This window comes from Balaenoptera ricei, chromosome 18 (assembly GCF_028023285.1).
Source record: "Balaenoptera ricei isolate mBalRic1 chromosome 18, mBalRic1.hap2, whole genome shotgun sequence".
Classification (NCBI taxonomy): Eukaryota; Metazoa; Chordata; class Mammalia; order Artiodactyla; family Balaenopteridae; genus Balaenoptera; species Balaenoptera ricei.
Window position 1 is genome coordinate 3397291 of NC_082656.1, and position 144179 is coordinate 3541469.

At 42.0% G+C, this 144179-nt stretch overlaps 2 protein-coding genes across 8 annotated transcripts; one reads left to right on the forward strand and one right to left on the reverse strand.

Annotated features, from left to right (window-relative positions):
- Window positions 1-24513: 24513 nt before the first annotated feature.
- On the reverse strand, window positions 24514-52358 carry MTMR6 (myotubularin related protein 6). Of its 3 annotated transcripts, XM_059902965.1 has the most exons (15): window positions 52230-52358; window positions 41144-41260; window positions 39197-39359; window positions 37785-37942; window positions 37473-37601; window positions 36066-36200; window positions 35294-35407; window positions 33782-33914; window positions 32919-33028; window positions 32383-32508; window positions 29985-30034; window positions 29342-29542; window positions 28834-28965; window positions 28620-28746; window positions 24514-26760 (listed from the first exon to the last, which is right to left on the reverse strand). In XM_059902965.1, the coding sequence occupies exons 1-15, from the start codon at window positions 52251-52253 to the stop codon at window positions 26500-26502; spliced, it is 1980 nt and encodes a 659-aa protein (XP_059758948.1). In that variant the 5' UTR covers window positions 52254-52358; the 3' UTR covers window positions 24514-26499. The 3 variants fall into 3 exon arrangements, with proteins under 3 accessions (XP_059758948.1, XP_059758946.1, XP_059758947.1); XM_059902963.1 differs by lacking the exon at window positions 35294-35407; XM_059902964.1 differs by lacking the exons at window positions 29985-30034; window positions 35294-35407 and having other exon boundaries at window positions 29342-29415.
- A 15130-nt stretch (window positions 52359-67488) lies between these two features.
- NUP58 (nucleoporin 58) lies at window positions 67489-111253 on the forward strand. 5 transcript variants are annotated; one of them, XM_059902466.1, is made up of 16 exons: window positions 67489-67818; window positions 71951-72093; window positions 73295-73330; window positions 76052-76201; window positions 76824-76961; window positions 78644-78754; window positions 80461-80485; window positions 81731-81796; window positions 82114-82288; window positions 85643-85722; window positions 87728-87846; window positions 88288-88370; window positions 91341-91542; window positions 96951-97049; window positions 98638-98733; window positions 111138-111253. In XM_059902466.1, the coding sequence occupies exons 1-16, from the start codon at window positions 67712-67714 to the stop codon at window positions 111218-111220; spliced, it is 1713 nt and encodes a 570-aa protein (XP_059758449.1). In that variant the 5' UTR covers window positions 67489-67711; the 3' UTR covers window positions 111221-111253. The 5 variants fall into 5 exon arrangements, with proteins under 5 accessions (XP_059758449.1, XP_059758445.1, XP_059758447.1 ...); XM_059902462.1 differs by lacking the exons at window positions 73295-73330; window positions 111138-111253 and adding an exon at window positions 99992-102136 and having other exon boundaries at window positions 81719-81796; XM_059902464.1 differs by lacking the exons at window positions 73295-73330; window positions 111138-111253 and adding an exon at window positions 99992-102136.
- The last annotated feature ends 32926 nt before the right edge of the window (window positions 111254-144179 follow it).

A 144179-nucleotide genomic window follows, 5' to 3' on the forward strand; every position in this document is an offset into this window, starting at 1 on the left:
TTCTACAAGGCCACCATCACCCTGATACCAAAACCAAACAAAGATGTCACAAAGAAAGAAAACTACAGGCCAATATCACTGATGAACATAGATGCAAAATTCCTCAACAAAATCCTAGCAAACAGAATCCAACAGCATATTAAAAGGATCATACACCATGATCAAGTGGGGTTTACCCCAGGAATGCAAGGATTCTTCAATACACGCAAATCAATCAATGTGATACACCATATTAACAAATTGAAGGAAAAAAACCATATTATCATCTCAATAGATGCAGAGAAAACATTTGACAAAATTCAACACCCATTTATGATAAAAACCCTCCAGAAAGTAGGCATAGAGGGAAATTACCTCAACATAATAAAGGCCATATACAACAAACCCACAGCCAACATCGTTCTCAATGGTGAAAAACTGAAACCATTTCCTCTAAGATCAGGAACAAGACAAGGTTGCCCACTCTCACCACTATTATTCAACATAGTTTTGGAAGTTTTAGCCACAGCAATCAGAGAAGGAAAAGAAATAAAAGGAATCAAAATCGGAAAAGAAGAAGTAAAGCTGTCACTGCTTGCAGATGACATGATACTATATATAGAGAATCCTAAAGATACTACCAGAAAACTACTAGAGCTAATCAATGAATTTGGTAAAGTAGCAGGATACAAAGTTAATGCACAGAAATCTCTTGCATTCCTATACACTAATGATGAAAAATCTGAAAGAGAAATTAAGGAAACACTCCCATTTACCACTGCAACAAAAAGAATAAAATACCTAGGAATAAACCTACCTAAGGAGACAAAAGACATGTATGCAGAAAACTATAAGACACTGATGAAAGAAATTAAAGATGATACAAACAGATGGAGAGATAGACCATGTTCTTGGATTGGAAGAATCAACATTGTGAAAATGACTATACTACCCAAAGCAATCTACAGATTCAATGCAATCCCTATAAAACTACCAATGGCATTTTTCACAGAACTAAAACAAAAAATTTCACAATGTGTATGGAAACACAAAAGACCCCGAATAGCCAAAGCAATCTGGAGAAAGAAAAACGGAGCTGGAGGAATCAGGCTCCCAGACTACAGACTATACTATAAAGCTACAATAACCAAGACAGTATGCCACTGGCACAAAAACAGAAATATAGATCAATGGAACAGGATAGAAAGCCCAGTGATAAACCCATGCACATATGGTCACCTTATTTTTGATAAAGGAGGCAAAAATATACAATGGAGAAAAGACAGGCTCTTCAATAAGTGGTGCTGGGAAAACTGGACAGCTACATGTACAAGAATGAAATTAGAACACTCCCTAACACCATACACAAAAATAAATTCAAAATGTATTAAAGCCCTCAATGTAAGGCCAGACAGTATAAAACTCTTAGAGGAGAACATAGGCAGAACACTATGACATAAGTCACAGCAAGATCCTTTTTGACCCATCTCCTACAGAAATGGAAATAAAAACAAAAATAAACAAATGGGACCTAATGAAACTTAAAAGCTTTTGCACAGCAAAGCAAACCATAAACAAGACAAAAAGACAACCCTCAGGATGGGAGAAAATATTTGCAAATGAAGCAACTGACTGCGATGGTCCAGCCACCACAGGGGGTCTTCCAGGTCCCAACGGAGAGGGGTAAGGGACTGAATAGCACCGCGAGTATGGGGTCAGAAGGACCAAGACAACTGATGGTTGCAAGGCACTTTATTTAGAATTTACTGAATCTTATATAGACAGAAGAGGAACTCATTATTAGACAATAATCCCATGGAATTGCTTATCGTCTCAGTTCAGTCACTACCACGGACGTCAACAAGTTTACAACAACTATCCTTGAACATTATCTTCCCTTAACCAGGCTCACACACAGCCCCCAGCCATAAGGAACAACCAGGACTCTCAGTTCCCTGAGGTCTCCTGGCTTGAGATAGCTTTGCTGATCTCTTTTACATTCCTCAGGCCTGGGAAAAAGAGTGCATTCCAAGGTAAGGGTTTTGCTTTTTGTGAGAGACATACTGTCTCCTCCAGGAGTTACCTCCGGCTAAGACTGCATGGTTCCCACAACTGACAAAGGATTAACCCCCAAAATTTACAAGCACCGCATGCAGCTCAATATCAAAAAAACAAACAACCCAATCCAAAAATGGGCAGAAGAACTAAATAGACATTTCTCCAAAGAAGATATATAGACTGCCAACAAACACATGAAAGGATGCTCAACATCACTAATCATTAGAGAAATGCAAATCAAAACTACAATGAGGTATCACCTCACACCAGTCAGAATGGCCATCATCAAAAAAATCTACAAACAATAAATGCTGGAGAGGGTGTGGAGAAAAGGGAACCCTCTTGCACTGTTGGTGGGAATGTAAATTGAGACAGCCACTATGGAGAACAGTATGGAGGTTCCTTCAAAAACTAAAAATAGAACTACCATACGACCCAGCAGTCCCACTACTGGGCATTTACCCTGAGAAAACCATAATTCAAAAAGAGTCATGTACCACAATGTTCATTGCAGCCCTATTTACAATAGCCAGGACATGGAAGCAACCTAAGTGTCTATCGACAGTTGAATGGATAAAGAAGATGTGGCACATATATACAATGGAATATTACTCACCCATAAAAAGAAACGAAATTGAGATATTTGTAGTGAGGTAGAAGGACCTAGAGACGGTCATACAGAGTGAAGTAAGTCAGAAAGAGAAAAACAAATACTGTATGCTGACACATATATATGGAATCTAAAAAAAAAAAGGTTCTGAAGAACCTAGGGCAGGACAGGAATAAAGACGCAGATGTAGAGGTTGGACTTGAGGACACGGGGAGGGGGAAGGGTAAGCTGGGACAAAGTGAGAGAGTGGCATGGACATATATACACTACCAAATGTGAAATAGATAGCTAGTGGGAAGCAGCCACATAGCACAGGGAGATCAGCTCGGTGCTTTGTGACCACCTAGAGGGGTGGGATAGGGAGGGTGGGAGGGAGACACAAGAGGGAAGAGATATGGGGATATATGTATACGTATAGCTGATTCACTTTGTCAAAAAGCAGAAACTAACACAGCATTGTAAAGCAATTATATTCCAATAAAGATGTTAAAAATTTTTTTGAGTTTCAAATCTCGCTGCCTTTTCTCCTGGGGAATCCCGGTTGCATCCATCTGTGAACCGTGAATTGCACTGGCAGTGACACCCGAGGAATTTGAATCCGAAAGTTCTCCTCCAGGAAGGGATAACCAGCCCGCACTGCTCCTCTCTTTGCTTTCGGCTCCCTGATGGGACCTAACCCACCGGCAGCAGCAGCAGCGAATCCTAGGTTGTGGGAGCTGAACGGGGATTTACAGTTTTGGAGCTTGAACTCGGAAGGTGCTGGTGAGGATGACGTGGGTGATGCTGGGAGGGGCCGCATGTTCCCACGGCCGTTTCTCCGCGGAGATGGTCCTCGGATGCTCACTCGGCCTTGGCAACGGGGTTGCCGACTTCGAGTCCTGCTGCGTCTGAGTGGCAGCTCAGTGGGAAGCCCAGCTCAGCACAATGAAAGCCCTGGTCCTCAAGGCTGAGGCAGGAATACACGCAGCTCTTTTCCCAGGCCTCCCGAGGAAGGGGGAGGGGCAAGGCCACGGGTGCTGTGAAAGTGCCCTCTTTCCGGCAGACATCCCGCTGTTCCGTTTCCCATCGTCTTCAGTAAGCAAGCATTCATACGCTAAAAGTGGTAACATCAGGGTTTTGACAGTGTGTTTGATTTTGTCTTCCTAAGAAAGGATTTGTGATGAAGACAAAGGCTCCTTTCATCCCATTCTGGGGAGGTTGGCAGGGAAGAGGTTACATCCCCAGCGAGGGGCTGAAATTTTATTCCAAGTGAGCTGGGCAGTCATTGGGAGGTGCAGCCATTCAAGGACGGTGTGTGCTCCGGAACACAAGAGGCCTGCCTGGAACTGGGGGAAAGTTTATGAGCTCTATCTTCTCCCTCATAAATTTTCATAGCGTGGTAGAAAACTAGGGTCAAAAGAAAGCAATTTCCCAAAGTCTTGATTTCCTGAAGGGTTTACCCTACCAAGCAGCTATTTTCCTGGGGTCCCACAGTAAGATGGAACCAGGTTTTAATTTGGGAAGGGGGTGCTGGCACTCTGGGCCATCATGTAGCATGATTAATTAATTAATAAATATTGATTTGGTATTGTACTAGGAATAATGGTGAACAAGACTCAGCCCCTGCCCTTAAGATGCTTATAGCCTGGTGTTGGAGAGAGGCAGTAACAGGTACTGGTTGGAAAAGATTTGCTCCAATTTCACCTGGCTTTAATAAGTTTTATTAACTCACCCCAAGTGGAAACATCTACAGAATGATACCCGCATTTTCCCTGGTACTGAGATCCTGCAGCTCTTTACGTGGTGAACACTCCTTCAAGCGTCTTTAAAGTGTCTGTGATTTAAGAACAACTCTTTCTGTTGTCACTAGTGAATTAACCAAGGTCCACACCCACCCACTCAGGTGCCGGGAAAGTTGGGGCACTCACAGTTTGATTTGGTGAACCCCCTCGTTCATCTTTCTATGTCTTTTCCACTCTCTTGAGGATTCCAAAACCTCTCATTCTCTCTCCCCACTCCATCCTCTCAGGAAAAGAAACTAAAACTTAACCCACACCGAGATTTAAGGAACTAATGAAGCTCAAAGTGTGCTGCAATGAGGGGCAAAGTTGTTTTCATGGTTTTGGCCTAAGTTCCCCTAAATTCCATGTAGGTGGTTAATATATGTGGAATAACAGAATAAATGAACACACAAACAAAAAATAAAATAAAACAATAAGATGTATTGGAAAGCCCAAAAAGGGAAGGGGAGTTAGGCAGACAGAACAGTAGCATTCTAGCGCTCCAAGGAAGGTCATTAAGCAATCAACAAACACACACAAAGAAAATATATTATAACAGCAAAAAATGTAGAGATTTTCAGAATCATCCATGCCAAAGATGGTAACCAACCTGATCCCAGCACAAAAGGGGAAGCAGAGTTAGGCAGACAGAACAGTAGCACTCTAACACTCCAAGGAAGGTCATTAAGCAATCAACAAACACACACAAAGAAAATATAACAGCAAAAAAAGTAGCGATTTTCAGAAACAAAGATCATCCATCCCAAGAGAAGACAGTAAACTACCTGATCCCAACACATGTACACACTACACTGCCCTTCATTCATTTTGCCAAAACGTTACCATGGCCTGAGGCCTGCAGCAGCCATAGGTTCACAGGTGCCTGGAGCCACTGGGCCAGAAGGTGACCCTCCTGGCAGAAACTCTTTGACAGAATTTTGTACCCAGCGTGTGTGTTGCTCTTTCCGTGGAAGCTGAGCCTCTGATCTGGGATGTCGCTGCCGGGAGAGGTTAGGGCTCTTAAAGGCACAATCTCCCAATGCCTTTGCCACCTACCTGCACCCCTTCTCCCGTCCGGTTACACTCATGCGATCCATCACTTCCAGAGACCAATTAACTCTTGATTTCTTTTCCAAAAAGAAACGCTTAAAGGTCTTAAATTATTCAACTCGCGCCAAGTGATATTGACCCCTTGAGTAATTCTCTTGTCAAGCCGCCCTTTAAACAGCACGAGAACACTGTGCTGTATGTTCGTCACCCCGCTCCTCACCCCCCCGCACACACCCCTGCTTTATCCAGGTGACTCTCACCTTTAAGGTCAGTTTCAAGCAGGGCAGCTTCCTCAGCCTGCGCACTTCCCCGAGGGCAGGTGTTGTGCGGTAGACTTCCCACAGTGAGGAAGAGGGAGAACCACATCGATGGGAAATTATAATATTTTCTTAATGAAGAAGGTTCTGGTCCCGTTTCTGAATTACGACAAACAGTTTGGTTCAGACCAGATAAAGAATGCAGCATGCTGGTGTAGAAGCAAGCTATCAGTTTTTAGATATTAGTTATCTTGCATCCAGCCAGTTTGCTGATTCTTTATTAGGAAATGCTTCTTCAGTTGATTGTCTGGGGTTTTCTTAAGTAGTCAACAATATTGGCTGTGCTTTTCTCCCCTCCTTTTAGGTAATTATATATCTTATTTCCATTTGATATCTAAGTGCATTGCCCAGAGCTTCCAGGAAATGGTGAGTAATAATAACGATATCAGACATCCTTGGTTTACCCCCGGTTTTAATGGAAATACTTCTAGGGTTTCACATTTAAGTCAGCTGTTACCCAATAAAGCTACATATTCTATCCCAAATTTGCACCTTCTTATCTCTAGTGTTTTAAGGCTTTTTCTTATCTCAATAGGGCAAGAGCCTTGAACTTCACAAATCTCTTCAGCATCTAATGAACTTTTCCTTTTAAGTTACTGATTTGATTTATTAATATATTAGTATTAGTGTAGTTATTCTTGTATTCCGGTGGTAAATCCTACATGATCATAATAAATGATTCTTTAAATGTGCTGTTAAATTTAATTTGCTAGTATCGTATGTAGGATTTCACACCTATGTTAAAAGGTCAAGTTAGTCTACAGATTTCTATTCTGAAGTTTGGGGAAAATAAATCTTTAACAAATGTTTTTTTAATTTTTAATTATTGGACTATTCAAGTTTTCCATTTTGTCTGGTTAAAAATTTTTCTATTTATTAGCATTTATTGTATTTTATAATCTTTTAAAACTCCTCCATACTTATTCATTCCTTCCTCCAATAAATATTGCGTTTAACTTTATAAACTCAATTCATAATAAGGACTTTGCCAGGGAGACTTGACATTTTAGGGATTAAATCACTGTGCCTGGTGTTGATTTAGGTGCTGATGATACAAGTCGTGAAAATACCCAGAGATCTTTTCTGATGGAGCTTCCATCCTAGTGGGGGAAACCATAGACGAAATAAACAAATTGATAGCAGACAGTGACGTGCAGATGACAAAGCGAGGGCATGTGATGGGGACAGGAGAACGTGGCGGCCTGGGATCCAGGGCTCAGAGGAGCTGGGGTTTCGTGGGAAGCAGGCCTGTGAAGGCCAAGGGCCAGCACTGCCAAGGCTCCAAAGCCAGAATGAGCATGGTAGGTTAAAGGACAAAAAGAAGGGCAGGAAAGGGCTTCCCTGGTGGCACAGTGGTTGGGAATCTGCCTGCCAATGCAGGGGATGCGGGTTCGAGCCCTAGTCCGGGAAGATCCCACATGCCGCGGAGCAACTGAGCCCGTGCGCCACAACTACTGAGCCCGCGTGCTGCAACTGCTGAAGCCTGTGCACCCGCGCGCCTGGAGCCCGAGCTCCGCAACGAGGAGAGGCCACCGCAGTGAGAAGCCCGCGCACCGCAACGAAGAGTAGCCCCCGCTCGCTGCAACTAGAGAAAGCCCGCGTGCAGCACTGAAGACCTGAGGCAGCCAAAAAGAAATTTAAAAGTTAAAAATTTTTAAAAAGGAAGGGCAGGAAGGAAAGGCAGGCAGGTGATGAGCAAGGAGGCCAAGAGACAGGCACAGGTGAAGTCCCTCTTGGGCATCTCTGGAAGGCTGGATGGGTTGCTAAGGGCAACGGGAAGATGCTGGAGGGTTTTCCGCATGGCTGGGCAGGATCCGTGCACACTTTCAGAAGGGCAGTCTGGCTGTGGTAGGGGTGTCGGGGCAGAGAACCAGAGAGGCTGGGGGAGACTAGTTCGGGGTTGAGTCGTTGCATGGGCAGGAGGTGAGGGTGTGGCCATGTCCCTCCTCTCATTTTGCTTGTTCTTTTCCTCCCCTGAGTAGATATTCTGGAAGTTTGCCTGCTTGATTGCTTTCATCTAAGAAACAGCTCTTGGCTTTCCTGATGTACTCACTCTTCTGATGTTCTGTTGTCAATAATTCATTAATGGTGTTTTAGCCTCTGTGATTGCCTTCTGTCTACTTTTCTTTTGACGTTCTGTTCCTTTTGCTCTTTTCTGAGTCTTAGCTCATTCGTGTGTTGCTTTCTTTAAAAACAAAAACATTTACAGACTTCAGTGTATCCTATAAATCTGATAGATAGCAAAACCTTAGTTTCAGCAGACATTGCCAGTTAGGGCACTAACATCAGGGATCCAAATTTCACTAGATCAAGGTCCAACGTGGACAACTGTGATTCTTTCTGAACCCTCCCCCCCTTGAGTAACTCTCCACCCTATTGAAACAGAGCAGGACCCTGTGGTGCTCACCCCACATGTCCTCAGCCTGCCTTTTGTCTGTGGAAAAACTGGAGGTAAAGAATAAGTTTAAATCAGAGAAGCGAGAAAATGCAGAAACAAAGGAAAGTAGTCAAATAGGACCAAATAATAATAGTTTAGGCAGTAAACAAAGTCAAGGACCTTTAGTTCCTCCTTAAGGGCTACAGATAATATTCTGAGCCATAACCTGTGAGCTGTCTTATAGATACTGAAACCCTCAACAGGTGGAAGAAGTTAACTCCATGATGACCAGACTGTAGCCATGACAGAAGCTGCCACAATTCTGAGAACTGGCCTCAAGGAAATGGGAACAAACCGACCCTGGAACTGAAGACTAACTGTACTTAAAACAATCAAGATGATGCTCATCAGACCACCAGTGACCAATTTCAAGATGACTGTCAGAGCCGACTGTGCTGTTTTCTGCAGGTAGCCCCCTCCCTCCGTCTATAAAAGCTCTTGCCCACTGATTGTCAGTGGGGGGGAGTCGGCCTTTGGACAGGAGTCCGCCCTCCCCGCTCTGACTGCCAGCATCCGAAACAAAGCAAACTTTCCTTTCCACCAGCCTGGCCTCTTTATTGGCTTTTGAGCGGCGAGCGGCCCGACCCCACTTTGGGTCACACTATGGAACACGGCCTGCCTGACCCACATTAAATGATAATCCCAGATGCCTTCCCAGTCCTCTGTGCCAGGACACGGGCGTCAGACTCTAAGTCAGAAGCCAGGGAAGGGAGAACCAGGGCTGCACACACCTGCTGGGATGTGGGCCATCATCACACACAGGGGCCAAGGAGCTGATGGGAGCCGATGGCAAGAAAAGTTCCACGAAGGAGAGACAACCAAACACGTCCAAGGTCCCTAGAAGACCGGACAAGCGGGGCAAAGAGAATTGGCCACTGGAGGTGGCAACGGGGAGGCCACAGGAGGGGAAGCCCTTTCCGATGGTGTGTGTTTCTCAGTGAACAGGGAAGGCTGGCCATCACCTGGAGGAAGGAGGTACCACGGACAGTCGGAGGTTTGCGGGAAGGCGGCTGCGAGAACATCCGGAAAGAGAGACCGTCCCCTGCCGCACTTGCCAACTTTTTGAGATTTCTTGAACATCTGAAAATTTTTTAGCAGCCAATCTCCATGGCGTGTGTGTGTGTGTGTGTGTGTGTGTGTTTGTTTCAGAGAATGCAAGAATATAAGTTAGATAAACTGCATCCTAGTCTAAAGCCAGTATGAGAGAGAACCGTGGGTCGCCAGAAAGGTCCCCGGGTCCCAGGGTCTACGGAGGGAAATTCAAGACTGTGATCCCTCCGGTCCTGAGTAAAGCAGAACCATCCCCTAGATATGGCCTCATCTTCCATCAGGAAATTGGACTTCACATGTTTGGAAATTGAATTTCACTGATGTGGACGCCCAGTATATTTTTTCCCTCCGATACAGCTTCATAGCTGCAGAAGCTGGTGGAGGCTGTTTCACAAACCCCCTTCTGCTGTCACTGAATACAGCACGTCTCCCTCCTGGTGCGCACATGTTTCAGCTGTCTCCATCCGAGACCCCCACTTTCCTCTGTGGGCCAATGCCTATCTTTTCATAAATTAATTGATTAACTAATTTATCTAGGATAACCCTTTAAATAGCTCATTCTCATCTTCTTCCCAAACCCACTAGGAAAACATCATGCTGAACAACTGAACATCTTACAGGGCAACCTTTGAGGCCATAAATAGATGATGAAAATAGATAATCCAAATAAATAAAAAATTCTTTATAGCTTTTATTTTAACAGGGCCCATCTGAACTCAAATTAAGAGGCAGAGCCAGAAGAGATGGCCTTTCATGAGCACATAAATTGGCCGGGGGAGGATGAGCGTGGATTAATTGTAGAGCCATGCAGAGCACTCGCCTTGTATCCAAAGAGTTTCTTCTCTGTAGTAACTTGTCCCTGTGGAGAGCTTCCCAAAGTCAAAGGTCCCCGGGGCCCATTTTCTTGAGTGACTCTGTTGCCTTTTGCATTGTAATCTCTCTCCTTTCCAAATCTTCCCCGACTCCCGGCATCAGTCCTGCATTTGACCCATCACTGACCGCCCACCATGCACCAAGCCCTTGAGTCACAGCACACACGATGCCCCTGTCCTCGCTCGTGGTGCTGACGGTTTAAAAGGATCTCTCCAGGGACTTCCCTGGCGGTCCAGTGGTTAGGACTCCGCGCTTCCACTGCAGGGGGCACAGGTTCAATCACTGGTCAGGGAACTAAGATCCTGCAAGCCACGTGGCATGGCCAAAAAAATAAAAGAAATAAAATGAAAGGATCTCTCTGGAGCTGTGTTGCAAGTGGACCAAAGGGCAGGCCCGAGTCTGCTCCTGTCCACTCTCCTCCAGGAAGTTCCCAGGCAGCTCTGCCCAAGAGCCTTTCTACCCCATGGCTAACTCCGTTCCCCTGCCCATCTTGGCTCCCATGCCACCTCCTCCGGGAAGCCCACCATGGTCACCCTGTGCAACCCACAGCCTCCCCGCCTCCTGAGCCCTGTTCGTCTTCGCAGCCTTCAGTTTCTACCATACATACACATTGCTTTCAATGGTTTTATTTATTTATTTTTTAATTAATTCATTCATTTATTTTTGGCTGCGTTGGGTCTTCGTTGCTGCACGCAGGCTTTCTCTAGTTGCAGCAAGTGGGGGCTACTCTTCGTTGCGGTGCACAGGGTTCTCATTGCGGTGGCTTCTCTTGTTGCGGAGCACGGGCTCTAGGTGTGCAGGCTTCAGTAGTTGAGGCACACGGGCTTCAGTAGTTGTGGCTCACAGGCTCTAGAGCGTGGGCTCAGTAGTTGTGGTGCACGGGCTTAGTTGCTCCGCAGCATGTGGGATCTTCCTGGACCAGGGCTGGAACCCGTGTCCCCTGCACTGGCAGGCGGATTCTTAACCACTGCGCCACCAGCGAAGTCCTCAATGGTCTTAGTTTATTGGTGGCCTCTTCCTCCCCAGCAGCCCCCTCTGAGTCTCCTGAAGTGTCTCTTGCCCCAGCCATACCTTCTAGTTCCCTGGGGTGTCATCCTCAGTTCTTTTCAACAACGAGTGATTTTCCGCCTGTTATATGTCAGACGCTGACGATACAAAGGTGAAATAAGCCTGAGTCCTTGTCCTCAAGGAGCTGACATGTTTGAGGGGGCAGGTGTGCAAACGTCTCACCCCACGGTGCTACGCTCAAGATGACAGAGATCTCTCTGAATTGCTGGGAGATCACGAGGACCCCTCAGCCCCGACTGGGAGTGAAGGGAAGTCCTGCTGACCATGAATTCAAGGATTCACTGGCCTGAGACGAAGCCTGAAGGATGAGTAGAAGTTAGCCCAAAAGAAGGACTAGGTTACACTAGTAACCAATAAACTCGCCCCCAGCCACAGGCGGGTCTCCTCAACCCCCAGCGCACGTCCAGTGACTCCCCAGCACATCTGGAGGAAAATCCAAGGACCTCACCCGGGGCCGCGCCTACCTGCCCACCTCTCCTCCCCGCGCTGCCCTCCCACATGATAAAGGGGTTTTTTACTTTATCCTGAGTTCTTTTTTTAGGGAGACCAAGTTAAAAAATAAGACTATGATAATGTAACTTTTAATGAATGAATGTCCTCTTAGTTTAAAAAAAAAACAGGGGATGGAACAGTGATGGGAAGGGTGGGATGTGGGAAACAGGGGCTCCCTGCACCGCACCTCGCCCTTCCCCCCGACAGTGTGGGGAGAGAGCTCCGCCTGAGGCTGTTAGACACTAAGTGGGTGCCCTCCCTCCTCGACTGCCCATTGTTCACAAACTGCCTAGCGCAGGCCTCCTTCCTGAGCCCTAGGCTCTCGGATCCAACTTCCCACTGACCATCTCTGCCTGCGTTTCCCACGGTGGCGTCTTAAATTCTTACATGCAAAGTAGAACCTGTGGTCTCCCCTGTACACCCCACCCTTGCAGCTTTATTTCTCAACTGAAACTGATAACACCACCGCCGTCCCCGTCAGCAGAACCCCTCCCCCTCCCCCAACCGCACTTGGATGGGCCTTTGAGACCTTTCCATTCTCCCCCCTACAACCTTCCCCACTCCTTCCCTTGTTGATGGCCTGGAGGTTAACGTTTTGCGCGGATCCTTTATCATCTTCACCTGAGCTACTGCGCGGGCTTCCTCATTGGGACCTGCTGTCCCAGCCTGGGTATCCCCACACTTTCTCCCGATACAGGCTTGACTGGCACCTGTTGAGTAGGAAGTGGCTTTGGGAGGTGCTCACGGGAGCCTGGAGGGAGGTGGGCAGAGCAAAGCCAGCACAAGGATGAGTTCCTGAGGTCACCTGGGTGGGCAGCCGGGCCCCTCCCACTCGTCAGGCATGTGCAGGTTGCCTCTTTGGACTGTCCTCCACCCAGGAGGGACCAGGAGAAGCAGTGACCCACCGGCTCCCATCCTTCACCACTAGGGTGTGAAATCCTGCACTTCGGAGGCACGGGGAAGGGGAGGGGGGCGAGGCACCAGGGGCATCGGACCCCCGCCCAATCGCATCCACCTTCCTTCCCAACGTCTTCCTAAAATAGAAATCTGCTCACACAGCCTCCCTTCATAAAAGCCTCCAGTTCACCGAGGCTCACAACACAGCACCACGCCCACCGGACTAGAGGATAACGCCTGCCTGGTCGGGCCACCACCGCCCTCCCCACCTTGCCCCTCCCCCCAGAGCCACCGCCCCGGGCTCCATGTCAGAGCACCTGCCTCGCCTGCGCTACCCATCGTTCTTGCCCATCCTTCGTGCTTGTTCATCCGTCCACCTCTCCTCCTCCACCTGGTGGATTCCACTCATCGTCTAAAACTCAACCCAACTGCCACGTCTCCTGTAGAACCGTCCTGGCCCCTACACACGTCCCCCGCCAGGCCCACAGAGAATCAGCTAAGGCTCCGCCCCCCTTGTTCCTGCAACACGCAGTTACGAGGAATAACGCGCACAACTCAAATTCCACCTGTCCACTGTCTTGATTACATGCCCATCTCTCCCCTACCAGCTCCCCTTGAGGGCAGGAACTCCTGTGTCTTATCTATTTTTGTATTTTTAGTACCTTAAACAGGGTTTGGCCGATAGGTCATGCACAATGTTTGTTGAATAACAGCATGAATTTGTCACTTACAATGAATCAGCCACTTTGCTAAGTATTTGATGCGTATGTCACTTAAGGGCAGGCGGGAATCAAAAAGTTGCCCAAGTAAACTGCACCTGGAAGGCCACCATCAGGTGGGCAGGGCAGGCGTACATGACCAGCCAGATGCAAACAGCTGAAGACCCCCATCCCTCTACCGCTTGTCTTCTCCACCACAGACAGCAGCTTTCTTGCTTTGCTGTTCACATTTTACCCTTTAAAATATAGTCCTGTGAGAGCAACTGCTGTAAATTGTATGAGTTCAAAATCCCCAGGAACTTGAAAATGCTTTGGAGAAAGAATTGGGAGGGGAAATGGAGAGAGAATAGGAAATCAGGGTAAAGCATTCAGGGCAGCAACCAAGGAAGACAGCACCAAACAGGAGCTCTTCGCAAAGAGGACAGCGCTTCGTAGCAGCTGCTGAGGAAGGGGAGCATTAAACGTTTACTAACGTTGCCCGTTTTCAGAAACCACTTGGTTGAGAGCGCCTGACCTGCCTTCTGAAGCCGTGGTCCCGGCGCTTCGGCTACTGGGGCTGCCCTCAGAGCACACTTCCCAGGCCTAAGGAGGAGAGGACACCAAACGCAGTGTCTAATACCCTAGGCGTAGCTCTCTCCCCACACTGTCGGAGGGAAGGGCGAGGTGCGGTATAGAGCACCCCTGTTTCCTGCATCCCACTCTTCCCATCACTGTTTTTCTTGTTTTTTGGGGTTTTTTGTTTTGTTTTGTCTTGTTTTTTAACTAAGAGGAAGCTGTCAAATGGCACAAGGGCTCAGAGCTGTGGTGAAACATTCCCGCTAGGATCCTATGTTCTCATTATCTCGTAACAACATTCAGATTTTAAAATCCTAACTCATTGCCAAGCTCTGTAAGATACTAAAATATTTAGATTAAATACTCTGCTAGAATTATGAGGAAGGGAAGGGAAAGCACATTAAGAGAGAAAAAGAATCATCCTAGCAAATTGGGGGAAATGACAGGCTATTTGGAAATTAGAAGTATCGTTCTTGGTATGTATCAATATTTTAACATGATTCTGTTTAATTCCCTTCCTTTTAACTCCATCTGAAACTAGAAAGAAATAAACCGAAAAAGGCTGGGCTTGTATCTCCATCCACCCTCCAATCAATAAAGCTCTCCTGCCCAGCTGCCTGGCGCCCAGCCACGTGCCCCTGAACGGCGGATAAAAAGCGGAAGACGCCCCATCGTTTTAAAGGCTGACAGTCCAGGACCAAGTCCCCTAGGAGATGTTCTTCTTTTTCTGTGTCCATTCCATAGGCTATGTGTGCTCAGGTTTTTAAAACTGTTGGTCTTTAATATACTTCCATTCCTTTAATGGAAAAGTTACATAGATAAAGAATTTCTTTTCTTCCTAGTCATAAGTGCAGTCTGCATCCCTGGTCTCTACTTACTCTCTCCTTCAACTACAAAGCCGCTGAAATCTGATTCCTGCCTCTGCCATCTGATATTGAGACTGCTTTTGCCAGATGACAATGGCACAGAGAATTTCTACTCTTTACATTAAACGACCTCTATGTGGCATTTGACATAGTGAATAACTTTCTGAAACTCTTCTCACTGGAGCCTCTCTTTGGTTTTCCAAAGCGTGCTCTCTCCCTCTTGCTGTTTTTCCTTGGGCTCCTGTTCTTCTGTCTGCTTCTCAAGGTGTCGTTCTCAGGTCTATCTCATTCTAAGACCTCCCGATAAACTGTAGGCACAGCCTTAGCTTAATACACCACTAGCAACCGGTGGCTTCCGGACTTCCCTCTCTAGTTGAGGTCTCTTCCCTTAATACCAGTCCCATGGCCCAATATTTGTAAAATATCTCCACTTGGATGTCCCATTTCCAATGTAATAGACCTAAAACCAAGAGCTTCTTTCCCCCATACACCTGCTTCTCCTCCTTACCTGGGTGAGTGGTGGTCCCCTCCAACCCAGGGACCCTACGAGAAATCTGGAAGTCACGCTGACTCACATCTGTGCACAGCCCAGGCCCTCAGGAAGCCCTGCCTCTCCCAGCCCTTCACCTGCTCAGCCCCACCCTCTCCACCATCCAAGTCTCACTTCAGGCCTTCATAACTGCTCTCCTGCGTGATCTCAGCAGCCTCCCTTTGACCCCCTCCTGTCCAGAGAAATCCTTCTACAATGCCAATCTGACCTCATGTCACTCTTGCTTCAAACTGCCTTTCCATTTTCTCCAACATAACATTCAACGTCAGCTCTTACTAGTCTCTCGTCACGCTTTTCATTTCGCTCACATTCTGAGCTACTTACAATTCCCCCCAAAAGCCATGATCTCCCGTATTTCTGTGCTTTTGTTCTAAATGGATAACTCTTCTCTTTTCTTGACCTGGCCACAACCTACAGGTTCACCCCAAGCCTACTCCGGTGCGCAAACAGTTCAAAAGGAAGCCTTTGATGACCCCTCCCCAAGCTGGGTTAGGATTCCTCTATGCTGTAACGGTAATAATTTGCAGCAGCTGCAGCAAAAAATAACAAACAACAACTAACATTTACTGAGGGCTAATCAGTCCCGGCGGTTCTCAGACCTAAATGTGCATAAGAAGCACCTGGAAATATGTTACATTCCAATGTTCAGATTCATCCGATGTGGTACTGGGATCTACCTTTTTAACAATGTATTCTAAGCGGCTCTGACACAGTTGATCCAGGAAAGATATTTTGAAAAACACTGAACTACTGGCTCCCCTGCAATTCACTCAAAACGTTGCCGCCTGATATTCATAAAAGAGCTTTTATAATTTTAAAACATCAAGTACTTGGCACCAAACACGATTATGTGCTTCACACGTACCTGTCAACTGTCTTAAACCCAGTGAGGCTGGTATTACCTATACATAAAGGAACAAAAGATTACAGAGATTAGCTGGATCAGATTCACGCATGGCAATGACAGGAGTCGAGCTTGGGCCTCGTTCCAGGATACCATCTTGGGTCATTCACTGCTACACGAAAGCAATAACCAAAAGTTTCAGTGGTGTCCCCATGACAGTCAGCTGTATCAAATCCTTGGCCTGGATTTGAAGACCCTTAAGAGGCTGCCCCTATGTGCTAGTTCATTTTATGTGTTAACTTGACTGGCTAAAAGATGCCCAGATAGCTGGTAAAACGTTATTTCTGGGTGTTTCCGGAAGAGATGAGCATTTGAATCTGTGGACTGAATAACGCAGGTGACCTTCCCCAATGTGGGCGGGCACCATCCAATCCGTTGAGGCCAGAATAGAACAAAAAGGTGGAGGAAGGGTGAATTCACTTTTTTTCCTTCTTTGAGCTGAGACATCCGTCCTCTCCTGCCCTTGGACATCAGCTTGGGCCTTTGGACTCAGACGGGGACTTATACCCTCAGCCTACCTTTCCCCCTTTCTCACGCCTTCGGACTTGGACCGAATTACACCACCGGCTTCCCTGGTTCTCCAGCCTAGAGATGACAGATCTTGGGGATGGACATGTTGGCCGCCATGACTGTGTGAACCACATCGGTTCTGGTTCTCCAGAGAAACAATACAGATTTTGGGACCAAGAGCGACTCTAGAGGAACAGAATTTTAAGGATAAGTTTTCTGAATTGGTTCTTAGGATTCTGGAATTTTGTCTCTAATCTGATTAGATTTAAAGATGCTAATGAGTCTATTTCCAGTAGTAAAGAGAGCACTGATGGTCCATGGGGTGAACTGTTTATAGAGATATGCAGAGTACCTGCATTGCATATGCTTAATCCACCACTTATAAGAAGCAAGGAGCTAAATGGCTGTACATGATACTTTCAAATATTTTTGGAAATCTAAGGAATGTAATGACACTGGCGGGTTCCTCCTAATGTCTCAGGCAAAGTGGTGAGAGAAGAAGATGAGCTCCCTAATGCCCAGTACACCCCGCCGTGAATGCCCTCTGATAACTCTCTCGTCCGCATTCCCTGTCCTCTTAGACTGTAAATCTCTTCTCTCATGCCTTAACTACCACAGGCACTCAGCTCTTCCTTAAATAAAATCCTAAGATCTTACAGCTGTCGGGGACTTGGTAAGATGGCCCTTTCCCGCACAGGTGAGGAAACTGAGGCTCCGCGGGGAAGGGCCTTACCTGGGGGCACAGTGGCTGAGCCAGGACGAGGTCCTGGTCCTCCTGGCCTGAGGCCAGTGCCCCTTCCACACACAAGACAGCCTCCCTTCACTAACCTAAGCAACAGAACAAAATGCCTTGCCTTCCTGAGGAGGAGCTTTACAGAGCGACGGGAATGTTCTACAGCCGGATTGGGGGGGAGGGGGGATGGTGGCACAACTCGGTGAATCTCTTAAACATCATTGACTTGTGGACTTAAAATAGGTGAATTTTAGTGTAGGTAAATTGGGCCTCAGTAAAGCTGTTAAGAATGGAATCTCGCCCTAGAGAGCGGGGCAGAGTGGGAAGCGAGCACACAGAAGGCAGGCAGCGGGGGGTGGGGGGGGTGGCCGCGGTCACCGTGACCCTTTCCTCCTCGAGCCGGGGTCCCCGTCCTTCCTGTTGTGTCAGCCCTCTTACTTGCTGCACTGGAAGGTAAGCTCCCTGAGGGCAGGGCGGGGACCCCCTGTGCCTTGCCCTCTCCCATCTCCCCAGCTGCCCACAGCAGGCCCGGCGAATATCTGCCAAATGAATGAATGCGTGGGAAGCACACAACCTGTTTCTTACCATCCACTCGTTCTGGCACAGAGAATCTGGCTTCTCCCCCCAGCAGGGGCTGACAGCCTGCCCAAAGTCCACAGACACGGAGGGGCTTCGGGGCGGAGCTGGGATCCTAACCACTGCTCTCCACTGCCTCCCATAAGCCCCGAACGCATGTTAGCTGGTGTCATCACCAAATCTGCAAATAGCTAGGCTACCTGCGTCCCAAGAGAGAGCCAAATTAATCTGCATCATTTCTTCATTTAAGAGAGGGATGTGTACATTTTTTTCTAAAGCAAAAGAAGGGTTTAGGAGTAACGGAAAGAGTGTGGATTTTGGAATCAGAACACAAAAGTGTGAGTCCAGACTGCTTGGCTGTGTGATGGTGGGCAGGTTCCCCAACGGCTCTGAGTTGGTTCCTGCACAAAATGAGGAAAACGCCACCATCCTCGCAGGCTCACCATGAGACTTTGAGGGAACAACGCCTGTGACACACCCAGCACCCTACCTGGCACGCACCAGGCGCTCAAGAAGGGCCAAGCGAGACCCGGGGGAAAATGCATCAAAGGGGAAGAAGTCAGAAAACAGCGTGAGTGAGAAAAGGCAGGGAGAAGGGCAGAAAGTGGGCGGAGTACATTTGCGTAAGTTTAAAACACACACACACACACACACACTTTAAGGGCGAGAATCCCGAGAGGCCCATTAGCTACATTAAATGGCTGCTCTGCGGGTACTGGGAGATGAGAGGGTCGCACAGAACGAGACCGCGGCCTGTGTGAGCAGCTGGTGACGTGCGACCCAATGCACCACCCCACAGACCTCTCGTTCGCGCTCACACGTGGGCAAGAGAGGAAGAAAGGCCAGCCTCTCTGCCCATTGACTTCTGTCCCCAGACTCCCTGATGTTCTCTCTCCCGTCTACCAGCTGCTCACAAACTCTCCCCCCGCCCCCGCTGGCTCCCACGAGCCTAAGACCCTCCGCAAATCCCCCCGGCCCTCATCTGCCACAAACGACCCAGCCACAGCCCTCCTTCCCCTTCAGAGGCCAAGACCGCTTGCCAAGGGCTTGCTTCTTGACAGTCTGCCTGAAGTCTGCTATTTCTAAAGACCGTGTCATCACACAAACTAAAGGCTTCAGGATTTACACCCTCCTACAGGAACTGTCTTGCGGTTGGATCATTTAAGAACAGAGGGCAGGAAAGCGATCCACTTCATCTGTGAAGCTTTGGGAAAGTAAACAGAGGAACAGATCTGGACAAGCGAGATCCCCACTGCTTAGGTTTCTGCTGCCCCAAACAGGTAGGCACATGTGGCTCTTGACCATGTACGGTGCGGCAAGCCCAAGTTGGTACATGCTGTAAGTGGAAAGTACACCAGGTTTTGAAGACTGAGTACCAAAAAATATGTTAAATGTCAAATTTATGACTTATCTCAACCACTTGTTAAAGTGATCATATTTTGGATACATTGGGTTAAATAAAATATATCACCAGTCTGTTACTTTTTAAAATGTGGCTTCTTAGAAACACTAAATCCATGGCTCACACTATACTTCTATTAAAGAGCACTGGTCTGGACCCCTCACCACTGTCTTCAGTCACTGCTTGCCATAGGAACACCCTCTGATAGAAATATAGGGCAATCTGGAAATCTGAATAATATCTTCCCTCTTGCCCCATTTCACACTCATGGTATTCAACACGTCTCCAACTCCATGTCTTTTACAGTATTCTGCCTTTGCTTTCAGATGGCTAGAATGAGTCTAGAATTTCTCATATATTTTACATGACCCTTTTAGCCACATTTATTTTAATCTTCACATTTTTGGTAACCACATCAAAAGAAAAATTTAAGATGAGCTGAAGGATGATGGCTCGGTTTATGAGCCTGAGAAATGCTTTTCTGTCCTCTTCCTTGATGAAGTGTCAGGTTTTCATGGCGGTCACTCTTCTAGTTTACCAATGCATGTCAAGTCAACCATAAACAACAGCTGGGCCAAAGCCAAAGACATGGTAAGAAAAGAAACTACAGACCAATATCCCTTATGGACACTGATGCAACAATCCTCAACAAATACGAGCAAACTGAGTTCAACAGCACGTTAAAAGGATTATAGACCATGACCAAGTGGGATTTATTCCCAGAAAGCAAAGATGGTTCAATGTACAGAAATCAATCAATGTAATATACCACATTAACAGAAAGAAGGAAAAACCCACATAGTCAATCTTAATTAATGCAGAAAAATCATCTGACAAAATTCAACACCCTTTCATGATAAAAAAAATACCCAACCAATTAGGAAGAGAAGGAAATTTCCTTAATATGGTAAAGGCCATAAACGAAAAACCCATAGCTCCTACCGAAAGATTGAAATCTTTTCTCCTAAGATCAATATAAGGATGCTTGTTCTCACCACTTCTATTCAACATAGGACTGGACGTTCTAGCCAGAGCAATCAGGCAAGAAAAAAGAAACAAAAGGTACCCAAAGTGGAAAGGAAGAAGTAAAACTATCTCTGTTCACAGACAACATGATCTTACATGTATAAAACCCTAAAGATTCCACATACAAAAATGGTTAGAGCTAATAAATGAATTCAGAAAAGTTGCAGGATACAAAATCAACACACAAAAATCCGTTGTGTTTCTATACGCTAAAAATGAAAAATCTGAAAAGGAAATTAAGAAAATAATTCCATTTCTAATAGCATCAAAAAGAACAAAATACTTAGGAATAAACTTAACCAAGGAGGCAAAGACTTGTACTCTGAACCATATAAAATATTGCTGAAAGAAATTTTAAAAAACACAAATAAATGGAAATTCCTTGTTCACAGATCAAGAAGACTGAATATTAAGACGTCAACAGTATCCAAAACAATCTATTGATTCAATGCAATGCCTATCAAAAATCCCACAGCATTTTTGCAGAAATAGAAAAGCACATCCAAAAATTCATATGGAATTCCAAGGGATCCTGAACAACCAAAACAATCTTGAAAAAAGAAAAAAGTAAAAAGGCAACTACTGGGACACAAATCCAAATTTATAATTACCAAAAGAAATGTTCTAAGATATTTTTAAAATAAGACTACATAGTAAAAAGACAGTAATTATACAAAGTTACACTAAATATACTCATAATAAAGACAGTAAAATATGGCAGAGCTAACACCAGACACGAGTCCATGCTGATTATAAATGAATGAATTGAAATTTTGATGATAAAATATATCTGCACATTATATCATAAGGAAAGGGTTAGTCTCCCTAAAATATAAAAAAAGATCTTAAATAAAGAAAAAAACCACCACCACCTGTTCGGGAAAAAAATGAGAAGACATGGACAGGCAATACACAGAGAAAGTAAAAATGACCTTAAATATATGGGGAAAAAAAAAATTGATGCCTTACCCATCAATGCTACAATATCTCCACCACACACACACACACACACACACATATTCACACACAAATACACACACATTTTGAACTATCTGGGTAAAAAAGCAAATTAAAAAGTCACAATTTTGGAACACCCAATGAAATAACTGATTCAGGCAAATATCAGTGGATAGGTTGTCAGGGAATAGGATATTCATTTTGATGCCAAAACATTACCCTGCAGAGCATCTGCTAAGTCCAAAGGGAAAAAATGTACCTTTATATTGGTGAGATCAACCAAGCGACCAAATTCAGCATCCTAAAAGTGAACAGCCTGACATGATACCCTCCTGAGGGATTCAATGTGAAGTACACAGCATCCTTCCTGAAACGTTAATCTGAATCTCATCTCGTGCCTACTTTACAGGAGGTATAGCAGATAGAGGAACAAGCTAAACTACACCACGAGGAAACAGCTAGACAAGCACAGAGGGCGGGGTGGTACTTCACACCTGGTCTGGCTCAAGGAGTCAATGCCAAGGGGCAAAGAGGGGGCGACTGTTGGAGATAAAGAGAGGAAAGAGCTCTGGCCAAACACAATGAACCGTAACCAGACCACCTGAGGACAGTGAGGGACTGGTCTCTACACGAAATCAGATTTGTTCTCCTCTTAGGTGTGCCAGTGGTTTCATCATTCAGGATGGCCCAGGTTACCCACAGTAACAAAGAGCCCAAACTCTCAGTGGCTCAGGACAAAGCTCTATTTCTCACTCCCACCCGCGAAGCACCGTTTCAGAAGTAAGATGCTCCCCGACCTACTACTCTTCGTACAAGACAAATTCAGCTTTTCCTTTGAGAGTGAGAGATGCTTACTGATCAGGGTAGGTGGTTGCAGGCAGCGCTCCTCGGAGTGTGATTCTCCTGCCATTTCGCATCAGAATCTCCAAGATAGTTTAAAATGCAAATGCTTTATCGCTATGCAAATGTTTTTTAACCCCAGAGTCCCAACCCACACTTGCTGAATCAGAAACTCAAAGCTAGGACCTTAGGAGTCTACTACTAAGTATTATAGCTCCTGAAAGTTGCTTTCGGTTACACATTCCACTATTTTATAAAAGTTGCTGTGCAAAGGATATTTTACTTGCTCAGTGATAACTAGAGTAGCATTAATACTGTTTATAAAAATGGCAGAAATGCGTGTTGTTTTTTTTTTATAAGATGGCAAGCACTATAGTATACTCGTTTAGAGATAATCAACCATTCTAAATTACAGGCTTTTTTCTAGTACAGGTTCCTAAAGCTTATAGTGACTTTTTAAAAAATTTTTATTGGAGTATAGTTGATTTACAAGGTTGTGTTAGCTTTTGCTGTGCAGCAAAGTGAATCAGTTATACATATACATATATCCCCTCTATTTTAGATTATTTTCCCATATAGGTATAGTGACATTTTTAAAAAGAGGTTCTACATTTTATTTAATTAATCGAGGTATGCTAATGCCAACTGGACAACTACACAGAGCAGCCAACAAAACAGCTCAAACCTGGGTAATGAAAATGGACCGATGTCATTAACAGTCTGCAACTGCTCTGCGTAGTACTGCAGGTGATTGCAGGCATTTCATCCAACTTGGAATGCCAACTGGAAATTGTCCAGTATTCTGAAGCTGACCTTCTGCACAAGGAAAAAAGGTCAAAAAACACTGGTTACACATCTATAAGAACGGCCAGAATCCGGATCACTGACAACACCAAATACTGGTAAGGATGTGGAGCAGCGGGAATTCTCATTCACTCCTGGTGGGAACGCAAACAGTAAAGCCGCTCTGGAAGACTGATCGGCGGTTTCTTACAAAATTGAACACCCTCTTACCATACAAGCCAGCAATCATGCTCCTTGGTATTTACCCACACAATAATCTGAACACAGACACAGATGTTTATAGCAGCTTTATTCGTAACTGCTAAAACTTGGAAGCAACCCAAATGTCCTACGATAGGTGAATGGATAAATAAACTGTGATCCACCCAGAAAATGGAATATTATTCAGAGCTAAAAAGAAATGAGCTATCAAGCCACGAAAAAACATGGAAGAACCTTAAACATATATGACTAAATGAGAGAATCTGTAACCAATCTGAGAGGCTACTTACTGTATGATTCCTGCTGTATGACATTCTGGAAATGGTAAAACTACGGAGACAGTAAAAAGATCGGTGGTTGCCAAGGGTTGGGGGAAGGGGAAGGATGGTGGAGCATAGAGGATTTTTAGGGCAGTGAAAATACTCTGTACGATACGTAAAGGTCATTTATACATTTGCCCAAACCCACAGAATGTACAACACCAAGAGTGAACCCTAAGGTAAACTATGGACTTTGGGTGATTATGATGTGTCAGTATAGGTCCATCGATTTTAACAAATGTACCATCTGGTGGGTGATGTTAATAATGGGGGAAGCTATGCGTGTGTGGGGCAGGGGTACATAAGGAAATCTCTGCACCTCCCCTCCAATTTTGCTGTGAACCTAAAACTGCCCAAAAAGTAATGATCTTTAGAAAAAAAAAAAAAAAATGTTAACCTGACACTACCCCCTGCCCTGCTACCCAACCAAATAAATTAAAAAAAAAAAAAAGAGGTCTTCCAGCCATCTTTATTTAGCCATGATTCCCCAAGCTACTTCTAGCCTAACCAACTTGCTCAAAACACCCTCAAATAAAGTCACACTCTTCTCTGCCAGGCAACTTCCTCTTCCTGATCACATCCAGGTCTGCCTCTGGAGAGACACTGCACCTTAAATGTACAAATTCGTTGGATACCACCTTCTATCAACAAGTTGAGAAGGACACAGTAAAATACTGATATGACAGCAGGAAGTGACAGGATCACACAGAAAATGTAGTGACATTATCAACTATATCTGCTGAACCTTTTAGCCCACTATGCTTATTTTAAATATTTTGGTAATTACTTCTGTATATAACAATGATTATTTATCAACATCCCCTTTTGAAAAATGAACTGCTCAAACCTTATACTGGGATGACTGGTGTCATGTGCAGGTCCATTTGCCTACATGAGGGAAAAAAAACCCCACCACAACTGGATCCCATTTGTTTTTTCAAAAATAAAAATAATAATAATTCAATGTAAAACATGAACATTTAATTACCTTTAAACAATATACGTAATAATGTACATGCTATACAATCCCAAACACACTGAACACAAATGCAATCTTATAAGACATATACACAACCTACTTTTTGCCAACATATACCCTGTAGGTCACTTGGGATGTTAGCTGATTTCTCAGCCCATGTGTGAGCATATAAACACACATATATATATGCCTCAAACTGAAGATTAAGATAATAAACCAAAGAGTTGAATATAAGAAGTCTGCCGTGGAAGATTCTAGAACCACAATCAGTAACTGGAACCAAGTAACAAGGCACAATAGCTTGCCTCTGTGGTCACAGAGCTGAAGTTTCTCGTCCCAGTGCTTAAATATGGAAATAGATATGGCTAAGTCACAAACTATATTTTATAGTGCATTTCCGTTACTGTTTAAAAAGAAGTATTTTTCTTATTACATAATGCATTACAGAAAAGCATTGGAAAAATAAATAGGATAAGCTCATACAATAAAGCCTTTTTTTCCATTTGAAAAAGTTATTTATGTTCAAAATTAATATAACAGATGTAGGTGTAATAAAAAGAAGCATAAGGGATCCTATGCAGATTTCCTAGTACCCTTGAATCATATCTTGTGCCACCCATGTTAAACTGTCCATTTTAAAGCTAGCTGGGTGATACTGTCAACTGAAAGTCATTTTCTTTCTTTTCTTTTTTTTTTTTTTTGGTGCTTTAATAATATGTACTAGTACAGAGAATAAAGTTGTCAATAACATGGCAAAATGAAACTCTTCCTAGCATTTAAGTTTTTTTGTTAAACATTAACTTTGTATTAGGCTATCCTTAATTTTCCTTTTTTTCTTTTTTCTTCTATGTTAACAGAGAAGAAAAAAATGTTTCACAGAGAAAAATTCATGCAACCAAGCAAAATCTAAACTATCTGTATTCCCTTTTTTTAACCCAAAAATTCTTGGGTAAATTGAAAGTTTATTCTAGGAAGAACAATTCATTGAGAGATAAAACAGTTTAAAAATATACATATATGTACTATTCATCGTCTCTAAGAACAGTTTAGAGCTTTAGCTTCGTAAACTTACACAGTTATCAAAGGAATAAAGCCAACCACAAAATAAGAATCAACAGGATGCAGTAATCCATTCCTAAAAGACAGTCAAATGTGCTTACACATATACAGGAAATCAACAATGTAAGTTGTAAATAATAAGTCGTCAAATGTAGCACTAAACAAATTGTAACCAGCACAAAACCGTCAGTTTCGTTAATTTTGACCACGGAAGTGGGACCAGCCAAACAGGAGCTTGGCAGTGTCCTTCGATCACCATTTTGTTTCCACAGGGGCACTGCAGCATGCAGCTCCTGCGGGGACCAGAGCAGCTGCTCACAAGTGCAACCGGACTGACCAAGGGAAACACAGAACAAACCATCTTGCTCTAGGCTCTAAAACTGAAGAGTAATGTAACGAATAAACTGAGATTTTAAGGCTTTCTTAGAAATATTTTTCATGGCACTTCAACAATAAACACCACTAATAGGCAAAATTTGCAAATATTCATAGTTACATACTTACATAATTGAAAGTACATGCCATGTCAATTATTAAGTAAGGAACCACTTTGTCAGTTTTGTTTTCTGGCAACCAAATTATACTTATGGAAGGCTATTCCTGTTTGGCTGTAATTAACATGTAAATCACAGACATGTCAGTTCACTAGTGTACAGTACAAACTGCATCTGGAGTAAACTGGCCAGTACCACCTGCTTCTTAAAGAGCTGAAGGTCATTCGTTTCTTGCTAGAAATGCAGCTCAACTGCCTTCTCTCACAAGAGCAGTTAGCATCCTGACTTCAACTATCAACCTACTGGTAAACTCTAAGATCATCATTAGGCAAATTCCTTGGGTCACACACACAGACCATCCTCACAATAATGCACTTCTCGCACCGCAGGCAGTCAGAACACTCTCTCTGAGCCTAACATGTCATTCTGGCCACGCCATACTCTGAGCTGACCACAGCAGGCTCCGCTTTGGAAAACTCGTCCGCGTACTCGCTGTAGCGGTTATCTGCGGGGCTGCTGCCCTCTACAGTTCGGAGAGCATCTTTCACAGGCAGCAGAGTCTGCTCCTTGAGACACAAGGAGGTTTTGAGGGCAGGTGATTCAGGACGAACTGAATTTAACAATTCCTTGGTGAGAACTCCATCTGTCTGCTTATTTTTATGTTGCTTAATTTGCTAGAAACAAATCCAAATTTGAAAAAAATTACGAACTGTACACGCTACATGTTCAATATATGTTAGATGAAAGTCAACAAAAATCGAGCTTTTGCAAATGTTCTCTTTATGTACAATGCAAAATTAAATCTCAAAAAATTAAAATGTAGTGTAGGTGAGACATGGTTGAGAATCCCAATTGTTTACAACTTTTGTGATGGAAAACATATTTGACAGAAGATCACTAGGCCTTCATATTTGAAAAGCACATACATTTCCTAGAAAGTATAAAAAGTAAACATGTGATAATGAAAGAAATATATATGTGAGACAGTCACCCTGAAATCACAGCTATATAATGTAACAAACACACGCTCATTTAGTTGAAGGTGTGACAGCCTGAAGAGCTTTCTTATGTGGTTTTCCTACAATGGTTTGGTAGGTGAGCACGACAGGCTATAGAATACAACAGAATTTTTTTGATTTTAACAGATTTTAAAAGGATTCTTTGGCAGAGTTCCACACTCTCCAGATCCTTGGACTGATCTCCAGACAACCTTCTTGTACCGTCTATATCTTGGGCTTGCCTCTCCTACAGGTCACTCAGGCAATCATGACCTCCTTATCTGAGAGGTGACCAGCAACACTCCTGTCTGAGAGGCAGACAGGATAGTCTCACTAAGTTATAACAGTTGGCCAGGATTTTTTAAAACATGTACTTACTGATCCTTTTTGTTACATATAATGGTAAAGAAACGTCTTAGGGTGGAGAAGGATTTCTTAAACAAGATATACAAAAAGGCATAAAACATAAAGACTGATCAATTTGACTATATTAAAATTCACAGTATCTATATGAAACATACCATAAAGAAGATGGAAAAGACAAGAAAAGACTGGACAAAGCCATTGGTGATACATTTAACTAAATAAGAATTAGTGTGTGGTATATAAAGAATTCTTATAAATCAGTAAGAAAAAGGCAAATACGCCAACAGAAAAATGGTTTGAATAGGCCATTCGCAGAAAGGGAAAATCCAAGTGGCCAACAAGCATGAAAAGTCATTCAACTTCACTCGTCGTGGAAATCCGAAACTGCAAATAACTGAAATGTCCAGCATAGCTGAATTGATGGACGGTGATACAGTCACACAGGAGAATACGATACAGTAGTTACTGATAAAACAGATGAATTAAAGCTACGTGTATCAACGTGGATAAATTTCAAAACAATGTAGAGCAAAGTGAAGCATGGCAGTGTGACAGCCTTTGCATAGTTTTAAAACGTGGTTTCTTAAGCGGAGTGAAGGGCACCTGGGCATTCGTGTTGTTTGTTGCCCTTTACGCCTTATACATAACTACTCTCTTTTGTATTTTTTCAATAGATAATAAAAATATTTCAAATCATACGCAACAATATTATAAATTGTTTGTGGATATAAACATATATAGAGGAAGTATAAAAATATGCACAGGAATGACTAACACCAGTTCAGCGCAGCAAGTGTAGCTGGGGAAGACTCAGTAGGGCTCACAGGGTCTGCAAATAGATCGATAGTGTGTCTTTCCTTCAAACAGAAACATGAAAGGTCTGAATCAAATACCATACATGTTAAAACCTCACACAGCTAGGTGGTGAATACCCTGATATTTATTATATCTCTATTTCTCTATATATTATACTTCAAATAGTTCAATATGTTTTAAAATTCAGAGAAAGCGATTTAAACTAACCTATTCAAAGCAGAGGAGACCTGATTTTGAAGCAAGCAGGAGTACTTACAAGATTTCTATTGATATGTATACTACATTGACACTGAGAGCACAAGAAAGGAAATAAACTAATTTAATATTCCAAATATATTACATTGGATACTTACAGATTCTAAGTCTTTAACATCTTTCTGTAACTGCTTATTTTGCTCATTCATATTCATAATTATATTGAACACAGACTGCCTAGGATGCAATGTTCGATCAAATTGGTGGTACATGTTTCTCCAAAACCTTTATGACAAAAAAAGAAAAAAAAATACTTCAATAAATTGTGTTGGAGAAAAACTGAGTATAAATACTTCAATAATGCCAGCTTACTTAAAATTGAAAGATACTGTATTTGGCTCCAAAACTGCCAATTTCTGAGATGTGGAACTGTAGAGAGGATTGAAGTACTTCTTCTGGTCATGCAAAAGAAACGGCCACAGGGAGTAAGTCTTCTCCTTTAACCTAATGTGATGAGAAAAACAGGAAGATCTTTCCCAGAAATGCTAATGCTCACTTTTATAAAGCAGGCAGTCATTTCCCACGTAGATTTAAGTTTTAGTTTTTGCTTCTATTCACAGTCTAGCCTCACCTCTGAATTCTTCACACTTACACTGTACATACTCTTCTGTATGTATGCTACACTTCAAAACAAATTTTAACTATTAACCCGAGAGTGTGAGGGGTACTCAAAGTGTACTCAGCTTCAGAAAAACAGACAATAAAATCTTCACAATAAGACTCAGTTCTATATCATACTGTCAAGATAGTTTAACTATGATTTATGTTAGACCTCAGCTAAATAGGAAAGAAGAAAGCCCATTTCAATCAACTGTCTTACTTGAGTTCTTCTCTTTCCTTCTGACAATTTCCAATAAAGTTTCCAAATTGGCATGAATGAATATGTTCATGGATCTGAAGAAGAAACGCTTCATTGAATTCGAAGGCTTGTGGAAACTGTTCAGTCAAATGCCACACACATTCCAAGAACTGAGTAAACACCGGTGAAACTTCCTTTGGGTCACCATCCAAATGGCCACACCTAACCCCCCAGAAAGTACAAGCTTTTGAAAATGCCACTGAAAGAGGTCAACTGTTTGGGTATTGTTAAATTTAAATACATATCCCCCCCCAAAAAAATCCTAAAACATTGTTACATTGGCATTTAAAAAAAAAAAAACTGTCATGTTCTTATTGAAACAATTTACACCTATGAGTTTTTCAACCACAATTTTAATGGGTCTGTTACATTCTAACTACTACAATGCAGACAAAAAGGAAGGTAATAAACTGCTATGAAAATTAACAAAAGTATCAGACTTGAAAAAAATGACAGAAAAAGAATTAAATCGGTCTTCATACAAAAAAAACACCACTCTCACCTCTCATCAGATATGGGAGTTCATGAAGAACAGGAACATTCTGGTACTCTAAATTAGTTCTACTAACTTTACAAAGTACCTAAATGTATAACTGTGACTCACCTATCCGAATATTTATGTCCAAAGGAGATCCAATCTTTTTCTATTAAAACCTTAATGAGAAAAAGTAAAATCCATTTTGTAACCACCTTCAATTCTTTTTTTGTTTAGAATGGATTAAATCCTATTATCTTTAAGACAGCATTTACACTTTTAACTTACGGTGGCAAACAAAACGAAATTTTTTAAATTACAGGCAAAAGACAGCAAGAACCTGGGTTAGAGGTCGGCTTAACAAGGAGTGAAAATGATACATAAAAAGAAATACAGTAGTCTTGTGACTTAAATTTACTTCAGTTGCATTTATTACATTCTAAGTGAAAAGCGCATGTTATAAAACACTATTGCATTTACATTTTTTGTATGTATGATGATATATGCACAGAAAAAAGGTTAGGAAAATGCAAATCAGAAGGTTACCAGTGGTTACTGTGGGGCAAACTGGGGTGGATGTTTAAACCTTTTGGCTTACTTGTACGTTACTTCTGTAATACTTTAAAAAAGAAGGATGGTAAAGAAACCAATGAAAAGTTTATATTCAAATTCAAATGTTGATATGCAACCTCCTGAGTGCACTCTGTTTTCGGTTACAACTCTACTGAAATAATAGGTTTCTAATTATTTTCGGTCTAATCTAAACAACATTATCTTCTTAGTATTTACTATACTTTCTAATTTCACTATGTAATCACCAAGTACATTCTTTTCAATGTCAAAATTGCCACTTGTAGCTCCTCTGACTTTGTCTTAAATCTCTCCGGAAGGCCATGGCACGTGTGGGTAAAGATGCAGATTCTGGAGTCACACTGCACGGGCTCAAATCCCAGCTTCCCCACTTCCCCACCCGGCAACCTCGGGCACGTGGCCTGGGCTGTAGCCTCGGCTTCTACCGTGGGCCCTCTGCCATCCTTCCACACACCCACGTCCGAAGCTTAGCTCAACACCATTCTCACTAAACTCGCTCCGCCGCTTCTCTCAGCACAGTCCGTCCTGGCGGCTGAGCCCCGAGCCTGGAAGCAACTGAGCCCCGAGCCTGGAAGCACTCCGACAAGAGGCCTCTTCTCCTCCTCCCACACCCAGTCCGTGAACAACTCCTACTCCGCTGTCTCGCCCTCCCTGGAGGGGCCCGTCACCCACTCCTCCATCCGCGTGGCACTGCCTTACTTCTGGCCCTCTTTTCTCTCCTAAGTCATCCTAACGGCTTCTGCGTGGGTCTCCCAGCCTCCATCCCCACCCTTCTGCCTTCCAGACACCATCTTTCTAAAAAGATGCACTCTGAGCATGTCCCCGTCTCCCACGTTTAAAGCCTGCTGCTGGCTCTCACCGCCCAGCACGGGGACGTCCAGGTGCCTGCCAGACTTCTCCTCCTCGGGCCCCAGCCCACCCCGCTCTCCTGCGCCAGCCTCACCCCTCGCACAGCCTGCACCCCACCCATCCCCGCCGGCTGCGGTCACCTGCAGGAGCCACGCTTCAGTCCTCCCCGTTCCTCTAGCCTGGGAGGCTCCCACACAGTCGCCAGTCACTCACCGCACGCTTTCATCTGGACGCCCGGCAGACGGTGAAAGCCAAACGCGGCCAAGGGAACACCCCTATCTCACACGCTCCAGGCAAGCGGAACCTTACTTTATTAGAAGCCCTTGCATTTGGCCTGTCCCAGATGCAACATGCTGGCACCACGAAAACAATGGTGCTGAAAGGGGTCTGGCTGTGTTAAACCTTCCCCTGCTTTAAGACAGCACTGTGCTTCAAAATTCTCAACTAATAAAAACTGCCTACCAGCTCTTCACTTATTTTACCTGCCCTGAGTTAAAACATAAATTGTGAAAACAGGAGTTAATGTGATCATGCTCATGCATTAAAAAGCACACAAAACCCAGGAGCCGGGGCTTTAGCGCCACAAAGCAGGAAATCTGCTCAACTCGAAAACTCATCTTCAGATTCAAAACATGCTCCCTAAAGTGTAGTTACAATTAACAAGTGAAGGTGTCTTAAATCGAAAGTTTCCTCTAGAATATAATTTATTAGTACTCTTATCTATGTCTTGTTTTACTACATTATTTATGTTTGTTAGATAAAAATGAGGGAGAAATACTGAATATTTCTATTGCAACAATTTTCAGGGGAAAAAAACCTTTTAATCTAAAACTTTTTGTCAAAGAGATGGCACAAGTGGAAATTAATCTAACTCAGAGTTTCTCAACCTCAGTAGTACTGACATTATGGGCCAGGTAATCCTCTGTTGTAGGGACCATCCTGTGAATTATAGGTTATTAGCAGCTGGGCCTCCACCAGCTGGATCCCAGGTACACCCTTTCCTTTAGTTCTAACAATCAAGATGACTCCTTGGGGGTACAAAATCACTCCTATTTGAGAGCAGTGGTCTGGCCAAACAAGTCCTTACCATGAATCCTCTGATTGTCCTGTAGTAGGGATCCAATAAGAGAGAGCCCAGGGAACAGACCTGGGAAGTCCTGTCCCAGCCATCAGAGCAATGTACCAACACACTCGCATTTTCAACCATTATTGCCTGAAAAGAAAGACCACACACTTCGATTCTAGCAAAATCCATTTTAGGTAAATCAGTAAGTGCTACTTACTCAAAAACCAAAGTAGCAGGTATTGTATTATAAAGAAGAGCTAGGATTGCAATGATTATGTTGTCACAGCATAATCTCCAAGGAACCGGACAAAACACAAAGCGAACAAACAAAAAGCACAGACAAAAATGCTGTTTCAACGTGTCGGGGAATTTCTTTTGAAGTTCCTACATTGAGTGCTACATGGTATTTTTAAAGTTCAAATTAAAGTGAACCTCATTAAAGAGGTAAAACATAATAAAAGTTATCTGGCAGGAAAGGATACCAGCACCCAACAGAATAAATCCATTCCTTCCCAACCAGTGAAAGCCCAGACCAAACATAAGTGAAGAAGGGTTACCTTGGCTAAGAAGATTGCAGCGTCCGTAACAGCTTTGATATGGCGCAGCCATCCTGCGTTCTCCAGACCCGAGTAGAAATCACTGACGGAAAGCCCTTTGGTACCGTTGACTGCAAGGGGAAAGACATTTCAGTTAGAAAGGAGCCTGAGTGCCCACTTCTATTCAAGAGACCCCTAGGGGAGCGAGGTGGGGAAGAAGAGAAGAGGACAAAATCAACAGGCAAGACTCTTTATACATGAACACATGCTATTAAAAGCTCAATAATGGAGTTTTGGGTACATTTTTCTGTCATTCCTTGTGCTTGAAAAAAAAATTGTTCCAATATCCTTTTTAAAAAAATTTTCAACACAAATGTGTAATTAAAAATAGTCTGAGATTTCAGTTTTTTAAATTCCACACCAAGACTGGAAAGATAGTTTAATATTTAAATGGAACACTGTCATAAATTAATCTTCACTGTACTGACTAATCAAGAATATCTAACAATAGCAATTTTTTGTAAAACCATTAGAATTATACTGTCTAATAAATATAGTAGCCGCTACTGAAATACAGCTATTAAACACTTGAAATGTGGGTAGTCCACAGTAAGATATAAGTATAAGAGACACATTAGCCAATTTCTAGGACTTAAAGGAAAAGAAGCAAAATATATCATTACTAATTTTTTATGCTGATTACACGTTAGCATGTTTTTAATATATTAGGTTAAGTATATTATTAAAATTAATTTCAACTGTTTTTTACTCTTCTGAACGTGACTACTAGAAAATTTTTAATTATATAATTTTAAATTTTATAATGTGACTAGCATTACATTTCTATGGGACAAAGCTGCCTAGAAGGTAAGCAATAATCATACCTTCCAATAATTTCTGAAGGCTGGACCGCATGACATGAATATTTTCAATTCCAACAAACTGAAATCTAATATTAGAATAGTTGTCTTCATTTTCATAACCTTTTCCAGCTGCTCTGTTGGCCATTGCATTCAGCTAAAATTTTAAATTTTAGAAATTTAGAGACAAATTGCTTTTATCTTTTAGTTTACCAAAATATCATGAAAACACTAAATAAACCACAATTTAGCTAGCAGAATTCAAAGGAACTCATCAAAACTGAATATACTACCATTTTTTAATAAGTGAAAAGTGTCATATATGTTATTCATAGTACAGAAGGATCCTATAAAATAACAAAATGATTGCTATATAAGAATCAGATAAGAAGTTCCCCACATATAATTCATGAAACTAATTCACGTATGTATTTAGTCAGTTTTCCATATGTTTGTAATATTTTAGAATTTAAAAAAAGAAAGAAATGTCTCCTGTCCAAACCCTATATGATTCAGTGTTGAGCAGAGCTGGGGAGTTTTTACAGAATGAACTTAGAAGATTCACTTCAGAACAAGCCTGGAGCACTTGATCATTCAGAAAGCCACAGGAACCCTGAAAAATCACATCTGAAACATGCATCAGATTGTTCCAGGTCCTCCATATTCAAGGTTACTGGAAGCCCACACCGTATACGACACAGCATATGATGAGCTAGCCTGATACATCTCCAAGAATTGGGCCAAAAATAGCCCAGTTTCTAGGGAGAGAAGACTGCCTATAGGCCCATGGTCTTTGGTTATTAGATCAAATGCTATCAGAGGTTAAGATTTGGCATGTTTAATTCTTTCAGACTAGGATTTCATATGGTACGTCATGATAATTTGCTAAATAGTCTTAAGAACTTGGATGAAACAGAACTTAAGTTGGAAGAAAAAGTTGCTTTTCATGCAGTGGACTGGGGCCCAGGTTGGTAAGAAGTATAGTTAAATTGTGTCTACTGACCCACTGGTCATTCAGCACCTGTGATGGCTAAGGCAAGAGTTAGGTGTTTAAATGCTTCCACATTATTACCACTTGAGTTTAAGTTTAACTAGTAAAACGAACCAATCAAAGAAAGATCTATTTTCTGTGTAGGAGCCAATTATATAAGTAAGAGATATGAGGGCCTGAGAAACAAATCACCCTCAGACCTCATGTTCAGAAAGTCTTACACTACAATCATCTTTTTATATCTAGTATTACCTAAAAATAGTTCTAAGCAATTAACCCACCCAGATTATACAAGGAAGTAAACTAAAATTTTTCTTACAAGAGGTATCACCAACACCCTTGAATTCTATGAGTCTTTTTTTAAAACAAAAGAATATCAAATTATCAATTTCTAATTTTTAATACTTCTTAATTTATGCAAATTAATCTTATCTTCTTTTTTCTCCATTATCTTTTGTGAAATTGCATAATGATGAGAATTACTTCTAAAACAACTACCATTCCTTTCAACAAAGCTGCCTAAAATTGTGTTCTATATCGCTCACTCGCTTTTTCCCATCGCTTTCTCTTATTTTCTTATCATTCCAGATTTTTGAAGAAATTCTCACTATAATTCTGCCAATGTCCTTTTGTGTAGCCCACCAGCTCTGCATGCGATGCTATAATAAAAATTAAAAGTAATGTTAGCTATTACCATTGAGGATTTTAATTACTTTAGTTTCAGTATCTTACACGAACTGGTTGTTTAACTGTGTTTACAAAAAGAAAAAGGGATTCTAACATTTGTTCCAATGATAAAAATTTATCCTGACATTATAGATACCAAGCAGAACAACTATTTACTGTTCACTATTTATAATTCCCTAGTTCAATATTTCCTAAGTTAGCTCACTATCTATTTTCCTTATTTTCTTGGATATTCCAAATTACAGTCCATTATTTTAACAGCATTTTGCCAATTAAAAACTCCACCACACAAAGTAATAAGAATTTCTAATTTTCACAACACACACTATTCAGTATTTCTTCACAATAACATAAGGCTTACATATCATCTAGAGCTCCCAATATAAAATTCAGGCTTCCTAAATTTGTATATATATCAGAAGACATAAGAAATCACCACCTGGGTTATTGGGAAATTGGTCTCCTAAGTTGGTATCCTTTAAAAGATTGATTTCCTTAGTATCATTAGCCTCGGTTAATTTACAACTAGGATTCAGATATGTTAAATATGGACGAAGTGATCAGTTCCCACTGACTGAATTAGCAGAGACAAGTGAACTGCCAGACCATACTAGACTTTAAGACACATACTCTGGGCCTGGTGTCCATGACATACATGTAGCGGTTGGCTGGGTTGGCTTTGCTGATGGCCTGAAGCAAGTGTTCATCCTCCAGGCACCGGGCACTGAATCCTGACAGTGGTTGACTACATCGACAAATGGCAGCCTAGTTTTAAAAAAAGAGAGGAAACAGATTATCCAAAGATGTCTAAAACACGCCTCAAAGACATGCTTAAAGGAAAAAAACCCACAGTTAAAATCAAACGTGCAATCTATTTAAAAGTCAGGGAACTAAGATCCCGCATGCCTCACAGCACAGCCAAAAAAACAAAAACAAAAACAAAACAAAAACAGAAACCAAAACCAAAACAAAAAACAACAAAAAACGCTATAGCAAAAATAAAGGAGCCGGGAGATGGACTGGAGATAAGGTTGAGGGAATCTTCTAGAATGAGATAAAGAGGAGAGAAATTAGAGGGTATTAACTTCCTAGCATAGAAAGTTTATGCTAGGAAGCCCACTTGTCAACATACACACACAAAAGTACAAAGAAAATTAACACAAGAGAGGAAGCTACCAAAGAAATAGAGGGGCAATTTCCCAAAACTGAGTCCTGAGTTTCCAGGTAGAATTTAAAACAACATGCCAAGGCCTGAAATCACTGTGAAATTTCAGGACACTGGGGGAAAAGAAAATTCTAAAACCTTCTCAAGGAAAAAAATCAGGTCACAAAAGACTGCGAGTCAGAACTGGCATCCATCCCTCAAGTTACCAGCTGTAAGGACAGGAAAATGATTCGCCCTCTCTGAACCACAGCTTCCCCATTTGAAAGGTACAGGGAATACCCAGAGACTACCTTCTAAAGTTATATGAGGATCCCATGCGTATAAGGCATTAAATATGCAGTACCTCCTGGCCTTCTGTGGAGACCATAAAGGTAAACTGTACCGGGACGGGCAAGCCCGTCACAGCATCTCAGTGAAGACTCCTCCACCTCTTCATACAGCAAAAATCCTTCTGATCTGAAGAGCTGACTATTAAAATGGGAGCCTGAAACACCCTTGGCTCTCTCCCTTTTCTCAATAGTTGGCTTTTCAAAACTATCTGGTTTCCCCCAAAACAAGCAGGATCAAAAGAGAACCACGGGAAAGGAAGAAGAATCTATCTGTTCACAAATCCTGTTATTTTCAAGTCACTACTAGAAGGAAGGAAGGAAGGAAAGGATGAGAGGGAGGGGAGGAAGATGACAAGTATGAAAGTTTCTGTGTTTCAGATAATTTTGTTTTAAAATTTCAAAAATGTAATCAAGGGAAAAGCCAGCATTTCTCTATCGGCAACACTGAAACAATGACCTCTAAATGTAAAAATGAGTGTTCTTTTGGACACAATCTGAAGAGGGGTTACACTCCATTTGTAAAATCAAAAGACAGCTTCCTACCTCCTTATTTTGATGATAGTAGGAAAGAACTGGGAACCTTCCCTTGCTCCGGAACTTGGAACTACCAACAATTATTGGTTTGCTTGCTATTCGGGGAACATAAAGTTCTCTGGGATAAGTTTCACAAATCTGTAAAAAATCAAATAAAATATAACCATTCTACTCATAGTTCAAAAACCAAGAGGTTAAAAAGCACCTTTAAAAACCTCTAAAACTTATTAAATGCAAGAACAGTACTTGGCAGTACACAGACAAGTCGCTGCTATGACGGTCTCTGACCCTCCCCTCCAGTACGTTTTCTGAGCCCCTTACCTTGTAGTCTCGGTTGGCGTCGGACAGCTGCCAGTTGGAATTCGGCAAGCCCATCCTCTTATACTCCTCAGCGAGGTCAACGAGTTGCCAACCTCGTAGCCTTTCTGAATCATTTTGTTTGGGATTATAAGAGAATGCATAGAGATCTTCATATTTTGCTATGGTATATAAAACACATGAATGTCAAAATGCAATTTATAGGACTTAATACACTACAAATGAAAGAAAGTTTTCAGTTTTATCCCTCCATTTAAAAAAAATCTTCAAACAGATAGCTAATACCTGAACATACTTGAACTTAATATTTTCTCAGTTCTTTAATGCAGATGATTATACCTAAAGGTACACATACTGATCTGAGATTCAATTTACACCATCAGCAAAAGCTAGTAAACAGTACAGACTCATACATTAAATACTCTACTGCAATATTTCCTTTTCTTAAAAGTAAAATTTTAAAGATACAAGTAGACACTTCCCACCCACCACTTTTCCCAAATGAGATGTAAAATGGAAGCCCACCGCTTTAATGGGAAGCTAGAGGCGGCACACAGAACTGAGGTTGCATACACACCCCCGCAGGACAGTGTGCACCAAAATCGCCAAAGCTGCTCAGAGCTCCAGAGACCACCCGCTTCTGAACAAGGCCAAGCTCCAAAGTCACAGAGCCATCCCCGCTGTAAGGGCTGCCCTGGGGACAGTGGGACCAACGGCACAGGCTTCCAGGGTTAGGAGAGCAGAGTGCGCGTGGACCTGCTCCCAGACCACTGCGACCCAGGTGTTCAACACAGAGGAACATTCAGGAACCGGTGCGCTTTGCCTCCAGAGAGCGCTGTGGAGTCCAGCACGTCGGCGGAGGGGTGTAAGATCCCAGGGGCGTCAGCAGCGATGCGATCCCCCTCTAGGGCCATGTCGCCCTCACTGCCACCTCCGCTGAAGCAGGGCTCACCCTCTCTTCCCTCTGCGCACCCCCCAGGCTCCACTCCCTCGGATGAAACGCACTAGCCCCACTGCTACCAGAGGAGCCTGACCGTCCTTGACTTATCGTTCAGGAATCAATTTCCAAGTCATGGCTCTCAGTTGTGGGATACCACTTAAAAAAAAAATAAGCTGTGCCACTGGTTATCAACTTTAAAGACATCCACATAAATCTATGGTTTTTCAAGTCTGTACTACTATAAACGTTTTGCTCTTTCCTTATTATCCTTTCTTTCCTTATTATTACCCCTTCTTCTTACAATTCAGATCAGAAGTTTCTCATTATTTCTAGGCTAAACTTTTTGGAACAGAGTGCACAAGACCTTGAGTTAAGAGTACTTAAAGTACAAAATAACAATAATGAGATATTTTAAAAGTATCTTAGATAATCCATCTCATTTGAGCAAGTAAGCTTTGGTCCTGAAGAACAGTACCTTGTTTTGACAGCTGTAGCAAAGAGTTGTAAATATCGTGGCAGTCTCTTTCTCTGGGAACAATGAAATGCACAATCCGGAAGTTCTTGCACTGGATCACAAGAGGGCATCCAGAAGTCGTGAGAGCTAGTTTCTCCACCAAGGCAATATGGTGGTGCAGTATCTACAGCATGAGAAAACGTTTGACCATCATTATAAACAAGCACTAAGTATCCTACTCGCTTCCCAGAGTGCATAAATGTTAGAAACGCCCTCTTCAAATAAAGTCTCAAAGGTTATACACTACACACTCAAACTTAAACTTTTTTTTTTTTTTTTTTTTTTCCAAACTTAAACTTTTAAATGACCAAATGCCCAAGCCGGAAACACACCCTGATACTTCCCCATCGCTGCACGTGTTCCACACACCATCAGACCCCGAGAACGGCATCTCCTAAATACCTCTGCACCCTGTCTTCTTCTCTCCATCTCCACTGTCACGGCCCTAGTTGCAATGTCCCCACTGTTTCCCACCTGAATTACTGTAAAGAGCCTCCTGAATGCTCTCTCCACACCTACTCTTGACCCTCTCTAAGCCATTTTCTACAAGGCAGAGGAGGGACCGTTAAAAAACAATTAAATAGTTATCATATGATCCAGCAATCCCACTCCTAGGCATATACCCAGAAAAGATGAAACCTCTAATTCAAAAAGGTAACACGCCCCCCAATGTTCACTGCAGCACTATGTACAACAGCCAGGTCATGGAAGCAACCTAAATGCCCATTGACATATGAATGGACAAAGAAGATGTGGTACATATATACAATGGAATATTACCCAGCCATAAAAAGAATGAAGTAATGTCATTTGCAGCAACATGGATGGACCTAGAGATTATCATACTAAGCAAAGTAAGTCACAAAGAGAAAGACAAATATATCATATATCACTTATATGTAGAATCTAAAATATGATACAAATCAACGTATCTACAAAACAGAAACAGACTCACAGGCATAGAGAATAGACCTGTGGTTGCCAAGGGGTAGGGGGGAGGGGGAGGGAAGGAGTGGGAGTTTGGGATTAGTAGATGCAAACTAGTATATATAGGATGGAGGAACAACAAGGTCCTACTGCATAGCACAGGGAACTATATTCAATATCCTGTGATAAACCATAATGGAAAAGAATATGAAAAAGAATATATATGTGTGTAACTCAGTCACTTTGCTGTACAGCAGAAATTAATACAACATTGTAAATCAACTATACTTGAGGCTAGGGAAGTGGGAAATAACATGACTAGATGGCTCTTTTTTAATTGCTTTTTAAAAATTTTTATTTATAAAAATAAAATAAAAAGCAATTATAAAAAAGCCACCTGGGGTAGGATAGGGAGGGTGGGAGGGAGACACAAGAGGGAGGAGATATGGGGATATATGTATATGTATAGCTAATTCACTTTGTTATACAGCAGAAACTAACACACCATTGTAAAGCGATTATACTCCAATAAAGATGTTAAAAAAAATAAAATAAAAAATAAAAGTAAATAAATAAACAATAAAAAAGCCACCTAGTGATGTTATTTCCCGCCTCCCTAGCCTCATTTCAGGTCCCTCGCCACAGCCCTAAGTTCTGGTGACAACAGCCTTCTTTTGGCTCTTCCACTGCACCAGCCTCCTTTACATAGCACTGCAGTGCTCCTACCTCTTCACCCAGGAACTTCTAGTGTTATTTCTGGCCTTTGCTTAAAATTCACCACCGAGAAAGAATGCCACTCCACATGACATCATTGTCTTATTAAAACAGGAGGGTAGGTGTGAACATGTGACTTTGAAAATTTTTTGGTTGAGACAGATAGCCAACGATTACAATTTTTTGTGCATATTCAAAATAAAACATGAGCTAGACCATGTCCAATAATATAATTACAGTAAACAGCACAGCAGAGGTCCTCCTTACCCAGGTTTCTTTCTGATGAGAGTCTATAAACAGCAGATGTGTGGCCGTGAGATACAGTGTTCCTGTTAACGACTTGTTGCTTGTACTGAATCGGTCAAGTAATTTCACTTGCTCAACCTGAAAAAGAGAAAGGTGTTATTTCTCATTTCAAAAGTCGTATAAATTCTTTTTCTGTTATCCCAGCATTTAAATGTACATTTTCAAAATGTTTTCTCCTTCTGTTCAAAAACATGAGTTTATTTAAGATTGAAAGTTAAATTGCACATATCTTGGGGAACATATAAACCACCAACAATATAAGTATTATTAATATTTACAGTAACAAATATAACCAGTAGAGAAGAACTCTGTAAAAAAGGTAACATAAATATGGAAGGGAATGGGCTTCCCTGGTGGCGCAGTGGTTAAGATCCGCCTGCCAATGCAGGGGACACGGGTTTGAGCCCTAGTCTGGGGAGATCCCACATGCCGTGGAGCAACCAAGCTCGTGCGCTACAACTACTGAGCCTGCGCTCTAGAGCCCGCGAGCCACAACGACTGAGCCCGTGCGCCTAGAGCCCGTGCTCTGCAACAAGAGAAGCCACGGCAATGAGAAGCCTGTGCACTGCAACAAAGAGTAGCCCCTGCTCACCTCAACTAGAGAAAGCCTGCGCACAGCAACGAAGACCCAACGCAGCCAAAAATAAAATAAATAAGTAAATGAATTTATGTAAAAAAAAATATGGAAGGGAACAGCAAGGATATGGTATAAATAAGCAAAAACATTTTTTGTATCCAAGAGTCAATACCTTTTATTTAAAGCTGGCAAGTCAAGAAATAAATAAGGTTATTATCTAGAGTTAGGAAACTAAAATGCCAGAAAAAAATCAATCAGCAAACAGTTAATAGGTTGCAACCTACAACTTACTCTGCTCACCTCTGCACCCAGGACACTGTTCTGCGTCCAGCTCTGTGCTTTTACTCACCCCGTTCTCCCTGCCAACAGTCTCTCCTGCTCAGCTAAGTGAGAGGCATTCTTCAGGGCCCACTGATGTCCTGCCTCTTAACAGGAAGCCTTCTCAGGAAATTAATTAATTACTAATGTCAGGTTTGTATTTCTTCCTGGCTCTGGACTCCCTTGCATAGATTATGTTGCATGTTGCTCCCTCGCCCTCTACAGCTGAGGCAGTGAGGTACACAGTACATCTTTATTGACAGTACATACACGGACACACACGGACACACACATACACACACGGACGGACACACACACACACACACACACACGGGTGCCACTGGAGAGCGGGGTTAGAGCTGGCCAAGAATGTGCAGGAGACCACTGTTTTGAAAAGACAGTATTTATTACTATTCATTCTCATGGGGTGGGAGTAAAATAACCATTACCAACTTAAAAACATTAATCCACAGCTACAGCAGCAGGTTGTAGACAGTTCTTTAAATTGTGTGTTTTCAAAACCACATAGCTAACCATTATCTCATTAATTCTATGCTTTTACCTCGTATATATTTTCTTTTCTCTTACTAAAACTGAAGGAAAAAATGCCCCCATTATGAAATTATGATTTCCAAAATAATCAGTAACTACCATTTAAAAGGCTAATCAGGGACTTCCCTGGTGGCACAGTGGTTAAGAATCCACTTGCCAAGGTAGGGGACACAGGTTCGATCCCTGGTCCGGGAAGGTCCCACATGCCGCGGAGCAACTGAGCCCATGCACCACAACTACTGAGCCCGCACACCTAGAGCCCGTGAGCCACAGCTACTGAAGCCTGCGCGCCTAGAGCCCATGCTCCACAACAAGAGAAGCCACCACAATAAGAAGCCCGCGCACCGCAACAAGAGTAGCCCCCGCTCGCCGCAACTAAAGAAAGCCTGCACGCAGCAATGAAGACCCAACGCAGCCAAAAGTAAATAATAAATAAATTTAAAAGAAATTAAAAAAAATAAATAAAAGGCTAATCAGCTCCTCCTCCAAGAAATTCAATGTCATAGTTTTTTTTTTACTTATAACAGTACCCATTCAAATAAGTTAAAATTTAAATGTAAAATTAAAATATTTGGTTTTTATACAAAACTTTATCTGCATGGGTAGGGCAGTGAATTGAGTTTTAACACCTTCCTCTGGAAACTTAGAGACATGATCTAACTTAATGTATTCTAGCTCCAGTCCGATAGCTGATTTGAGAGACAAAAACTGTCAGATCATCACACACTGTCCTTTAAGACAACAGGAAAACGTCCTTCTTACAAACCTGAATGAAGACTGGAAATCAACATCTATTTCATTGCTCAGGACCATTTCTTCCTTAAATAAAATTCTGACTTTATTATACCACATACTTCTCATCAAAACTTAAACACTGTTAAAACAATGGGATCAGCCACTGTTGACTCGTTAACCGTATGAGGTTCGGTTGCAAAGAAAGTCCAGCCAACCAACAGCGATACCAGAAATATATACCTCACCTGTCTTATTTCCTGCAGCAATTAAAACAAAGTGTTAACCGCTCTAGAGAAAAGAGAATTGATGAATATATATGGAAATAAAGGTTATCATAAGGTATCAACTCTACTCAAGCAAACAATCTGTGCCAACATCACTCTGCAGCACTTCAGATACCCCCGGAGAAGAGAAAAAAGTGTACTGACAAGTAGTTTACAGAGGCGGGCCGGCGGGGGGTGGCGGGCTGATTTCATTACCATTGAATTAAACAGTAAGTTTGTTTTTTACAAAAAAGTCCACATGAAGGGTTTAAATCTGTGGATTTAAAAAAGATCATAAATATTTCTTGTTGTCCTCCAATCACAAGCCTTAAATAATAATTTCTCTACAAGGCACAAAACCGTGTACACACGATTCTCTACATGCAAAATGATCACACCCTCTTCATTTGGATCTTGACCCTCTCTTGCCCACCCCCTACTTGCTACTATTTCTCTTCAGGGCTCCATTCCCTATAGGCAATCTCAACCACTGTCACTGTTGTAGTCTGTATGTTAACGACTCCCAAAACCGAATGTCCAGCTCTGATCTCTCCTGAGTTCACACTGTCTGCTGCACACATACACAACAAGAATTCCTGATGTAGTACTGAAGTCTTATCATATGCTCACTACTACAATAAGTGTTTAAATGAATATACGTGACTTGTTTTAATGTTCACAACTCCCGTGTGGTAAGTACTATTACTATCCCCATGGAAACTGAGAAGTAGGTTAGGGAAATGTGCATCAGCTGGTAAGTGGAACAGCCCAGTCCTAACCCTACAGTAGCATAGGTCTGATTCCCACCGCTCTACTCTGCTCTACTTGGACATCTTAAGGGGCATGTTAAGCATGCTGAGAATGAAACAGATTTCCCCTGACCTCGCACAAATATGTTCCTAATGCTGTATTTCTGATCTGAGTTAACGTTACTCCGTCCTCAACTAGTCACCCACGCTAGAAACCTCGGATCCATCCTATGACTTCTTGACCCCTAACATTCAGTGAATCACCAACTTCTACCAATTTTATGGTCTGAATATACATATACATTTTTTTTTTTTTTGGCTGCGCCGTGCGGCATGAGGAATCTTAGTTCTTAGTTCCCCAACCAGGGATCGAGCCTGCACCCCGAGTGGAAGCGAGGAGTCTTAACCACTGGACCACCAGAGACGTTCCATGGCCTAAATATTTTTAATTCCTGCCCCATCCACCATTATTCAAGTGTTCCCACATTATAATGAAAGTATCTGTGCAAGGGTCCATCTCTCCCACCAAGGCTGTAACATGTCCCAGGGCAAGGACTGTCTCTTATTTGCGTCTGAATACCTAATGGCTAGCATAGCACCGGACACAGGAAATGTTTGTTGAACTAGGGTGAACTGCCACGGAGAAATTCCCCACGGGGAGAAACAGAAGGTGCCCGAAATTTACCAGTGGTCTCTCTTGCTGAAGTCATCAAGGCATTTATTAAATAGAGTTCTTTATAACATTATACTGTTCCTCACTTCTCTCTGCCACCTTTTCCCTACAAAGTAGGTGAACGGTAGACACCCATTCAGTAACTTAGGAATGAACAAATCTAAAGCAAGTATACAAATGACTAACAGAGTGTACACTTACAGTTCAGTTCCTTTTTTTTTAAATAACAGTGTGGACTCTCAGCCCTCTACCCCACTCCTCATTTCTTCCTCTAGGGCTGTACAATACTACATGCTTCTTTCTGGCTGGGTGTCTATCGAGATTGGAAATTCAGGTTGATAATCCTCTTCCTAATGCTTTAAGCCTACTTCTTGATTCCTCTTAATTTCTACATCCAAAATTTTCTGAAATTCCCTTGGTTAGAGCTTTAATTTGGGTTAAACATACAAGTTTCAAAGCCTAGCTGTTCATCTGAATCATCTCCGAAACTTGACAAAAGTACAAATCCCACCTCCCACCTCACTCCACAGAATCGTCTCAGGACACGGAGACCAAGAATCTGTGTTTTTAAGAAACTCACCAGATTGTTCTTGTGCACCTGATATTCCTTCTAACGCTAACTCCAAATGAATCCCTCTTGCTCTTAACTCGCATTAGGTTCTGTTCCTTCTCTATCTTTGCACTCTCTCCCCAAACATTTAAGGCTCCGGCTTGCCTCATCCTCCCATATGTTAAAAGAGCTTCTTACAACTTTGGCCGTTTAAAATACACCACTGCGTTCTGTGTGCATGCACACACCCCACACACATCTTTGAAGAACCTGGGAAGAAGATGCACATAAATATACAGAAAGAGAGTTTGCTAATTCGCCCAAAAATATACTGGCTATCAACTGGAGGTCAATCTGTCTGGGTCTCATTTTCTTTATCTGTAGAATAAAGACAATAATCTCACCCTCAAGGGCTGCAGAAAGGCTGGATAATAAATGTCAGGTACTTTACCCCAAGCAATAAAGTGCTCAAATAGATGTTTAAAAAATTACTATTGTTAGTAAGCTGATAAGCTAAGTCGAGCCCTGACAGTCCTCTGTATTAAACTACTGCCCAGTTAAGTTCAAACAGAGAAAGGAAGGAAGAGGTACATGGACTTCAAAAGCAAACGCACTATTCTAACGTGCTCTATTGGCAGAAAAATCTATGCTTTCCTAATGTAAGTGTCAAAAGCAAAGATCAACAAAATTTTCTTGACTAATCCAGAGAAAACACAGAACTCTCAATACAGGACGAAAAATGTAAAAGGGGAGACATAATATTTTACCTGATGAAAAAGAAACACCTGTAAAGGTAGAGAAACTGCGGTAGGTAAAAGGACACATGTGGAGGATTGTAAGCAGGGCAGTCTGTGCTCAGATGGGGGTTTTAAGAAGATCTTTCCAATGGCAACGTGGAGAGAACGCTGCGCTGGGAAGAGTCGGCTAGCGCAGCAGCCAGGTGAGAGGCTGATGAAATAACCCAGGGGCGCCTGGGAGAGACGCGACACGGGCCTGGAGGATAAAGAGGAAGCCCACCTGGGGACAATCACTAACTGATGTGAGAAGTAAAGGAGGAGAAACAGGGGCTTCTTAAGATGTTAGCTTGTCACTGGTGGCCATTCGCCAGGATAGAGGATCAAAGGAAATGCAAGTGTGAGGGGAAAGAGAGTCTATCTCAACTATAACAATTTGAGGATTATTCATGACCTTAGTAAATGGAGGATTATACTCAAATCAAGGCCATATAACAGAAAATCATTACATTTCTCCTTCCATATGCCAACCTCTACATGGATGTGACAGATAATAAATCTGAAATTATTCAAAAACATTTATTTACTACTTAAAGTTCTGGAAAATATAAAAGATGTTCTGAGAAAACACAGATTATTCCGTTCTTGGCTGAAAATCCTAAGATAAATTTTAAAAACACAGAAATCGGATCTTTTTCTTTGCTAAAATCATCAGCATACAAATTTCCAACCACAGACTTAGCCAGTTTCTCAACACCAACTGCTGCTTCTTATATCCCCCTTCACCGAGGAACTGAAAGTACTTTACAGATGTCACTACAGATTTTTCCCAGTGTTTTCCTGGAAGTGTTTTCAGTCAGATATTTAGGCATCACATGTCTCTCTCCCCCCTCCCCTCCCCACCCTCTCTCTGTCATCACTAGCCCTGAGGAAATGCCAACACATCACTTTATGGGCCATTTAGGGGAACTGTGGCCAACTCTGGGCCTGCAATAAAAGGTGGCCTAACGGTCTCTACGGCAAGTTCACATTTCAGCTGACTACAAAGCTGGAAATGAAAAACACAGGGAATCACACATACACAGAATCACATTCTGAAAATTCAGACACCTATCTGCACCTAAGAGGGATAAGCGGGCCTCTGGGACCAATGGCCTCCCCCAGTCAAAGTTCTGTGACCACCAGCTGTATGTACCCACTCTACAGCTACAGGCCGAGGCCAATGAAGCAGGAAACGCCCTGTCAAGGCCTCTCTGGCTCCGCGTGGTCCCTCCTGATAGCCAGGCACCCACCTGGGACTCCTGGAATCATTATTCCACACTCAGATCACTGACATCATGCCAGGAATTAGCTATCAGAAAGAAAGAGCATCGGGAGGGATAAATTAGGAGTTTGGGATTAACATGTACACACTACTATATATAAAATAGATAACCAACAAGGACCTACTGTACAGCACAGGGAACTATACTCAGTATTTTATAATAATCTATTAAGGGGAAAGGATCTGAAAAAGAATACATAAATATATTATATACACATATGTATAACTGAATCACTGTGCTGTACACCTGAAACTAAACGACACTGTAAATCAACCATACTCTAATTTAAATAAATAAATGAAAATAATAAAATTTAAAAAAAAGAAAGGGCGTCACGTTGCCTTTGTGAAGTGGAAGGTAAGCATCAAAAGGGCAGAGGATTTTTACCTTTTTTTGGCCACATATTCCCCAGGACCGACGACAGAGTCTGGCTGCATAAATCACCAAACGGAACAGACCAGAAACCCAGGGGCACTTTCCAGCCCCGGCCTACTCTGCTCTCCTGCGGCACAGCACGGGCTGCACTCAGGGGTCACCAGCTCTGGAAGGGCGTTCCTAACCCCCCCTTCCCAGCTGTCCTCCCCCAGGCCCGGCCCGGCACCCTGCACAGGATTTACCACCATCCACCAGAGTATATATCTGACTCATTACTTTTGTTGATTGTTTTGTCTTCCCCAGCTAGAAAATGAGTTTTCAAAGGGCAGGGATTTTTGCGTTTGATTCAGCGCCATTTCCTCAGTACCCAGAACAGTGCCTGGCCCTGGGAAAAGGAAGGAGCAGGAGGGCAGGGGGAAGCAAAGAAGGAAATGAGAACGGGCAGGGCTGTGCCCGCCTACCTGGGACTCTCCTCTCCCCTCTGTCCCTAACACTCCTTCCCTGGCCCCTTCATGAGTATCCCCAGGGCTCGGCCTTCACACTCTTCTCCAGTCTCTGCCCGCTCTCCCGGCATAAACGCACCCTCAGCGGAAAACCTCAGTGATCCCCTAAACGTCCGCAACTCCCGAGCCTACATCTCCGGGACACACCTTCTCCCTGACTCCAGACCCTCGTGATCAGCCACCTGCTAGACACAGGGCTCGTCCATCCCTCCCTTCCCTGCCTGCTCACACCAACCCACCTCCCTCCTCTAATCTCCTGACCTGACGCAGGAGAGTGTGACAGCTAAGAGAACAGCACAGACCTGGATTCAAGTTCCCAGCTCCACCTCTTCCTTGGTGGAGCCAGCTGATTGAGCCGGGACAGGCTATTTCATTTGATCGCTGCAAGAGTCAGTCTTCCCAGCTGTACAAGGGGATAATATCAGTGGCAGTCAACGCAGCACTCTGCGTGGGGAGCATTCAGGTGCTCCTGAAAGTGTGCTGGCTCTTATTTCAAAGACAAAATATCATCGGTTTCCCCTTGTTCTTGATCCATTCTTAGTTTTGCACACCCGCCCTCTTCATGACACATAACATATATTCGTACACACACACGTATGACTGATCTCACACTCTAACGACAAAAAGGGGGAGCAAGCCAGGAACAAACTGAGCATTACTTTTGAAATAACTCAATTTGAGTCCCAATGGGGTCAGATCTTCGTGGGACAGTCCATGCTTTAACCAGCTCTAGGAAGCAGTCTTTCATACACGGATAGCTGAGGAAAACATCCTTCCATTCCATTCTGTAAAGTTCCATTCACAGCAGAACAATACCATCGGCACCAACATATGATGTCGGCCAAAGCACCGGAGCCTGGCGGGGAAAGGAGGAAGACACCCAGCTCCCATTGTTTCTTGGCAAGACTCTCTCCTTATGGCAAAGTCAGAGCTCAGGGAGAGGCAGCAGCTACGCTCCTCATACACATAGCCTGGAAACGCACTTTCAAAACTGCAAATTCACACTTGACATCTTTATTGACGCTGTACAGTTGTAAACCAAATGTGACCAAAACACGATGATACGTCTGTTCCTGAATTTTAGAACTATAATGCCATTTAATTAGTAGTCAACTAAAATACTTTATCTGATATATCTCTGTTAGTAAGCAATAATTTTTAAAAGTGACTAAAAACAGTACAAGAAAACAATACCATATAAGTACGATTTACTTATGTCAAGAAGAGGTTTGGGGAAGGAAAAGCTCTTAGAATTATTATTAAGATTTCTGAATTAATATTAATACATTTGAACAAAACAGATTGAAAGCAGAGAGATAATGGAAAAGTCATTATGTAGGCTATGGAGTTAGACAAACCTTGATGTAAATCTTGGCTCTACCCCCTCATGAGCTAAATGGGCACTCAAGCCGATTTCCTCATCTGTAAATGGAGATAATGTCCCAACCGGCAGCGTTAAGAAATTAGCGGTAATTCTGTATAAATTAACATATTTGTGAACTGTAAATATTGTGAAATCATACTGTAGCGTTGGCTATACTGACATACAGTTGCTCAATAAATGGCAATTATTACTTTTCAAATACAGTGGTCTGAACCACACAGAACAAGTCACTAGCTACACAGCACTACTTACAGTCAATTCTTGATCGTGACTAAACTGCACAGAGTTCAAAACAGCTAAATAAACTGAAAGAAATTCGTTTTTCGTTTTCAAATACAATGACTTTTGCAACAAATTAACTGTCCACGTGAAGGCTATGCATAATAGAAACAAAAAAGTTGGCTATGTTCAAATCAATCTTTTAAGAATAAGTTATAATTTAGGAAAATATTATAGTCTACACACCAATTCCCAGAATGCAGCGAGGGCCATGCCTGTCCTGCTCACTGCTGTGTGCCTGTACAGTGTCTGTAAAGTGCCTGACACATAACAGGTACCTAGTAAATATTTGTTTAATTGCAGTCTACATACAGCCACTTAAGAGAGCAGGAGTGGTCTAATGCTAGAAAAATAACCCAGAGTAATAAAGGAGCACAGCAGAAAATTAATCTTAATACGAAATAAGTCAGAAATCTTTCAGTCCTTAAAAAACATCATAAAAAGACCTTACTAAACCACCAGCATGGGCCCACTGTGAAAAGGTAAGACTAAATCAGAAAACTAAAGAAAAGTCCATCAACTGGTAGCTACAGAGGAACATCAGGCCAAATGAAAGTCACCAGAAAGAATCGTAAGGGAATAAGGAAGGGCTGCTATGACTATAGAAATAAAAACAAAGATATATATTCATCATAAATTTCAGGTGGAAAGACTTAAAATAAGCCAAGGGAGCCTAAAGATTTTCGAACATTCTGTTCCCTCTTACCAATCCCGAGGAATGGGGTTTGTTCTAACTGATTAAACTCAGTTCACTTTTACTGTTTTCCTATTACATGCTCTGCACTGTAGCAAGCATGATGAAAGGTGCAAAGATGAGGTTTAATTTGGCACAGAAGGAAGTCACGTGCACACAGCTCCTATCTGTGTGCACAGATAGTACAAAGACATCTGGAACCTGGGAACCAGAACCAGACCCTGATCTGATGCATACGCTAGTCGTCTGCACCTTCTACTAGTTTGGTTCTTTACTTAATCACCCTTCTATCTTCAAACTTTAAGCGGCAGCAACTTGAATTCTAGAGTTACTTTACCTTTCTTCTCTTAAAGACACAAAGAGACACTTTTTAAATGGGGTTACTTTCTAGCATCTTTAAATTTTATTAGATATAGTACGTGCCATGTTAAAAAAAAAAGTTTTAATATAAGTCCATGTCCACCTTAAAAAAGTTTGTGAAACATCTGAATGACATAGATCTCACGTCTTCCCTGGAACAAATGAAGAAGACGGATGTCTGCTCTTTCCCTAAATGAGCTATAACTTGAGGATGGGCAGCAACTGACCGATGGTTTCGGCAAAACCCGGCGAGTCAAGGTTCACAGTGGGTCCTCGTCCCGATTCTGTTAGGCTCCGCGCGGAGCTTAAAAGCATGCTATTCAGTTCTTCTGATCTCGACTTGTTTCCTGCCCTCCCAAAGTGGAAGCTGAACTTCAATGTCGTCGGTAGGGTAACTTGGCAATATTTTGAGGTCACTTCCTTCCGTGTTCACAATTGTACCAGAATCATAAGAATATGTGTTTATTCTCAAAGTAAATGCCTTTCACACACAAAACTGAAGCACGGGGTTTAATCAGCTCAGCTGGAGAGCATTTCCATCAGTCGTCCTCCGTAACTCGTCTGCCCAGTTGACTTGCCACTAAAGACACCCAAGTGTGAAGCGGAGCCGGAAACCCCAAATCCCGATGGAAGTGAGGTGGAGCCGAGCGCCAGTCCCAGCTCCCCCGACGCCTGCACCGAGCATCCGTGACCCGGGACCGCAGGACCCGAGCAGGGGAGGTGCACCGGCGCCCAGGTGTGTTCCGGGCTACCAGGCCGCAGCAGCCCCGACTCCGCCCGGGAAGCCGCAGCGCTGGGGGTCGGCCGCCGGCCCCACGGAACGGACCCCAGACCCTCCGCACCCAACGCCGAACGAGAACCCCGCCTCACGCCCGCCCAGGCCGCCCCGCGTCCCCGGCCCATCCGCCGGCCAGCCGCGCCCCGCCGCCCCCGCCAGTTAAACCGCCCCGCGGCGAGCGGCCCTCCGCGCGCCCACCTTGGTCGTACGGATGTGCTCCATCCCGAGGAACCGTCAGCCGGCAGCCGCAGCACCTGCGCACCATAGAGCGGTTGACCCGGGCCGCGCCGCCCCTGACCCGGCAGGCACCACCTCCAGCCGGCCGCGCCCACCGCGCACGCGCAGCTCGCTCGCCGTCTCCTGGAAACACTTCCGCAAACCGGGGCCGCCGAGAGGGCCCGGCGCGGTGGGCAGAGCGGCTGCGCCGCTGAGAGAGCGGCTACGGTATCGCTTGGGGCCGCCGTGAGGACCACAGCGCCTCCTGTCGGTGGAGGCCTTCCAACCCCCGGGAGAGCGCGGGCCTCTCCTGCGAAACTAGCCAACAATTCTCCCCGGTGGACAGGGTCGTGTGGACGTGCTGTGCGAAGAGAATTCGGTGGGTGAGGGCGAGACAGGGTGACACCAAATTTCAGTACTTCGTCTTTTGTCTGAGCTGCAGTTCTTCTCACAAGAATCTACTCTAAGGAAATAATCAGATGTATTTATTTTAGCCTTATTTGAATCCATCACAATCTCCAATATTATGGGATTGTTATGTAAAGTGTGGTATGTCCATACACTGTTGATATCAGCATACCTTAAAAATTATGTGAGTAGGGACTTCCCTCGTGGCGCACTGGTTAAGAATCCGCCTGCCAATGCAGGGGACAGGGTTCGAGCCCTGGTCCGGAAAGATCCTACATGCCGTGGAGCAACTAAGCCCGTGCACCACAACTACTGAGCCCGCAAGCCACAACTACTGAGCCTGTGTGCCACAACTACTGCAGCCACGTGCCTAGAGCCTGTGCTCCGCAACAAGAGAAGCCACCACAGTGAGAAGCCCGTGCACCGCAACGAAGAGCAGCTCCTGCTCATGGCAACTAGAGAAAGCCCGTGCACAGCAGCAAAGACCCAACGCAGCCAAAAATAAATTAATTAATTAATTAATTTAAAAAAAATTATGTGACTAAAAGTAAAAGCTGAACAAACTGAAAAATCAGCAACTTTATTTAGATCTATGAGAGAACTGAGGTCACAGGGCAAACCACTGACCCCCAAATTAGAGAGAGCGAGAGAGAGAGAGAGACAGGCAAGTACAGAGAACAACAACTTATGGGAGTGGAAACCCACCAGCAGCAACCTCCCTGGGAACCAGTGCCGGGCAGGTCGTTTCACCCAGTACATCGTGTCCGACTATCCAGGAGACAAGACATACTAGAAGGCAAAAACACAGTTTGAAGAGAAAGAGCAAGCCTCAAAACCAGACTCAGCTACGGCACAGATGTTAAAATTATCAGACTGGGAATTTAAAACAATTAGGATGAATAGGCTAAGGGCTCTGATGGGTAAAGTAGACAGAATGCAAGAACACACAGGCAATGTGAGCAGAGAGATGGAGATTCCAAGAAAGAACCAAGAAGAAATGCTACAGGTAAAAAGCACTACAACAGAAATGAAGAATGCCTTCGATAGGCTTATGAGTAGAACACATGTGATGCAGGAAAGAATCTCTGAGCTTGAGGATACCTCTATAGAAGCCTCCAAAACTGAAAAAGAGAAAGAAAAAAGACTGACAGAAACAGAACAGAATGCCCAAGGACTGTGGGACAACTACAAAAGGTGTAACATACATGTAATGGGAATATCTAAAGGGGAGGAAAGAGGGAAAGGAACAGAAACAAATATTTGAAACAATAATGACTGGAAATTTCCCCCAAATTAATGTCATACACCAAACCCTCAGAGAACACCAAGCAGGATAAATGCCAGAAAAACTACAATCATTCTCGAACCATGGAAAATCAAAGATTAAAAACAGAAATCCTGAAGAAGGCAGGGGCGGGAGAAACCCTTATCTACAGAGGAGCAAGGAAAAGAATCGGATCTGACTTCTCTTCAGAAAGCGTGCAAGCAAGAAGAGAGGGGAGTGAAATAAAGTGTTAACAGAGAAGTCCCCCAACCTAGAATTCTGTACCCTGTGAAATGCTTACATGTAAGTGAAATTAATGACAACAATGAAACAAGGGGCAGGAGGGAGAAGTTAAGTTTATTTTATTAGAAAGTACTCACACTACAAAAACAAGTTATGCTGTAGAGGAAAATTACATAACAAAAGTGTTGATGCTGAATTACTGAGTGAAAAATAAACTGGCTATAGAATGGTAGGTTCAATGTGAGTGTGTTGGGTCATTTTTATTTATTTAAAACGAAATACTTACATTTCTAGATGGTTAGGATAACAGGTGACTTTTGTAATTCCTCTGTTTCAGCCATGCTGAAGTGATTTCAGCCTGGAGTGATTTTGCCCCCAGGGGACATTTGGGACATCTAGAGACATTTTTGGTTGTCACAACTAGGAGTGTGTGTCAGGGGGTGCTACTGGCATCCAGTGGGTAGAGGCTGGGTCTGCTGCTGAGCACCTTAAAATACACCAGACACACCCCGCACCCAACCACCCAACAAAGAATTATCCAGCGCAAGATCTCAGTAGTGCCGAGGCGGAGGAGCCCTGCTCTATGTTCTCCAAGTGCTCTGTCCTAAGCAGTTTCACTCTTTTGTAACTAGAAAATGCTATTTTTAAAACATCATCACCATTTTTACATCATCTTTCTTACTATGTTTGGTGCTACAAAGACCTCTCTACCCTCTAGGTTTTCTTTTCTAATTAAAAAGTATGTTTTATTTTGCCAGTGTTTCATTCATTTATTGTATTCAAGTCGTCTTGGTGTTGCTTTGTTTTGAGTGCAGGCTATGTTTCAGACAGATTTTCATAGCAATGGAGATACTCACGGGGATTACATAATGAGGATAAGATTGCGCGACCTAGAAACCAGCCTCGGCACAGTATCACAAAATCCAAAAGACACAAATCCGGCTAAAAAAAAATTGAAAACTAAAGCAGGTCTTTTGCAGAAGATCTTCTGAAAAAGCAGAAAAGGGTGAATTATATAGCATAACATACATCAACACTTCCTTGATAAAACCTCTTTTTGTATTATTTTCCTGCAGATTTTTGTCATTTTCTCCATTCCACATCCCCAAACACGTTATCCTCACAACCCTATCTCCCTCTTCCCGTATCATTTCTCACTTTGTCTCTTTTACCAGTTCTCATAGAAGGGTAATAATAATCATAACTAACGCTTAAATGATTACAAGGTGGCAGAAAGAGTACTAAGTGCTTTACCTGTACTATGGGGAAAATACTATTACCTTCCTCATTTTAAAGATGAGGAAAGTGAAACACAATGAAGTTAAGTAACTTGTCCAATATCACACAGCAGAAAAAGCCTAGATTCATGAGATAAAACCATACAGTCTGACTCTAGATTCTGTATTCTTAATACTATTCTATATTGATTTGTTTTACAAAATCCATATAAAAGTGTCAGTTATGGTAATATGATAGGGTAGGAAATGACTCTGCTTTTTGTAAAAAGTAAAATAGTATCTAAAATAGAAAATCAGGGTTTCCCTAGTGGTGCAGTGGTTAAGAATCCGCCTGCCAATGCAGGGGACACAGATTCAAGCCCTGGTCCAGGAAGATCCCACATGCCACGGAGCAACTATGCCCGTGAGCCACAACTGCTGAGCCTGCGCTCTAGAGCCCATGAGCCACAAGTACTGAGCCCGTGTGCCACAACTACTGAAGCCCATGCACCTAGAGCCCATGCTCCACAATGAGAGAAGCCACTGCAATGAGAAGCCCGAGCACAACAATGAAGAGCAGCCCCCGCTCGCCACAACTAGAGAAAGCCTGCGTGCAGTAATGAAGACCCAACACAGCCATAAATAAATAAATAAATAAATAAATAAATAAATAAATAAATAAAATATATTAAAATAAAATAGAAAATCAAATCCTATAAAGCACCTATAAAGTAACTGAGAAGAGAGTGAGGACTTACAAGTGCAAAATATAAGGGAAAGTGTGTACCCAGAAAGGTAAGCAGGATATGGAAATTCCTGCAAGAGGGCCATTTCCAAACCAGGTGAATTTAGTACCTGTTTTGATGCTCTCACAGGACGTAAAGTCCAGAAGTCAAAGTCTAGAGCCCACCCCAGGGAGGAAGTACAATGGGGACTCTCCCTACATAAAGCCTGGGCCGGAAGGAAACTCAACCAATCCAATGCCCAGAATACTGTGGGAAATTCACATTGACATTAAGAAACAGGAGGGGGGCAATAATCTCCTGTCTTGCAAATATTATAACCACGAAAATGTTATTAGATGAATTTACAACCTAGATTCATACCACCTAAAAAACTTTCAGAAAAACTTCAAGTTGTGAATATAGTTTTAAAAGTTTGGGATTAGTAGTGCCTAGGAATGTTATTAAAGCAAACTCAAATCCATTTTGGGTGGAATGCCACTCTACAATAGGTTTTAAATAATTCTTACAATTAACTTTCCAAGGAAAATTGTTAGTCACAATAAAAGATAACTAGCACACAAGGAAACAATTCTCAAGAGATAATTTGCAAGAACAACATGAGTGGCAATAAGAGCTTTAATAACTATCAGGCTTAGTTTATAAAACAATTATGCTCAATGCTCATTATGTTTAAAGAAATGAGACATGATGAAAATATATGCAGTGTATGGGAAAAGCAGTGTCTTAATGAGCAGACATGAAGAAGAACCAAATAGAACTTTTATAAATGAAATACAAAAATTGAAATGGAAAACCCACTGAATGGGTTTAACAGATTAGACACAGTAGAAGAAAGAATTAGAAAACTGGAAGTTACTTTTGAAAATTACCCAGAAAGGAATACAGAGAGACAAAAAGATTGTAAATATGAAAAAAAAGTTAAGAGAAATGGAGGATAGCATGAAAAGGTCTAACATAAGTCTTGCCACAGTTTCACAAGAAGAGAAGGGGGGTAGAGAGACTGGGGCAAAGATAATATAATACCTGACATTTTTCAGAATGCATGGAAGACACCAATCCACAGAATATGGAAGCTCAATGAATTCCAAGAGGAATAAATAAAAAGAAATCCATATCTAGACACACCGAAGTGAACTAGAATCACTATGGTGAATTCACTATGGCAACACCAAAGACAAAACTGGAGAGCTTAAAATCATCCAGACTAGAAGAGGAACAAATTACCTCCAGTTGATCAACAATTAAACTGACAGCTGACATCTCAGCAACTGAGGAAGCCATATAACATTGGAATAGTATCTTCAATATGCAGAAGGAAAACAATGACAATCTAGAATTCTCTTCCCAAAATATCTTTCAAAAAATGAAAATGGAAAAAAAAAACCAGACATTTTCAAACAAAAAATACAGACTGAGAGAATTTGCCATGACCCATATTAAGGCAAATTATTCAAAAGTATACTTAAGGATAAGGAAGATGATCACAGATGGAAGATCTAAGATAAAAAAGAAATGAAGTTTTTTTGATGGCACAAAATTTTAATAAAGTTTTAAGAAGTTTAAAAAGAAAAGAGTTCAAATATATGATCTAGGCATGAGATAAAATACTCTAAAATACTTGTATTCTTTTAGAAGACGGTAGGAGTGTTGGTTAATTTTAGCCTTAAAAAGTTATATTTACATATGTTTTAATTTCTAAGGTAACTGCTAAAATATAGAAACAGCACATAAGTTCCAAGTTAGTATAAGGAGAAAATGGAATTTTAAAAAGATGTATTTGCCACAACTTAAAAAGAATATCAATAAATAAATTTAGCAAAATGTGTATAAGATCTCTATAGAGCATGTTATAAAACTACATGGATGGATGGATGGATGGATGGAAGGATGGATGGATGGAGAGATAGAGAGTTAAAGAGATAGATATATAGATAGGTAGATAGATATTACACACACACACACACACAGAAGACCTAAATAAATGGAGAGATGTACTGTGTTTACAGAATAGAAAACTCAATTTTGACAGTTTTTTGGAATACTGGTCAGGTATTTTGTTGAATGCCCCTCTACTGGAATTTATCTAAAGTTTTTCTCATAGTTAGACCAGGGTTAAGGGCTTTGGGGGAGAAGACCAGACAGATAAAATGCCATTCTTATCATATCAATATCAAGTCATATTGTCAATATGATTTATCATTGTTGTTGTACACCTTGATCGCCTGGCTGAGGTAGTGTTTGTCAAGTTTCTCCACTGTAAAGTTACTATTTTCCCCCATTTCTATCCTCTCCTCTCTCAAAGGAGCTCACTATTCAAAGTTCATACTTAAGGAGGAAGGAGTTATACACCCCATCTTTGAGGGCTGAGTTTCTACATAAGTTGTTTGAAATTCTTCTGCACAAGAAAATTTTCTGTTCTCTCCCATTTACTTATTTACTCCATCATTTGTTTATATCAGAATGGGCTCATGAATATTCATTTTATACTTCAGGCTATATTCTGATAGTTCTTCATTTATTTTCTTGCTCAAATTGTTCTGGTTTTGGCCATTAGCAGCCCTTTCACTTGGCTCCTCTATCCCTTTGACATACCCCCATCAATACTGGGGGTTTTGTTTGTTTGTTTTTAGCCCTTCCTTACTTTCTGGCGCTACAAGAAGCTCCCACCTCATTTTGCATCTTTCCCACCCCAGCCCTTAGAATTAACTATTTCTCCAAAGAGCTCTGGTTCTTTTATTGAAGAATGATATTAGAATCCAAGATCTGGGCCCTAGGTATGCCTTTTCCTACTGGAATGTTAGCAAGAGTTCTTTTTTTTTTTTTTAAATTTGTTTAGTTTTGGCTGTGTTGGGTCTTCATTGCTGCACACGGGCTTTCTCTAGTTGCGGCAAGTGGGGGCTACTCTTCGTTGCGGTGCGTGGGCTTCTCATTGCGGTGGCTTCTCTTGTTGCAGAGCACGGGCTCTAGGCGCACGGGCTTCAGTAGTTGTGGCTCGCGGGCTCAGTAGTTGTGACACACGGGCTTAGCTGCTTCGCGGCATGTGGGATCTTCCCAGACCAGGGCTCGAACCCGTGTCCCCTACATTGGCAGGCGGATTCTTAACCACTGCGCCACCAGGGAAGCCCCAAGAGTTCTTTTTGTTTATATACATTTGCTGTTTGTTTGTTTTCTTTTCCTATCACCTTGTTCTGATTTTGTGGATCTCATCTCTCTAGGTATATAAGGTATTTGTTTGTTTGACTGTTTGTTTTTGCTTCCCGAATTATCTCCATTCCCTCAAGGTTTCTTTCTAGGTTTGTTGTTTTGGCTTCTGACTTTCATGTCAGAACTCTCCTCTAATATCTGATCATCTTTGACCATCCTTTCAAGTAGTAAAATGTTAATTGAGAACAATCTTTGTTGGAGAGCTTGATAATTGGCCAGGATTGCTACAGATGATGGGGTGGCGATGTGGCACTTTTATCGGGGATCTCGCACATCACAACTTGAAGGTCTTGTGCATGGGAATGGACACAAGGAGCCCTGGGAACAGATGTCCTGTTAGCAGCAGGAGCAGAGCCTGAGTAGAAGCCCCAGTTGGACACCACACGCAGGATGCAAATGATCCAGACCATCTGCTTCCCTGTCGCTAGCTCTGCCCCGGTGAGAACTACAAGATAACAAAGAGCCCCAGTTCCTCTGTCACGACGAAGGGGTGGGTTCACTCAAGGGAAATGAATAGACACTATAAAGGAGAAGAGTTTTGTTCACTGAGACTCATTTTTATTCTTACTATTGTTCATAAAGCATAGGGTCCAATTTAAGAGGACCTCTATGTGCACCAGTGTCCCTAAATTCTAACCTTCCCTAAAAAAGTTGGATCAATAAAAATTACCAGATTAAGTATTTCCTGCTGTCGTAATCACATTACTTACGCAAACAGGTCACTTAATACAGTTACAGCACCAAGGGAGGAGTCCCCGAGACTTATAAGCTAACCCGAGGGAAGGCCAGCCAGCCAAGAAGAGTTCTGTCTCTTAGGGTTAGTCAGACTGGTGAATATCAAAATACCAACTTGATCATTGACCATGAGAAACACACGTTAAAGCAGACAGCAGTGAGGGTCAGCGTATTCTCTTCCTATAAAGCTAAGTGGACACTTTGCATTGAGAAGCTTGCTTAGTTAGCATGAATTCGGGCAAGGGAAATGACCTAAATGATATGACAGGCTGTTGTCATTCAGCCAAGATCCTGATGCAGCTGTAAACCCATCTGTAGTTGTGATGTACCAACTACAAGACAAGAGAGTAGTGTTTCTGGGCCAGGAAAGCCTCTGGGGGCAGCCCTGACGGCTCATTATCATAGGGATATATTACATATCCCCAGTCTAGTTTCTAAACATCTCCGTGCTGAGACCCCATTTCTTTAGAAATGCCACCTGGTCTGCTAAGCTCCTATCAAGAGGTAGCCTGGAAGCCATGCTGTCTTTTGGAGGGAGTCTTAAAACATCTGTGCTTTGCTTAATTTTGTCTTGATGTGTATATTTATAATTTCCTTTATTATCCAACTTCTAGGAGACACCTAGATTTTGCCTTATATGTGCCTACAAAGACTACTTAAAATAACATACTAGTTATTGATGACTTTAATAAAATATAATTTTCTTAGTTGACCTTGCATTTAAAAATGGAGGGTTTTTTGCATCAAAAATTAACAAATACACAAAAAGCAGTAAGTAAACAATCATGATGGTTTGAAATAATGAGGAATCAGTCTTCCACATTCATTTCTCCCTAATGCTTAGTGTTTATTTTTACACTTTTTTTTTTTTTAAAACCCACTTAGTTCCCCTGTAAAATACACAAGAGATGTCTGATGCTATGATTGTCATGTGAGAAAACATTTCATATTTTAAAATTAAATGTTAATGCTTTTATAATTATATTTACTGCTTACCGTCTAATGGGATATTATGAAAGCAATCACACTTCCTAATCTGGGTGTTTCTTAAATAGAAATAAATCATTAAAAGAGCAAGAATATTTCACTTGGCTGCTTTTCTCAGCTTTTATTTTTAGGTGGATTACTGCAGAAGCTGAAGCCTAGGCTCAGAATTCTTTCTGGAATCAAAGCTGTTTGAATTCAGATCTCATATCTGCCCCTTAATAACTGTGAATTTAGTAAAATTATTTAACTTCTCCAACTCCTGGTTTTCTTTTCTGTAAATAGCAATACTTACCTTTATCCCCTCCATGGAGTTATTTGTTTTGGTTAAGTGAAATAATGAACCAAAATCCGTTAAGCATAGCAGCTGGCCTTAATAAATTCTATAAATAACAGTTGTGTGTACATGTGTATCAAGCAGAGTGCATCTTGGAATCCCCATAGGTATCTGTATACCTCCTGAGCCTCAAGTTAATTCTGAGTTCAGAAATTTATTTGGATCAGGCTGTGTTCATCTGGGGAGACTGAGTGAAGGATGAAATATTTGTTCTTATCTGAGTGCACTGCATGCTGTATTCCAGTGATCATATTTGGGATTCTATAACCTGTGATTGAGGAGGCCCAGCCAAGTGCACACCTCCGGGTTAGGCCACGTACAGGGCTGTTTCAGTCTCATGCTGAAGTTGAGACCTCGTATAATGTTTCCAGGTCAATGTGCACCTCACTCTCTCAGGATATGAGGGTTTGGAAGCTTGCCCCTTATTCTATCTTAAAAGTTATTTGTAATTTTTCTGCTTTTCCTAACTGTGTGACCTTCTCTCTGAATCCTTTAGATAAGTGAATCTTGGTGATTTACCCCAGGGGCATATGTGTCTGCGTTTTCTGTCCATTTGTACCCGCTCTCAACTTTGGTCTATACAGTGGCCGGTTGTGCCCTACTCTGTGTAACCACTTTATTGAACACTGGGCTCTTCCGGGGTGAAGTGGGCGGCAGCTTTCTTTTTCTCCACGGCTGCCCTCCAAGCCTGCTTTGTCAGCTATCCTTTACCCTCTCCTCAGTAGGAGCTTGAGCTCGTAGAGAAGGACCGGTCACTCTTGGGTTTTAGAACAATCTGATGTTTAGGAGTTATAGGCTCATCCCACTTTCCCCCCATTTGCTTGCTAGCTGCTGCCTCTGCTCCCTGGGAATCAGATCTTACTTGGCTAGCCCCATTACAATCTGGCATCATTGATGTATGAAGGCCCCCTCTTTCTCCCTCGGGCACTCAGTCAATTAGTTAACCCTTCGCCCATCCTCTGGGACCTCCAGACAGCCTCATTCCCTGAAGGAGGTACCACCCTCTCCAGTTCGTTTCTTAACGAGCTAGCTCTTGGTTTCCGATATACACAAGGGCTGGCTATTCTTCTTCTAGATTCACTTGAAACTTCTCAGTATCTGTACAATATATCTGTCTTCTTACGTCTCCCCCACACGTACATACACTTGTGCTTGAACTCTGTTGAGAGGATTTCTATTGCTTGCAACCAAAAGAGGCCTAATTAAGGTATGGGAAAACGGATGGAAGGGAATTGGACAGGCTTGGGGGAAATTTTATCCATGCTATGGGAAAGTATTAAGAATGCATTCCTGCTTCACAGAAGTGGATATTGGTCTATGAATATGTGCCAGAATATTAAATTAATATCATTAATATCAATTAATATTATCAATATTAAACAGCATTTATTGTTATATTCCAGTCCTATAGATGTTCTGGACCTTGGTTCATCTTGGATATTTCCTATGTTTCTCCAGTAACACGTGTAAAATTCATCTTTTAGTGTGGATTCCTACTAAAGATTGTATCCTAAATTTAGAATAATGGGACTCAACTATAATGGCTTAACACAGAAGTTGATTTTTCTCTGAAAAGAAATCGGATGGTAGGCAGACCAGGGTCGTTTCAGTGGTTCTATAATATCATCGATGACCAGTGTTCATACTGTTTTTCTGCTACATCCTCCTTAGCATATGACTTCCATTCTTAAGTCCCTCACGGCCCAAGATGGCTGTTGGAGAGCCAGCCATGTGTCTTGAGTTCCAGGCAGCGGGAAGAAAGAAGGAGGAGAAAGGCAAGAGGGATGTATGCCAGCTCTCTCCTCCTCTAAATGAGCCAACGCTCATCTCATGTCTCCCACTTACATCTAATCAGACACATTTACCTGTAAAGCAAGCTGGGATTCTGGTAAGTGTGCCACCTTGAATAAAATTGGGATTATTATTTTTTTTTAAATAAATTTATTTATTTATTTACTTTTGGCTGTGTTGGGTCTTCGTTGCTGCGCTCAGGCTTTCTCTAGTTACGGCAAGCGAGGGATACTCTTCATTGTGGTGGCTTCTCTTGTTGTGGAGCACAGGCTCTAGGCGTGCAGGCTCAGTAGTTGTGGTGTGCGGGCTCAGTAGTTGTGGCTCACGGGCTTAGTTGCTCTGCGGCATGTGGGATCTTCCTGGACCAGGGCTCGAACCCGTGTCCCCTGCATTGGCAGGCGGATTCTTAACCACTGCACCACCAGGGAAGTTGGGATTTTTGTTTTTAATTATTTATTTATTTTTTGGCTGCGTTGGGTCTTTGTTGCTGCGTGCGGGCTTTCTCTAGTTGCGCGAGCGGGGCCTACTCTTCATTGAGGTGTGCGGGCTTCTCATTGCGGTGGCTTCTCTTGTTGTGGAGCGCAGGCTTAAGTAGTTGCAGCACGCGGGCTCAGTAGTTGTGGTGCACGGGCCTAGTTGCTCCGTGGCATGTGGGATCTTCCCGGACCAGGGCTCAAACCCACGTCCCCTGCATTGGCAGGCAGATTCTTAACCACTGTGTCACCAGGGAAGTCCTGGGATTATTTTTTTTTAATATATATATATTTTTTTTCCTTTTTAAATTTTATTTATTTATTTTATTTATGGCTGTGTTGGGTCCTTGCTTCCGTGCAAGGGCCCTCTCCAGTTGTGGCAAGCGGGGGCCACTCTTCATCGCGGTGCGCGGGCCTCTCACCACCGCGGCCTCTCCCATTGCGGAGCACAGGCTCCAGACGCGCAGGCTCAGCAATTGTGGCTCACGGGCCCAGTTGCTACGCGGCACGTGGGATCCTCCCAGACCAGGGCTCGAACCCGCGTCCCCTGCATCGGCAGGCAGATTCTCAACCACTGCGCCACCAGGGAAGCCCCCTGGGATTATTTTTAAGGAAAAGGGGAAGAATAAAAATTGGTGGCGACAAGACAGCTTCCCTCGTTTATTTTATGCTGACATCGCCAAGCTTCTCCTGATCTTAGCTTATCCACTATGATCGTCAGGTCATGAAGGCGACTTTTTCACGCCCCATGCCCCACACTCACACATAGGAAGGACATAATTTCAAAGTAAATGACCACACTTTGAATTAAATACATTTAGCTTCATGGAAAACTCCCTATAGTTCTTTCACTTTTCTCATTTGGGGGATGACAGGTGAAAACTTTATCAGATCATCACTGTTTTGATCTGTTGTTGGGAACTTTTGTTTTAGCTTTAGTCTTTCCTCCCCAACTTTACATTTTGAAAAACTTCAAGCCTAAAGAAAAGTAGAAAGAGTAGTACAGGAACACCCATATACCCCACCTATAGAGTCACTGATTGTTAATATTTAGTCACAGTTTCATTATGGATCTCTCTATAAATTTTGTTGTTGTTGGATCTTTTGAAAATTTAGTAGGATTTTTAGAGGAAAAACACTATCTAAATCTTTAAAGTCAATACAGCCCTTCTAAGAAATTCAAGATAGAGGGACACTGGTTATAGATAGTCTCTAAAAGATAACTTCTAACTTGGATATTTCAGAGGATCAGACCATACTTATTACAGATCCCTTTAAATAGGCTTGAGGATTTCACTTCCTCTCTGTGTTAGACCCTCAGCTTCTCAAAGGGTTATTCTGATCTCAACACACCACTAAAGCAAGCCTATTTAGATATTTTAATGCAAATCCAAATTAGAATTTTTTACAGTACTATTGCCTTTCAGATAATTCAGCTTGATTATAACATTAACAATGTCATCATACAGCCAGTAAATCAGCAAAAGATGGGGTTTCTTAACAGAATGTTCACAATATAAAAAATAAGGGGAAGCAAAATGGCTTGCTATCGAACTTAGAATTCAAATAACTTGCTTCATCCTCTGAAAGAAGCAATTCACATAGAACTGATACATGGGTTCAGGTCCCATAATGTCCAATAAGAGTATTTGGAAACATGCTTTGGAGTAGGATGTTACTCTTGTCAGGAAAGAAAGGTAAAGGCAAATTCCAGGGCTCCATGGTTTTGCCTGGCTGGAAGGGGTTTTATCTTACACAGGCATGAAGCTTATGTTATTGCCACCTTACTGTGAAGTTTTCAGTTGAATAAACAAACAATTGGGTTTACAGAAACTGCTTTCTTTGGAATTTTATTTCTGTAGTGCATACGGGTAAGAATTTCTTTTCTTTTTGCTAATAGGACAAACAGAAGAAGGCATATAAGATCACAAAGCCTCTTTGAGGTCCAGTCTTACATTTGGTGCCTCTAGAGGCATGTGGTAGATTGTAATACTGCTTATCAAATATTCCAGTTTCCATTTCTGCAGTGCGCCTTTGTGTGGGATTTTGGGGTTTCTGCAGCAATAACTTAAACTACTCTGACAGATACAAGACAGAAATGCTGTACTAAAATTTTTTTAAAATAAAGTTTAAAAAATAGTTTGTCAATTTGAGTGGTTCCCTTCCAAATTCTCATCTCTGAGTGATCTTCTTACTATTTTCTTTTATAAACTTATTTTTAGAACTGTTTTAGATTTACAGAGTTATTACAAAGAGAGTTCCTATATACCCCACACCCAGTTTCCCCTATTATGAACGTCTTATATTAATCCCTGCTACATATTTACATGCTCTTTCCATCCAGCTAATCTTACATGTGTTGGTAATTAACATATATGCATTTAAGTGCCAGGAATTTTGCTCTTACTAATTTTATGTTGGTATTCTTCAAAAGTTTTGGAAAGAATACGCAATGGAATTAACACACAGGTTGCCACTTTTTACCTTTTCACAAAAATCATCTGGATCTATATTTTTTTGTTTCCAAGTCAAAAGTACCCTTTGATTTTATATCCCCAGTTCTCTTAATGACCATCCTATACTCATCACTGATAATAGCATTCTCTAGACCACTGAAGCTCAAAAAACCCACAATATTTTTTCTCTTCCTGCTTAATCACTATGAACTTTTTCTTTATACTATAGTTCAAATATGTCCCTTTTCTTTTTTATCATTCCCACAGTGACTGCCATAATATTTGAAATGCATTTAATTTTTAAATTATACACAGAGATGGTGTATTAGTCTGCTCAAGCTGCAATAATAAAATACCACAGACTGGGTGCTTAAACAACAGAAATTCATTTCTCACAGTTCAGGAAGCTAAGTTCAAGATCAAGGTATTCATGGGCTCTCTTCCTGGCTTACAGAATGCTGCCTTTTGGATGTGTCTTCAGAGGCAGAGAAAGTGAGTTCTCCGGTGTCTCTTACTGTTAGGGAACTAATCCTATCATGAGGGTCCCACCCTCATGACCTCATCTAAACCTTACTACCTCCCAAAGGCTCCATCTCCAAATACCATCGCATTGGGGGGTTAGGGTTTCAACATGTGGATTTTGGAGGGACACGGTTCAGTCCATAGCAGGTGGCAATGCCCAAGCTCAATGCAGGAGAAAGTGCTGCATTAAGGGGAGCTGTGAGACGTCAGGTTAGAAAGATCCGTGATGTGTAAGACTCTGAGCGCCACACGGGAAGTCCCACGGTTTCTGATCAAGGCAGTGTCCTGGTGGGAATTGTTTTAGAAAAGCAAATACGGTGGTTGCATATAAGACGTACTTTACTGGAAGAAATCGCAGGTAGGAAAACCCTCTCCGAGAGTAATGTAACAACCCCTGATGGGAAAATAAGGATCCGCATTATGAAGGCAGAATCTCGAACTCACCACCGCCCGCAAGCCTTTCCTCATCCTCCCGTCAGAGGGAATCTCCTCTTTAAAGCCCCATTTTCCTTATGTTTAAGGGTTGCTCACGGAACCCTTACATCGTTCTTGCTTCTGTACTTTTCTTATCCCGTCTACTCTGTGCATCCTCCCTTGCAGGAAGCAAGGATATAAGCAATAACTGAGATTAAACAGCCATAATGCAAAGGTTACGTCAGCACAGATGCCGAAACAGGAAGAACCGAGACAGACACGATCCCATCAGGACCTCCAGGCGCCGCCCTCTCCCCTCCCCCTCCCCTCCCCTCCCCTCCCCCTCCCCTCCCCTCCCCTCCCCCTCCCCTCCCCTCCCCTCCCCCTCCCCTCCCCCTCCCCCTCCCAGCGGCCCCTGCGTGGCCGCCGGCCCCGCCCACTCCCAGCGGCCCTTGCGTGGCGGGCGCGCTCCCGGAGGTGCGTGCGGGCGGCCGCTGGTTACCTGCGCTGCGCCATCTCCACACCCTCGGGCCGGTCTTCGCGGCCGCTGGGCTCCGCGTTCGCGCAAGGTCGCGGCTGGGCGGGAGCGATGCTGCCCGGCCCGCTTGGGCCTTGAGGCGGGAGCGGCGAACCGACCCATTAGCTTGCCGACCGCGCCGAGCCCGCAGCCATGTCCGCGGGGTTCTCCTTCGGGAGCAGCACGCTGGGCTCCTCCACCGTGGCCGCCAGCGGGAGCGGCACGGGCGGCGGTTTCTCCTTCGGGACCGCGGCGTCTAGGTAACCGCGAGCGGCCTCCTTCCCGGCGGGGCTGTGGGCGGGCGGCCTGGGGGTCGCGGGCGGCCGGGGCGGGGGGCGCCGGCTTCCACGCGGAGGCCCGGCCGCGGTTTCGCCGCTTCTCTGGGCCCATCCCGCCGCCCGGTGAATGTCGGAGGGATGAATGGAGCTAAGGTTGTCGGATCTAAGCTCTTTTTAGAAAAAGAGACTTCATAGGAAATTGTAAGGGGAACAATGACAAGTTTCTCCCCGCTAATGGAGATGCCATTGCAGGATATACGTTTTGGGACATTAGTGAATTCGTGGTTATTTTAAACGCGCTTTCAAACCGTTTGTGCCTTATGGGGCCCTATCTGTCCTCTTGTTTTTTTTTGTTTCAAATACTTGTTACAGCACTTTTTGGTGGTAGTTTTGAACAGTATGTGCAAATTAGTATATCACAAGTGAGGACATTGTGCTGACTCTCATTGTCTTTTACTTAAATTGTGAAATGTAGACGCCATAGTCATCGTCTTTGTGCAGCCTGCCACCCCACCTCTTCAAGTGATAGCAATTTGGCCAGCAGACGTCCAGAAAGAGGCAATTAAAGTAAAGATCATTTTAATGATGTGAGGTTTGCTCTTTGGAGCTCAAACTTTTGAAGATAAAAATGGAGATCATTAAATCAAATAATGTGCCTAGAATGAGTTACAAGATAGCTCCCGAAGCTGGTAGATCAACAAGGCAAAAAACCCTCCAGTTTTGCCTGTATGGGAGGGGGTAGGGTGGTCAAAGACTACACAGTGAAGTCAGAAATCTGGAGTTTTCCTTAATAGCTCCTATGCTGTCACTCTGTGCACTTGATCAGTAAGGCCTGATCATTTTAATGCTTTACTTGCCGTTTGCTTCACTTCCAGGCTCTTGTCATTCGTGGAACAAATGTTTGTTGAACGCATTCCTAAGTAGTAGGCTCCCCTTTAGGTGGTAAGATAAATAAGTCCTGCCCTCCTGAAGCTTACATGAAAGATCGTAATACTTAATGATTCCCGCCAGCTTCTCAACCAGTAACCTTCTCCTGTTAGATGAAAACTGCTCCCATCACCTCCTACTTTGATTAGTTCTCTGGAATCCCAGTTGCTGTCTCAACTGCTTTTACATCAACTTTTTTTTTTTTTTTAACAACGTTGTAGCCAGATTAAAAAAAAAAAAAAAAAAAAAAATTCCCATTGCCTCCCTTCAATGATTTTCCACTATCCTCGGAATGAAGTAAAAATAAACCTTACCATGGTCTGCAAGGCCCAGGCTGGAACCTCTTCAGACATCCTGAGCCCATCTTCTCATTTCTGTTTGCTCCAATTCAATGATCCAGACCCAACTGTAAAAAAAATAATAACATCTACAGGCATACAGATAAGTCACTGAAACAGTTTCAGCGAAAGATACTACCCTTACTCTCTGATATTTTCTATGCACGTTGATATTTTCTTTTTTTTTTTTTTGGCCTGATATTTTCTATTCTGTTCATTTCCTTTTTTACAAATGCTGGTTGTGAGCTACTAAATTGATTTTTTGCTCATCTCATGGGTCCTGATCTTAGTTTGAAAAACACGACTTGGGCTTTTTCTCAGTTTCTCAGGTGAAGGCCAAACCCCTTCCCACTTTAGGGCAGTTCCCTCTGCCTGGAATTGCCCTTCGACCTCTTGTGCTGAGCCGATGCCTGCTTGTGAGGCTCAGGTGCTTACGTCGGAGGGAAGCCTTTTCTGACCTGTCATTGTAGAGAGGTTTCCACCCCTTACCCTGGACCATAGCACTTAGCACAGTTGGGTCAGTTCGTTACATTTTTTGTTGACTTGTTTGCGCTCCATGATGGTGGAGATCTTTTCATGCTGGTTTTCCAGGAGCCACGGTGGAGCTCAATACGTATTTGTTGAATGCATGAATGATTGATAAATCTCTTTCACTGGTTGGAGACTTCCTGAGGGCAGGACCTGAGTCTCATCTACCACTCCGAGTCCCTGTGACAGTGCCTGGCAGGGCTTTTATAAATACCTGTTGAATGATTGAGTAAATGAAGTATTAGCAATAAACTAGAAAAATGTATACATGCTGTAGAGAGGCTTGGGAAATTAATAAAAGGAGAGACGGTCTAACACCTGCCCATTGGACTACTGGTTTGGAGACCTAACATTCTTTCGGTAAATGCACCTAGGTTAGGTTAGCTCCCAAGTCCACGGTAAGGCAGGATTCCATTCCTCATCTGGCGGGGTCTGCTGGCTTCTCTACATCATGTCCTTGTTGAGGAATTGGCAGATAATATTGGTTGAGGCAATAATTGGTTAGGTCTGAGGTAGCTTTTTGTTTTTCTTTAAGTGAATATTTCTACCACAGAAATTTCTCCTTTGCTTCTCTGGGAAAGTAAGATTTTACTTTGATATATTTTCTTTGGTAATGTTTTCAACTTTATGAAGTTGTGAAACACTTCATTGTATCTTTACTTAAATTGTCAAGAAATTTTAAATACTTTAATTGTCTTAAAAATACATACTTTCACTTTGTAGCTTTTGTGTATTTATGGAATAGCAGTAAAAACATGGGATTGCTGACTTGTTTGGGAGGAAGGGAAGCATAATAAACATTTCCTTAATTTGATTCTTCATAATTTGCCAACAAAATGTTTCTTAAAAATACGTTTTGGTTCAGCTGATTGTTTAAAGATCTGTGCTTTAATTCTGGGTGAGACCTTGCAGCCCTGCTCTGCCAGCCCCCTGTGCTTATACGCAGAGGGGCACGTGCACACGTGCTGATAGGAAAAGACACAATTAGGGTGCACCCTCTCCTTTTTTCTGCGCAGTGTTGGTGACTGATTTCAAGTTCTCCTTCCTTAAAAAGCTCCTCCCTCTCCGTTCCCCTCACAGTGATTAACAGGCATAGAACCTTGTACATAATATGTTTAGTTGAATTTATAAGTGCTCCTTATGGTAGCAGTAGCAACAGCATTTATTGAGTGAAGTTAATTTGCCCTTCATAATCTCTAAATCTTTACAAAAAATCTTAAGCGGGTACTGTTATTCCCATTTTGCTGATGAGGAAATAGAGGCCCAGAAACGTTATGTCACACAAGTACCAGCACGTTGGAGAGCTGGTACCGGAGCCCGGCCAGAGCACTACCGCCTGCCCCTTCCATTGAAATGCCGCAGGCTGTGAAGCTTTTTTTTAAAACTGGCATGGGGTTCCGCCATGGTGTTTGTGTCTATGTGGAAGGCCCGGGAGAGAAGTAATAAAGATACATGTATAGCATGAACGGGATTTCCCATTATGTTATACATGTTGTAATCTCTCTTAACTCTCCTACATAATTTTTGAAGTGTCAAATCGTCAAGATTTTTTGGCTTGTTTTCATAATTTGTTCTACCATTTATAGATAGCAAATTTGAGCCTCTGCAGCTTGCTAAGAACAGTTGAAAAGCTGTAAACTTTGTTCACATCACTTGTTATTATCAGCTGCTCTTTTTTAAGCTTTCAGAACCTCTGAAGAGGGTTTCTGCTGATCTTACACAGTCTTTGCAGAGGGTAGCTTTGCTTTGCAGCTTCCTCATACCAGGGTATGTCTGTTCTTGTCCCTCATCCCCACCCCCAGGGGTGGCGATACAGCAACAGAGAGGTGGCGGGGACAGCTTCGAGTAACTCTCCTATTTCTGGGCATGTCTTTATGTTAGCAGTCGGGGAAGAACAAATGAGCTTAGCAGTGTGAATTGTACGTACATGGTTCCGAAGGAAAATGATCCATATTTGTAGGATTTCCTATGGCTGTTTTAAAATACGCTAGTTTTCAAACAAAAACTGATGAAAGCAGAATATACGTGATCTTGTTTATGATTCCTTGGCATCTGAAATCCTAATTGCTATAGATTCTGCTTTTCTTGAAGACTGGTGTTGCATTTTTTAAGAATAATTTTGTATGTGGATTTATTTTTATAGAGAACAGAAAAATATTTGAACGTGGTTGGTGGAAGGTGAGTTGTGATTACTTTTGTATCCTGTGGAGATGTGTGAGATGCTTAAATGGAGAAATAATTAACCTCGAAGAGCTAACTTGCGTTTCCCGTAAATAAGTATTGGCTCTAGTAGACTTTATTTTGTGTTTTCTATGAACAAGCAGCCCTTCTGTGGGGCTCAGCTTTGGGACTCTGGGGAGCACGGCAACTCCAGTGACAACATCTGCTCCTTCTGGTGGTTTTGGAACCGGGCTCTTTGGATCTAAACCTGCCACTGGGTTCACTCTAGGAGGAACGAACACAGGTAAGGAGGGTTGTCAGAGTCTCAGGGAGTGGGTGTGGGGTATTCATTCTCTGCAGGTTCTGTCCTGTGTCTCCTCTGCCACTGGGTTCACTGGGTTCACTGCCACTGGGTTCACTCTAGGAGGAACGAACACAGGTAAGGAGGGTTGTCAGAGTCTCAGGGAGTGGGTGTGGGGTATTCATTCTCTGCAGGTTCTGTCCTGTGTCTCCTCCCTTTACAAGGATCGTCACTGGTGGTAGACCTAAAAAATGGTAAATACTGAGATGAAAAGGCAGACGGATGTGGGATCAAGGGTCAGAGATAGGGCCAGCCATTAGCTGTGACTTACTTCAGTGTAAGGAAGGACAACACACACATACATTTAAGAATTAAAGGAAATAAATCTATTCAAAAATAGTGAATTAAAGTAATTCAAGTTTATGTTAGATTATATAATGCAGTGTTTTATCTTGGTGAAGACTGAGTCAAGTTTACAGTTTGGACATTAATTAATATAGCATATATGGGACAGTCAGCTTCCTATTTTGCTATAACATTATAATTTACATTCCTAAGAGATGTTTCAGATTTTTTTATTATTAAAACAATTGTTGCACTGGGAAAAGGGCAGGAGGTAAAGGTTTCTGGTGGACGTTTCAATAATAAAAAGTTTTTTAAAAAAATACAGATACTTTGCTATTATAAGCAAAGTACATGTTTCACTGGAGCCACCACTTTAAAAGTTTACTTCCTCATTTACCTTTATTCTCTGCCCTCGGAGTCTCTTGGTCTGTGTTACCACCTTGTGCATTGAGCTGCCAGCCTCGACTGCAGCACTTTGCACAGCTACACAGAGACCATGGAAGAACTGCAGGTGTAAACGTGAGACCAGCCAGTGTGCCTCTTGAGACAGTGCCGGTGTTTTGTTTGGACTAGCTTTTTTTCCTCCTTGCCGGATTTTGTTATAGGCAATAGTTGTTTGCATTTTACAACTCTTAATCCCTAATTAATCAAATTATACACAGCCTGTGATATGAGAACCAGTGCTATAGAAGGAACGCTGTATTAGGCAGTGGTTGTGGTGGAAGATACTGTGGTACCCGTTAGTCTCACCAGCAGTGTTATCACTCCCTGAGGGTGATTCCACGTCTTGCCCTGTGACAGGCCAAAAGAATGCCATCTGCCACTGATGGTTAAAGTTTATTTCTCTTTTTGTCCCCAGGAATAGCAACAGCTGTAACTACAGGATTAACTCCGAGTAAGAATTTTTGAGGGAAGATCCCAGATCTGTGGTTTTTCTACTCTTTCCTAATCTCTCACAGAACTGGGCTATAGGAGAAACATATAAGGAACTGGATATAGATCATAGATACTTTTCAAAGAACCTTTCAGTATTTTACTATTTTAAAAAAATCGATGATTATGTAATCCTTTTTTAGTTCAGAAAAAAATTTTAATACAGAATTGTCTTTTTCTGTCAAAATTTATTTCACATTTATATTTTTCAGTCATTTAAGCCCTTTTAGTGAAATAAGAACCAAACTTTAGGCCAGAAGTCTTGGAATTAAGCGCTGGCTGTACCTCTAAATAATTGTGAGGCCTTAGCTGGTCATATCTGGCAGCTTTTAGTTATCTTTCAAATGAGGGTATTGGAATAAAAAGTTTCTGAATTCCCTTCCAGCTCAAAAATATCGTGGTTCTCTATCGTGATATGCTGCAGGGAATGTGGGTAACCAGGGTGACAGCGCCTTGACCTGGATGCCAGGGAATAATGTGAAAGGATGAGAGGACAGTGAGGAACCTCAATTAAAATTACTTAATTTAATTAAATGTAAACTTAACATTGAAGTAAATTAAAAATTGGTGAACTTGCTTCACTTAGATGCTACTTACCTGTTATCAACAGAAAGCACATCTGTCTACCACCAAAGTTTCATACAGGACTGGTTACAAGGGCAAGCAGTTGGATCCTCTCCTGAGATTTCAGAGCCTATGCGTGTTTTCAAAGCATGTTACTCTGCAGGGACCTCCACTTGTGGCAAGGATGATCCAGAAGCATAGTTTCTGACTTCTTTTCTCTCAGTGCCTTCAGGAGAAGCCAAAGTGCAGGTCATTCATAATTTCTCTGTTTAGTAACTTTGCGTAACTCCTCCTTCCTGGCTGTGGCCGTGAGTCTACACAATGCCTTGATCGTTAAGTATCAGCGGAACGTGGTGGAGGACCCTGATGAGGTCAGGGGCCGCTGGGTGCCGAGCGATGGGTTCTGGTGTCACCTGATACGCGCGCTGAGAGGCGCATGAAAGGCACTAGGAAGGCCGAGGAGGAGGAGAACAGGAGTTGTTGACTGGCAGGGCAGGAAGCACTGTTCAGGCAGGAGTGGAGAGTGCAGAGGCCCAGTCATTAAAGGATCCAGGGAAATAGCAAAGGTGCTTTGCTCTTGGAGTTTAGGATTCTGAGGGTAGGCATGGTAGGAAGAGGAGATTGGCGGAGCAGGTTAGGACCACATAGGAAAGGTTTTTGGGTACCAAGCCTTTAGAATCTATTCTGAAGACTAATGTATAGACTTAGTGGGAACCTTAAGTCGGGGGAATCAGCAGCATATTATTTTGTTCTTTTTTAAAGTAACTGAGATAATTCCAAGAGTAGATTAGAGGAGACTGATCGTGGAGGTTATTATAATAGTTCTTGAGAGAGAGATGGCCTCAACTAAGGTTTTTGAGGATGTGTGTAATCCAGGGATATCTCTGAAGTGGAATTGACAGGACTTGTACTGACAGAATACAGGGGAGCGAGGAGACGTCAAGGATGATTATGGTTTCTGGCTTGAGCAACCAACTTGACCGTGGGGGAGTTAGGAAATTTTTTTATAGGGAGATGTGTAGGGGTCCAGAGGGACATCCAGGTAGAGCTAGTCTTTGGAGACTCAGGTAGATGTAGATTTAGACCCATGAACCTACTTGAGATTCTGAAAGTGGGTGAGATGTTTCAGGAAGTGAGGGAGCAAGAATGGAGCCTTAGGGAGTATCATTTAAGAAGTGAACAGAGATACACAACTAGTATGTGTAAAGCAGATAGACAGCGAGGACCTACTGTATAGCACAGGGAACTAGATTCAACGTCTTGTAGTAACCTATAATGGAAAAGAACCTGAAAAAGAATATATATGTGTGTGTGTGTGTGTGTGTGTGTGTGTGTGTATAAAACTGAATCACTTTGCTGTACACCTGAATCACTGTAAATCAGCTATACTTCAATTTATAAAAAGAGGCGAGGACTTCTCTGGTGGCGCAGTGGTTAAGAATCCACCTGCCAATGCAGGGGACACGGGTTTGAGCCCTGGTCCAGGAAGATCCCACATGCCGCGGAGCAACTAAGCCCATGTGCCACAACTACTGAGCCCACGTGCCACAACTACTGAAGCCCGTGCACCTAGAGCCCGTGCTCCACAACAAGAGAAGCCACCGCAATGAGAAGACTACGCACCACAACAAAGAGTAGCCCCCGCTTGCTGCAACTAGAGAAAGCCTGCACGCAGCAACGAAGACCCAATGCAGCCAAAAATAAGTAAATAAATTAAAAAAATAAAAAGAGGTGAACCGAGGAGGGAGACGGACAGAGGGGACTGGAGGGCAGTGACAGACGCAGAAGCAGAGCAGGAGGGCTTCAGGCAGCAGAGAAGATGTTTTAAATAGTCCTGGAGAAGAAGGACTCTTTGCTGCTGAGTATAAAGGAAAGGAGGGGGGAAGCGCCGTGTTAGGTATATCTAGAGGTAGGGCTGAAATTGAATTTCAGTATTACCACATAGATTGGATTTTCATCTTCAGTATGCACCCTGATTTGGTGAATGGTTTTTTCTCTCTCATAAGTGTATAAGTACATATACACTTTGTTCCATCTACGAGAAGTAGACTTCCAGGCTCCTGATTGATACCTGTATAATACACATGCAGCTACGGTAAGCTGGGATGTTTTTTTACAGGCCCGCCGGCCACCACGTCTGCGTCCACGGCAGGCTTCAGCTTAGGCTTCAGCAAACCCGCGGCGTCCGCCACACCGTTTGCGCTGCCCATCACGTCTGCCTCGGCTGGCGGTCTCACGCTCTCATCTGCTCTGACGTCGACTCCTGCAGGTGAGGCGTGTCGGGGGAGGGTGGCATTTTCTGGTTGAGTTCTAATTTCGGTCAGTGAATGTAGGTATCCACCTTTGGTAAAGATAACTTCAGTTTGGGAGAATTTTTATTTCAGTCATTCAGCAGTGTTGACCTACTGAATTACTGGTTTGTGACGATCAGCCTTGAGCATTAAAGCAGCAGAGGCCCTCTTGGAAGTTGGTCTCTTTACAGAGCAAAGCAGGGGAGCGGGTGAGAGGGCCCATGTGAAACTGTTGATGTCTACTTTGTTTTCAAGGCGCACTTTGGTGACAGGGAAGGATAAAGAGTTTGTATAAACCTTGCTTGGCTTAGGATTCATCCGGTTTTGAGTGTGGAGTTGGTAGCCTGGGTTGAAAACTCTATTACTGCCTGGAGTCACTTAGCTGATGCCATGCTGGTATTAACCAAACCCCTTATTCCTGTCACTGGTTTTTACTTTAAAGGTACTATTTCTTTCTGTTCTCAAGTATATATAATGTTAGATTTAGTGAGTGTTTTTTCTCAAGAGCCAAGTTTATCGTGATGTCAGTTTTTAAGGAAGTGTCTTGTGTTTGCTGTGGTGCTCACGCTCTGGGGGGGCTTACGGGCTCACTTCTTACAGCGTCCACAGGATTCACTCTGAGCAGCCTGAGCGGGACGGCAGCTGCAGCCACCACCGCACCCGCAGGCCTCTCTTTAGGGGGAGCCTTGACGGGTTTGGGAGGGCCGCTTTTCCAAAGCGCAAGCACGGCGACATCAGGTAACTGTGATATTTACTCTCCGGAAGAGTAAATATTCGTGTGTAAATTTACTGTCTTTGTTTTGGTCTTTGCAGCAGATCACGTGGTCTCTTGAACCGTTATGTTTTCCTTTTAGTGTAAAAACTGAATTATAAAATAAAGTTGTTCATACATGATTGCCATATTTTAGAAATGCATTTTCTCAACATTGACTGACTAGGTAAGGAGGCAAGAAAGAGCCTGTTTCCGGAGCCAGTAAACTATTCTAGAGAAGTTTGTCTTTTTAATAAACGGCAGTTGGTTAGTCTTGAATCGTTTAGCCTCTAAATTCACTGTGACACAACTTGACCTCATAAGCCGGGTTCTGGGAATGGCTTTCTGTTATAGATCTTAGGAAAGGGTGTTAGAGTGCTTTGAAGTCAGGACATTAAAAACAAGTATTAAATGATTTTATTATAGTCAAATTTTGTAGGTGTCTTCTAATAACCAAATCATTAGATGACTATAACGTACATTTCTTTGCAGGATAAATATTTAAACATCTTTCCCAAAGATTCCCATGGGAGCAAAACACGAAAATAATAGAAACGAGTAAGAGGGTAGTTTTTGTGTCTTGTTATTGAGTTTTTAGGTCTGTTCTGATTTTTCTTAGGCTCTTTGACACAATATTCAATGCTTACTTTATAGTTATGTTAACCTAAAGGTGCCACTGATTTTTTAAAAATTCATAACATTTATTCAGCTGTGTTTTTTCACACGTTGTCAGGATTTAAATCCAGTTTTCATTTATCCCATGCTCTTATCCAGTATATCCTGCAGTTTCCTGTTTTTAAGGTAAATAGCATCTTGTCTAAAAAGAACACAATTGTGTCAGCTTGAGAATGCATGGACTTATATGATTTACCAGTGCAGGATCTTTGAAATTTTGCTACTTGATTCACAGGTACACACCGATGACTTAAGATTACTAGAGTTTAGCTCCAGTTCCTTTTGTCTGTGAAGTAGGATTTAAATAAGTGAAGTTTACTTTTTTTTTTTTTTTTTAAGTTTAATGGAAAAAAACTTGAAAATGTGAAATCTTGATGTTTGAACTTCAAGTCTTTAATTATCAGTTCTTTAAATTTCATTAGTAGTAGAACTGTTTGCTTTATATTATACTAAAATCTTATGAATTCATGCTAGATTATTTTATTTATTTTCCCCCAGCTTTGTTGAGGTATAATTGACAAATAAAATTGTGCGATATTTAAAGTGTACAACATGAAGATTTGACTGTATACATTGTTTCCCCCCCATCAAGTTAATTAACACATCCAGTACTAGATTATTTTAAAAGTATAGAATTCCAAAGCATGATTGGAAGACAAGATGTATTCACCTGAAAATATGCAAACTAAAACTGCTTTGATAGAGAGGGTTTAAAAAAAAGTAAAATCGAGTATCCACAAATATCCATGAACAGATATATTCTGGCAGTTTTAATAAATAAAATCACATTATTCAAAGTACATATACCATTGAATCCAAGCAAGATTATCAGTCTTTGTCCAAAGCATGCTCTAGACTTGTATCTTACTATTTGTCCAAATCAAGAATGAAAATAATCTGGGATCCAACTTAAATGTATTTGAGTGCTTTGATCAGTGGGGAAATCATTATAAAGACTGAGGAACTTCATAAGTGGCATCTGGCTTGTTTGTAGGACTTGGACAGAATGCATTAGGTCTATCTCTGGGAACTGCAGCAGCTACTTCATCTGCAGGCAACGAAGGCCTTGGAGGGTTAGATTTTAGCAGCTCATCGGATAAAAAGAGTAAGTAATGTTACTCTTAATTTCACGTTCTAACAGTCCTGTTGAGGGAACTTAAATTCCTACGTCTGGAAGATTGTTAGTTAAATATTCAATAGTAAAGGTATTATTTTTAAGTTTGCATTATATTTCACAAATTTTGTGTGTGTTGTGCATTTAAGATTTTATTTTTGTAGACAACTCAGATTTGTATGTGCATATGTTTTAGGTAACTATCTTAATGCGTGTTTTAATATGCATTTTAAAAATCGAGACCATGGTACATGTTTTGTAACCTATTCCTTCTCGTGTAATATATCACAAGTTTTAGTCAGTGTCCGTAATTCTTTACAAATATTTTAATGCTGCTTAATGTCAGTTTTATGAATGGATATGTCATCATGCAGTCAGTCATCATCCTGCGGTTAGTGTTTGTTTCCAGATCTTCGCTCTGGGAAGCATCACTGTATTGGGTATCCTTGTAGAGAGAGGCAACATAGTATGGTAGTTAAGAGTCGGCTCTGGAGCTGGTTTGCTGGCTGCAGATCCTGGCTTAGCTGTTCACAGGCTCTGTGACCTTATTCAGGCTATCTCGGTGCTTTGTAAAGTAGGGGAAATAACAGTCCCTGCTTCATGGGGTTGGTTCGAGGATTGCTGCTGGTAAAACCTTGGGAGAGCCAGGCACGCAGAAGATGCTGTGTACTTTTATTATAAATTTTGTTCATATTTTGGTTATTTCCTTAGGGCAAATACCTAGAAATTGAATCATTGGCTTATAGGGAGGGACATTTTGGAGTCTCTTGGCATATATTGTGAAATTGCTTTCCAGAAAGGTTTTACCAATTTATTTACTCACCAACCAGTGTGAATATGCCCTTCTTGCTGTGCTCTTGGCATGCCTAATATCCTTTAAAAATTTTTTTCCAACCCAAATTCATTTTGCAGTTTTCTTGTGGTTGTTGGTTCTGTGTGTGTGATCTGCTTGTTTTTTGTTTCACAACACCTATTCTGTTTCTGATGAAAGCATATTCAGCTGGAGCACGTGCATACACACTGCACTGAACCGCTTGGAAGAGCTTAGAATGGCATAATGCATGACGTTGTAAAATATTCAGTGTCCTATATCTGTATAGGGATTTTAAAACTTGGACATGGGTTTTATTGTAGGAGATACTTGTTTTAAAGAGTGAATTACTATCCTAAAAGTTGGTAAAATCCTTTTGATCTTAGAAAATTTGGATTTATTTCTCTTCGAATGAAAAATTTTAAACATAAGGTCCTGTCTCTTGTTTTTACTTAATTTTCTTTGTAGTAACTCCATAATTCAAAAAATAGCCTTAGATGTTTTAGCAGCTTTTTTTTTTTTTTTACTCAGATGGAGCAGCCTGTTCAGGGGGCCTTAAAAAGTGTCAGCTGAAGCTCTCGGGACTTAGACTCCTCGGCAGGGAGAGTTCTCAGGGAAGATAGTTGAAAAAGGAAGATTCTTGCCCTTGAAAGAAATAGATGCAAATCAGCTACCTAACTGTGTTTATGTGTACATAAACATGTCTGTAACATGCTGTGTTTAGAGTTTGTGACAAGTCGTGACATCACATGCTGTTTATTAAGAGGCATTCTAAGAAATCCTTAACAATTTTTATTTATACCTTAGTTTGTGTTAACTTAAAATTTGTATTTGGAATACATTGATAAATAACCTATTTTTACACGAAGCTTCTTGAATTTTCTAGGTGATAAAACAGGAACAAGACCAGAGTAAGTCTACAATTTGACTTTTAAAATATTTTAATGAAAGAGTTTTACGTATTAAACTATAGGCCAATGGTATGGTTGGAAGTAAATGGAACCTTATAGGTATTTAGAAGAAAAATTCTTTTAAAGTTTTTGTCAAAAATAAAATAATAAGCATAGGCTCTGGAGAGATTATGGAAGGTCAGATCTTTAAGAAAATTTACAACTAGTTCTTCCTAGGAAATAGTTGGCTTTTCCCCAAATAATATGGATAAACACAAATATATGTATGTGTCTTTTTAACTTAGTAAATGTTGAACAACTCATGGAACTTTACTCTCGGAGCACTTTTTATTTATATATACAAATTAAAAATGTATATATACCATTTATTTTATATATAAATTACTGTCCCAGCACCATTCACTGATGTTGAAGAGGGAGAATAACCTCCATGTACGTCATATATACATTTGAAGATCATTATTTTCTTGCCAATTGTATTCTCACATAATTTCTATTACATTAAATAAAGCATTTGTAAGTAAATGACGAAGCTCCAGCCTCCCAAACATCTTGTGTGTGTTTTAGCCTTGTTACGTAAAGGGAGAAGAGGCGAGAGCCTGCCGTTTGCCCAGGGTTATGTCCCCGAAGTTGTACAGATCTGCGGCTCCCACCATTACAGCCCAGTTTCATTTATTCCTGTCTTCCTTAAATAGTCATCATTCTTTTAAGCTACTCCTAGGTCTTATTTTGTTGAAGAACAAATTGAAGTTGTAAAATATTGTGAGCAACTCATTGTGAGAAGTTTTATTATTTTTTTATTTAATTTATTTATTTTGTTTTATTTATTTTGTTCTTAAACATTTAGTCAAGTGTATCTACGTGTACTTATAATAGATGCCAGTCTCCTTAGAAAAGAAACCTCCATGTCAGATGAATTGTTAGTTATTTTGTAGATCACGAAGTTTATTGTTCTTTATAAAGAACTTCAAAATCATCCAAGAAGACTGTAAATGGGGAATATTTGCTCTGTTTTCTTGTATCTTAACACATACTGTTGTAGAACTCAGCTGTCAGCTTTTTTTTTTTTTAACATCTTTATTAGAGTATAATTGCTTTACAATGTTGTGTTAGTTTCTGCTGTACAACACAGTGAATCACCTCTAGGTATGGAAGACCTGAAGAGACATTTCTCCAAAGAAGATATACAGAGCCGTCAGCTTTTTATGCTCTCTGATGTTAACGCGCCTGTGGCATCTTTCTTAGGGATAGTAAAGCACTGAAGGACGAGACTCTGCCTGCCGTCATCTGCCAGGACGTGGACAGCCTGCAGTAAGTGTGCGAGGTGTTGTCAGCAGACGAATCAGACTGGAGTGCCGGGAGGTGTTTCGGGGGACCCTCTCCCCCTCCTGAGCGTTCTAACGTGGGGAGCACTGTGGTGCTTTTAGAAATGAGGGAGAAAGCAGAACAATGGAGTTACAGAAATAAAGGAATTAAAATTCTGTAACTGCCATTCTGTGAACTGTAGGTGAATTTTTAATAGTTGCTTCTTAACACACTTGGATGTAAAACTCTGACCAGCCTACTTTTTTTTCTGTATAAAACCAAAGGTGTGTTTTTTTTAAACTCAGTTTTATTTATTTTTTTAGGAAATTTGTGAAGGAACAAAAACAAGTCCAAGAAGAAATTAGTAGAATGTCTTCAAAAGCGATGCTTAAAGTGCAGGAAGATATTAAAGCTCTGAAGCAGCTTCTGTCGCTGGCTGCCAGTGGGCTGCAGAGGAACACTCTCAGTATTGACAAACTGAAAATAGAAACTGCTCAGGTAAACTGTCATTTTATTGTAGGAGTTTCGTTTATTTTTTTTTCAAGTAGAAATAGGTCTTTTTAAAATTATGAAGTTTCATACAGACATGCTATAAGAAAACCATATAGCGCATATACTTTTAAATTACTATACTAACAGTTACTGGGTTTTATTGAGTGCTTACTATGTATGAGGCAGTATTCTAAGCAATTTAGATATATTAACCTAGTGATTTTTCACAACAGCCCTATGAGGTAGGTACTGTTATTACCTCAAACAAGAAAACAGAGAGCTTTGTTTCTAAGAGCATAGATTCAGACCCTGGTAATCCAACTCTAGAGCTTATGCTCCTGACTGCTTTGTTTCATAAGCGTGCCTACTGCCTAAATTATTATATTATACAAGAGGGAAAAACACATTTTTTTAATCTGTCAGTGGTTAAATATAAATTATATCATGCTTTATAGATATTAAGTTCCAGCGACTTGCTAGTTTTGTTAGGTCTCGGTTAATAAAAATGGTAATGAGGCTGATACCTTCTGTCACTAATGTCTACTTGCTTCTTGTCCTGGTGGTATAATACATGACGTAAAATATCTTCTTCACATCAGTGGGGAAGAATGATGATAGATGACTTACTTGTTTTATATTTCACAGTTGTACAGTATACTTGATCTGATCATGGCAATCTAGAAATCTTTCCCTGAAGTTTTCCCTGATCTGTTAATGAACTTTACGTGATATGCGCCTTTTTAATGGGTTTATCAGGGTGCTGTGCTCTTCATAAATTAAGTGATAATATTTTAAGTAAAAATTTGTGAAGTGCTTTGTGTCTTTTTTTATTGAAATGTAATTGACATATAACGTTATTAGTTTTAGGTGTACAACGTAATGATTCAATGTTTGTGTATATTGTGAAACGATGACCACAAGAAGTCTAATTAATACCCATCAGCACAAATAGTTAACAATTTTTCGTTCCTCTTCAGATGAGAACTTTTAAGATCTACTGTCTTAGCAACTTTCAGATGTACAGTGTAGTATTGTTACCTGTTGTCACCGTGCTGTAGGTTATATCCCCAAGACTTATTTTGTAACTGGAAGTTTTTACCTGCTTATGTGTCTTTAAGTCAACTATTGGAGAATACTTTGTGACATTTTTAATAAATGTGTTACCAAAATAGCTAATCTAAACTATGATACTTAAAGAGGATTCAAAGGCTTTATTGTCTGCTTTCAGGTTTCCTGGTCACTTACAAATTCTTTGGTTAAATATGAATAAAGTATTCCCCCATGTTTCCTTCCCACTTATTCTTCCCTTATCATCAGATATGTATTTCCTAGGAGGAACAGAATGTTACTTAAGCCTTTAGACTGTGGAGAGTGTTTTGACTCTGATTAAACATTATAGGAAATTCTAAATTTCATGTGTGAAATTTTTATGAAATTATATGCACAAGGTCATTATCAAAGTAATAGAGGAGGCAAACTCAAGGGAAAAAAATGAACACAAGAATGGGAACCATTGTAACTCTCACACTGGGTGATTCCATCCACAAACACTTGTGAGACACTTGTCACATAACCAGACTTGTCTTTCAGAGACAAAAGGAGAACTCCAAAGTACTGAAGTCTCGTGGGGTAAGTGAAATGCCCGAAGACTGAGAAAGAAGAGGGTAGGAGTCGAGAGTTCCCTTAAGGGAAAATGGCTTCTGAGTTGAGTTGAGGAAAGTTTATAGGAGATCTCAAAGGAGTTTGCTCTGTGGTTTCTCTTATTTCAGATACACAGGAATTAGTGCTCTACCCACAGTCTCGTGAATTGCCAATTGAAAACAGAAATATTGACTCCCTTAGTGAAGGAGTTATCCATCTTATTAAATCCAAAACCTTTTGTTCAAAGAAAGCCTTTCTGGGAAATAAAAGCAATTCTGAGGTAAGGAGCAGCGTTGAGATTGTGAAGACCAGAACCTTATGAAAGTAAAGTCTTTCACATGCCCTGTCTGGGGGACATCACTTAAGAGTCCAGATAAGTCGCGTGGTTAATGTTTTCTGTGGGCAGGGCAGGTGCCACATGGTTCGTTGAAGTTATATTGCTGAATCCACAAATTCAGAGAACCTTTTGGAGCATCTGTTATGTGCAGAGCACTTCCTCTGGCATTTGGGATCAAAACACTTAGAGTATCCTAGGGAGAGTGAGCTAAAGCAGTCACCTAAGTGTTCCAGGGACAAGGTGTGACGGAGTGCAGCGGGCTCAGTGGGCGTCCAGCCTCCCTCCGGAGCAGCACGCAGCGGTAGTGGCACACTCAAGAGCTGAGCCTTGAGAGCTGTGGGGGGTTCCCAGGCCACGAGGAAGGGGCAGGGTGACAGCGGAAGGCGAGGAGGCAGGAAGAGGGCATGTTGGAGGGCCTGCAGGCCCTTAAGCGTTACGGGAGCCCTGCCAGTGAGACCCAGGCGCGGCTCAGCGCTGGGCAGTCCAGGCTCTGGGCCCGTGTCCGGAGTCATAGGACGGAAGCCTGCGGTGGAGAGTAACACGGAGGTGGAAGGGACAGTTAGAGACTGTTAGAGACTTCACAGGTGGGCAGTAAAATGAAGGCAGGAAGTTGCTGCAGGGGACATAAAGTTAGGATAAGAGACTTCTTTTTAAATAAGGGAAACTTAAATAGACGTTGAAATAGAGGTTGCGGAAGCAATGAAATGATAGGAATGTGGAGTGTAAGTGGGTTAGACACATTATGAGTCTTGAAAAACCATTGGCTGGAAGATAAGAGTGGCACTGAAGAGGAGTGGAAGGGAGGTTAAGTGTGTGAGGTATAAAAAATTGGGCCCCTAGACTCAGGTCTCAGGTCTTCCAGCTGCGTGGCCTTGGGCAAATTACTTAATGTCTGTAACTTCGTCACCCACTTTATAGAGTTGTTACTGAGGAGTGACCATGATAATAGAAGGAGAGCCTGTAGCACAGGGCTTGGTACACAGTAAGTAAGTACCCAGAATGTTAACTGCTGCTGTCATCAACCTCAGGGTTATTACTACTACCTTGCTTTTTATAAATACTGTTTTCTAAAGTTGTATTATTACAGATTTTAAAATAGTAACACTATCTTTAACTGTGGATGAATTGACTTCACAAATCCTACAGGAATCCATGGTTTCTTAAAATAGACCATAAATTTATTATAAAGTTTGTTAAAAGTGCAGTTTGTCTTGCCTGGAAGGAGGTTTTAGCACCTTGTAAAGTGGCTTCATCCATAATAAGTTCTCACAGCATATGAAGCTCCGGGAATGGCATTGTTGAAGTTTCAGTCCAGAGGTAGTTAGTATTTTTAGCCTAACTTTTAATTGGCTTTTTCTTTTTTTTAACCTCTATTATATCAGGAGTTAAAAAATGCTGAAATAGCTTTAAGAACCCAGAAAACACCACCTGGACTCCAACATGAAAATACAGCTCCTGCTGAGTAAGTTAAACAAATGTTTCTCTCTTTAAAAAAGCAGAACAGTAAAAACAGTATACAGGGTAGGGATTTTTAGTTTACTTTGTAGCAAGTCTGGGCACTTTATGTGGATTTTTAAATTTAACTCTCATAATAACTCTGAGAGGGTATATTGTCCCCATTTTATTGAAAGGTAAGTGAAGGCTAAGGTCTGAGCTTTTACCCACTATTATGCAGTTGCACTTCATATTACTTACAGGGTCTATTCTACTTGATTACATTGTGCAGATAGTAGAAACTTACATTTATACCCATAAGGACTTTCAATTAAAAAATACTTTATGATAGTCCCTTCCTTAAACAGGGCATACTAAGTATAGTTTAACTCTTTCACTTACTTCCATAACTTTTATTTGCATACATAATAAATCTTCAGGAAGAAAAATTACAAAGTGTAGATAAGTGAACCTGAAAAACCCGCCTGTACCCAGCTTGTATATTCATGTGGTTTCCATGCATGTGGTATATGTCTTGTCTGTGTTGTGCAAGAGAATAATAGCTAATATTCTCAAATGCTTGCCATATGCCACGCAACGCGCTTGGGACTTCACCTGCTGTATCTGCTTTCCCACAAACCCTCCACAGCTGTCACATTCCAGTCTTAGAGATGAGGAGCCTGAGGCATGAATGAAGAGGAGAATCCTGAGCTTCTGAGTGGTAGGGGTCTGTTTGACTCCTGGCCCCTCACCCTTTTTTTTTTTTTTTTTTAAACTTTTTATTATAGTTTCAGATTTACAAAAAAGTTTCAAGAATGAAACAAAGAATTCTCATGTATCTTCCATCCAGATTCCCTGCATGTTAACATTTCTACTGTAGTTTTGTTCCTTGCTCTCCATATGTGTAAATACATTTTCCCCCTGGACAGTTAGAGTTGCTTGCAGACATGATACCCATTAATGCTTGAGTACTTTAGAGTGTGTTTCTTAAACATAAGGATACTCTCTTACATAACCACAGTACAGTGATCCGAATCAGGACTGGACAATGGCAGTGACACTCCTGCCTTTCTCAGATTAGCGTGGGATGAGCTCCTTCGCTGGACTTCCGCAGTATTTTATTCTGCTGTCCTGTTCTTCATGCTGCCATCAGAGATAATTTTGAGATGGGTTGAATTGTGTGATTTTCCACTGTGAAAAGCTTTCACAGTTCCCCATTTCTTGTGGAGTCGTGTTCAGACTGCGTTTTGTGCTATTCAAGGTCCCTTTTTATCTTTCTAGCATTCTCTCGTTAAATTTATCAGAATAGTGATTATAATTACATACTCTTTCTGTAGTACACTGTAGTGTTTTCAGATTATAAATATCAATAGTATTTCAGATTATAAACGTAAGAACTGTAAGTATTCGGCTGTAAAATCTAGTTGACAATTGCACGTTTTTTTTTAACTTTTTCTTTTGAATTTTAGACTTATAGAAAAGTTGGAAAAATGGTAGTACAAAGAATTTTTTTATATCCCTTACCTGCTTCCCTTACTGTTAACATATTACATAATCATAGTATAATTATCAAGAACAGGATTAACACTGGTACTGTATTAACCAAAATACAGAACTTATTTGAATTTTACTGTCTTTTCCACTAATGTACTTTTTCTGTTCTAGGATTCTTTTCACACTGGATTTAGTTGTTGTTTCTCCTTAGTCACTTCCAATCCGTAACATTTATTCAGTCTTTCCTTTTCTTTGATGACCTTGACATTTTTGAAGAGTATTAAGTTATTTTGTAGATTATCCCTTAATTGGTATTTTTTCATGATTGGAGTAAGGCTGTGCATCTATTTTTGATACCTTGATAACTTACAAGTTTGGGTTTTTGTTTCAGTAATATCTGTGTCACTTAAAGATACATTATGTCATCAGACTAATTCAAAGGCCCTACTTAAACAGGGGCATATTTTTGTTGGAATTTTGAATATAAAGGAAACAATGTTTTAAAACTGTGATCTGACTTGGTAAATGTTATTGTGTAGCTACTTCAGAATCCTGGTTCAGCAGTTTGAGGTGCAGCTCCAGCAGTACAGACAACAGATTGAAGAACTGGAAAACCATCTTGCCACCCAAGCGAACAATTCACATATCACCCCTCAAGGTAACATGCTTTCCGTGGTAATTTTTTTTTTAATAGCACCGTTTTTTCACTTAGAGAGCTTAAGCTGTTGTTATATAGTCGATATTCTAGATTATTACTAGTAGTTGTCTTAAACTGCCATAAGACAATTTCCTTAAAAGTCCTCGATTAGATCTTTATTTCCTATAAATATAAAATGCTTTGTTATGAATTGTTATGATGTAATGGGCAGATGTCCTAGGGCACCCCACCCACCCCCCCGCCCCCCAGTAATCCCCCAGATTACTGATGGAGGAATCCTTCTCTCAGTCTGTTCTGCTGTCTTCTCTCATCCATGGAAGTATTGGTGTAGTTTATTCATCCTATACATTAACTGTACCAAAAATTGGACTCAAGTAATAGAAAAATAATATCGATTGTGTTGTATACATATTTGTGTGATAATATGTTTTTCTTTTATAGATTTGTCAATGGCTATGCAGAAAATTTATCAAACATTTGTAGCTTTAGCTGCACAACTTCAGTCTATTCATGAAAATGTGAAGGTAAGTTCTCATTGCCTGTTCATCTATCTGGACATCTACACCCAAGTGAAGTATTTATTTGTTCATTCACAGGACAAAAGTATCCATGCTTATTACAGAAATAGCTAAAGTTATATGTAAGTGAAAAAGACTAAAACTAAAATAATCCAAATCATGCCCAGACACAACCATGGATAAGATCTTTAAAAAAAAAAAAAAAAAGATCCAAGTGTCCTATGCACTCTGTTATTTTAACTTTTTTCATCATTGTGAACCACATTCCACGTTCATACACACACTTCTTCACCATCGTCTTTAGTAGTCAGGCAGGATTTCACTGCATGTGTGTACGTAGTTTGTGTAACCCGTCGTCTTCTGTTGGACATTGGGTTGTTTCCATCTCTTTTAGTTTATTTCTGTAGAAAGTAAACAGTCTTAGTAGCAAAATCATGTCTCACTGCTTTAATTTTATGTGTGTTTTAAATGTTTATTGATCCCTGCATAAAAAAACTTCCTAACAACATTTGTCCCTTCTAAACACAGGAAACACAGGTATTTATTAAAATAATAAAAATAAAATAATTTGTCACTGAATATTTTGAACCTTGTGTAATATGTTCATTTTTAGAAATTATTTGGGTGAAATGTTAATATACATACACTTTTTCCAATCAAGCAAATATAATTAAAGTCTTTCTTGGAATTATGTATAGTCAGAGAAAACCTTTAAAATTCAAAGTATCCAAACCTGAGTCTAAATAAATTCTTAACTGTAATAGAATTTCATGGAGATTACCAATATTTTCATTTTTATTTTTATTTTAATTTGATGCATGGTAATAGAATTTTTTTTAAGTTAACCTCTTAAATCATACCATTTTTGAAGTGATAGCACACTTCAAACCTTTTGCTTTAATAGATTTAAAATTTTAAACCAAATCTTTAAAATAATTTAGTTTTAAAGGAGGAATTTTTATTAAATTCTCTTGAAACTTTGTCTATAATAAGTGTTTAGTTTTTTTAGAGTGCTAAAGGTGATTCTCTGTTGGCACTTTGAAGTCTGTGTTCTGCAGATGTTTTTTCCCATTAAGTTTTATTATGAAAGTTTTCAAGTATACACAAAAGTAGAGCACTATTATAATGAATGCTCAGGTACCCACCACCCAACTTGGGCCATTATCAAGATCCTGCTGACCTTGTTTTATCAGTTCTCCACACATGCTTTTTTCCCCTGGAGTATTTTTTTTTAATTAATACATTTTTATTTTATTAAAAAAATTTTTTTATTGAAGTACAGTTGATTTCCCTGGAGTATTTTAAAGGAGATCTGAGACACATCATTTGTAAATATACATGTTTTTTCAATGGCAGTTTCTTCTCTCTGGTTTGAAAACTACGTTTTTCGGTAACAGGGCCATAATACAATGAGACAGAGATTGGCACAAAAAACTCCAGTTCATGTTGGATAAACTTTACCTGAAATTTTGACCTACTCCTTTTTTTAATACACATCCCAAGAACCCAAAGGATGTTCCATGATCAGATTTGACATTTATTTTCAGCTGCGTTTAGTAAACTGTAATTTCTAGACTTGTTCACCTCTTATAAGAGGTTTTTTTTTGTTCCTTTTGTGGTGTTATTAACAACACAGATAACCTGTTGAAACAGGCTCGAGCCACCTGATCAGCCAGGCCTCCACAACATTGACAAAATTAGATGTAAATTTTATTAATTCTGTAGATCATGGCTGGTGTCAGTTTTTTGTTTTTTTTTTAAAAAAAACTAAATGTCTTTTTTAAGTTTCTAAAGTAGGTCATTATTTCCCATTATCTGAAGTAGAACTAAAATTTATGGGCTATTGATGTCACACGCTGCATGGTATGTGCTTGTAATCGCACAGAAAGAGGGAGAATGCGTTTGGGGGAGATCCGTTCTCGTAAGCTGTGGTTTCTGATGTCGCAGACCCACTTCTGAGTGTATTTCCCCAGTTTCCAGCTCTCGGCAGGCCCACTTGCACACGTTGCAGAGGTGGGAAAGCTTGGAACTGGAGCATGATACGCTGACGTCCACACGGAAGGAGGCGATAGCTTTCAAATGCTGGAAATACCTGTCACAACCCAAAGCCTCATATTTACTAATTTCCGCTAAGAACAGGTTGGAAATATGAAAATCTTACGTCTCTTCAAAAGTAGTATAAACCTGATCTAAACTAAGCTAAAGCCTTAAAGTATTTAATAATTCTAAGGTGAAACAGAATCCTTCCTATTAATGGCCTTAATTAAGGCAAATGTTGTATTGGGTAATCCAGCCCACTTTATGAACTTGGTGATTTTTCTTTCTTACTCTGAAATTATAAACTCTCTCTTTTCTTTTCCCCCCAGTTTGGTTACATAAGCTCAACATGAGTTATTCTCATTGTAAAATAAACAATGTTGATCAAGTAAGAGCCCTCTTTATACCCTCCAAACTCTCTGCTTAGGTGATGTCTTATTTTAGTATGTGTCACCCATGCCTTTTATTATGTATTTATATATACTGATAAAAAAGGTATTTAACAAATATATATTTAGTGGGCTTTTTTTTTTTTTTTTAAAGCTCTTTGAATCTAAAAGTTATCCAAAGTTTGGCCTTTGGAGGGGAAATTTTCAGGAGAAACTGAAATATTTAACATTTAAAATGGGATTTTAGATATTACTTTGCTTGTCTAAAAGCTTAGCTAACTTATTTTAAAGGGGGCCTCCTGAAGCCAGAATATGTTAGGCAGTTGATCGTAAAGACATATGACTAAAATAGGGAAGACAGTATACAAAGGTGTGATAGAACTCTCCGATCCATCGCTCAAATCCTTCTGATTTGAGGGTTAGATTAAGTGTGTAATGTTGGCAGTGTTTTTGGTCTGTCTTTGCTAACTTATTTCATGGTTATATTCATCCTTATATTATCCAAGTCGCACAAAACTTGATTAACCTTTTCTTTTTTTCATTCCTGTAGGTGCTCAAAGAACAGTACCTTGGCTACAGGAAAATGTTCTTGGGAGATGCTGTGGATGTGTTTGAAGCCAGGCGAGCAGAAGCCAAGAAGTGGCAGAATGCGCCCAGAGTCACTACTGGACCCACCCCTTTCAGCAACATGCCAAACGCAGCAGCCGTTGCCATGGCTGCAACACTTACACAGCAGCAACAGCCTGCTACAGGTCTGAATGCATTCAAGTTATAGCTTCTTACTGTTAAAATGCAGAGCATTTATGTGCATTTTTATGAGTCTTCCTTTTGTGTTAGCACTGAAGAAATTTCTATGAATAGCTGTTCCAATACAGTCTAAAAATTGTGATGGACACAATTATAAACATATACCTGATAAAAATGCAGGGTAGTCTTAGCAATAATTATACATCAATTAGATACTGAATATTGTGAATTAATGTTATTTGCTGTATTGCTATAAATGCCCTTTAGAACATGGTGTTTCACTACTGAATTACATTTAAGAGCAACAGATTCTAAAATTGTGACTGTATTGTATATCGTTTTAAAGTCAGAGGTAAACCAGCCCTAGGTTGCACTTTTCGTACCTGATGCTGACGGGTGGTGTGCTCTCACGTGCAGTGGCTACAGAATGCCCACACTCAGGATGAAGTGTGTCTTTATCGACTGAAGGTGTGTTGAAGATCAGTAGGTTTGTTTGATCAGAGAACAGGCCTTCTTAACCACATTTGGAAGAAGGTACATGCTAGAATTGTTTGTACCTTTTCAAAATGAACAGAACAGTGGCAAGAGCAGGAAAAAATGTTATGCGATGCTTTGGATTATACATGAAGAAGTATGAGCTGGGAGGTTGAGCAGATGAAAACAACTGGTGAGATACTGGAAAGCAGATAATTTTAGTCCTTGGTTTAATTTCACTTCTTATGAGGGAAACATTTTTGTGGTCTAGTTCTGCAGTGTTTAGTTTGGTCTTGTGTCTTTCAGAGATGATTACTTATCTTTTTACTCCTGCAGTCCCTATTTTGTCAGGCTTGAAGTGTGACATAGAAAAATATAGTCTTAATGGATACTGATTTTTTTTTTTTTACTTGTTCATAAATTTTTGTGTAGTGCTTATTAGTTATTCTATAGCATGTGTGTTTCTGAGAGTTCCTTATAGTCCAGTAGTAAATTATAGTACAAAAAAGTAAAAAACGTACATCTCTAGATTGTGTTCAGGCTGCCTCTACTAGGGAAGCGTTCTCTGTGTTTCACTATTTGGCAGTTTAAAAAATTGTTCCTCACATTTGGGGATGACAGAATTGACTTACCATCAGTAAATGGTTGATGATAGATTTATGCCAAACCCTCCGTGCTCCATGGCTGGACCCATGTGAATAGTGGCTGACATAGGACTGTGTAGTAGTTCTCTAGCTGGCTGGAGTATAGGGTTGCGTTCTCCAGTTGCAGAGGGAAAAGAAGTCACTATGGAATTGGTTCCTATCAGGTCATTATGGGATGGATAGATATCAAATCAACCCCATAATGACGATCATCAGTTCTCGTGATTATTTACCCAGCTAATCAAACTAACTGTAGTACCAGTTTACTTTTTAGAGTTAATATTAATCCTAAAATAGATCAGAGAAGCGGGATTTGGTTAAGTGTTCTTTAAACATAAGGGATTTCTATTCTAATCAATAAAACTCGAGAAAAGTCAGTTAACTAAACTGTTATGCTGTAAGGGAATTTAATTATGTTCTTTGGTGTATAGCTAAAATTGAGGCAGAACCACCTGTCGGATTTTTGTTTTATAAACTTTCTTACATAGACCGCTTTGAGAGGTTTGTAGGTTTTCACTGTTACGTTTTGGGCTCATGGGTACCTGAAGAAGTATGTTCATCCTGTATGAGCGCCTCCTGTGTGCTAGGCTCCAGGGACGTAAAGGTAAACAGTAGAGATGCGGTCTCTGCTCTCTGTGGTGGTGGAGGGTATGAGCTGAACTGAGAGTCATCATCTTGAAGAGCCTTTTGCTCACGTGCTTTAATTTTTTGTGGACTTTCACCAGGCTTTGGGGAAACTGACCGCCTTGTACATTCCCTGCACTTGTGAAGCCCACATAAGGGCTTTCTAATCAGGTGGCAGGAATTGTAATTTATTAACTTAAACAGTCTTACAGTGTTTTCATTTTGAGTTGTACGGATTTTTGGAACTGAGAAGCTAAACAAGAGCGATCATTTCGTATTGTCTTCTTGTTTCCCACTTGATTCTCTAAGGGTCTCGCACGCTCCACAGCCCATCCCTTTATGTCTCTCCCCGTCAGGATTAGCTATTTTAGTCCTGTCACCACTAGAGTGAGACGCAGCAGCTCTGTTAGATGCATGCAGCCCATTTAGAAATGCCCCTCTTCATTGCATTGTGCTCTGTACCCAGTGACTTATTCTTCTGTCCTGTGACGGATGAAATCTTTCTAAGTGCCAGTAACAAATTTTAAAGACCATCTAGATGAAGCTGGGTGAGGCTTGTGTGCTGTTTTTATACAGCCCTGTTGGTGTGTGCAAGGTTTGAGTTGTCAGGGGGTTTTGCTTCTGTTTGCATATGGATTCTTGACTTTTTAATGTAAAAATGCAGACAGCTTCTTAGGCTGATACCTTCTGAAGGTGCTTTCTGTGTAGTCTTTCTTGGAGGTGGAAGTATGGACATAAGTGACTTCTTGATCCTTCTTCAATGTCTTTTAATGAAAAATATATATATATGATAGAACTTAGGCCTGTGTGATTTATGGTTATTGCTTCTGAAGGCTGAAGAGAACTGATGAAAAACTCTGCAGGCTATTTTGTATGAAATAAGCATCATACATGGATTACGTGATGGTAGATCTGGAGTACACTTGTCCACCAGTGCTTCCGAAGCCTCTTAAAAAGCTTAAGACATTTACTTTAGGCTTTTCGGTATAATTTTAACTTAGGATAGATTGTTTTAAGCTAATGTACTGGGATTAAGTTTTGCTGTTGTGTTTTGACACTTTTAAAAGTTCTTGATGTTTACATAAAAAGACTTTTCTCATGTGACTTAGCTGCTGTTTTTAAGGAGAGCTGAGACATTTTGTTAGGAATTCCTACTTTCTAGCTTTTAGTGTAGGTTTGGACGTTTAAGGTGTAGTGTTAAATAGGAAACTTCTTCATTTTAGTTTCTTGTGGTTTTATGACTTTGTTATATTTAATAACCAAAGGACATTTCCCCATTAAATCAGTAAAATTTTTGAAATTGGGGAAGACATTTTTTGTTTTTTAAGAAAAATTATTATTTTAAAAAATATGAGTTAGGAATAACCATGCTAGTGACATTAGGTATTTTGAGTGATCATTGAAAATTATAAAAAAATTTTAGCACTTTAGTCCTTTTCCTGTGAATGCAGTTTTACTTTTAAGAAAGTAGAATTTATTCTGGAAAATATGAATTACAGTGCTAAACTTGATTTTGTTGTGTGTGAATATATTATTCAGTAACTTTTGTAAAATGTTACTCTACATGAAGATTTCACTTTGGGCAATCACTGGGATATGTTGCTACTAACTTGGTTTTATTTATGGAACTAAGAGCCTCTCATTGAATGACTAATGACTATTCAGATTTTAAAACAGATTTCTTGAACTGTTTACGTAACATTTGCCTGAAGGATGTAGATTCTGCTTTCTAATAGTGAAACTAATTTATATGGTGGCCAGAGTGTAATATATGCTGATACTTTGGCATGGGAGATATTTATCATGAGTTTTTACTATTAAAAATGTTATACATTTGCCTACTAGTTTTATAAATGATGTTGCCTTCAGAATTTGTGTGAAGGTACAAAACTCAAAATATCATGTACCTGTTGTGCAATGGAAAGTCTTGTCATCGTTAGAGTTCTTGATTACCTAGATCCTGAATATTAATGACTAGAGTTGCTCTTAAAAGCAGACCCGCACACAACACGAAGCATGTTACTTGAGTAACTCTTAGGGCTTGTAGGGCTGAGGGCTGTGGTGTGCATTATGCTCTAGGGTCTTCCACCAGCAGTGCCTCCTGTGAACATGTGACACTTAAGTCTCTCAATGTTAAAGAAACTGGACGTGTGTTTCCTACATATTACTCTCATTAGAAATAAGAGGGTAATATGCTTAGTTTCTTTTTCCTGTAGTAACATTTTACAAAAGAGCTGCTAGGCAGGTATTTTATTCTCAAATTGATCTCAAACTGGATGTAAAAATTTAAATCTTTTTTAATTTATTTTTTAATAGTGCTGTAAGAACTCTGGCTGCTGTCAGTCCGTATTCTTTATTTTCTGGGTAGAAGCTGTTTGGAAAGTCCAGTTTCTGTCCCAGTGTAGCAAAACGTAGTTCCTTAGTTTCTTTTTTCTTCTCTTTCTTTTTTATTTAATGTTTTATAATTTTACACTACCTTTTTGAATATACGAACCTCATTCTTCATCGAACAGCTTGAAGGCTTTGATTTCTTTAAGAAGCCTGAGTATCAGTCTGCGTATCACTTTGGCAGTTCCCTCAGCTTTGAGATGCGCTGATCACTGCGCTTGAGAAAGACAAGGCTGAAGATTGGACTATGAAATTTATCAAATAATTTTCATAAATTATTAAATATGAGAGATTTATAGATTTTTGTATTCTGCTTAGTTAAAAAAAAAAAGTAGTTAAAAAAGAGAGGCTAGTAAGTTTGATGCTATTCTTGCCAAACAAACTCAGCCAAAATCTTTAAAGTAACAAATGGGAAAAGGATCACTAATCGTTCTGCATCTGAGTACATTTTCCAAAATGTTGGAAAGAAACTTCTGAATTGAAATCTTGAATGTATTGAATCTGTCAAGGTACACAGCGGTGCCTTTGTAAATGTTCATTCTCTATCTTATTTAATCAGGTGATAAGTGGTGTAATGTAGCAGAGCTTAACAGTAGAACTCAGTTACCACTCTTTGTGAACAAGTTGGAATTGTCATGTTACTGTGTAATTGATTTGCTTTAAGATGAACAATAAATTTAATAAAATAAAACATTGTCTTGTTTTTTATCTATTTATTTATATATCATTTATATTTCCTATAAGAAATCATGCCTAGTTTTTGGTACTTACTCTTATGAAGTAACATGATGGTTTTGCATGTTAGTGCCAGTCTCTTTTGATCAATTGAGACTTGACTCTAACAGTTAAGGAGCTTATTTTAAAACGAAAAAAAGTAAAAACGTTTACTGAATACAGCAACTAGTTTTATCAGAAAACAAGCGGAGAGATCTAAAACCATTCTAGAAGTAAAACTAAAAGAACTATAATTTACAATACATTAAAGATTTCAAATTATTTGGTAGGTTAAACTAACACTCATCTTTCCATGTGGTAAGCCTCTTTTAATTGTCTAGTGTGAACAAGTTAATTTTTTTTAAATTTATTTTTGGATAGGTAAATCAGCTGGGACAGATAAATTAGGCTGGGGAGACATCCTGAAAACTAAGTTTTAGCAAATAGAATTTGTTAAAAGTAATCACTGTTCATTTTAAAAATAATTTAATAAAGTAACTTTAATCTTGAAAGAGTAAGGCAAATTTGTTTTTTTTCCCCCCCCCCATTTTTTTTTTTTTTTATACCAGGGCCACAGCCATCTCTGGGAGTTAGTTTTGGAGCGCCATTCGGCTCAGGTATTGGCACTGGCTTGCAGTCAAGTGGCCTAGGTTCTTCAAACCTTGGAGGTACACTTTAACTTTTCTCGTATTGCATTGGACTGTGATACATTTGAATTGCTACCAGCCTGTAAACACTTGAGGATCTGCTCTTTGGGAAGTTAAGGTTCTATCTGGCAAAAAAAGGATTCTCCAAACATAATCAGTGCTTTCTAGTATTAGATTTAGAACTTAAAAAATCATTTCATGTCTGTGAATAGTAAATATAAAAACGTATTAAAAATCAAATGGTAGGGATGTTCGTATTTTCAAAGGAATATGCTGAAATATGAACTTGAAAATTACTTAGTTTTATTAAATTAACTTAAAAAAAATTAGTTGGAGTCCAAACTACTTCTGGACATACATTCTCCTAAGCATCTTCTCTTTCTGCAAATGAACACTTTAAATGGGGAAATAATTGTATTATAAATCGAACAACTTGACTTCTGTCCATTCCTAAGCACTTTTGGCATATTTGCCTTTATGCATATTTGTATACATAGGCAATTAAGTTTATCTCAGTAGATTCATAAGTTAACTCTAACTAGTAAGGTAAGTCTTCTGCAAAAACATGCTAAATACAAATGCATTCCCAATTCCCTGGTGCGGATAATTGAAGGTTGATTGTATTTTGACAGGTGCATTGTCATGGAACGAATAAGATTCCCTTATTTCCATTAAAATATATCCTTATAAGAGGGAAAGCCTATAAGCTGTTATGGTTATGTAATATATTACACTCTAATAGGAATTATTAGGATTATGGCAGACAGCGTAATTCCTATGATCTATATTCCAGTTTGTCGCCATATTTCATAGAGTTACGGGCAGTAATACCGTCAGGCTCAGTATTTTAGATAAGCTGTTGCAGAGTAGCCGAGGATGAATCGGATTTCATTTTCTGAGCACTTGAAACCAACCTTCCAGCACTTGGCAAAATCCCCTCTTGCAGTCTGTATGATGAAGACACGTGCTTCGTTTAAACTGTGACTGTAGTGTTGTTAGGAGAGAAGCCTCGATGCTCCCCCTCCCGCGTTCTCAGCATCGCGTTGCTGGTCCTGTGGCACGAGCCTGCTCTTCCTGAGTAGCTGTAGAGTGACCGACCCCCGTGTAGTCACGCAGGGTTCCAGTGGTAAACTTCGTAAGTGGGAGTGTCTTCGCAGAAAGCAGAGTAAAATTACTGTGCGGTACTTTGCATTTAAACTGTTGTGCGTGCCTTGCTTATTTATGAATTTAGTCTTTTTTTTTTTTTCCCCGAAATGAAATATCCTTAAGTAGATATGTGTCTATCTGTTTGACTAAAATCATACTTGGTCACTGAAATTTCTAGTCCGTTTGGGAGAGAAAGTACTAATATGATCTTGTTTTTTATGGCTTTGTTCTTTAAAAATTACAGATGGGTCATAAGCTTAGTCTAAGTAGATCTAAATGTTTTATTTCAGAATTGATCTGGTTCTTCCAAAAGTCTTATGCAAAGGAGTAAAGCAGATCTCCTTAGTAAGGCCGTGGTTCTCAACACTGTTTATTAGACCACTGATAATTTGGGTGTTACTTGTCAGTATCCTTTCACCTGTGTTTTTACCTGCCGTGTGTGTCTCTCTATCACCCCCACTAGGCTTTGGAGCTAGCTCTGGTTTTGGATGCAGCACCACAGGGGCCTCCACATTTGGATTTGGAACAACAAATAAACCCTCAGGAAGTCTTAGTGCAGGTTTGTGTGTTTTGGCCTGAACTTCAGGCAGATTCAAAGGTGCACATTATTTAATTTTAAAAGTATAAGTGTTGTTATTTGCGGTATCCAAAAAAGATCCCTGATTCCGTTTCTACCCACTGGATGAAGCCTGCAAGCCTACTAATCATATATAGCTTTCTCTCTCTCATATGCTGAAGGTCAGGTTTGTAGAACGTTTCTAACAACTTAAGTTTGATATAATAAATTATTACATCCTCTTTTTAACTAAGTAGAGATTATTTTGAACCCAAAGGCTAGTTTTATGTTTAAACAGTTTTCTTCATTATTACAAAAATGAACCCATTGCGAAAGTTTTATCATTATTCATTCAGGAGAATAGTTTCTCTTCTAAAGAGGTGTTCTTTAGTTATAAGCCCCCCTGATTTTAAGAATACCAGTCTTACAAATGATGATTAACTGGATTCTTTGTTCATTTTTGACATAGGTATAGTCTCTTGACGCTTCTTGTAGAAACTTCCAAATTCCATCTACTTTTGCATTTGTTTCTATATCTGTAAATAATGACTTGTTTTAATGTGCAATTCTTAGGGATAAATAGCATGCCTAAAATAGTAATACCGATTAAAGTTTTTAATTGCAGGAATTTGAAGGAAATTCCATTTAAAATTAAGTGGTGTTTAAAATCAGTAGTTCCTAGGGAGTAAGATAATAGAATTCAGTGGTATCAGGATTATAATATGCATATATTAACATTAGTTAGCTAGGCAGTAATAGTATTTGATCTTAATTATTTGAGGGCTCTTATAAAATCAAAACAATTGGTACTACTCTTCTGTGTATTCATTGTCCTGAAAATTGTGGGTTAAGGCTTTCTTGGAGGACTTAGAATTGCAAGGGTGGGTCCAAAGGCTGTGAAAGTCTCTTCTTTACATTTTGATAAAATGTTTCCGGAGGGCTGAGGAGGAGGGTACCTTGGCATATTTAATTAACACGAAAGTGGCTGCCAACTTGGAAGTTTTCTGTCGATTTCAGTTACTTGTGTAAGGTTTCTCTCTTGGTCTGGATCACTAAACTTCTGTCCGTAATGGTGCCACTTAGTTGTCAGCTAAATTATTTTCCTGAAAAATTCCATGTTAGAAATTCAGGGCCCTAAGATATTTGCTATTTGTATAGGTTATATATTCTTTCAGCTAGACGCTTACCTCTCATCCCCATTTTTTATGTTTGTTTTTGTGATTTAACTTCTGATATGAATATTTTCTTCCCTAAACATAAGGCTTTGGCAGCTCAAGTACATCTGGGTTTAACTTCAGCAACCCTGGCATCACGGCATCAGCTGGTTTGACATTTGGGGTGTCCAATCCTGCCTCTGCAGGTTTTGGAACAGGAGGACAACTCCTTCAGTTGAAGAAACCTCCAGCTGGAAACAAAAGAGGAAAAAGATAAACATATGGGTTGATGTGTTGAGAGAATCCGTAGCAGCATCGTTCATTCTCTGAGTCTATTTTTCTAAAGTTGATGCAGTAACTAAATTGCATCCCAGGAGATTTACGAAGTTTTGATAGTTTTTCCTTACTTCTGAAATTTGAACTCTGTTCTTGTTTGCCATGCTAAACAACTTTTCTCTTGTGTATTTGAAACCTAGTTGTGTATTTTCCATTATTTTGATTCTCAGTGTAAGAAATATTACATCGCTGATTGGTAAATCCTACTACTATTTAACCTAGTGTTTTAGCAGTGTTTTTGTTGATAAGGTTTACATTACGTGAATACATGCACATTTGTTTCTTATATAGGTGGTATGAACTCTAGGGCCTATACCAGAATCACTTTGTTCCTTGATAAAAGGCCTTTTGAACTACACTGCAGGGCATCTTGTGAATATGTATGTAAAATATATACAGGATAATACACACAACTGTGTGTGCATATAGAATATATATTTACAGACCTACAACTTTTGCCTCAGACTGTTCCCCTTTTCTAAGGGTATTCCATTTTTCACCTTTTATGCTTCAAATCCTCAGTGCTTGTAGAACAAGGAGCTAAAGGTACCAAGTCATTGTAGGTATTTGCTTAAAGACTTAGTGAAATGGTTACTGGTGTAAATATTGACCAACTCAACTTCATTGCCCCCAGTCTTGCCCGTTTTTGTTTCCATGTTAATCTTAGCAGCTACTCCAGATGAGGGCTGCTGAGACTCATCAAACCGATTTCAACAACTTTATTATCCTATGTATCCTCATATCTGAGATGAACCTTCAAGAGCATATTTGAACTCCAGACTGGTGTTCTGGGGGCAAAGAGCTATTAAGCCAAATTGATTCTATGCAGGTGAAGGATGACTATTATTTCAGTGGAAACTTTTCTCGCTGTTCCAATAGAGAGTTCTTTCTTACAGGGCTATTGATGTTGACACCAAATGGAGTCGCTTATCAGCCTCTTCTATGTCTTAAGTAAGTGCTTAATTTGGAATAAAGAAACAGTATATTTTAAGAAAAAAAAGTATTCTTTGTAGCAACAGTAAACTATCCCCCGTTTTAACAGTGAACAGAGAACTCCAGGTAATAAGATATATAGACATGTCAGGTTGCATCTGTGTGTCATTTATATTAGTATTAGTGACAGAGAGTGGGTGAAAAAGAGAGCCCTTGGAAAGAGAACTGCCTTAGCCATGATTTCAGACAGAAACCGTTAGGTAGACCTATTTTATCTTTCAAGTGCAGTTTTCAGATGGGATGTGAACGTGGAATTTCATTGAAAATAGTTTAATTTTTTTATATAGAAGGTTTTGTACATAATGTGCATCAAGTGAATATTTTCAGAATCATTTTCACCAAGGCACCTTTTTTTCTAAAATAGGTATTACATATATACACACACACACACACACACACACACATACACACATATATTTTAGTATAACGTTAGTTGGGTTTGATTATAAAAGTGTTGTCAAATCTGTTTTATTTATCTGCATATAGCGATGATTGGCTTTTGGAATTGAAATTTTTGCGCCTTGATGCATTAAAATAAGGAAAATGCTTTGTTTCTGAGCATGAAAGTTGTTTTTATTTTTGCATACTTCCCTAATACTGCGGTCCCCAGATCCAGGTTTTGGGGAAGGGTAGGAAAACATGTGGTTTTGTGTTTTGAATTACTGTCAGAATTAAATACACAATTACAACAAACTTTTTTTAAAAAGGACATTGCATTGTGCTGCAGAAATCTGGATATTTATATTTCTTGTGTTTTTTTCTTTAAATTTTACATTTTAATATGTTGACCATTGGGAATTTGTAACAGATCAATTTGTGACAGGAGTTTAAATGTGTCGTCACTGTGTCCATTGTCTCCACTTTGTCCAGAGCCTGTCATTATGTAAACAATAAAATTTACTGTGTCAGTTGCTTTGAATCTTTATAGGTGTCAGTAGTTGTTATTCATATGTAATTTTCTTATTATTCCTCTTCTATCCTCTGGTTGGTTTTTAGTGTTTCGTTTTCACTGGTTTATGCATCTTGCTTTTTTGAAAAAAACAAAAGGCTGAACACAAGACAGCAAGTTCTTTGTCACTTGCTTTTGTCTTCTCAAAATTACAAAAACGTTTTAAACTATACACAAAAATATTGAGTAAAAAGTGAAAGTTGCCTTCAGCTCCTGGGCCCCAATCCCACTTTCTTCCCCAGTGTCCGCTCTTCGTGGTTTGGTGTGTATCCTTTCAGATCCTTTTTAAAAATGCCTTTTCAGCATGTGTACAAATGTTCATTCTTTTTCTCTCTCTCATTTTCTCACATTTATTGTCTCTTAGATTCTTTTTCTTTTTTTTTAAACAAATGGGCTAACAGTCTGTGTGTTCTGTGACTTGCTTTTTTTCCCCTTCAGTGGCGTATCATGGACGTCTCTGCGTGTCAGTCTGTGGAGATTGACTTTTTGCTTACTGTCCTGTGGCATGGACGCCCGGTGATTTGTTCCAAATGTTCCCTTTTCTTTCCAGTATTTCGCTTTCACAGAAAGAGCTGCAGTGAATATCCTTGAACATGACTCTTGGTGCTTACGTTTAATGTTTCTCTGGGATCGATTCTAGAAGAGGAATTGCTGAAGAGGCATACAAACTGTATGTTTTAATGTCAGACTGCCTTCCAAAAGTGCTATATAAACACACACTCCTGTGGTATGTGTGAGTACCCACTTCCTGTCTGCAGCCCTAGATAGTATCAGTCCTTAAAACAAGTACATGTGAGGTTGAACTTTTTAGCATGAATGTTAGCCATTTACATATTAACGTAGTTGCATGGTGATGTCCTGTGTCCGTTTTTACACCAGATCATTTAGGAGTTTCTCCTTACGATCTCTGTAGACAATGTGTGCTAGTATTTTTCTTATGAGGCAGGTTGGACTTCTGGAGTCAGCTGGTCCCAGACCCCTGCCTCGAACCTGTGTGGTCTGGGGCAAGTTTCTTTTCTACACCCCAGCTTCAGCACCTGCCGAGTGAGGACAGTAAAGGCGGGTGGTTGTGTGAAGGTGAAGTCTACGTGAGGCACTTGGGTGCAGGACCTCTGGCGCTGCAGAGGCATTTACCGTTCCCGCTCCGGTTCCCCAACTGCTCACTATAGCTGGCTGCTTTATTTCGGTTCCTGACGGGGAAGCTGCCCTATCTTCTTTTTCTGTTTTTTGTTCTGTTTTTGTGTTGGGTGGCTATTCTACGACCCTTATACTCTTTAGGATGTACCTATTTTGTCAAGTTAGATTTTTCTTAGGAAAAATCCTATTGGGATTTTTGATTAGGTTTATACAAATAAAATATATATCTGGGGAGAATTTCACATCTTCATATGTACAGCATGGTATATGCATTTATTAGGCCTTTTATTTCAGCAAGGTTTTACAGTGCCTGTTAGATCCCTGGCGGTTTTCCCTATCAGCATCTTAATTTTATTCCTCAGTGAGGATTTTTATCCTGCAGTTAGTACAAATGCAGATTAACTGTTCTTTTGTGATAACATGGTAAGCCCAAATTAATGTCCTACTAATCTCAAATAGAGACTGTTGTTTTTCACAACGAGGGAAGCTGAATAGTGCCTTTAGAAGTTTTGCAGTGGGACACTTCCGTGTGCGACATATTTGGGTTGGAACGGTCTATCGCGAGACAGGCAGCATTCCCTTCCTCTGTGCCTTGCCCCCGCCTCTCTCTGTGGGTAAATCTGGCTGCACTGTGCCTTCGGGAGCATGCCACACGGCATCGCTCAGGGGGCACGACCCTGGGGCTCGCTAACGTGGGCCCGGGGGTCTCATCTGAATCTCAACTCACGGTCGTGTCTCATTTGTTGCGTGTAGTCTTTTCCGCGCGGCACACTCAGAACTCTATATACTTGACCTTGTCCAGTCTCAGTATTATCCTAGAAAGCAGAAATCTCCCGTGTCTAGATGAAGGAACCGAGGTTTAGGGTAAGCAGTTGCCCCACGGTCACACAGCTGTTAAGTCCTGGAGCTGGGGATTTTCTGTGAAACAGGAATGGCAGGCTGACCTTCATGCCCATCCTCTAAAAGGCACCGAAGGTCATGTGCTTACACGATCTACATGGGGAAATTGCACACATACAATAGACTGGATCCCTGCAGGTAAGGGAAGTACCAAGGGCCTTGGGGCCTGAAGGAGAACAGTCACCTTCTGGGGTGTAAGGAGTGTTAGGAAGACTTCCCAGCTCCTGGCATGCAGAGTGGTCTCTCCACCTCGGACAGCATAAGGGGACAGTTTTGGCTGTTTGAATCTTGTAAGAAGTTGAACAAGAAAGCCTTTCCAGGAAGGCTCGCCTGACCCCTGTAACTGAAACAAGCACCACGAACTCAGACCGAGTGCGGCTGGATCCTTTTCCTGCCATGCGGAGATGCACCTCAGTGGCCCAAGAAAACCATGGAAACGGGCCAGAAGCTGCAGGGGCTGAGAGACAGCTGCAGATGGAGGAAAGGGTAGGGATCACCAGAAAGACTGGTCTTGGCCCAGAATGTGTTTGCCCTTCTCACTCCTTCATTCAGTGCCCATTTTTCTCTTCTTCTTAATCTGTCAATTCAAACAAACAACCTACCAGGTCACAAAGGTTGCAGTGCTGAGGGCAGGCTGTAGATTTAAGTTGCAGAGAACTTGGTTTTGTCATCCTCACCCCTCTGAGTCCCCTGGTAGCAGGTCAGTTTACTTCAGTAAATACTTAGATTTGCCGTGTGTGAGTCGCTGATGGGAGCTTAGAGGGTACAGATATAACTTGTTTCCCTCAGTCCTGTGAGGTGGATACTATTATTCCTTTTTTACAAATGAGAAAACAGGCACAGAAGTTAAGTAACTTAATGGTCACTCAACTAGTAAGTGGATGGGCCAGAGTTCAAACCCAGGCAGTTTTCTCAGAGTCTAGACTTTTATGCAAATAAGTATAATGTAGGGTGGGCTCTCTTATTAAGTTATGGGATAAAGATACAAAGAAAATTCCTGAGAGCACGGAATAGAGATTCTTCAGGCTTGGGGGAGTCAGAAATTTATTGTACTAGAAAGTGGCTTTGAGCGATGAGTATGAATATGATTTATTTTTATAAAGTATTTACAATTTGAAATTAAACATTTAATTAAAAGTAATCCTAAGTGTGAACAGCATAAAGGGATAAAATTAAAAGTAACCAATACCCCACTCTCCAGAGGAAGTTCCTAAGTTTCTTTTCATCTTGATTCTTGTTTTTCTTCATTCTTTTTAACAGCTGCATAGCATATGTCTATATCTTGTTTAACTAGTTCCTTTGGTGAACACTTAGATGGTTTCTATTTTTTTTTTGGCTATTAGAAATGATTCTACTAGGATAGGTGAAAATAGTATCCAATTTTATTGACATTTCTTTATGTGAGTTTGAACATTTTCATGTGAATATTGGCCATCTTAATTATTTGTAAGAGCTCTTTGGATGCAATCACTTTCTGTAGAAATGTTTGGAAAAATTAACAATTTTAAATCTTGAGTCTTGGATCCATGTGACTGGTTTTTAAAAAATTACATCACCCCATTTCATGTTGTTTTTAAACATTCTTAATATTTAAATTACTTGTCTTATGTATGGCAAATGTTTCACAGTTAATCTTTTCACGTCTGTTTATGGTTACTTGTTTTTGTTGTGTAGAAATTTTAATTTTCTTATGTTGCCAACATTTATTAGTCTTTTTGAAATGACTTCTGGGAATGAGTGAAAACTCGGGAGGAAAAAAGAGAATAAGACATGTTATACAGTTTATAAAGTCATATTAATATTTCATTGACACATCATAACTATATGAAGATGCCTTTACAAGATTCAGCTGGGTGGCTGGGGTCAGATTGTAATGGGCGTGTCTGGACCGAAAGGAGGCTTCACACCGCGAGGGAGTTTTTGAGCCCTGCAGTGACATTAAGGTTAATAATGTTAACCTTAATGATGGTACGGTAATTTCTCTTTTACAGATGAGGGAAGAAGCTAAGTAATTTGCCCGAAGTTATGCAGGTACGAAGTGATGCTGCCAAGACTCAAACCCCAATATCATAGGTGTCATTCTAGTGAAATCCTCTTGCAACAGGTGATCATACGGAGAGCACTTTCCGCCCAGTGTCGGATGTAATTAAAATCACTCAACATATGAGTAAAATAAAATGTCATTGACAGTCATCCCTATTTTTGACGATATGTAGATATTTGAAGATATATTTTGTATATTTTTGTGTATCAATATTTTGCCCCTCTATTTGACTTTGTATCATTAGTCCAGGGAATTTATTAGCCTTGAAAATAGCAGGATTTGTCTTCATTTTTTAATTCTTATTTTTTATCAGAATCACATAACAAAGTTTAAAGAGTCAGATGTCCCTCTAAGGTTCATTACAGAAGCAGCACTCTCCCCTTCCTCTCCGTTTTGAAGGGGCTGTTTTGACCTTGTTAAGCTTTCGGTCAACTCTTTACAGTCCCACCTCCATTGCTATTTGCAGAAATACAGAGGCTTCCCCACTGCAAGCTTCACATTTAGCTTTCTTGATTTTGCTGAGTCAGTTATTCCCATTCCAGTTTCTAAAATGTCATTGCCTCTTTTCCTATTTTCATTGTGGTTTTAGGCCACTTTTAAAACTTTAATCTTTTTATGGTGGTAATTTTATTGGAAATTCATTTAGTTTAAAATTTCAGTTTTCTTTTCTGGAAGTTGGTCCTTTAAAAAGTATGCCTGGGTCACTTTTTGGTAATCTCTTATTCCTTATTTACACTTTCTTTTCTTTACGTATTATTCAACATACTTATTTTATATTTGTCATTGATAAGTCCAGTACCTAAAGTCAATAGGGTCTGATTTTGTTATTTGTTTTTCTCTGCTGTCTTTTGTTCCATGTGACTTGTCTTTCTCCTTGCGTTTCGTAATTTTTATTTGTGAGCTCGTCTTTGATAGGAATTTATCAATTCTTTGAGGCCGAAGATGTGCTCCTCCAGACAGGAACTTCTGTCAGGCCCCTGAGGGCATGGCCAGCCCGGGTCCACTTTAATGTAACATCTCACTCTGAGGATTTTTTGGACCATGTATGAAGTGTGACTTGAAACCATAGTTCCTGCTGAGAGTCAGCTCTAAGTAGTGAATTCTCAGAGCAGAATTTTCTTTCACTTCAGAGAGCCAAGGCTACAAGAGGCAAGTTTTCTTTGTCAGATACTTTATCTACATATCTTGTCTATCTGCCTATCCTTTCTATCTATCTATCATCTGTCTGTCTATCTATCTATCTATCTCCCTATCTATCTATATATGGTAGTGCTAAGAAAGGGGTTGGCAGACTATAGCCTGTGGGTGAAAACCAGGCCACTTCCTGTTTTTATAAAGAAGGCTTTACTAGGGCACAGCCGTGCCCACTTGTTTACCGACCATCTGTGACCGCTTCTGCTCATACACAACAGAGGTAAGTAGTTGGGACAGCGACCGCACAGCCCGTGAAGCCTGAGATCATCACTGTCTCTGGCCCGCTGGAGAGAATGTCTGCGGACTCCTAGTGTAGACCCTTGACAGCCCTGTTCTGTAGGGGTTCTTTGATCTCCTTGCCTCACATGGCTTACATCACTTAGGGTGTGGTCAAGCTGCTTTATTAGAGGACTCAGGGTACAGTGGCTTAAAGAAGATGGTTTCTTTCTCTTTCACACTGTGGGGCAGGGAGCTGTCTGGGGGTGACCTGGCTGCTCGGGGGCCCAGCCTCCCGACAGTGTGGTTCTGCCCCGTCTGCGTGGTGGGATGGATTTGCACTCAAGCTCCTGGAGGAAGGAAAGGGTGGAGAGGAGAGGGACCCTTTTCCTCTGCAGAGTGTGATCCAGCAGTTGCATATGTCACTTCTGCTCATGTCAACTGGCCAGAGCCTCCTCGCAGAGCTGCAGGTGAGGCTGGGCATGTCTTTTGGTGGGTGGTCTCACACTCCCCTAAGACTCCTGTTGGTAGAGAAGAGGGAAGAAGGGTTCCTGGGCCTCGGCTTGACTCTTGAACAGCTGCTAAGACTTGGGATCAGGGGCCACTACCAGTCTCAGGGCCCCCCTTCCTCAAGCTTTGACTTCATTTCTGGCTTCTAAGAATTTACCTTACTTTCGTGCTAACTCAGCTATGAGTTTAAAAGGCATGTTTAAAAATTATATCCATCACTTTCAGCTGTTTTGTAGCTGTTTTGTATTTTTGGAGATCTAATCCAAATAGAGTTTTAAGTAGAGGGCCTTGACTTAATATTTATAGGCCTACCTTCTGTTGAATCTCTCTTATTCCTGATTGGGTGTCAGCGGACCTAGACTGCATCTGAGCTCAGCGGTGATTCTAGGCTCCTTCGTCCACGATCTAGTCCATGTTATCCTCTCTTCAGAGTAGCTTCCCATCTCGGCTCTGACTTTTTCACTCTGTTTCTGGGGTTGCTCTTTAGTTTTGCCTTCTGTAACTTTACGTTCAGAGGTTACAAGCTAGAGGTCTTGATCTTTCTAGTCCACAGAATGGTTGCTGATTTTTAAAAATCAGATTTTACATACAATTCTAAATCTCTTCTGAGAACTCAGTGGAAGGATCTGGCAGCAGGGCCTCAGCCTTCCTGCTGAGGGCGCTGCCCCTTCAGCTGTCACTCACCCTCCAGTTAGCCCCACTCCCCACCCCTCTCTATCGCCCCCTGCACTCACATCACTCTACTTACTGAATCATCTGTTTCCCACTGGCTTTGTCCACCCCTTCCTCCTGCTTTCATTACCACGGGAGTCCTCTCCACACACTCCCCCCGCTGGTGCCATGACTTGTGTAGGAGGGTGGGGGAGGTATTTTCTCCATTTCACAATAGGGAAAACCAACTCGCACAGGGCAGGTGTCACGCACAGGCGTTAAAGTTCCGATGGTCAGTCTGTTCACAAATAAGCCTTAGGAAGGAAAATGTACTCACGTGTAGTAAATTTTCCTCAGTGCTGGGAAAGCATTTGATGTCACTCACTCTGAATGCGGTGAATCTGAAACTGGAGCTCTGCAGAGCAGGGCAGCTGGCAGCAGGGGCAGGAGGGGTGGCTTCCTTCCTATCCCAGGGCGAGTTATAAATGCTGCACAGGTATTCAGCGCACAGTGTATGTTTCCTAACCTGTTACGTCATGACAGCCTTCTGTAATGAGACGTTTTTTGTGTTTTTCTCTTGTGTAAGTATGTTAATAATAAGGAATGATTCTTTCCAGTCATTGTTTACATCTTCTGTATTAGCTGCAAAGAAGATTGGTCTAAAGAGCAAGGTTCTTTTAAATAATTTAGCCCCACACAGTCCCGTGCTGAGTATTTATTCCTCCTGGTCTCAAAAAGAATTCCTTCTGTTCCAAAATACTATGTTTTATTTACAGTTGGTTTAGAACGAGTGATTCTTCACTTTTTAAATCCCATGTTTGCAGATAATAACATATTTTTGAACACCTATTATAAGCCAAGCAGGCTTTAATCTGTGCTGTCCGAAGTGGTAGCCACTAGCCGTATGTGGCCACTGAGCACATGAAGTAGGGCCAGTGGGACTGGAGACCTGAATTTTCAAATTCATTTGAATCCATTTAAAATTTTAAAACTGATGTTCAGTTCAAATACTGGGCAACATTTAGGTGTGTCTGGAACAACTTGGGTACATGAGTCTACTTTTTCAATTGTAAATTTTACAAAACCTAAATGCAAACCAAGTAGTTCTAAGGTACATTTAGAATCCAGATTGAGAAGCATTTGCATATAAAATTCACACTGGATTTCAAAGACTTAGCGTGAAAAAAATGTAAAATATTCCATTAATATTTGTATATTGATTTCATGTCGAAAAGATAATATATTGAGTTAAATAAAACATGATTAAAGTTAATTTCATGTATGTCTTTTACTTGTTTTAATGTGGCTAGTAGAAAATTTAAAATTACGTATGTGACTTTATATTTTTTGGACAGTGCTGGTTTAGATGATACTAACCATGGTCCTGGGACCATATATGGCTTATTATACACCAAAAAGAGAAATAAATTGCAGATTTTTAATTTGCTTCTTTTTAAAAAAATCTCAAGGTCAATCGTTGTAACAGCCTCCTGCCTGGTATCCCTGCTTTCATTGTCTCTGCCCTCGTCCACCAGCAGAATTCCTAGTTACCTTCTCAAAATGCAAATAGGATTAAGGAAAGCCAGGCTCTCTGGCACTCTTTGTTCCAAACTCTCTAGCATAAAATGCAAGCCCCTCACAGCCTGGTCCTTACTTTCACCTGCCCCTTGGGACACCGTCACACCAAGGCCCCCCTAGAACTGCACATCCCTTCCACCCCTCTGCTTGTGCATGAGCCGTTTCTTTGGAGTAAATGCTGACCTTTCAGTGCCATCCTGCCTCATCCTTCCCAGCTCCTCCTGCAAAGTGAATACACAGCTTTGCACTCTGCTTAGACTTTGGGCCTCAGAGGGCAGGCTTCCCACGTCATGGTTTTGTTACTTGATGGTCTATTTGTCGCCCACGTTAGATTGAGTAATCCCAGAAGAGGAGCCCTGTCTTGTGTTTGCTTTGGTTTGGTTTTGTATCCTCAATACTTATCATCTAATTGAACTCCATAAATACCTCTGAATTAAGTGATTAGTGCAGTGCAGTGGGAAAAGGTTAGTTAACTCAGTGACCCATTGCCGACCTATCTCTGTCTAGATGTTGGAACCATGATGCTGGAGTAGAACCTCTCCTCCACCACTTAGTAGGTGTATGACCTTGGCCAAGTTTAACATCTTTGTGCCTCTTTAGTAAAACAGAGTGACCGATACCTGTGTTCCAGGTTGATTGTGCAAATTGAAATGAGTTAACTTATGTAAGGTGTAAGCTAAGCATGTAGTAAATATTAACTACATTTCTCCTAATACAGTCTAAACTACTTTTCTTTTTCTCTCAGGCAACAAATCACGGGTTTTAACTGGATTTCGAAAACCCAGTGTTACAGAAACCAATGAACTAGGAAGAAAAATCCAGTTCTGAGCAGGCATTGAATCAGCAAATATCTACTTTGCAAGGAACTTCTGATTATCATTTTGGGAATCTCATTTAAGAACAGAACTACATGTCGTAGAGTGTTTGGTCAAGATTTTTAGAATTCAGGAAAGAAAACTTGCCCCTGTTGTTTAAGGACAATGTAATGGCATATATACAAGATCCTGGGAATGTTTAAAGCAATTGCAAGCGGCCCACTAATCCAGTGTATGGAAGGAGTAGTGGAAAATTCATAGATGGAACAGGCAAAGTTGATACAAGAGACAACTGGCCAAGTAGAGTGAATTAAATGTTTGTAACTTTATGCAACTCATTCTTTTTTAAAAAATGAACTTCACTGAGATATAATTCACATACCATACGTTGAATGAAGGGTGCGTTTCAGTGGTTTTTTAGTGTATTCACAAAGTTGTGCAATATCACAATCTAATACTAGAACATTTTTGCCACCACAAAAAGAAACCCCATACACATTAGCAGTCACTCCCCATTCCCCATCACCACCACCCCAAGCCCTAGGGAACCATTCATCTACTTTGTTTTTCCACATATTTGCCTATTCTATTCATATAAATGTGACTAGCTTCTTTCACTTAGCATAATGTTCCCTAGGGTCATCCATGTGGTAGGATATATCAGTACTTTATTCCTTTTTGTTGCTGAATAATATTCCATTGGGTGGATATAGTCTATAATCAATAAAAATGATCAAATCTGAAGAACAGAAGAAAGACTGAAAAAATATGAATAGAGTTTTAGGAACCTGTGGTATAATATTTATAAATCTAACATTTGTGTGAAAAGAGTTCCAGAAGAGGAGGAGATAAATGTTGGAGCAGAGACAACATTGAAAGAAATAATAGCCAGAAACGTTATAAATTTGATGAAACACATACCTTTACAGATTCAAAAGGCTCACCAAACTTTGAGCAGAACAGATTCAAAGACAGTCTGCTAGATATAGTCAAACTACTTAAGACCAAAGATAAAGAAAATATTTAAAGTTACTAGAGGAAAATGACAATTTGAATAATGATGGAGTTCTCCTGAGAAACCATGAGTGCCAATAGAACCACATCTTTAAAGCGCTGAAGGAAAATGTGTGTGGACGTAATGCTTACAATGACTCTGAGGCCAAGGGCCTTGGGGGAGGAGGAATCGGACCTCTGTGGTTGCAAGGTTTCTACAGTTCATTAAATAGATTCGAAAGTTTAAGGATTTATATTATAATCCCTAGAGCAATCACCACTACCAAATGCAAAAATACAAGATACAGCCAAAATGCCAAAAGATGAATTAAAATGGAGATGGAATGCTAAGTAAGCTCAAATATTGAAGAGAAGGCAGTGAAGGGAACAGATGAAAACTTCTGGGGTGAAGGAAATGTTTGTTATCTTGACTGTGGTCATGCACAGATAAAGGTGTTTACCAGACCGTATCACACTGAACACATGTATGTGGTCTACCAGTTTTACCTCAGAAAAGTAAAAGAGAGAGAATGGGAAGAAATTAGGGCAGCAAGAAAAGGCAACCCTTTTGAGGAGATTCTTGAAAAGTAGGGTAAGAATTGGAGGGAAAATTAGAATCAAGAATTTTTTTTTCAGATGCTAGAAATAACGGTCTCTTTGTATGTTGACTGAAAAGACCCAATGAGAAAGAAAAATTGGTATGCAAGAGAGAGTGGGGAGAATTGTTAGAGAGATGTCCTTGGATAAATGAGGGGAGAGGGGGGTCTGTCTTAAGATCAGAGACAGCAGATCACAGTCACTCAAGGGGAGTGGGGTTTACGGGCATCCGTGAGGAAGGTGGGAAGACCAGGTGAGCACTTGTGAAAGCTGAGTGGTGATGCGGGTGGAGGTGTGGAGGGTTGAGAGAAAGTTATGAAATAATCACCTCATGACAGCGAGAGAGTGAAGAGATCAGATGCCCAGGCGGTACTGAGTACCCTTTAAGGTTGGCGGTCATGAAGTCAACAAGCCCAGTAAGCACAGTGGGCATTTCTCTTCTCCATGTTCAGATGTTCAGATTTTAGTGTATAGAAGGTAGAGACTTGCACGAAATCGGGTTTTAGGTTAGCCAGGCAGGTACAATAAAGGTAGAGAAGGACAAGGGGTTTGGGATTGTAGAATTGAAACTGGATAAGGAGGGAAATGAAGAGTTGAATTCAATGAAATTAGAATCAGTGGGTTTTAGGTCCTATGGCAACGGAGGGATTATTTGCTATTCAAGAGAATGTGCTGGAAAAATAGATGATGGAGGAGGATGTGATGACTGAGGTTGAGATTGGGGAGGTTTTCCAGTTACTCGTGATAACCAAGTTTAGAGCTGCGCTTGCCAACACGATAGTCACTAGCCTTGGCTAGTGGTTACGCAAATTAAAAGTCACTAAAAGTGAAAATTCAGTTCTTCAGTCGCACTAGCCACCTTTGAAAGCCGCATGTGACAGATGACCACCATATTGCACTGCACAGATATAGGGCATTTCCATCATCGCTGCAGCCCTCCCTACTGGACAGTGCCGGGCGTGTGCCCGTGGGAGTGGATGCTGACAGAATGGGTGGAGAAAGGGAAGTTGAGGAACCCTGAGGCCGGGGCGCCACATGGATCACGTGCAGGGATGTGGAGTCATCCAGAATCACAGCAGGAGTAAGTGTTGGAAAGAGTGGGAGTCAATCAGGAGCTGAGTCTTTGGGGAATGAGAGAGGAGGGATGACCCAGGATAGCCAGGGGTACAGCCCGATGGCCTGAACTCTGGAGCTCAGGGGTTCTTTGGAAGAGGAGAGAGACTGGCCCGGAAGCAGCCATGAGGGGGAGAAGGACAGGTCAACTGTCTCCTGGCCAGGTGCAGGGGATGAGGGGAAGGCTGGAAGAGATGCAGTGCCCTGGGGGAGAGGTGGGTTTCCATCACCGCCAGAAGGCGAGGGGTCTTCAGAGCTGAGGCTCTAAGGGACTTGCTGATGACTGACCTCCATTGCCGAGGACACTGAATTCAAGAACTGGGGGAGGGCGAGTGAGGAGACTAGGGGTCAACGTGCAAGGCGTAATGTGTTTGAATGTGGGAGTTGAGGGGTAAGTGGGGGCCCTGGGGTAGTGCGGGTCTGGCAGGAGGGTAAAGGGCATCTCGGGCTTCGTGCTGCTCGTGTCAGGGCTGCAGGGTTGGGTGGTGGGAATGGGAATCCAGCCTGGAGCTTGCAGAATCCCAGTGAGCCCCTCAGGACCTGCCAGGGGAGGTCTGCGGCCTGGGGCAAAGCTGTTCTTACTTTGAGCACGTGGGGCTCCCTCAGGACTCTCGTACACGGGAACCTGGACCAAATCTACAGTTTTCGTCACTTAAAAAATGTGTTATATAATCTTTGATACATACAAAAAAAGGAAGAGCAGTTTACGTGGGATAATAACAAAATAAATGCAGGTATCCTGTTAAGAAGTCTATAATAATAAGCATATGATATATAATAATAACCACCTAGGATGGTTATTATTATATATCATATGCTTATTATTATAAATATACATATAAATACATATAAATATAAAAATAATAAAAGTATAAGTTATGAGTAATAATGATAAACACTCATGAAATCACCATCTAATTTGGAAACCAGAACATGGTCAATGTTTCTGAAGCTACCTGTGTATTCTTACCTGACCCCATCTCCCTGACTCCCCGCAGAAGTAACCACTGTTCTAAGTTGCATTCTCCCCTTTTCCTTTGATGTTTTAAATGTAATTTTAAAATCCCATATGCATATTTCCCTAAACATTTCCTTTTCCTTCTTTTTTTTTTTTTGATTTATTTTTATTTTTTGGCTGCGTTGGGTCTTCATTGCTGCTTGTGGGCTTTCTCTATTTGCGGCGAGCAGTGGCTTCTCTTGTTGCGGAGCACGGGCTCTAGGCACGTGGGCTTCAGTAGTTGTGGCACACGGGCTTAGCTGCTCTGCAGCATGTGGGATCTTCCCGGGCCAGGGATCGAACCCGTGTCCCCTGCATTGGCAGGCGGATTCTTAACCACTGCGCCACCAGGGAAGTCCTTTGCTTGTTTTTGAGTGTTATAAAAATGCCATCTTGTATGTAGTCTGCAAATTGCTTATTTTCACTCAACATTATATTTCCAAGGTTTACCCATGCCATATCTAGGCATATCTAGGTTCATGAATTTTCACTAAGACATAACGTTCATTGTGTGAAAGTAACTGTCACGTCTCCTTAGGGTGGGCACTTTAGCATTCCTACACTGTTTTCTATGACAAACCCATGAACATTGCCACGTGTGTTCCCTGACACACCATGTAAGAGGGTCTCCAGGGTGGTGTTTTTCAAACTGTGGGTCACGATACATTAGTAAGTCATGAAAACAAATTTAGCAGAATGCAACCAGCATCTGTAGATTTCAACCAGATCTGACATCTTTTAGTAATCTTCCGAATGGAGAACAGAAGAGGAACAGAGGAGGGGGCCTGGTTAAACACACGGGAATCCACAGAAAGACCATACTCTGGACCAGGAAATGTAGCCCTTTCTAACAGGAAGGCCTCACAAACATTACCATGGCAAAGCCGGGAAGAATCCAGAACATCAAACACCAGGTTTCTGAAACTGTTGGGTCAAAGAAGATATTTAGCAAGAGAATGAATGTGTGATTTGTGCACAATTATTAAGCACTCGAACAGAGGGAGCTTCCAGGAATGTGAAGAAAAACGATCAGACACAAATGGAAGTGGAGAGAGAGAGACACCTGGGTTCAGGGGAGCACCAGCCCGCTATGCCCAAAACAAGTCCCTTACGGGAGGCCCTCAGTAAGAAGTCTAAGCTGCCGGGTTAGATTCAGTGCAGGGTTGGTATAAAAGAAGGGAAGACTTCTGTATGAAAAAACAGAGCCCATCAGACTGTATCACACACAGAAAGAGCCAGCACTGTTTTTGTAAGCATGTGGGTATACTGGATGGGGGTGTGAAATGTACTATTTTGTGCTGAGAGTCCAAAGGTGTGAGGTGGCCCCTCTGTGGAGTATTTGAGTGTGTAGACGGTCAGTGTTGTCGCAGGACTTGTGCAGATTTCCATCCCCAGCAGCAGTGTTTGTGAGCCCTTGTTCTTCCACATCCTCACTAGCATTAGGAAACAGAGATTCCTTAATTTTTGCCAATCTAATTGGTATTCAGTGGTACCTCCTGGTGGTTTTAATTTTTAGTTACTAAATGACTAATAAGGTTGGAAATATTTTCATATATCCATGGGCCATTCATGCTTTCTTTTCAGTTAAATACCTGTGATATATTTTGCCCATTTTTTCTATTGTGTTTTTTTTCTTATTAATCCATAAATTCTAGCTGTTCATCCTTTGTAGGTTATATGTGTTAAAAATATTTAACCACAGTTTGTGGCTTGTCTGATAATGTCTTTGGATGAGAAGTTCTTAGTTTTAAAGTAGATGAAATCATTCATCTTTTTCCTTTATGACTCATGGATTTTTGTTGTTTATTTTAAAAGTCTTTCCCTACTTAGAAGTCATAAAGGTCACTCCAACTGGAATTGACTTGTGTATGGTGTGAGAAACACAATCTCATTTTTTTCACATGGAAACGCAACACTGTTTATTTAATAATCTATTATTTCCCCACTGCCTGGAGTGCAGCCTGTGTCATAGGTCAAGTTTCCTGTGTGTGTACATCTCTGGCTCACTATTCTGCTCTGTTGATTTTTCTCTCCCAGCATCAATTCCACACTGACTTAACTGTTATAGAGACTAAATTATGAACCTAATTTCTATAACTTCATAATAAGTCTAGTAGGTTAAATTCTCCTACTTTGTTCTTTTGAGGGTATCTTGCTTATTCTTGGCTCTTATAAAGTTGAAAATCTACCTTTCAAGTGTCATGAAAATTCCTGTTGGAAACTTATTTTAAATTTGATCAAATCTGTGGATTAATTTATGGATAATGACATCATATAACACTGAGTTTTCCTTCCAATGAGCACTGTATAGGGGTCTATTTTGGGGAGGTCTTTTAAATATCTTTTAATAAAGTTTTAGAACTTTTTTCCATAATAGTAAGTGCACACTATTCATTAGATTTATTCACAAGCCCTTATTGCTATTGTAAGTGGTATTGAGTTTTTAAAGAAAACAATTAGCATTTCTTATTGTATAGCAATGCAATTGAATTTCATGTAATGAATTTGTATTCAGCGATCTTGCTAAATCCTTATTAATTCTAACAATTTATCTGTATATGTTTTAGAAATTTCTACTTTGACAATCGTATCGTCTGCAAATAATCAGTTTTGTTTCTTCCTTTCCAATCCTTTGTTCTTATACTTGATTTTATTCTCTTACTCTCCTGGCTGGGTGTGCTGGTACAATGTTGAATGAAGTGGAAATAATAGTCAGCATCGGACTTCCCTGGTGGTGCAGTCGTTCAGAATCTGCCTGCCAGTGCAGGGGACATGGGTTCGAGCCCTGGTCCGGGAAAATCCCACGTACCACGGAGCAACTAAGCCCGTGTGCCACAACTACTGAGCCCACGTGCCACAACTACTGAAGCCCGTGCGCCTAGAGCCCATGCTCCGCAACAAGAGAAGCCACAGCAATGAGAAGCCCGCGCACTGCAACAAAGACCCAACGGAGCCAAAAAAAAAAGTCACATCCTTGTCTTTTTCCTGATCCTAAAGGAAATGCTGCCAGTATGTCACCATTAAGGGGTTTTTGTTTTGTTTTGTTTTGTTTGGATTCTCTTTATCTAGGTAAAGAAGTTCCCTTGTAGACAGTTTTAAAAAATCATGAGTAGGTATTGAATTTCTTGCTTTTTCTGCATCCATTGAAATGATAATATGGTTTTCTCCTTTAATCTGTTAATGTGCTAAATTGTATTAACTTATTTTCTGTTAAACTACTATTGCATTCCTAGGATAAGCCAAACTTGGTCTTGATGTATTACCTTTTTTACAAACTACCCTCTCATCCTCTCTCTCTCTTTCCACGCCCACATTCCCCCATCCCATGCAGTTTATCTATTTTATTAGTCTTTTGAAGGACTAATCTTTTGACTTTGTGATCCTCTGATTTGTATGGTTCTTTCCTATCTCATTAATTTCTGTTCTCATTTTTAGTATCTTCTATCTTCTTTGGGTTTACTCTGTTGCTCTTTTTCCTATTTTCTAAAAATGGACATTTAGCTGATTAATTTTTGGGTTATTTTTCATTTTTTTTTTTTCTAACATAAACATGAGGCCTCTAACTTAGCTCTCTGTGTCAGTGTAGCATTATCCCACAAGTTTTGATAATACTTATTTTCATTAATATTCAGTTCTAAGTATTAATTTTCAGCATGAGTTCTTTGATTCGTGAGTCATCTAGAAAGGAATCTACATTTTCAACCATATTCCTTAAAATACAAATATTTATTGTTGTCATTAATTTCTAACTTAGTTGGATTGTGGTCATCTGAATATTATTACGTTTTTTGAAATTTTTGATATAGCACTTGTTCCATTTTTACAATGTGTACTTGAAAATAACATTTATTCTCTTGACTGTTGAGTATGAGGTTTCAATGCCTATTAAAAATTAAACTTTTAACTATGTTATTTAAATCCTCTACCTCTTTTGTTTGTTTGCTTTTGGTCTACTTGACCTATCAATGATGAAATGGCAGTCATAGAGCATTTGCTATGTACCAGGCAATGTTCCAAACTCTATATTAGTTACTAGGTAGTTATCTTAACTGTCCTGTGAGGTGAGTACTATTATTATCCTCATTTTGCAGACGAGGAAACTGAAATTAATTGAGTAAACATGTCCAAGATCACACAGCTAGTAAGGACCAGGGTGAGGAATCACACGTGGCCTTCTGGCTACAGAGGGCATGCTCTAAGCTCCCACAATATTGGCGTATGTATTTTACACTAAAGTTCTATCAGGTTTTCATTATATGTACTAAGGTTATTGTGGTAGGTAAATTGAATCTTTTCTCATTAGGCAGAACCCTTTTTACCTCTAGTAATATTACTATTATCTACTTGGTCTCTTATTAAGATAATCACTCCTGCTTCCTTTTTGTTAATATCTGCAAAATGTTGCTTTTGCTTTCAACCTTTCTGTGTGCTTATATTTTTGGCATGTCCCTTATAAACAGCATTTAGCTGGATAATTAGTTTATTTCATTTTTTATTTTTCTTGGTATACGTGTTTAAGACTACACATTTTATCATTATGTTTAACAGTACGTCATAGATTCTGATACTTAGTGCTTTTCAATATCTTGATTGTTTAGAAATTTTGTAGTTAAAAAAAATTTTCCCCTTTCACCTAAGAGTTTGTTAAAGGCAAGGTTTTACATTTCCAGTGGAAGGACTTTTTAAAAATGTTTGTTTTGCTGGGACTCTTTAAAGGAAAAGAAGCACAGAGACATACACTCAGGCCCACTCTCTGACTTCAATCTACTGGGTGTGCTACGTTTGGTGAAGTTTCATCAAATTTCCCAATATGAAAAAAAATAACCAAACTGAAACGGACAGAAATACTGAAATTGAGATAAATATTTCTCTTCAATTTTTTAAAAGATTTTTTTGATGTGGACCATTTTTTTAAAAGTCTTTGTTGAATTTGTTACAAATTGCTTCTGTTTTATGTTTTTTGTTTTTTTGGCCACAAGGCATGTGGGATCTTAGCTCTCTGACCAGGGATCGAACCTGCACCCTCTGCATTGGAAGGCGAAGTCTTAACCACCGGACTGCCAGGGAAGTCCCAAGAGGCATATATTTCTTGACTGCAGGAACCATTAGTTTCCGAACAATTTCTTTGGTATGAAGGTAAGACCATGAAAAAATAATGAGAGGCTACAGTCTTTATACTATATATATTTTTTGCAGCATGCGTTAATTTTAAGCAGTGTTATTAGCTTCCTATTGTGAAGGGTGAAAGAAAGCCAGTAACCCCATCTCATTCCTCTCACTTCCCATCTTTCTATACCCAATTTTTATATCACAAGAGTCATATTGCTATTTTTTGTTGATACGGTTTACATCACTTACCTTTCCAGAACAATACTTCCACAGTTATTTAGTTGTAATTATATAATCATTTGGACTTCACCAGTCTTTGTTGGTTTGCACTCCATTTTGATTCCTCTGTTGCTTGCTTGGATTCCATCTCTAGCATTTTTTTTTCCAGAAAGCTCTATAAGTGCTATGTTGACTAGTTCTTACATCCTAATTGCCTTATTTTCTTTTAAACTCTTTGTTATTATTGCTTCCTTATGTTTTTCCAGTTCTCAAAAATAGAGTCAAAGCTCTCCTATCCCCCTTTCCCTGCATACCTGCTTACTGAAGCATCCACATGTTGCACCAATTTAGATCAATTTCCATTTCCACACACAACTGTCATCTTGGGATTTTCCCCCTTAATCTCCTGGGTAGAATCTATGATTTCCTAAATCCTGTCTTCCTTTTTTTTTTTTTTTTTAAATTTAGTCCCTTGTTTTTCTGGAACACATCCTAAAAAACTCTGGTCACTTCCTGATGAAGGATGTATAAGAGGTAAACTTTATGAGTCATTGCAAGTCTGAAAATAGCATTATTTTACCTTCATTCATCTTATGTAAAGGCTTGGTTGGTATAAATTTAAGGTTAAAAATTGTTTGCCTCAGAAATTTGAAGGCCTCGTTCCTTTGTTTTCTAGCATCAAGTTAATGAAGAGGAAAGTTATCTCTGCCTGTTTGAGTCTCATTTCTTTGAGTAATTTGCTTATTCCTTTCTGTGAGCCTGTTGCTTCTTCCCTTTCTTTCTTGATATTCTAAAATTTCACAATATTTTGTATAGACGTAGAGTTTTAGTTTTTGTTTTCGTCTTTTTTAATTCTCTGTGTTAGGCACCTGACTGGTCCTTTTAATGAGAAAACCCTTGAACACAACTCCAGAAATATCTCTTTAAATTTTTATAAAAAGTATTTTCACCTATTAATTTTTTCAGTTTTCTCTTCCTGGAACCCCTATTAACAATCAGATTGATGTCCTAATTTTTTTATCCTGTTTTATTTCTCTAAATGTCTGGTTGCTGGAAGTTCTGCGCGTTGAGTAGGCAGATGTGTCATATGTGTGTTGGGGTCTGCGTCTGGGTTTGTGTCTGTGCTTGTGCATGTGTGTACAGGTGTGCAAACGTGTGCATCCGCACGTGTGCCCGCATACGGGAGCGTGTGCGCACAGTCTGTGTGCGCACACGCTGGTGCGGACTCCTCAGGGTTCACTAACTCCCCTGCAGGCAGTTCTTTCATCCGCTGTCCCCTGAGCCCGTGTTCTGAGCGCTGAACCTTTCCCGGGATCTGCTACGCAGACAGGCTCTGTCCTCGACCCTGTCCCCCTCCAAGCCCACCCAGAGGCCGTGGGATCTTCCAGCCCTCAGAGCCTGGTCCCTGGAGTAAAGGGTGGCGTTCAGGAATAGCCGTAGGTCTCTGTGGGAATCGTACGGAGTAAAGATCCACATTACAGGTGGTGTCGCCCACGAGGAAGAAATGGCTAGACCAATAAATGGTGTGGACAACCCTGCTTGCCTTTCAGAAAACAATAAAACTGGACCCCCCGCCTCTTAGAAAAAGCAAAAGAAATTCCAGATGGGATGAAGATTCAAATGTGAAAGAGGCAAACACAGAAATACTAAAATAAATGGGTCGTTAAAAAAAAAAAAAGTAGAAGCTTGAGATAAAGAATGCTTTCTTGAAATGTCATGAAATCCGGAAAGCTAAGGGCTAAGATTAGAAACAATTTGACCATCTGAACCCGTGGGGCTGGCTGCTTCCGCGGCCTGGGTGGGCGGGGGCGGGGGCGGGGGCGGGCCCCGGGGCGGGCCCTCCCCCCTCCCCCTCCCCCCTCCCCCCTTCCCCTACCGCCTGACCACCGAGGCTGGGCTGCTGACTGACCCTGGGCCACTCAGACTCCGCCCACAGGTGTGAATGTGGAGTTGTGGACACGGGGACTGAAAGGGGACGGTTCCCTAAGGAGACTGTCCTGTGCCTGGACCTCGGAGCGCAGGGGCTTGTCCTGCCTGAGGCTCTCCACCTCCTCCTTCTACCTTTGGTCATCGAGCCCGAATTCTCTTTCTGCTGAAGTTAGCCAGGGTCAGTGTTTACTGCTTGCACTCCGAGGGCTCTCGTGAATTAGGGACCTGGATGGCGGGGTGGAGAGGGGAATCCCGTGCCCCCCTTCTCCCTCTCACCCCAGAAAACATTCTAAAGCAGTTGAAAGAAAAATACCAAACTGGAAAAATATTTACAGTAAGGATAAACGATAAACCAGAGAAAAATAGACGCAGAACGTTAATGGCCAATTCACAGGAGGAAAATACCAATAAACATAGGAAAGGATGTTTAATCTTTCTAATAACCAAAGCTATGCAAACTCTAAACAATCGCGCATTTAGCACCTCTTAGATCTGCGCAATGGCAAAGTCAGCCACAGGCTGCGTTTCCACGGTGTCGTTGTCCCTCTCAGGGAAATCTTTTCGGTGAACATCCCTCTTCCCTTAACCTGGCTGGCTGTGAGGTTCTGTCTCCCCGCTCCCTGTTCTTCGGGTACCCCTGGCCCGCGCGGCGCTCTCCGCTCTCTCTAAGGCGTGCGCACCGCAGCGGACACACCTCCCGAGGGCCGGGCCTGCGTCAGGACGCGTGCAGCCGGGTTAACGCGGGTCGGCGCGTGTCTGCCCCGGGCGCTCCGCTCGGCCTCCGCCTGCCGCCGCGCGCACCTGGGCGGTTCTGTTTGGGGAGCTTTGCCGCGGGTCCCTGAAACAACTGAGGGCGCTGCGGGGGATGCCCTGGGTAAGAGGGGGCGCGGCGTGGGCTGGAGGGGAGGGGAGGACAGGAGGGAAGGAGGGGGCACGGGACAGGGAGGCGAGACAGCGCCCAGGGCAGCCCGCCATTGGGGGGTGGGGTGGGGAGAAGCTTACCTGCGCAGGTGAGGGGTGCGCGCGGCCACGCGCGTGTGGAGAGGCGCCAGGAGGAGGGCGAGGGAGGGCGCGGGCATCCAGAGAGAGAGGGGGGCGGACGGGGGAGGCCGGGCGGGGGCGAGGCCGCGGAAAGGCCTACGCCCTGTGCCCTCGCTCTGCCCTCCCTCCCTCGCCTGTTCTTCTCTCGTCCCTTTACCCGGTCTGTCTCTCCTGCCTCTCCAGGCTCCGGCAGTCAGATCAGCGGCGGGGGGTGGGGGGGGCCGGAGGGAGCGGGGTGACCGTGTGTCCGGGGCTGTCCTGGGGCGCGGGACCACCTGTTGGGAGGCGCCCCAGCGTGGGCGGCTCTGCGCACACGGCTACCTGCGCTTAGCGGCCGGGTGCTCTGTTGTATCCATAAATGTGCACCCCGTTCTCCATCATCTGAGGGCGCATTGGATGGGCTTGTTTTCCGAAGTTCGGGCACAAGTGGTGCATCTTGCCGCTTCTTCGGGAGGACGTAAATGGATCTACGTCAACCGATAGCTCACCAGCAGGGCTGCGCGCCCCTGAGACTTCCGCCCTACAGCCTGACCTTGCGCCACCTGGGTCCCCTGTCCCCCCGCGTCCCCACCCGCGCCCACCCGGAGCAGCCTGGGCGGGGCCGGCTCCTCCTTCCTGACCCTCGGGGCGCGCGGTGGCCCGAGTGCCCGGGTCACTCCGCCAAAATGCAGCCCAGAGCACTTGGTGGTTAAACAATTCAGGAAGAGCCTCGGTCCAAACATTCATCTGTCGTGGCCGCTCCTTTTAAAACTCCGAGCAAAAAAAAGTAGAAAATAGTGAGAAAAAAAATGTTTAAAATGAACGTTATATGAGCATGAATGTTTGTAAAATATTTTTAGAGGTGATGAAGCAGATAGAAAACCAAATATTAAACGTTAACTTCTCAAAAGTTAACGACCTTTATTTTAATGTTTCTGTTTTTTCATAACATATGTATTGTTTTCGTGAAGGTTGCTCCATTAGGGAAGGATGTTAACTTTTTTTCCGCCATGTAAAATTGTGTCTTTTGAATCCCGTAATTTCAAGCAGCCGCTGTTCCCGTGTCTCAGCAACACGAGTTACAGAATCGGCCACACCTGTAGCGCTGACGCAGCAGAAATAAGCCCTGGGCTTAATCCCTTAAAGAAAGGGATTCCTATGATTTGAGAAAAGAGATCATCTATCAATGGTAAGGCATAAGGTCCCTCATCCATTATAAATACGACAACTGAAAAGATGATGGACAAATTCAAGAACATAAACTAGCCAGACCTCCCCTTCGCCCAGGGCGGGACCCGCACCCCACCCTCCCCTCTTTCTTGTTTTTGTGTCCCTGGCTCCTGAGTCTGCGCTGCAAGAGCTTCTCCATGTGGCTAAGATGACAATCACGGCGTGTATAGTAGTTTACTATCATAATGCAATTAGCCGTAAAGAGTGAGCGGGTCTTGCTACTCCATTTACTCTCAGGGAAGCAAAGCACATTATATTTCTGTGCCCTTTTCTTTTTTATAAGGGTTTTTAAAAAAATTTATTTATTTTACTTATTTTTGTCTGCGTTGGGTCTTCACTGCTGCGCGTGGCCTTTCATTAGTTGCGGAGAGCGGGGGCTACTCTTCGTTGCGGTGCGTGGGCTTCTCATTGCGGTGCCTTCTCTTTTTGTGGAGCATGGGCTCTAGGTGTGTGCTTCAGTAGTTGTGGCACACGGGCTTAGTTGCTCTGCGGCATGGGGGATCTTCCCGGACCAGGGCTCGAACCCGTGTACCCCTGCATTGGCAGGCGGATTCTTAACCACTGCACCACCAGGGAAGTCCCTTGTTGCCTGTTTTTAACTTGGGTTGTTTGTCTTGTTGAACTGTTCTGTACAGTCTGTTGCCAGATATATGATTTGCAAATCTTTTCATAATGGCGTTTTTTGAAGTGCAAACATTTTTTATCTTGAGGAAGTCAAGTTCACTATTTCCTTTTTATGGACTGTGTTTTTGGTATCCTATCTAAGAATTCTTTACCTAATCCAAAGTCACAAAGATTTTCTTTGTTTTCTTATAGAAGTATTATGGTTTTAGTTTTTATATTCAGCTCTGTGATCTATTATGAGTTAATTTTTTTACAAGGTGAGAGGTAAGGGTCTAAATTCACCTTGGTGTATGTGGATATCCAATTTGTTCTAGCATCCTTTGTTGAAAAGTATTCTTTTAAAATGTATGAAGTGAAAAGACATTTACCTTATTCCTAGGTACTATGTAGATTTATTATAGTGTCCTTGCTGAGTTTGTAAATCAGTTGGCATGTCCTGTAGTCGCATTCATACCTGGTTATGTGGCTGTACTGACCGTTCTACTTTTAACTAAAATAACACTCATGAAGTTAACAGTTGCTTAAAAACCTGTGTGAGCGTGGAGAATCACAGCAGTCACCTGTTAATTGCAAATTGGAAGCAAACTGCCATTGTGTCTACAAGCTCTGCCTTCATGGCCCAGTTCACACCATGCTCTACCCTTGCACTCTCTCTTTTTCACTGGACGCTCATGCTTTCCTTTGTGTCTTGTCTTTCTTGGAGGCAGAGAGGAGAGGAAACTCCTCTAAGTCTTCCTGAGAAGCAGCCGGGGAGGGTCAAGACTGCCTTTCAGGCTGTAACTGCTGGTGGGAGGGGGGATGGCAGCTCCTTTTCCAAGACTGTTTGTTTCCCAGTGACCTGCCTTCCTTATAGTATGGCTGACAGAGGGGTCCAGGCTGGTTCTCCTCAGTTGGTCCCTGGGCTTTGACGTCCTGGATGAGAGGTTGTCTCTGCGCTCCAGGCCCCCCATCACTAGAGGAACAAACACCACGCCTGAAGCAGAGCCAGCTTCAAGACGCTTCCCGTCCTTGTGCACACGTGTATATGCAGGTTACGTCACAACCACACGTGCTCACGCCCCCACCTGGGTGCCTGCCTTTCTCTGGGCCTCCATACACCCCCTCTGGTCCCTCTCTGGGGGTTCTTTCCGTCTGAGCCCAAATGGAGCAATTCTGACTCTCAGGTCACTAGGGGACAGGGCTGTGACCATAGTCGGCAACCCAAGCACACGGGTCCCATCCTGACGGGCCAACCAAATGAAGGGCTGCCGTGCTCTCTGTTTATGCAAAACACAGACAGTTGGATTGAATCTAAGGCAGTTTTCTCAGAATGGGGCAGAGACCATGCATATCAGAACCACCCAGAATGCTTGCAAAAAGGCAGATACCCTTGGGACCAGCACCCACGACTTACTGAATCAGGGGTGGGTGAGGATCTGCAGTTCATAAGTTCCTGGGTTTAGTAAGAGGTGCTTTTTTGTGCAGAAGCTTTACGTCCACTGGTCCACGGTACACAGAAGGACACGGAGAGCTGTCCACAGTTGACTGCTGTTGTGAGTACAAGTGTGGCTCTAGACCCTTTAAACCAAATGGACTTTATTATTTTTGTAATCATTGAATTTCAGAGTTTAAAGAGACTTACTACTCATCTAAATGAGGCCAATGGATACGTAGTGCCTTGGCTGAGAAACCCAGTTTTCTTTATTCCACTGTATCTCCTTAATGGCACATCCGTTCAAGCTGCCCAAATGGGACAACAAGCCTTTCACCCAAAGGTAGAATGCAACTCAGAGAAAGAATTGTGGAAGGAAAACAGGGAAAAAAGAGTTACATATTAGTTATCTTTCACATTCATCTAAACATGAAAGGTCAACTTCCTCTGGTGATAGAGAATATTCTGAGATCAATTAAAAATGCTGACTGACACAGAAGCGAGTCTGTAAAACTTGTTTTACTTGGCCTTGTAACTGAGTTTAAATTGTGAAATCAGATCTTAATAGAAATCACATATTTAAAAGCTTTTTATAAGTCTCTGAAATTTCCTCTTGATATTTGAAATTTATCTTAGGTAGAAGGCTACTCCTTGGCTACTTAGACTCTGAGCCCTAAACTTTCTCTAAGGAAAGGAAATACTTGAGAAAGTATTTGAGGAGTATCATCCTTGAAGTTAGGAAGTAGTTCCCTGATTTATGGAGAATTTCGTAAGTGACAGTGAGACACTGATGGGGAGTTTTTAGTACATAGGCATTCTCTATGTCCATGGTCTTAATTACTTCCCAGTAAAGCATCACACAATGGACCTGAGAAGGTCCAAATACACATAGGATACAAGTTTAGGGATTTTTGGTTTTTGTGATGGGAACACCATGGCCAATATACCAGCTGATGCTCACAAACACATTTTATTTTTGAAGTAAAAAAGTATTCTTCGTCTAAGGACTTCCCTGGTGGTGCAGTGGCTAAGGAAAATCCACCTACCAATGCAGGGGACATGGGTTCGAGCCCTCCTCTGGGAAGATCCCACATGCCGCGGAGCAACTAAGCCTGTGCGCCACAACTACTGAGCCTGCGCTCTACAGCCCACGAGCCACAACTACTGAGCCCACATGCCACAACTACTGAGCCCACGTGCCACAGGTACTGAAGCCTGCACGCCTAGAGCCTGTGCTCCACAACAGGAGAAGCCACCGCAATGAGAAGCCCTCGCACCGCAACGAAGAGTAGCCCCCGCTCGCTGCAACTAGAGAAAGCCTGCACGCAGCAACGAAGACCCAACGCAGCCAAATAATTTTTTTAAAAAAAGGTATTGAGACACTTCGAGAAGCTTTGCTGTTTTAAGCTGACACTCATTCATCTACACACAGCATGTTCCAAGTAAATTTGATGACAAGAGCAGAAGAGATGCAGAAATGGTGCAGGGATTTGTATTAATCAGTAATATTTTGGTTGCAAGTGATACAAACGTAGCTGGTTTCAGGAGTGGCTTGGGGGGAAGTTTAGTTCCCCGCCCCCGTTAATCTCCATGATCCCCCCAAAATCTACACTGTGAGTAATGCAGCCTTTGGCACAGTTCAAGCTATGTTCCCTAACCCTTTCCTCCCTAAATCCTTCCTATGTAGAACTTTTGCACAATTACCTGAAGTGCATAAAAAAGGAATTTATTCAATCACATAAAGTCCAGTGAGTAGCCTGGGCTTCAGAAAAAGGTGAACCAATCAGGTCAAACAATATTATCAGAGGGACTTCCCTGGCAGTCCAGTAGTTAAGACTCTGTGCTCCCAATGCAGGGGGCCCGGCTTTGATCCCTGGTTGGGGAACTAAGATCCTGTAGGCTGCATGGCGCACCCCCCCCAAAAAAACCCCAATGTTATTAGAAATGCATCTTAGAAATGCTAGCTAGACAGGGTCTCTCCCAATGGTGCCAAGATGGCTGCTGGAAACCCCCAACTCATGTCCTCCTTATAACTTCCTACAGCCCCTCTGTCCTCAAGTGTCTCTGTAAAGCCCTCTGGCTTCCCTGCTGGGATCACCCTTTCCCCTGGAGGTAAAGCCCAGTTTCCAGGGAGACTTACTCTGGTTTGCCAGTACGCCTCTGATAAATGGAATATTTATAAATGGAATATTCCCTGCCATATCAGTAAACAAAGGATGTCACAGTCATCAATGATTGCAGCCCTCCAGCGTGAGCCGGTGAGCCCTGAGGAAACTCAGGGCTGGAAAGAATACCTGCCATCTAGCCGCCATCAGACTGCAGCTACTCCCTAGATGAGCCCTGAGGAAACTCAGGATGTGAAAACACAGGATACTGGCCCCAGAGAGCTGAGGTGCACATCAACGGAATGATGTCAGTGAGCCCAGACTCGTGCATCTTCCTGTACATAGAAAAGCGCTAAATTCCTTAACTTGAGATATCTGGTTTTCTTTAATTAACAATAATCTTTTGATGTTCCTGACTACCTGCCCTTTTGTTCCAGAACTTCTATATAACCTGGCTCCCCCCTCGCCTCCTCGGAGCAGTTTCTCAGAGTTATCTGAAAGCTGTCTCCCGGGCTGCAGTCCTCATTTTGCCCCAAATAAAACTTAGGTCGCAACTTTCACGTTGTGCATTTTTTAAAGTCAGCACCACCCAGGGGTAATAACAGCTAACGTTTTAATACCTCTCCTTTTAGATATGGATATGTGTGTGTGTATATATATATATACACATACATATATAATATATATGTGTATTTAAAAATAGATCACAACATATACAGTTGCATTTTCCCTTTGTTCATTTAACATTTGACATTCATTTAACATATTATGGTTTCTCAAGCCATTAAATAGTCTTCAAAAATTTTGCTGTTAAAGAGAGTCATTTTCTAAAATAGAATTTTAAATTATTTAAATGCTCATTCTTTTGCCATTGGGCTTGCTTTCCAGGTTTTTGCTATTATAAGTAACATTATTATGAGTATCCCAGTACAAGCATTTAAAATTTTCACTTCCTTTATTAGTTATTTTAATTTTTTTTTTTTTTGTTTTTTTTTTGGCCACGTCACGCGGCTTGCGGGATCTCAGTTCCCCAACCAGGAATTGAACTCAGGCCGTGGCAGTGAAAGCCTGGACTCCTAACCACTAGGCTACCAGGGAACTCCCCTGTATCAATATTTTATTTTATTTTATTTATTTTTTTGGCTGCGCCTTAAGGCTTGCGGGATCTTAGTTACCTGAGCAGGGATCGAACCCGTGCCCCCTGCGGTGGAAGCGTGGAGTCTTAACCACTGGACCACCAGGGAAGTCCCTTTATTAGTATTTTAAAAGTTGAGGTATAGTTTACAGTGAAACATGTACATCTTACCTGTACAGTTTGATGAGTTTTGAAAAACGCATACACCCAATATCTACTCCTTTATAGAAAAAAAGAACTTTTCTATCATCCCAGGAAGCTCCCTTGAAGTTACCGTTCCCAGTAAATTTCTACACTCTGGCCCTGAGATATATTTTTGTCTTTTCTCAAACTTCATTTAAATGGAATTGTTAAAATTTTTCACAGACATTTTATAGATCAGTTTACTAGATCAAGTAGGCTTTTATTCAACAATTCATGAATCTAGCAGCATCCAATCTAGCAGATGGAAAGGAGTCCCAAGGAGCTGTACAAGGCAAGAGATTTAAAAAAAATTGAGATATAATTACATATTATACTAGTTTCAGGTGTACAATATAATGATTCAATATTTGTATATATTGCAAAATGATCACCACATTAAGTCTAGTTAACATCTGTCATCACACATAATTACAAGCTTTGTTTTCTTGTGACGAGAACTTTTAAGATCCACTCTTTTAGCAACTTTCAAATATACGGACAGTAATATTAACTATAGTCTCCGTGCTGTACATTCCATCCCCAGGACACTTATTTTACAACTGGAAGTTTGTACCTGGATCCCCTTCACTCATTTTTTCCACATCCTCCCCCCGTCTCTGGCCACCACCAATCTGTTCTCTGTATCTATGAGCTTGTGTTTGTTGTTGTTGTTGTTTTAGATTTTACATATAAGTGAGATATCATATCATACAGAGATATCATACAGTCTTTCTCTGACTTATTTCACTTAGCATAATGCCTTCAAGGTCCATCCATATTGTCACAACCAGCAAGATTTCCTTCTTTTTCATGGCTGAGTAATATTTCACTTCATATATATATTATCTTTCTCTCTGTCTCTCTCTATATGTATTTATATATTTATATACACATATCACATCTTCTTTATCCATTCATTTATGGATAGGTACCTGGATTGCTTCCATATCTTGGCTGCTATAAACAATGCTACAGCGAACACAAGGTTGCATATATCTTTTCAATTTAGTGGTTTTGTTTTCTTCCGATAAACACCCAGAAGTGGAGTTGCTGGATCGTATGGTAGCTCTATTTTTAATTTTTTGAGGAACGTTCGTACCATTTCCATAGTGGTGGCCCCAATTTATACCCCCGGCAACGGTGCACGAGGGCTGCCTTTTCTCCATATCGTCGTCAGCACTTGTTATTTCTTGTCTTTTTGATGACAGCCATTCTTACGTGTGTGAGGTGATCCCGTTGTGGTTTTGATTTGCATTTCTGTGATGATCAGTGATGTTGAACACCTTGCAAGAGGTGTTTATAGACCACAGTGAGCAGGTACAAGGAAGTTATACTGGGCATTTGCTGATTGGTTAAAGCAGGGTTGCTTACCTATAAGGAGCAAAGGGAAGTCTTGGAGGGGTCAGGAAACTTGTGCTGAGCAGACAAGCCCTGATAGGTAGACTAGGCTTTCCTTTTCTGGGACAGCCAAGCATAGAGCATAGCAATTTAGTTAAGTTTTGGTTTGCTGATGTGGGGCTTAGCATGAGCGACTTATCTTGGGGCTAATCTGGTTACTTTAACATAACCATCCTGTATCTACTTTTTTGTGTCTTGCTTTCCTCCAGCGTCAGCCTTTTGAGATCCATCTATGCTGTTGTACACATTGGTAATTGTAAATTTATTCCTTTTTACTGCTGAGTCATAGCCTGTGAATATACTGCAATTTCTTTATCCATTTACCTGTTGGGTGGTTTCCAGTGTGAGGTTATTATGAATAAAACTACTATTCATATTCTCTTACAAGTCTTTTCTGTAAATAAGTGTTCATTTCTTGGGGGTAAATACCTAGAAGTGGAATTTCTGGGTTTACGGAAGGTGGGCATTTAACTTCTACAGGAACTGCAAGTTTTCCAGGGTGGTTACAGCAGTTCACACTCTCACCAGCCGTGTCTGAGTTCTGGTTGTTCATCATTCTTCGCAGTAGTTGGAGTCATTTATCTTTATTTCAACATCCTGGTGGGTGTGTGGTGGAATATTGTTGTTGGTTTTTTTTTTTTTCATTGGAGTATAGTTGAGTTAAATGTTGTGTTACTTTCAGGTGTACAGCAAAGTGAATCAGTTATACATATACATATATCCACTTTTTTGTGAGATTCTACTCCCATACAGGTCAATACAGAGTATCGAGTAGAGCTCCCTGTGCTATACAGCAGGTCCTTATTAGTTACCTATACAGTAGTGTGTATATGTCAATCCCAATCTCCCAATTCATCCCTCCCCCTTCCCCCCGCCCCCGGCAACCATAGGGTTGTTTTCTACATCTGTGACTCTATTTCTGTTTTGTAAATAAGTTCATTTGTATTATTGTCTTAGATTCCACACATAAGCAACATCACACCATGTCCGTTGTGATGTGCATTTTCCTGATGATGAACAAGTTGTTCTTTTAGTGTTGCGCTGTGGGAATTATTTAGACCTTCTAGATACAAGTCCTTGTCAGATGGATGCATCGTGAATGTCTTTTCCCGGTCAGTGGATGGCCTATTCATTTGCTTGGTGGCGTCTTGATGAGCAGAAGGTTTATTTTATTTTTTATTTTTTTTATTTTTAAATTTTATTTATTTATTTATTTATTTATGGCTGTGTTGGGTCTTCGTTTCTGTGCAAGGGCTTTCTCTAGTTGCGGCGAGCAGGGGCCACTCTTCATCGCGGTGCGCGGGCCTCTCGCTGTCGCGGCCTCTCTTGTTGTGGAGCACAGGCTCCAGACGCGCAGGCTCAGTAGTTGTGGCTCACGGGCCCAGTTGCTCCGCGGCATGTGGGATCTTCCCAGACCAGGGCTCGAACCCGTGTCCCCTGCACTGGCAGGCAGACTCTCAACCGCTGCGCCACCAGGGAAGCCCAGAAGGTTTATTTTTGATGATGTTCAATTTATTAGTTTTTCCTTTTATGCTCAGGCTTTTTACGGTCCTGCATAAGAAGTATTTTCTCCTCCATTTTCTTCTAGAAGCTCTATGTGCTTAGTTTTTTACATTGAAATCTGTGATCCAGGTTGAGTTAATTGCTGTGTATGGTTCAGGGGTCAAGGCTTCTTTTTTCCCTGTGGACATCAAGTTGTCACAGCAGCATTTACTGCAGACTACTTTTTCCCTATTGAATTGCTTTAGTGCCTGTCAAAATCATTTCCCTCTATGTGCAGGCGTCTATTTCTGGGCTCTGTGCTGTTTGGTGCTCTGTCTACTCACATGTCCGCATCACAGTGTCTTGATTACTGTCAGCATTAGACTAAGAGCTGAAATCAGGCAGTGTAAGTCCTTCCGTTTTGTCCTTTGGGAGCCCAAATGCCTTGTTTTCAGTGTGGAGGTCTTGCACATCTTTCATTAATTTTTCCATAAGTATTTTATGATTTTGGTGCCATTATAAATAATACTTTATTAAAATTAAAATTGCTTCTTGCTAGTTCTGGTAGATTGTACTTCCCCAAATGGCTGCCACAGTGTTTCCAATCCTCACGCTTTTCCAGAATCTTGCCGCTTTTCCATCAATAAATGGGGTCCCTTTCCTGTCCCCTTGGACTGATCCAGCCTTTGTGCCTGCCTTAACAAACAGGATGTGCTGAAGAGATGCTGCATGATTTCCAAGGCCAGGTTAGAAGGGCTGACATAGCTTCCACCCGCCTCCTCTTTCCTGGCACCCCTGGATCCAGCCACCATGGTGTGAGGAAGCCTAGGCTACCCGAAGAGGCCATGTGTAGGGGTCCCAGCTGCAACCAGCATCACACGCTGGATGTGAATGTGAATGAGTGAATGAATGATTGAGGGGGACAAGGTCTCTGACAACTGCCCCCTTTGTCATTGGAAAATAGATATTGATAGTTCTACTAATGTCCAGTTTGGTCCACTCTCTCTCTAAAAACAGCGTGTAAAAATGAGAAGAATCTGGAGAAGAGTTATCAGAATGCATTTGCAGAGTGCTTAAGGAGACCACCTAAGGAGAATAAAGATTTCCACCAAATTGTCTTCCTTCCTGGACCCTTTGCCCAGTCCTGTCAGAGTTGCTCTTTAGTGTGTTAGTTTGTAAATAAGGACAGGAAAGAGGCCTTATGAAGAAGGCCTGAAAGGAAATTGGTCTCGGGACAGAGGGAAAGGAAAGGGATTAGGGACTGTTGGCTTCCACTGTGTCTATATTGTTTTGTTCCCTAAACTGGGGAGTAGGGACATGCGTGATAGCTATATGCTTATCTATACCTTTTTACATGCCATTCCTTTAAAAATGTCTATAGGGGGACTTCCTGGGTGGCACAGTGTTTAAGTATCCGCCTGCCAATGCAGGGGACATGGGTTCGAGCCCTGGTCTGGGAAGATCCCACATGCCACGGAGCAACTAGGCCCGTGAGCCACAACTACTGAGCCTGCGCTCTAGAGCCCGTGCGCCACAACTACTGAGCCCTCGTGCCGCAGCTACTGAAGCCTGCGTGCCTAGAGCCCGTGCTCCGCAACAAGAGAAGCCACAGCAATGAGAAGCCTGTGCTCCGCAACAAGAGAAGCCACAGCAATGAGAAGCCCGTGCACCGCAACAAAGAGTAGCCCCCGCTCGCGGCAACTAGAGGAAGCCCGCGCACAGTAACGAAGACCCAACGCAGCCAAAAATAAATAAATAAAATAAATAAATTTATTTTAAAAAATGTCTATAGACATGGCAGACATATATATAGACATATAAAAGGTAGACATACAGATGTATACATGTAAGAACATTTTAAAAAGGAAATGGGGTTTTAGTTTACGGTAAAGAAGGTCTTAAGAAATGGCTTAAAGTCTTATGTATAAATTTATAAAGAGAAACTCATTGCTAGGAACTCTTAGGATCACCCTCAGCATCTGTGACGACCCACTGAGGAAACATCTTCTCCCGCTCTGAAGCACAGCTCAACAATTTAGAACATTTCTTCTTCCTCAACTTCCTGCTAAAGACTCATTTCTTACCAGGAACCCATTTTGTTTTGTTTTAGGCCCAAGATAGTCAGGCAGGAATCCTACTTGAAGCTGAAATTGTCAGCCTACAGTTTTCAAAGCAAGTTGTCCATCCTTTCTGCATTTTTTTCTAAGAAGATGCAAGTCAGAGGCCAGCGGAAGGGGAGCTTGGGGCCTCATGGCTCTGCCTTCGGGGGCAAGGATCCTCTCTGATGAACCCTACTTTCCTTGTCAGCCCCTGATGTTTAACTTGTGTTGAGTGAAGCTTCACGATCACATCGGTAAATGCAAGGGCAGGCTCTTACTTAAATTGTTTTTTTGTGTGTGTTCACTCTGAGGTCAGAATTTTATCAGATATTAAAAAGATGCAGCTTTTTTTTTCCTTTTCTTTTCTTTATGGAACGGTGCCCAGCAGGACTAAGCACAGTTTCAAAATTAACATTAAAGTAAAAACAAGCAAAAGTAGATCAAGTGACCTTGGACCAGTCACCTCACCTCTCAACGATTCTGTTTCTGTGGAAGAAGGTGTGTGTGTGTGTGTGTGTGTGCGCGCGCGCGCTAAGTGATGGCCAGAATTTCTTACAGCTTCAACACGCCACTAGCTAGAGGTGTAGGGAGGCTGCAGGGCTGTGGGTGAGGAGTCCAGAGACCCAGGACTTTCCTGAGTTCCAGGCTACATGTCAGGCACCTTAGAAATACCTGTTCGCAAAGGTCCCACCGTACTGGACATGGAAGGACAAACTGCGGCGGGATAAAAAGGAAAGTAGGAGTCCCGAACGACTCCCACCTGCGCCCCCTAACAAGTGGCAGGCGGGGCAACCAGGTAGCAGATGGGCACAGAGAGAAACGGTCCCTGAGGGGCGCCCGGCTCCTAGGCGAGCCCCTAAAACACCGATCCCGCCTCCCGCGTGCCTTCTCCGCACCTGAAGGCGCCTCGGCCTGCGCGACGTTCCAGTGGCTTCCCCGGAGGCCGGGCCCCCCCTCCGCCCGCCCGCGCCCGGAGCCTGCAGCCCCGGCGCCGCCGCACTGGGCGCTGCAGCGGCGCGGACGACGCAGCCCCGCGCAGGAGGCCGCCCGCTCCCGGCCCGGCGCGCCCCCCATGGCCCTCGGGCCTCCGGCCCCGCGCAGCGCCCGCGGGGGGCGCGATGCCCAACGGCCCCGGCCGCGGCCAGACTCTTAGGATGTCCCTGTCCCGGAGGTCGCGGACCCGCGCGTCCGTAGGTGAGAACGGGGGCGCGGGGACTGGGACGGTCCGGGCGGGGGGAGGGGAGGGGGCGGGGCGAGGGGGAGAGGGCGGGGGCGCGGGAGGGGACGGTCCGGGCGGGGCGGGGCGGGGGGAGAGGGCGGGGGCGCGGTCTGGACCCCGCCCCCCGCCCTCCCCACGCGCCCCCGCCCAGCCCTCGCCGGGGGCTGGGCGCCGCGACACCAGGAAGGCCTGCGCTGGGGTTGGGGACACGGTCAGAGCCCGGGCGCCGGGCAGGTGCGCGTGAGGGCGGCCGCCGCCCCCGCCCCGCCCGCCATCGTCCCCCGGCCGCCGGTGCCCGTCCCCACCGCGGTGGGTTCGGGGCGGTTTGCGCACCAGCCTCTCGCCCCTGCCGCCTCGCCGCGCGTTTTGCTGCAGAGCTGGGGGGTGGGGCGGCGGGGCACCCCGGCTTTGTGACTCCTTGGGGCCCCGGGGCCGCGCGCAGTGGCGCTCCAGCCGGTGACCCTCCCCCCTCCCTGGGGACGCCCGGGCTGGGCCTCGGAGGCCGGTCCTTTCGAGCCACACGCCCGGTGCCCCCAGGGCGGCATCCCGTCCGCTCGCATCCTTAGGCGCCGTGTTGCGTTCGTTATGTAGCATGTTTAGGAACCCCAGCCTTGTTGAGCTCCATGTCACGTGATTGTGATGCGTGATGGGCTGTCGACACCCTTAGGGAATGAGAGATGGAAAGGGAGCTTCAAAATGATTAGATTTCATGCCGTTTCAGGACTCTTGGCAAGTTTGTAGGTCCGTCTCTGATACGAGGAAGGTACAGGGTTTGCGGTTTGGAGCTGGGGTCGCTTGGAATCGTGGGTTTTGTTTGCTCGCTTGGAGAAAATAGGTCTATAAAAATAAGTGACTTTCCTATTCCTGTAGTTGAATAATGTGAGAGGAAAACAACTTATCAGACAGTTTAGACCAGTGTTTTGTAAACCTGAGTAATGTAAGGGCGCCTTCAGAGACATTTGCGGAGAATCCCAGTGTCAGAGGCTCCCAGGGCTGACGCGCTCAGGCTAGACCTGCTGCGGGGAGCCCGGTTGGGGGGCGGGCGCCGTCCAGGTGCCAGATGGTCCCCGCCTCGGTGCCAAGGTGCACGTGAGGGCACAGCTGCCCTGTGTTAGGAGGTACAGCCCGCAGCATTTGCTCATGCTCGGGCTTTGGGGTCTCAGTGAGAGCGGAGACGCAAAGATGCCTCGGGGGGTTTTGGTCCGAGAAACTGGAAGGGTGTACCCCTTACTGAGATGGAGAGAGCTGCAGGAAGAGAAGCGTTCTCTTTTTGGCGGGGGTGGTGGTCAGGAATTTGGTTTTGAACGTGTGAAGTGCCTACCCTAGGGTGGAGTCAGGCCGGTGTCCAGACCAGAGAAGGACGTTCACGATTGCCCATGGGCCCAGCAGGACGGGCTCTCAGGACGGGTGTGTAACCACGGCTCACACGGGCCCCAGTCTTGGAAGGGTCCCGAGTTTGTCTTCATGCTCTGCTCTTGCTGTGTTGGGGGTCTTACTGATTTTTGAACAGGGGGCCTGCGTTTTCATTTGCTGGGCCCTGCCGATTACGTGATGTGTATCCACGTGGCCAGAAAGAGAGGGGTCCTTGTGCAGAGCCCTGGGCACTCCAGCATTTCAAGGTCAGGGAGATGAAGGCAACAGCAGGGGGACTGTTAGGATGGCCAGTGAGCTCGGAGGGAACCCGAGAGGCGGTGTCCAGGAAGCCGGGGTGTCCAGCTGGGCCTGGCATTACCGAGCGTTCAGGACAGGTGAGGCTTGAGAACCACCCGTTTCTTCAGCAGCGGGGAGGGGAGGACATCGGTGACCTTGAAGGGAGCTGATTTTGTGTAATCACAGGGAAGAATATCTGTAAGAGCAGCTTCAAGAGAGACTAATAAGAGGACAGGTATTGGAAACAGCATGACCGGAAAACTCTTTTGGGTGAATTTTGTAACTGGGGGCGCGCGGCGGGGAGCACAGTGAAGGGTCACTGAAGGAGGATATGAGTTCTAGAAGGCTGTTTTAAGGCTCATGCTACTGTTGTACAGCTGCTGGCATGAACGTCAAAGGCAGGGCATTACAGGGGGAAGGAAGGGCAGGGATCTGAGATCCACGGTGGGGAGCAGTGCGGCAAGTCCGGAGGGGGAGGGGGAGGGGGAGGGGAGGGGGAGGGGAGGGGGAGGGGCCTCGCTGGCGGATAGGCTGTGAGTTCCGGAAGGCAGGGAGGAAGGGTTTAAGAGACGGGGGTCTATTTGGGGTATTTACACATTGTGTGAGGAAGCGGGCGACCTGGACAGCGTGGGCTCCCGGGGGGCAGGCATTTGAACTTGGGTGAAGGGCCTGCTGGGATCAGTTTGGACGACAAGGACGGCAGATGGAAGTTGGGGAGGAGACTGTGAGGGCTGCGAGGGAGGGTCCTGAGCTCTGAGGCCTCTTCTTTCCACTGGACAGAGTGGGGAAGCCCGGACAGTGCCATCAGCAGGGCCAGCCCTCGGAGCTGGTCCCCCAGCCTGCAAAGATGTCTTGGCTCTTTTCAGCCCTGTACTCCTCCACGGGTATTTTTAAAAGAGCCTTTTCTGCAAACAAAACAAAAACATCCTGTTAGGATTTTGGTTAAATTTGCATTCAATTTGTAGATTAATCTGGAGAGAAGAGACGTTTTAAAAATGTTGAGCCTTCTTAACCATGAATGTGGTATCTCTCACCACTTCTGTATGTCTCCTTTTATGTCTTTCGTTACAGTGTTGTGAGGTTGTGTGAAACCTCCATGAGGTTTCTATGCATTTTAAAAGTCTTACTCCAAGATACTTCTATTACTAAAATGAATGGGATTATTCAAAAATTACATTTAAAAAAAAAGTATTTATTTTTGGCTGCGTTGGGTCTTTGTTGCTGCGCGCGGGCTTTCTCTAGTTGCGGCAAGAGGGGGCTACTCTTCATCGCTGTGCGCAGGCTTCTCTTGTTGCAGAGCACGGGCTCTAGGCACGCGGGCTTCAGTAGTTGTGGCTCACGGGCTCTAGAGCTCAGGCTCAGTAGTTGTGGCGCACAGGCTTAGTTGCTCCATGGCATGTGGGATCTTCCCGGACCAGGGATCAAATCCATGTCCCCTGCATTGACAGGCGGATTCTTAACCACTACACCACCAGGGAAGTCTCCAAAATTACCTTTTTAATTGGTGTTGCTGGTGCCTAGCAAAGCTTTTGGGGTTTTATATTGATTGTATACCCAACAACCTAGTGCACAGTCTTATGAATTTTGATAGTTATGGATTCTCTAAATTTTTCAAGTGTAGACATTCTCATTATCTGCAAATAATAATTTCATTTCTTCCTTTATAATTGTTATAACCCTTATTTTTCTTATCTGATTATATTTGCTAGTACTGCCAATAAAAGTTTACCAGAAGTGCCATTTTTGCTTTGCTCTTAGAACGTTAAAGGGAATGCTTCCAGAATTTCATGCTTCTAGAGTATGATATTTGCTCTGAGAAGTTGGTAGTTGTATTACACTAGGGAGGTACTCTTGTATTCCTACCCATTACTCAGTTCATTAAGGGCAGAGGCTGATTTATTGTGTACCTTGAAGATAATCATGAGGGACCAGGAAGATACTAAAGATTCCTGGTGGCTGTGGAGGGTGTCTTCCTTTTGTCTCTGGATCTTTGTGTTCATTAAAAGTGAATCATGGCACACCTGTCAGAATGGCTGTAACGAAAAATGGTGACATCACCAAATCCTGGCCAGGGTGCAGAGAAACTGGATCCCTCATACGTTATTGCTGGGCAAGTAAAATGGTCCAGCCACTCAGGAAAAAAGGTTGGCAGTTTCTTACGAAGCTGAACCTGCAGTGACCATTTGACACAGCAGTTGTACTCTTGGGCATTTATTCCAGGGAAACAAAAACTTATCTTCACACGAAAACTTGTACATCAACATTCATAGCAGCTCTACTCCTAGTAACAAGAAACTAGATGTCCTTCAATGGCTGGATGATTGAACAAAAACCGGTGCATCCACAGCACGGAACACTGCTCGGCAATAAACAGGAACCAACTACAGCAACTTGGGTGGAGCTCCAGAGAATTGTGCTGAGAGAAAAAAGTCCAACCACAAAAGGTTATATACTGTCTGATCGCATTTATATAACATTCATGAAATGACAACAGTATAGAAATGGAGAGCAGATTAGTGCTTGCCAGGGGTGAAGGAGGCTGCAGGGCTGGGACGGATGCGAGGGCAACATGAGGATCCTGGTGCTGATGGGGCTGGCCTGTGTCTTCACTTCCTGCATATCAGGATCCTGGGTGTGATGTTGTCCTGTAGTTTTTGCAAGACGGTGCTGTTGTGGGGAACTGGGTAAAGGGTACACAAAAAGCTCAGTGTCATTTCTTTCTTTTTTTTTTTTTTTTTCAGTGTCATTTCTTACAACTGCATGGGCACCTGAAATGATCTCAAAATAGAAAGTTTAACATACAAAAGTAAAGCACAGTCATTTTTCATCAAATAAACTAGTTAACTGTTATGTTTCAGGTCTTGTAGTATACTCGGATTGAAGACATAGGAGTTACATCATTGTAATTCCATTGATAGGATGTTCCCTCAGGGCCATTAAGTTGTAGACCACTTATTCTAGAACACCGCTGAGCCTCTGTTGGATGGATGCCACTCTGCCCGTCCATCTCTTCTGCCCTCTCCTGGTCTTCAAAGGTGGTTTTAATTTTTAATTTTAATTTTGTTTTCTTTTAAAAAGCGTTCCGACATGGACCTAGTTTTCCCCTAACGAGCGTTCCTACTGGTCTTCAAAGGTGGTTTTAAGTTTTAATTTTAATTTTGTTTTGTTTTAAAAAGCATTCCTACATGGACCTAGTTTTCCCCTAACAATCTGACCCAAGTTTCAAGGGAAGAATGAGGAGAATTGGGGCAGCTGAAAGGGTGAAGAGCTCAAATGTAAGGGCTGGAAGGGATCTCAGAGTTTATCCCCTCATTTCACAGAAGAGAAAAACAATCCAGCCATGTCTTGTTTGCTGGTCAACTTCTGGCAGGTCCAGGTAATTCCCAAATCCATGGTGCTTTCCGCTATTTCCAACCTGCCTAGTTCAATATCAGACCTGCCTTCACAGAACAAATTCATTCATTCTATATTCTTTTCTGTTCCTCAAGTGGAAATAAAGAACTGGGTCTAATTTCTTCCATTTTCTGTACTATCTATCCTGTGGGTACTCAATAAATAAAGATTTGACCGAGCTTTGTCATGGCTTATTTTTGGACTTGATCTAAGGGTCTATACGTTTGGAAGATTCTTAGAGCTCGTGTGTAGGGGTTTAAAACATCAGGCTCTCAGGTTAGAGAGAAGTGGATTTAAATTTTGACACCGTCATTTGCTACCTGTACGACATTAAAAAGCTTCCTCTACTTCTGTTACCGATGAGAATGAAAATAAATTTTGTCGTTCACGGGGTGGTTGTGATTAGCGAGTAATGTGCATAAACGTGCACGCATTAATTACTCGACCCATTAAGGGGGCTTTATGATACGGTCGAGCTCGTATCAACAACATGTCTGATCTTTCTCATGCTGCCCATCATCAGCTAAGGTCAACTCCACCACCTAGATACTTACCCTGCAAACAGCAGAATTGGCAAAAACTTCAGTTGTCACTATTTTCCCGTCTCCATCGTATGATGGAGGCCTAACTAGAAGATGACTGCATAGTCATTACTGGAGAATTTGTGTTCTTGTTGTGTCATTATCGGGTGTATGTGATTACCTGGCTAGCGCTCTGATTATGGATAGAGTTTCCATCCTCTGACGTCTCTGAAGGTTGTCACCTTGTGTTAGAAGCAGTCCTGCCTCCAAGGCCATTTTTTATCCTGCCGGGGTCCATAAGCACCTCAGTTGATGGCTTCCGTTATTTCATCATTCATTGCTTTTACTTTTGCAGTGAATGTTTTATCTTAAACCCTCATCTGACTGAGGTGCCAGCTAGACAAATTAAAATTATTCTCTAAATAATTCAGATTAAGTTAAAAATAAAGTTAAAGTTAAGTTAGAATTATTCTCTGAAAAGTTTTCAAACATTTATGGGAGGATTTGTACAGAGCACCTTTAAAGAGGGCTCTGTTCCTTTCCTCCCTGAATCTTGACATTGACTAAATATAACCTCTGGTCAACACCACACTGCATACAAGGTATTATTTACATCCATTTAGGTGGTAAAAGTGCTTAGAGCAAATGTTAACAACCATTAAGAAAGGCTAAAAATAAAAGTGATCTCATATCCGTGCCCTGGGAGTTTCTCCCCATCATCAAGGGCAAACGCAGAAGCAGGACCTTGGAGAGAGCCCTCGCCTGGAAGTGAGGATGGTTGGTTGCACCTGCAGATACCCTGACAGCGCAGAGGGACACAGTTCCACGGGCACAGCCGCCTGGGTCTGCCCGCTAGCTGTGTGTCCCAGAGTGCGTGTGCTGTTCATTCATCAGCAGTGGTCGTGGAGGGCTCACTGCGTCAGAAGTGTGCGTGTGTGTGTGTGTGTTGTTTTTGTGTGCCGGTCTCTTGCTCTGACAGCTCATCTCTTACCTTGCTCACTGCCTCTCTGTAAGAATCGAAATCTGATGTATCATCAAATTTCACCCTAAAAAGCAATCTAGTCCTGATTAACTTTGATCTAGAGGTTTTACATTTGCAAGGACGTTTTCCAGTCTCTTGTAATCTCATGCCAAATAATAAGCAAATGGCACATTTCCCACATTTTGATGGAGCCATTGGGAGCCCCTTTTCCCTTTTCTGTCTCTGCGTTAGCTGTCAGTGGCACTGAGGATCCCAGGATTACTGCAATATTTTAAGCACGTCACCGAGACTGATCATATGGGGAACAAGGGTGAGCAAACAACACGTGGAGTCAGCACTTCTCTGTTCTGACATTTGAAATCTCATTCCAGACCCTAAGTGCAAAGACGCTTGCTTTTTCCCCAGTTTAGATGACACCTTCATACCAGGGAGATGTTCATTCATATTCAAAGGGAAAAGCAGCTCACTGCTGGGTGATTTATTCAGGTCACGGCGCTGCAGGATCAGGCCTCTTATCAACTATTTTTAGCCTCATCATGATTATCCTTGTTTAAGACTCTTCTCCATTTTCTTTTTATTTTCTGTATTCTAATGCACTGAGGAAACATAACTTTGGTTTTAAAGCTACAGAATTAAAAAAAATTTTTTTATTGAAGTATAGTTGATTTACAATGTTGTGTTAAGTTTGCTGTACAGCAAAGTGATTCAGTTATACACACATATATTCTTTTTCATATTCTTTTCCATTATGGTTTATCACAAGATATTGAATATAGTTCCCCGTGCTCTACAGTAGGACCTTGTTGTTTATCCACTCTCTGTATATACTAGTTTGCATCTGCTAATCCCAAACTCCCAGTCCTTCCCTCCCCCACCCCTGTCCCCCTTGGCAACCACAAGTCTGTTCCTTATGTCCATGAGTCTGTTTCTGTTTCATAGATAAGTTCATTTGTGTCATATTTTAGATTCCACATATAAGTGATAGCATATGGTATTTATCTTTCTCTTTCTGACTTACTTAGTATGATAATCTCTAGGTCTATCCATGTTGCTGCAAATGGCATTATTTCATTCTTTATTATGGCTGAGTATATATGTATATATATATACCACATCTTCTTTATCCACTCATCTGTTGATGGACATTTAGGTTGTGCATCTTTAAACCCCCAAAGATGTAGTTACTATATATCTAGCAAACAAGCTGCATGATCTTCTGTCCTCTGGAATCTCGGGGGACTCACTCAGCAGTGGAGTGTAGCCTGACCAAATGGCTAGGAGCGTACGATCATGCAGTTTCTGTTGTGTCCCCTGCCTTACCTGTCCCTTCCCCAAAGCACCTGAACTGTTCATTTTTACTGGTGCAAACAAATAGATGCTCTGGGTCCACTCTGCGCTCGTGTTCACGTGGACCCTTCCTGATGCTTGGAAATGCGTTACTCGGCTCTGCTTCTGAGTTAGGGTTCAGGCACTTTTTTCGGGAGGGGAAACACCAGCGTGGGCAGGTGACTGAGAAGGGGCCTCCCGTGAGAATGAATCGGGCGGGATGGAAACACAGGGGAT

Coding starts and splice junctions, on each gene's coding strand:
- MTMR6 (XM_059902965.1), bottom strand. CDS start 52,253: ATGGAGCACATCCGTACGACCAAG. Junction 37,943..39,196: donor GCTACAGCTGTCAAAACAAG/GTACTGTTCTTC, acceptor TATATACCATAG/CAAAATATGAAGATCTCTAT. Junction 28,966..29,341: donor AAGGAAAGAGAAGAACTCAA/GTAAGACAGTTG, acceptor TCATCACATTAG/GTTAAAGGAGAAGACTTACT.
- NUP58 (XM_059902462.1), top strand. CDS start 67,712: ATGTCCGCGGGGTTCTCCTTCGGGAGCAGCACGCTGGGCTCCTCCACC. Junction 67,819..71,950: donor TTCGGGACCGCGGCGTCTAG/GTAACCGCGAGC, acceptor TCTATGAACAAG/CAGCCCTTCTGTGGGGCTCA. Junction 88,371..91,340: donor CTATTCATGAAAATGTGAAG/GTAAGTTCTCAT, acceptor TCATTCCTGTAG/GTGCTCAAAGAACAGTACCT.